Source organism: Rhinolophus sinicus, chromosome 7 (genome assembly GCF_057876585.1).
Source record: "Rhinolophus sinicus isolate RSI-liver-muscle chromosome 7, RSI-T2T, whole genome shotgun sequence".
NCBI lineage: Eukaryota > Metazoa > Chordata > Mammalia > Chiroptera > Rhinolophidae > Rhinolophus > Rhinolophus sinicus.
Genome location: NC_142507.1, coordinates 56,036,122 through 56,151,097, shown reverse-complemented (window position 1 = coordinate 56,151,097; position 114,976 = coordinate 56,036,122). Strand labels below are relative to the sequence as shown.

The following is a 114,976-nucleotide window of genomic DNA, read 5'->3' as shown; positions in this document are numbered from 1 at the left end:
GCATTTCATTTTTGATACATATGTGTGTGTTTTAAAGGCACGTGAATTATAACCAGTCGGCCAAGTTATGTTGTAAAGACACAAATTCTCTAAGTCTCGACTTTCTCGTTTGTAAAGAGGTGGTAATAACAGCTGTTTTATAAAGTGATATTAAGAATTGAATTACAAAATCAAATATGGATAAATGAAGCCATCAGCCCAGTGTTTGGAGTATAATCCAGGCTAACCTGTGTTTATTATTATCACATATCCTAATATAATGACAATATCATCAGTGACCTTGCCAATCGGAGGATGTTGCTCCCTAGGTCGGTATCCTCTTACAGATTGCCTACATTGTAGTTCCCTCGTTAAAAAAAAATAATAATTGAAAAAGGTAAGGCCTATACCGTCTCTGGGGTTTGTATGCTTAGTGAGTTACCACGCTGAAAACCACTGAAGTGGCTTCTCCGTGAGGCTTTCTACCCCCATTATTTGGTAAAATTGGCCACTTCCACCTCTGGTCTCCTCTCTACACGATGCGGACAGATGTGCGTGGCACGTTCCTGCTCGGTTCTCTTCTCGTGGCTTCCCCGTTATTATAAATGATAGGCACCACCAGGGTGGTTCAGTGTATTTCTCCTTAATAATTGTTTGGGGGAGCCCGTTAGATAACTAACGTGAGCTTAGTGTACATCTGACAACTTATTTCTCTTTATGAAGAGTATTTTCTCCGAAGGTCCTGGCAACCAGCCTCCTCCTGACTGCTCTGGGCTCTGAGTCCAGTCTCACAGCTTCTCAGTGCTTCCATGGTCAGTTGTGAGGAATAATCACTTCTGTCTGTCAGGAGGTTGTAGAGGAATGAGGTTTGAAATCTCGTGAGTAATACAATGTCAACCCAGGTTAATGATTGATGGCTTGGCTAGGCACCCTGAGCCTCTGCGGTCCCTCCAAGGGCGGTTTTCATTTGGCTGGACCTCTAGTGCCTGTTTGAGCAAACAACATCCTCATTGTAAATGCCTTTTGGCAGGGAAGGGGTGGAGGCAAAGCAAGTCTGTTTAGTAAATCGCTATCCTTGAGCAATTCAACTAGCCTTGGAAACTTTAAAGGTCTAAATAATAATAATAATAATAACAACATAATAATAACCACCTTTATTTTCAATTCTTACCTGGAACTCTTTACAGCCACTAGTTAGAAATTGGGTGGCTTTAATTTAATTAATTTGTATTTTGCATTCACAGATGTGAAAACAATGGTAGGGGCCTCTTATAGAACTTTTATGCAACCTACAATTTAGTGCAGTCACGTTTCGGGGGTTGGTGCGTGTGTTACAATCAAGATGCTGGGTTGGTCTTAGGCGTATTGCAAAGTCACAAACCCCTTAAATTGTTTTATTCTTATTAACACATAGTTAATAGATTTATTATTCTTCTCATTGTTGCAACTGACATACTGTACCCAGGAATCTCAGGAGCCAGTTCCAGTATTACTATCTTCGCACAATAGTTTTTTTATTTGGTTATCTTCCTTCTCACTGTGTTCATTTTACTTTAAAAATGAAACGAAGAAATTTAGTATTTTTAAAGTCGCCCTTGTAAGGCTATGTCTATGTCTAGACTCTGTTTAACTCTGCGTCTAATTGTTCCCCCCTCTTTTCATGTCTGCTCTGACCTTCCTCACAACCACCGTTACCGGTTTCTAGGTCCCGGTCCTCCAAATCTCACCTTAAGAGTGGAGCCTGTCCTATTTTCCTTCTTACTCCCTGGTCCCAGCACTGTGCTGGGCCCATCGGAGATGCTGATTAATGCTTTGTAGAATGAGTGAATGAATGAATGAATGAATGAATGAATGAATGAATGAATGAATGAATGAATGATCAATCCCACATGATTTTCCTAGACCACCTAGAATTGTTCGTGTTTTCTCCCACATCCGTGCTTGCCTTTGGGCTTACCAGTGGCTTCAGGATCATCACCTGTCAAATAGAAATAATGCTTTCCGTTCACCAAAAGAAATGACAAACTGTTAAGGGTATGTATGACTAGAGATTAATAAATTACATAAAGGCCAGGAGCCATGGGAACATAGAATAGCCTCTAAAAAGGCGTTGGTTGGTTCGGCGCGCCATCTAGTGTCCATCAGAGCAAACAGCACGACGTGTGTAAACACCTTTAATTCTGCAGGGAAGGTATGAGGTTCATCCAAGATGTATTTTCTACCTAAAATCCACTAAACAGTTTAGCAAGTAGTTAATAACAAGGGTGTATTTTAATTTTATGCACTTTATATATAAAAACAAAAGTCTTATCTTCTTCGACTTTAGTTCATATTTGTGTGTGGGGGTGTGTGTTTACAGCACATGAATTGTATAATCACTCTGTAGGGATGTCCTAGGACAAATCTGAGTTCTCAATCTTCATTTTGTCATTGGTGAAGTGGTCATGATTGTAATGGTAGTTACAGATACTGGTGAGGAGGAAATGAAATCCATGTCTGGGTCATAGGAAGTGTCCAGCTAACTGTTAGCTTTATTACACTCTTAAACCAAGAGTTGCAGAATTGTGCCACATTGTAGTGATAAGATGTATCTACAATTGTAAAAGCAATTTTGATTGTGTATATAGTAAAATATATACATAAGTTTGTACTTACAGTATGCCAGTCACTGTTCCAAGAACTAGATAAATATTAACTCGTTACTTCTCATGACAACCTACGAAACAGGAGCTGTTGACACTTCACAGGTAAGAAAACTGAGACATGGAGAAGTGAATGAATCTGTCCAGGTTACATCGCTGGTAAATGGCAAAGCTGAATTTGAACCCAGGCATTCCAGCTCCTGAGCAAATCCTTTTGATAAACATACCATGGCACCTCTGTATTTTTCTTGGATTATTTTGTGAAACTAAGAGGGAAATATAAGTACCGTTACCATTAACCACGAAAAGTGTGAGGAAGGTATGTACCAATTGAAGCATAACTACAAATCCTTCGGTGAACTAGCATAATAAGAAATTGGCCCAATCAGTTTTGTTTAACTTCAGTAAGTCTAGGCGAGTTCAGGAGTAAAAAGGGCAGGGTGTTGGAGTACCTTGGTCCCTCTTCTGTATTGGCAACACACAGTTCTCCGTGACAGCCACACCTGCCTGACATTGAAAGTACGTGCACAACTGGGATGCAAGGGGCAGGGAGTGGATGGTTCTGTGAGTGTCACCACAGTGTTTCCCCACGGAGTGTTGGGCAAGCAGTGAGCTCCAATCACAGCAACGCAGGGTAGATTCTGAGTGACAGTGATGGGCACCTACCACTCCACACACACACACACACACACACACACACACACACACATACACACATACACACACACACACACCTCCCTTCCTGATGGCCCAGCTTCATCTCTTTTGGTTGGACTTCCTTGGGCTAGCACCTAGGTCCTGTGACCTTTCAGCAATGGCCAGGGGAAGCGCACCTAACTGGAAAGACGGACTTGGTCTACTCTCGCCAGCCCCTCCAAATGAAGGCGAGTACCAACTTTCTCAGGTCACCCCGAAACAGGAGGGCCCCAAGGTACAGAATCCAGTGTGAATACTCCCCAAACAAGGGGCTGTATGTGTCCCAGGAGCTGTATACACATGATCTAATTCAATTTACACTCTATTCCTGGGGGAGGGTGTTATTCCCATTTACAGAGGAAGGAATGAACTTGGGAGCCTGAGAACTTGGCATGTCACCAACTCATCCAGGGTGGAAGAATTGGTATTGAAAAGAAGCGTGCTTGCCCCAGAGCAGCTGTCTTTTCAGTCCTCTGCACTATCAGCTCCGTCCCCCTCGCACCCCCACACCCAGCAGTCAGCCAGTGAGGTGGCTGCTGTCATGCCTCATCCCGTGGTAAGTCGGAAAAACAGTGTTAATTACTCCCAGTTGAGGTCTGTAGGAAGGTTTACTAATATCAGGTTGGCCGGCTCCAAACGCAGACTGAACCCTGTGTGGTGTGGTAGGACCAGGAAGTGAAAGAAGAGCCCATTGCCAGCCCCGGACCCCTGCCTGGCCCCAGGACTCTCACTCTCACTCCTCTGAGCACGTCTTGCTGTCCAGTCTCCTCCCGCTTTCTCCAGCTCCATTCCATCCTTTTGGAACTGACATTCTGCTCTGCACATTTAAACTTTGTTCACCAGATTTCCAGGCCTAAAGAATATGAAATGAAATTAGCCAACCCACAACGTTCAGGATGGGCGTAAACATGAGAAGCCACTATTTCACTGCAATGTTTACCTGTGTCCTCAGCTGCTGGCTGGCTGTCTTGAGGCCGTCCATTTCGAATGTAAAGATCGTACCCTTAACACGTTGCGTACGGCGTACGGCGGGGTTTAAATCCCTCGTGAAGATTCTCATGATCCGTACGCAACGTGTTAATCTGAATTTACCCTTGGAGCTCATTTCAATAGGCCTTTTGTTGTTCACAGGCTTCTTAAATCTTATTTCAAAGCCTGAGACTCTGTGGGACATCTTGCTTTAAAGTTGACAGTCAAAAAGTTTTGTATCTTCCAACGTTTAGAATGGTTTCCAAAGTTTCTGACTCTAGAGCCCTTAGGACAAACTCGGGGGCAAAGTACAATTTACGAAAGTTAAAAACATGACTCTGATACAAGCACTGTATACAGATAGCTCATGCCTGGGCCAAGGAGTGTTTCACGGCGCTGATGAGGGGGCAAGCAGGGAACAATGGCAGGTCCCAGCAGGTTACAGGAGAGTGGAGTGACGTAGTCAGGCAAAGAAGGGATGCTGGGAGGCCGAACAGTTGGATGCAAAATTGGTTCACATCCTATTGGTGATACAATTGTAATGTTTAGGGTTATCTTTTCTATTGGAAAGAATTCATTTGCATCTCTACTAGACACAACCTTTATCAACCTATCAATCTTCTACAAGTAAGCGTCGAATTTTACATCCTCTGGGCCTCATCCAAAGTCAGTATGACGTGACAGTTCCCTTCACTGAAGCTGTGTTATCCAGTGTGATAGCTATTAGCCACCTGTGGCCACTGGGCACTTTTGATGTGGCTGGTCTAAATCTAAATGTTTTAGACTGTAGAGCACACACTAAATTATGATGACTTTCCATTAGCACAAGGAATATAAACTATCAGGTTGGTGCAAAAGTAATTTCCGTTTAAAAGGTTTAAAATAATTGTAAAAACCGCAAGTACTTTTGCACCAACCTAATATCTTTTTTTTTAAATATTGATTACATGTTGACATGATAATCGCTTGGATGTATAGAGAGTTAAATGAAATACATTATTAAAATTAATTTCTCTTGGTTTTTTTCCAATGTGATACTAGAAAACTTAAGATTATATATGTAATTTGGATTGTATTTATTGTGTAGCGTGGCCTTAGAGCATCAGATGACCCACATGTGCCCTTAGACAATTTTCTAATACAGTTTGAAAGGATAGGAAGAAATATTTTTGCCTTATTTTTAAGTTTTGGATAGCTTTTGTCAGTATAAGTTACAGGGATCTGGGGAAGGGTTCTCTCTGCCTTCTGGCCTCCATCACATAGCAGAAGTTGGGAGCCGGCTCTAGGGGTTTGGGGGAGGCCGGTGTCCTCATGACTTGAGGCCTGGACTTCAGAGCTGACTGATTCAACCTGAGTAATATTCAGGAACCAAGTCACAGTAATCAAATTTACACGCCGCTGATTTATAAATCAGGACACCAATTTATGGCGAAGGGATGTCCAGTGCCCTGGCCATCAGGCCTCCACAAAGCTGTTTGCCCTATGGTCCTGCACGATTAGCTGAGTTCCAGATGAGAAGGGGTTCACTGCACATAGACCAGAGTAGAGAGGCATGTTCTCATTTAATTTTTTTAGCCAAAACATTGCTATTTTTATATATTTTCACACATATAAAATACATGTGAAGGTGCTTTAGTTGTTCCTACACTTTCAATGATTTGTTACAATTCCTATACCCAAAGTCACACTGATGGATGGCAGGTCTCAAGTGGTTTTCTATGGCTACTAAGTCATCCATCCCTAATCTTATTAGGCTATTTATTCCCAGAGGACATGATTAGTAGTAGGCAGTTTCCAAATGTTGAAAGACGGTTGTTCAATGAAACCAGGGGGTTATCCTTCTCATAAAAGATGATGCCTCATTTTTCATTCATCCCTGAACTTAATCTGTATCACTGGAACACAATGGGTTTGTCTCTTGGAACGCCTGAGCTAAGGGGACACAAGTTTTAGTGGAAGAAAAAGTTCAGTTTTACTTGTGACAAGTAAAGGATGCAGGAAAACAATTTTCAAAGCTCTGTCTCCCCCAACCCAGGCTTACTCTTTGCACATATACACTATTTGGCTAATTACATGTTGATTTCTTCTTGGCAGTGGGTTAAACTTAACTGGTGGCTGTTACAGTCAAGTTCATCCAGTTGCATACAGCTGGGTCTGCTGCATTTTAACATTTAGCAAGCGTAGCATTTAGTGAGAGCGACCCAGACCTCGAGACCCTTGTTCTCTCGCTTTTGACTACCACAGTCTAAGTCTGACACCTTTAACACATGTTTTCATGTAGACGTATGTTTGAAAAAGAATTTCTGGTGAGTTGTAATACTTCCTTTGTCACTAAATAGAAAATATATGTATATTAAGTATATGAGCAGAGTGTTTACTCAGCCTTTTCTTTCCAGAAAATAATTGCAATGGCTTGGCACCCAAGAGTGAAATAAGAAGCAGCAAAATTAAAGAGGTAAGACAAACTTCACAGTAGAATACACATGGCCAGCTTTAGAAGGGATGAGAGGTGAGCTCATCAAGGAAGAAAGGATAAAATAGTTTATGTTCTAGTACTTTTCCTCCATTTGTTTTAAATTTTGCCATCCAATTTTTTTCCTGTTTCAAACCTACAGTTCATCTTATAAGTCAAAGTGTATCTTATTAAAGTCAGTTGCTTTATTTCCATCTATATCTTTGAGTTCCCAGCTAGGGGGTGTCCTTCTACATCATGACATGTGTTTGATATTGTTACTGGAAGAAACCTAGAATTTTTTCTTTTCTTTTTCTTCTTTAAATTAAAGTGTATTGGGGCGGCAATTGTTAGTAAAGTTACATAGATTTCAGCTGTACACTTCTGTAATACATTATCTGTATCTCACATTGTGTGTTCACCACCCAGAGTCAGTTCTCTTTCCATCACCATATATTGGACAAGGTTTACCCTCTTCTAGAGCCCTCCCCCCTCCGAAACCTAGAATTTTCATGTGCTGAAATTCATCTTTATATTGCAGCATACAAAAGTGAAATAAAATAAGTGCTTGTTTTCTTTGAAAACAGATCATCTCAATGTCCCTAGCTGCCAAGTCTCTTGGGGGTTCTTGGCAGGCTTAGGGGGCCTTCCTTCCTCCCTGATCCCTATTCTTGAGGGCCAGACCCCCTGACTTGCACAACGCAGAAGGGAACCTGAGAGCTGTTTAAAATCAGCCCAATTTCTCGCCTTTGGAAAGTGAAGGGTGCCCCACCCCCACCCATGAAGAAGGATTTGATAGTTTCAATGTTTACACATCTAAGATTTAAGTCTCTTCCGCACCACCATCCAGGACCCCCACTGGGCTTACGACCCCCCTCCCATCCGTCCCTCACTCCCGTGGGCTGGCTCTGGAGTCCCATCCTAGCCGGCAGCTCCTGTGGGTGTACGCAGAATTCAGAGGAGGTGTGTTACTTCCCTTGCGAAGAAACAGGATTGTCGTGAAAATTTAAGTGGAAACCATTTCGTTTCTGTCCCCAGAAGAAGGCCGGCATGTGCCCAACCAACCCTGAGAAAAAGAACTTTGGGGGGCAAAGGAGCGACCAGGTAATTTAGAAGAAAAACAGAAAGTGGTCTCCAACTGCCCTGGACTTCCCTCGGAGTTGGGGGAGTTGGGGGCTCCTGGACGCGTTGTCTTTGCAGTTGCGGACGAAATAATCACAGAGCCCGAAGCCTAAGGCTTCTCGGATTGTTTCCAGACCAAGCCCGGGTGATTTTGGATGGGGCATTTTAATATCTTCCCCCTTTTGTGAAGTGGAACAAACACAACTTGGGCGCACCGCGGCGGCGCGGAGCCTGCCAGCCAGGAGGGCGGCGGGAGCACCAATCAGCGCGCGCCTGCGCTCTATATATACGGCGGCGGCCCGCGCCGCGGCATCGGCACTTAGCCACTTGTCCCCGAGTCCCAGATCGTCACCATGTCGGAAACCGCTCCTGCCGCGCCCGCCGCTGCCACCCCTGCGGAGAAGGCCCCTGTGAAGAAGAAGGCGGCCAAGAAGTCTGCGGGGGTGCGTCGCAAGGCGTCAGGACCCCCGGTGTCCGAGCTCATCACCAAGGCCGTGGGCGCCTCCAAGGAGCGCAGCGGCGTGTCGCTGGCCGCCCTCAAGAAGGCGCTGGCGGCCGCCGGCTACGACGTGGACAAGAACAACAGCCGCATCAAGCTGGGTCTCAAGACCCTGGTGAGCAAGGGCACCCTGGTGCAGACCAAGGGCACCGGCGCCTCGGGCTCCTTCAAGCTCAACAAGAAGGCAGCCTCCGGGGAGTCCAAGCCCAAACCCAAGAAGGCGGGCGCCGCCAAGCCCAGGAAGGCTGCCGGGGCGGCCAAGAAGCCCAAGAAGGCCGCGGGCTCGGCCACCCCCAAGAAAAGCGCCAAGAAGACCCCGAAGAAGGCGAAGAAGCCGGCGGCGGCTGCGGGACCCAAGAAAGTGGCCAAGAGCCCGAAGAAAGTCAAGGCCGCCAAGCCCAAGAAGGCGGCTAAGAGCCCAGGCAAGGCTGTGAAGCCTAAGGCCGCCAAGCCCAAGGTCGCCAAGCCTAAGAAGGCTGCCCCCAAAAAGAAGTAGAACGTCTGCCTCTAAAAACCCCAAAAGGCTCTTTTCAGAGCCACCACTGACCTCAAAAAGAGAGCTGCGCACTTTCTCCCTACCCTGTCCCGTTCTCCCCTTTAACATTTTGTTTTAGTGCGGTGTTTTTTTAGGAGTCGCTGGAGAAGGCTGCTGACACCTCCCGGGAAAGGTGGCCGTTGGGGAGGGGGAGGCTGTGAGGTGACAGCCCTGACCATCCCTGCGGCGTACCCCTCCCAAGGGGCTCGGGGTCAGAGGCGGAGCGTCCCTGCGGGCCCCGCCCCACCCCTGGGAACAGGAAAACAACCGCAAGTGAAACCAGCCAGTTTTAGTCTCAAAGGATGTCCTATTAGGCTGAAGTCATTCAAAAGTCCCGCCTGCTCGCGGGTTGGCTTACTCTTCCAGCCATGCTTTTCATCATGGATTTAATTGGACAGTGCACGGTTTGTTTGTTTCTTTCTGTTGGATTGTTTGGGCCTTTAAGTTTGACGTAGATGTGTCTGTTATTTGGGACACGACCATGTTTTCGAAAGTCTGGTGTGTGTCTGGGGGGCGTTGTTGGCATCCAGCCCTGGGAGGGGGGTTCCAGGAACTTTGCACGATCTCTTAATTCCTGCTGGCCTGGCGACAAGGAGCACGCTTGAAAAACGACTGTCACCCAGGGCTGCACCGGGATCTTCCCCTCGTACCGTGTGACTTTGGACACAGCTGCGATGCGTCTGAGCGCATCAAAAACAACTTTCCGTCGCCATTTTGTCCTGGCAGGGCGGTCCCCGGCCCTCACTTTCGATAGACATCTAAAAATCGGAGATGCTTTAAAAGTACTTGTGCGGTCCAAATGTTTCTACGTGAGGAAGAAAAATATTGGTAAACTCTGGGATCCGTGTTTATGGGTCGGGGTGATGTCGCTAGTAAAGGGCTTTAGTTTTCACGGACAGTGTCATCTGTGGGTTCTCATATTCATGGTGTTTCTCCTGTAGAGAAGAGAAAGTCCAGGGTCCTGTTTTTCTTCTTTCGGACAATTTTTTTTCTCAAGTCCTAGGGACAGGGTCTTTTGGGGGCCTGCCCTTCAGTTCTTCACCTTTTGCCCCAGGGAGAGGTCTGGTGCGTTAATTGCCGCTGCTTTAGTGCTAGTCACCTCTGAGCTCATCCCACCCCGCCTGACCCACCCCTCCCTATTGGATTGGGGTTGTGTAATCTTCATTTTCTTTATAATCATGGATAGAAAAACCGTCCTTTCTTTGAGAGTAAACACATACACGAAGGAGGATAGTTCTCCCATGGTTTCTTCCGGTAATTTTGTGTCGTTAATTTTAAATTTCAAAGAATTGTGCCCTCTGTATTTTAGTGTAAGGTTATGGATAGGGATAATTTTTTGATATATGGCTGTTTTTTCCCAAAGACCATTTACTGACTCTTCCATTTCTGCTCCCCCTCCCCTCCCCTCCACCCCCACTGGAGATGCCACCTTTATCATAGGCTAAATTCCATGACAGTTCTTGGTCTGTTTGTGTTCCTTTGACCTTTCTGGCCACTCCCAAGGTGAGACCACACTGATTCGTCACCTTCACAGAGCTGTCTTCAATGCTGAAAGGAATACATAACCCACAGTAGGTACTCAAACAATAATTGCATGTTAAATAAATGGAGATGTTATAATGTGACTTTAATAGCTGAAAGAGCTGGTTCTCATTACTCTTCATTTTCAGAATTTCCTGGTTGTTGTATTTTCAGCTAATTCCCTCTCCTTACTCTTTTTTAAGGATGTTCGGGTTATTCTGTTTTATTTCGTTTTTCCATGTGTACTTTAAGATGCTCCCCTCTGATCCAGTCACTCCTTTATTACAGGTCAAAACCCCTCACCACCCTCTTGGTAGTTTCATTGGGATTGTGTTGTTTCTATAAATACGTCTGGGGAGATGAGTTTTCTATTCAAGAACGTTTGATGTTTTTCTACCTGTTCAACTATTTTGTACTTTCCTCCAATACCTCTTCACGTTTCGTTTCACCTTTTTCCCCAGAGCTGATCTTTGTTGCTATTGGAAACAGCAACCTGATCTTTTCAATTCTTTGAGGGCCTCATCCCGTAAAGTACACAAAGAAGGTGTCCAGTTCCTGAAAGAATCTCTGTGTGAGCGAATTAATCCCCAGAACAATGCTATCTATAGCCACATAAACAAAGAGCAAAGAAACAGGTGGAATCAATTTTAATAATACAATTATTTAACCCAGTATGTCTGCAATATTATCGTTCAACACACAACCAATGTGAAACAATGTATAAGACATTTCCCAGTCTTTTTTGTTTGTTTGTTTGTTTCTCATACTATGTCTTTGGCATCTCTGTATTTTGGACACACATCACATCTCAGTTCCTGCTAGCCCATTTCAAGAGCTCTTGTTAATCGTATGTGGCTCATGGCTGCATACGGACAACGAAACTCTAGAACACCCTCTGGCCTCAAATATCCTGGTCTTCTCTAATTTCATTTTTGGTTTAAGGCTTGAATGCCAGTGTGTCTTAATGTATACTGTCTTCTACGGCCTAAAACATTGGGAGGAACGGTGTCTGACTATAAAGGATAGTTGATTGGTCCAGAGGTCATTGGGCCAATTTGAAGGAATCAAAACATTTCTATCCCAAACTGGATTTGAGTTATTGAATCTGAGGGGACATGATGTGAGGGGCTGGGAGCTGCTTTCTTGGATGCTATGTAGGAGAAACCAGGAGATCCAGTGGATAAAGAGTAGTGTGAACATACACGTAAGAAACGTCCACACTGGTAGAGAATTTTTAAATATGTTTGAGCCAAACTGATGACATTGCTGGGGAGCAAGATCTCCAATGATCCAGGGAATGACAGTTGTGCAGTTTCTTTTGTGCAATTTAAGTTGAGGGGAAGTTAGGAGGATGACATGGAAGTTGGAGAGAGCAAGGCAGATACTGGATTGCAGGGAAGTTACTATGTGCTTTCTTGAGGGTGGTCACGCTTTAGAACGAGGGGTCTGAAAAGAGGCATTGCAGGGGTGTATGAGCCTAGATGCACAGGGATAGGGGAGAGGGCTGGCTTAAGGCCAAGTTAACCTTTTACTAAAAACTCAGGGCCTGGTACCTGACGACCCACCGTGGCCTGCCTAGTTAGGGGTTGGTGGTCAGATCACCCTGTGAGGTTACTTTCCATAAAACCCCTTTTTTACCCATTGTTGATTTCCTTTCCTGTTATGTTAATATTCACTGTCTAGTTTTGTATCTGTAATTTCGTATTGTAGTTTTTAAGAGTCGCCAAGTTCTATAAAAGCTTTAGGACTCAGAAAACCTGGATCTACTCCATCAGTTGCATTATCTTTCTATATTTGTAAAAATAAACAGAACTTAACACTTAGATATTTGTGCATTTATTAAAAGGGGCATGTGTAAAGAGAAGCTCTACAGTTGCTACCCTTTGTGGATGAAAAAGGGGTGCTGTGGTGCTGTATAAATCATAACATCCTAACTGGCAGGTCATGGGGGTCGTCATGCCCAGCCCAGAAACTTTTTAGTAAAAGGCTTATCTCTGCCTTTGTAAAGAAGCAGAGCTGGCCCATCACCACTGCAGGTGGCCAGCTCAGCTGACACTGGGAGCAGTGACAGAAAGAGGCATTAGGCAGCACTACACAATGGAGAATGGGCAGCTTGAGGTGGAAAAACCGGCTCTCCCATGGTTTAGACAAGGAGGTTTAGAGGAAAAAATCACGTTATCATGAGCAAGGGGCCTGCTGGTTGGTCAAGAATGAGGGAAGGGCAGTAAATCATAATTTCAGATCTGGAGGTCAGCTTCCACCTCCTTCAGACTGGCTTCATGAGGCCAGGGGATCATTCTGCTTTCCTGCTCTGAGGAGCTGAAACACAACTCCCTCCATGAGGGTATCTTCAGCTTAAGAGAAACCCATAACTGCTAGCCTCAGTCAAGGCCTGCCATTGTTCCTGGCTGCCTCGGGGTTAATGAGTAGTAAGGGAAAGGGCCGAGGCTTACAGGGCATGCTGCAAAGAAACAGAGGGCAGGGGCTATTCAATCAAAATCATACATTCAAGTCAGGGCTCTCGAGTTCAATTGGTTGTTCGCTTTGTGGGCTGAAAAGCATCTTTATGCACGTTCCCAGGTTTTATCTTGACGTTCTGGGGTGGAAGCTATACCTGTTGTTTCTCTTATCCATTGTGTGCTATTATTTGTCTTGGTGATTTATTTTTCCTGCCGTCTACCAAGCCCCAGGTCAAGCAATTTAATAGGGAGCTATGTGACTTCCTCCTTGTGGCTGTTAGTTCAAACTAGCATACAAACCTATCATTTTTTTAAAAGATACTGAGGGGTCTTAACTCCTTGGCTTTTTCTTAAGCAGTACTGTCCTTGCCATCCAGGTTAAGGAATCCTTGATATGCCCCCTTCTCAGACACCCCCTACTTTCAAGAGAGAACATAATCTTAACTACTTGGCAATCAAATCTCTTTGCTAGACTCCACCTCGATGTTACCGTCATAACATCTCAATACAAAGTGCATGAAACATTGCAAAGCTTATTCTCCGGACCGTTTGTGATCTTGCTTCCCTCCACACCATGTTATCAGGTTTGGCCTAAATAAAACTAGTTCTTTACAGGTTTGGACACTACATGCACACTTTTCAACTTTCTTAAACCCCATTGATTTCAAGGTGCATAGAAGAAACAGCCAGTAACCACCCAAATGAATTGCTTAGTGCTAGAAATATTAAAATATCCTTTGTAATCGGCAATGAAATTACAACTGCTTTTAAGTGAAATTGTGGGTGGCTCTGAGAAGAGCCTTTGGGGACAAAGGGTGACCTTGATTTTAGGCCCGCTCTCCGCGGATGCGGCGCGCAAGCTGGATGTCCTTGGGCATGATGGTGACGCGCTTAGCGTGGATGGCGCACAGGTTGGTGTCCTCGAACAGCCCCACCAGGTACGCCTCGCAAGCCTCCTGCAGCGCCATCACGGCCGAGCTCTGGAAGCGCAGGTCCGTCTTGAAGTCCTGCGCGATCTCGCGCACCAGCCGCTGGAAGGGCAGCTTGCGGATCAGCAGCTCCGTGGACTTCTGGTAGCGCCGGATCTCGCGCAGCGCCACCGTGCCCGGCCGGTAGCGGTGCGGCTTCTTGACGCCGCCGGTGGCCGGGGCGCTCTTGCGGGCCGCCTTGGTGGCCAGCTGCTTGCGCGGCGCCTTCCCGCCGGTGGACTTGCGCGCTGTCTGCTTTGTGCGAGCCATGACGATCTCTGAGCTCAACTAGCTAATGCTGAAAGCAAGCTTCTGCACCGGTATATATAACGAGATTCCCGCTCTGATTGGGCCGGGCATCTGTCCATTACGCCTCGCCGGGACCGTATTGGTTGTTGGTGGAGCGCACTTCCTGATCACATGAGCTACCAATGTGTTCAGACCGAAAATTAACATCTTCCTGCCACCTATCCTCGCAGTTTCTGATGTTTTCAATCCTTTCTCGCCTCTACTGTTTTCGTGTCGTTTCTCTACAACGTTCTTTGCCTTTTCTAGGCAGAATTTAATGTAAATATTACAACGATGTATCTTGTTTGCTGAGGAAAGTTTTAAATTCTGGCACCTGAAACTGGCTTTCTTTTCATCTTTTTGAAAAAGCGCGCGCCAGATGTGATTGGCCAACTGATTTTCTTAGCTTCAATCAAATTCAGGAAGGCTAATTTCACATCAATGACTTGATTTCTCTCTTTAGAGATCTTTGAGATCTTCCAAGGCTTTTTTGTAGCTTTTCTAAATGCGCCAAGACGATTAGTAAATTGTCTAATATTAGAAATTACTCTGAAGTAATTTCACATCTGATATTAGAACTACATGAACACATGTACTTTATACTAACTGTACCATCCTCATATAAAAGCACTCCAGTACATTTCACAATTTCCCTGCGGTGTGAAACCGGGTCAAGAAAAAAAATCCTCACTTGTACACGGTACAAGATTACTGTGTGTGAGCCTTTTTCAAGTCCCGCTGAAGCCCGTGTTAAGCTTGGCCTAAAGGACAGGACTCCCGGACAGGCAGCACCGCATTCCTGTTTACAAGTGATTAGGTCCCAGCAGAGTTAGGGGAGAATTGCAGATGGGTTGTCCCATTAGGATGTAAAACAAGTGCTTTGAAGAAAGTTCAAAGACGGTTTTGTTGATCTGTCAGTTACTAGATTTGCATCTAAATATTTGCCTTTGGCGAAGCATTCCCCGTCTTTAGGCCGGCTGCACTGCTAGCCTTAATCACCAGACACAAAGTATCTGTGTCGTTTGTAACGAGCGGATGGTAACTTTTGTTTGTATTTTAACTTTCAAGTGGATGGGTTAGTTTCCTTTTTCTGGGGAGTTTACATACTGACATCTAACGACCGACTGCAGTATAGGGAACTTTCAGTCACCTGCCTAAGGAATAAACGAGCCCTTTCAGTGAAAAGTTGGGTGGCTCTGAAAAGAGCCTTTGGTTCGGACTGGACGTGCTGCCGAGTAAGGTCGCTTCTACTTGCCCTTGGCCTTGTGGTGGCTCTCGGTCTTCTTGGGCAGCAGCACGGCCTGGATGTTGGGCAGGACGCCTCCCTGCGCGATGGTGACCTTGCCCAGCAGCTTGTTGAGCTCTTCGTCGTTGCGGATGGCCAGCTGCAGGTGGCGCGGGATGATGCGCGTCTTCTTGTTGTCGCGGGCCGCGTTGCCCGCCAGCTCCAGGATCTCGGCCGTCAGGTACTCCAGCACGGCCGCCAGGTACACGGGCGCGCCGGCCCCGACCCGCTCGGCGTAGTTGCCCTTGCGGAGCAGCCGGTGCACGCGGCCCACGGGGAACTGCAGGCCGGCCCGCGACGAGCGCGTCTTGGCCTTGGCGCGCGCCTTGCCGCCTTGTTTCCCGCGTCCAGACATCAGTACATAAATAAGCACCAAACGCAACACGGAGAATTCACCACGATGGATGCGAAACCAGAATGAGAGAAGCATTTATAGTAAGTGGAGGTAGGCTGTAAGCAAGTTTCCTATTGGTTCCTTAGTTACTGCGAAGTAACCAATGGGAAGTCAGATCCTACATTCTTTATGTGCATACAGGACGTTGTTTTTATTTGCTCTAATCTAACCAGGCCTGATGAATTTTTAATCTTAATTGAATCCGTTTTTTCCCCCTCTAAACACTATTAAAGGCAGCGAGTAGCAGGAGTAATTGCCTTCATTGTCCTGACTTTTGGCTAGTGGTCCTTTCTGGGATTGTGACGAGTGATTTTGGAAATAAATAGATGCAGAGCAATTTCTAAGTAGATAACATTTAAGAGGTACTTCAATGCCAGGCACTTCTTTAACTCTTAAACCTCACAACAGAAAAGAGGAAGAAAGGAACATTTTCAATTCTATTGGTAGCCCAAGTGTTCTTAAACTATCTGAACAATGAAACTTGAAAGGAAGATCAGGATGCTTCAGCCCCTGACCCAGGATGACAAACAATCCTTCCGTTTGGAGCACATCTTGTGTGTGAGGTCTTCAGTGATCACCTTGAAGGTGTACAGAGTGAGGAGTGTCCTCATTTGGCACATTGCAAAACTGAGGCACCCAAATTGGTTTTCTTACCCTTCTGAAGGTGACACTGAGTTAATTAGACCAAGGCCTCTGAAATCCTGACAGGAAAAGCCTTTGTCATTTCCCAGTGCCATGCCCAACCATCCTACCCTCCAGTTCTCATGCAGAATTCTAATTATTTCAGAAAACTCACCCACCATCCTCCATGTCCTACTGCGTCCCTGCGGTTAGAGGGCTGAAAACAGCAAAATATATGGTTATTTATTTATTTATTTATTTATTTTGTTTAAAACACCCAATATATGGTATTTTTTTTTATATATATAGTAGCCCCAGTAGGCTAAGAAACATAGTTGGGTTTTTTTTTTTTTAACACGAAGGTCAATTAGTAAAGGGCAGTTACCTACTTCTCTACAATGGAATGCAGTCATGAAAATGATGGTTAGTACCCGTCTTTATCAATTTAAAATAACAAAATTATGATCTCACTTGTATAATATTCATATCTGTGTATATAAACTTGCACAAAGTAAATTTCTGGAAGATTGGTAGCCAAAATGTCCTGGATGGTGGACTTGCAATCGAATCTTATTTATTTAAAATTATTTGTAGTGGTTATTATTTTAAAATAATGGGCAGGTTTTATTTTTCAAGGAAGTTTAAAAACTCATTTAAATGTATTAATTAATGTAAATGAAAAGCTAAGAAAAATACATTCAATGTTGCTGAGAGATGCCGAAGACAACATTGAGAAGTCCATGTCTTCTCGTCTGCCAAGAAGCAGGGGCCATGGCATTCCTTTTGTGCTAACTGTGCGTCCTCCTTCCCAGTCACGGACGGGTCTCTGGGCCTCCTGTCACCTGTGTCTTTGTGGACTTTTTTTCTTTCTTCAGAATTCTGTTAACTTCCCTTCAAATTCAAATTCTCTCCAGCCTCCTCCATCGGGTTCCAGGAATCCAGAACTCTCCCAAGACAGGGACTCTTTCTTTCCCTCTAGAAATTCAGTTCTTCCAGTGTTCAGGCCCATCTTTGTTGGAGAAGGAGATAGTGAAAACTTTCCATGACTCAAAGTAGAATCGGGGATGTAGTGCAGGTTATTTTCCTCTCTTTGGTTTGTAACTCAGAGACTGCAGCTCCGGAGACAATGTGGGTGTTTATTAGGGAAAGGGGTGTATAAACCCTTCTGTTAATTAAGAAAGGGGTCTCAAGGGCTGGGGGCTTCTTACTAAATGCTATTCTTGTTAAACGTTAAAACGTAGCACAGTAATTGCAGACACTGGTGCAACCACATGAGCTTGACCAGAACCCAACTGGGTAAGTTTAGCAGACTGCAAAGAGAAAACAACATGTAATTGGCCAAATAGTGTATGTAAGCAATGGCTAAGCCTCCCTTCTGGCAGACAGCTTTGGGTATGAATACCATCTCCTTGCTCCCAGTAAATGAAGCTATCTAAGGACAATCGTCTGGTTCTTGAACAGAATATCTCAGGAGGTGAATCCCTTGAGATGTTCGGTAACACTTCTAGTATCTCTCAAGTTCATGGACTTGTCCTGTGGCCCTGCTGTGTTTAAAGTTGGTGCCAGATCAGAATCAATGGGGTGGATTTATGAATAATTTTCTGGCTTCTCACCACTCACCACTTTTCTTCAGAATCTACTACAAACTCCAGGCATCTGACTTTTTTCTTAATTTTCCACCAATTGTTAAAAATTAACCAGGTATCAGAATAGATGGCAAAAATAGCTTTGAGTTTGGGAGGCCTGGTTTTTGGTTTGAGCTTGTCAAGGGCATAGGTTCAGGTGTAATACAAATACTAGGAAGGATGAGAGAGAGTAAGGTAGAAAGCATGCAGGCAAAGTTATTAATGACAAGATGGGGAAAGTAATCCACACCTCAGGGGATCATTTTGGAGAAATATTACTACCCAGATTTCACCCCTTCAGGGGATTAAGACAATGGTTAGTGGTTCTTAAACTGTAGCCCGAGTTCAATAACAAAGTTGGGTTCTGTGTTTTGGGGGGTGGGGTGGGGAAGGGGGTAGGATCTTTTACAATCTGAAAAACAAAAATTAATTTGTAAGGCGTCTTTTCCACAACTATATTTTGCATATGCTGAGGGTTTCTCATACAGTGGTTAGCTGACATGTTTGGGAAATGGGAAAATGTAAGTTTTAATTTTCTTTTAAGAGGTGTCCTGTTTGAGAAATTCTACCTTAAATTTTTTTTCATGCAAAGACCCCATTGTAAGTTACCTATATAAAGTGCTCATAAAACGAAGGGAAAAAATTATTTTTTGTAATAAGTCAACAGCTGATTCTCCCTGCTCTTCAGTCCCCCAACCCCGAATCTACACCTGCCCCATTGACTTGTCTTCAACCCAGGGCCGCTCCGGTATTCTGGGGATTCTTTTTGGAGTCCCGGAAGTTTGAAAAAGGTTTACAAAGAAAAACCAGCACACGTTGTCCACACGCCCCCCGACCGCTGTAAGCCACGAGGAGGCGCCAGATGGGCAAGGGCGGGAAATTCAAACCCTTTGTCCCCGCTAGAGTTGGAGGCCACCCTCTCCTTCCCTTCAAGTGGCATCCCAGAACAGCCCAAGACCCAGGAAATGGGAGCCCAGATTTCTGGAATGCAGGAAAAATTCAAACGGCTTTAGCTTGCATGTTGCCATCGGCAAACCAGAGAAATTAGAGAAATCTCATCTGTAAACCAAGACCTCGAGACATTCCCGTAAGTGCCCACCGTAACCACGGGCGATTTTGCTTGTTTTTCGCCAAAAGCCCAGGCTAGACTGAGTTCCGACCCCAGAAAGAGACGTCCCCACCTTGTCCTTTGTGCCATAGGGACCTTTCCTCCACCCACCCTAAGACTGCCTGGATCGTGCCTTAGTCCCTACTCAGCAAACGTTTAACCGCTTCATTACCCCGAAAGTGCCAAGACACGTACTGCAAGTGCAGGTATAATAAGCACTTGGAGGCTTAGGGGAACAGGGCTGCAACACTACAGCAGTGTATTTCGGTTAAAGGCAAATGACCTCCCAGTTGAATCTCCCCTGAGTTTGCCTCAAGTAAGTTCACTTTCTTACCGGCAGGTTCCACAGAACTCAACCTATATAGCAGTTATGCCACTCAGACATGGCAGTTACAGCTCTCCTTCGACAAAATGGGTGGCTCTGAAAAGAGCCTTTGGATTCAAGAGTGCTGCACAGGCGCTCACTTGGAGCTGGTGTACTTGGTGACGGCCTTGGTGCCCTCCGACACGGCGTGCTTGGCCAGCTCCCCGGGCAGCAGCAGGCGCACGGCCGTCTGGATCTCCCGGGACGTGATGGTCGAGCGCTTGTTGTAATGCGCCAGGCGCGACGCCTCGCCCGCGATGCGCTCGAAGATGTCGTTGACGAACGAGTTCATGATGCCCATGGCCTTGGACGAGATGCCCGTGTCCGGGTGCACCTGCTTCAGCACCTTGTACACGTACACCGAGTAGCTCTCTTTGCGGCTGCGCTTGCGCTTCTTGCCATCTTTCTTCTGTGCCTTGGTCACCGCCTTCTTGGAGCCCTTCTTCGGGGCGGGCGCGGACTTTGAAGGTTCAGGCATAGCTCTCCCCACAAGTCTAAACTGCTTATCCTGCGTTCTACAGTTGTGTAGACTACGCAGCACATGTGTTTATATACAGTCTTCTATGTAAATGAAGACTGAGGAATTCTCATTTATGATTGGATGACCGGCACACCTCATTTTTCTCCCCCCTTTCTATTGGATAGACAATATTTTAGCCAATCAATTCTCTTACTACTTCATCCCTACACTGTCTATAAAAGGATTACTTAAGCGTAGGAATAGTTCATCCTTCTTGACACACTTTTTATAAGAACCTTAGTTGGCATGTCTGGACGTGGGAAACAAGGCGGCAAGGCGCGCGCCAAGGCCAAGACGCGCTCGTCGCGGGCCGGCCTGCAGTTCCCCGTGGGCCGCGTGCACCGGCTGCTCCGCAAGGGCAACTACGCCGAGCGGGTCGGGGCCGGCGCGCCCGTGTACCTGGCGGCCGTGCTGGAGTACCTGACGGCCGAGATCCTGGAGCTGGCGGGCAACGCGGCCCGCGACAACAAGAAGACGCGCATCATCCCCCGCCACCTGCAGCTGGCCATCCGCAACGACGAGGAGCTCAACAAGCTGCTGGGCAAGGTCACCATCGCGCAGGGCGGCGTCTTGCCCAACATCCAGGCCGTGCTGCTGCCCAAGAAGACCGAGAGCCACCACAAGGCCAAGGGCAAATAGAAGCGACCTTACTCGGCGGCATTTTCAGTAGGTCTAATCTGAACCAAAGGCTCTTTTCAGAGCCACACACCTTTCCACTAAAAGGGCTTGCATATTACTTAACTTAGGCCAGTAATTGACAATATCTTTTAATGCAGTCGGTCCCTAGATATCAGTAGACACTCCTGGAAAGAGAAAGTGACATCCATGTGGAAATTATAACGAAAGTTACCATCGCCCCATCAGAAACATACTTTGTCATGTAATTAAAGCCGTCAGTGCAGCCGGTCCTGAGGGTTAAACCGTGAGAAAAAGATCAGGGGGAAGAGCAATCCTTGGTCAAAAGTGAGTTTTAGACGTAAAGCTAGTAACCTACAGAGCAATAAAACCGCCTTTTCTAAACCCTTTCTTAGGAGTTTTGCATCTTAATAGGGCAACTAACACATCCGCAATTCGCTCCTCTCCACCTCTGCCGGGCCTTAATCATTTGGAAACGAATGCCTTGGTACCTGCCCTGGACACCTGTCTTTTAGGCCAAGCTTAAGACGGGTTTCGGCGGGGCTTGAAAAAGGCGCACACACTGGAATCTTGGACCATATACAAGTCTGAGGATGTTTTCTTAACCCCATTTCACACACCGCAGTGGAAATTTTGAAACGTAGTGGATGGAGTGCTTTTATATGAGGGTGCTATAGTTAGTGGAAAGTAAATACGTGTTCATGTAGTTCTAATATCAAGTGAAATTCAGAGTAATTTCTAATGTTAGACAGTTTACTAATCGTCTTGATGCATTTAGAAAAGCGTCGAAAACCTTGGACGATCTCTAAAATATCTAAATTTAAAGAGAAATCAAGAAGTTGACGTGGTATTAGCCTTCCTGAATTCGAGTGAGGCTAAGAAAATAATTGGCCAATCACATCTGGCGCGCGCCTTTTTAAAACGGTGAAAAGAAAGCCAGTTTCAGTTGCCAGAATTTAAAATTTTCCTCAGCAAACAGGATACATCATTGTAATATTTACATTAAACTCTGCTCAGAAAAGGAAAAGAACGTTGTAAAGAAACGACATGAAAACAATAGAGAGAAAGGATTGAAAACATCAGAAACTGCGAGGGTAGGTGGCAGGAAGATGTTAATTTTCCATCTGAACACATCGGTGGGTCATGTGATCAGGAAGTGTGCGCCGTTACCAACCAATACGGTCCCGGCGAGGCGTAATGGACAGATGCCCGGCCCAATCAGAGCGGGAATCTCGTTATATATACTGGTGCAGAACCTTGCCTTCAGCATTAGCTAGTTGGTACCGGAGGTCGTCATGGCTCGCACAAAGCAGACAGCGCGCAAGTCCACCGGCGGGAAGGCGCCGCGCAAGCAGCTGGCCACCAAGGCGGCCCGCAAGAGCGCGCCGGCCACCGGCGGCGTCAAGAAGCCGCACCGCTACCGGCCGGGCACGGTGGCGCTGCGCGAGATCCGGCGCTACCAGAAATCCACGGAGCTGCTGATCCGCAAGCTGCCCTTCCAGCGGCTGGTGCGCGAGATCGCGCAGGACTTCAAGACCGACCTGCGCTTCCAGAGCTCGGCCGTGATGGCGTTGCAGGAGGCTTGCGAGGCGTACCTGGTGGGTCTGTTCGAGGACACCAACCTGTGCGCCATCCACGCCAAGCGCGTCACCATCATGCCCAAGGACATCCAGCTCGCGCGCCGCATCCGCGGTGAGAGGGCCTAAATTGCTTTTACTACCAAGAGGTAACCCAAAACTAACCCAAAGGCTCTTTTCAGAGCCACCTACAATTACCATGAAAAGAGTTGGGAGCAAACTGCTGTAAAACTTAGTTCAAGCCCAGGTATTAAGTGATTTAACAATTAAGCCCAGGCTCACTACTGAATGTGTGCTGTGCGTGACTAATACAGATACGGTCATTTAAACTCCGTTTAACTTGCAATTTGCACCGATAAATCTGGCCAATCCTTTATTTGGTGAGAGCCTTCAGAAGCTATTAACAAGCCCTCCACTCCAACCAGGGTGGGGTATTGGACCTCCTTCGGGCAACGCAGGGTCTGTATCGTGTCACTTTGGCTGACAGCACCGAGTGTAGTCCCCAGCCTGGGTCTTGGCGATACACAGTGGAGGCCCTTCGTGGACGAAGTGAATAGGTCTGTTCAGAGAGCTCCGTGTCGTGGCAAGAACTACACTGCCCCGCTTTCCCAGCAGTTTATTGGTGAACAACTGCAGTCTTGCTCAGAAATCGTCAGTTATGGAACCCAAGAAATGCACAAATACCTGGAATATAGCTCTGCAGTATTTTTACGTCTCGAAGCAAAATTGTTAGTGATGAAAGCACCAAAAGGTGCCTCCCACGTGAGTGGGTTGACAGGATTATTAGACTCCCAGTCCTCATTGTAGCAATTCTGGATCTTTCCCAAATAGTGTTTAAGATTTAAGGCAAGGATACAAGATTTTTAAAAACGGGGGTGGTGTAAGGGAAGAAACAAAACCATCCCTGTACGTGAAAGTTTTTAATGGCTATTTGTAATAGCCTGAAAGTGGCAACAGTTTAGCAGTTCCACTTACACATGATCACACAAATTCCGTACATCCATACAAGTGAATCCTACTAGCAATAAAAATGGAGGCTATTGGTATACATAACAAGCTGGCTGGATCTCAAGGGCATAACTATTAGTGACAAATGGCCAGTCTCAAAGGTTACATGTTGTATTATTACATTGATGTAACATTTTCAAAATGAAGAAACCAGAGATGGATAACAGGTTAGTGATTGATCCAGGACGGGAGAGAAAGGTGGGTGCCTGTGAGCATGAAGGGGTAACACAGAGTTCCTTGGTGATGATGGAACAGTTTTGTTCCAGCCCTACGGTGGTGGTTCCAAGAATCTACTCATGGAAGATTGCACAGGACCCTCCTCACTTACTCACAGACGCGTAAATGAGAGCATGTGAAAACTGGTGAGAACTGAATAAGGATAATTGTGTAGGAGATCACCATTAGGGGAAACTGGGTTAAAAGGACTCTATTTGAAGTTAAGAAATAAGAAATTAAAAAAAAAAAAAAAAAAATTAAAAAAAAAAAAGCGGTAACAATTCTTTAGCATTTGCTACTTTGTATTGCTTAGGATTCTATGGTTTCCTTAACAAATTAATGGGATTCTTTTCATAAAACAGCAGTTTGTTGCTTTTTTCGGGTTGTTTTAGTTATGACATCCATTTGGTTGGGATTCGGTTCATTTATGTTGGTACATGATTTTGGAAATATTGCTGCCCTTACCTCAATAGGAAATTGAGTTTCAAAAGTTGATATTTGTAATCTGAATTTTCTGATGGATACTTGGTTGAGTTAACCCGTGGTGCTTAGGAGAATGTGCTTGGTACCTCATAAATGCACAATGGTAAAGAAGAAAACATCACAGACCCAAAATGGCGTCCCTTGTGCTAAATGCCCCAAATACCCAAACCAGATTTCATACTTGATCTAACTGCAGTTTCAAACTCAGAAATGTAATCAACCAGTCTGGAATTTTCTGGTCAAGCACCACTAAACAGTATGTCTTAGGAGCCCTCTCTAACCCCTCCCCCACCCAAAAGAGTCAATCTGCATGATAAAAACCTCTTTCTGCTTCACCCGCTGAAAACATGTAGAGGCCCAAGAGCAAGCCTTTCTTTTGTTAGTAGCTCCCTTGCCCTGCCCTTGCCCCTCTGAAAAGTTTCCATTTTTAGAGCCCCTCAGATCGCCATTCCAGGCGGTAAATGGGATGTTGCCCGATCCATGAGTTGCTTAATAAAATTAGATCTTCCAATTTACTCAGCTCAATACTTTTCTGACAGTACAGATCATCTCCTATTTTTGCATACTCTATTGCATTCTGAAGACATTTATCTTAATGGTCTCATATACTAGCTTAGCATTTTTTTTTATAATGCAAAAAGATAGGAATGCCCACATTTTTATTAATATTTCTGGCACTTGCATAAAATCCCTTTGCCTAGCTTCAGAGTTGAGGAGCGCTGTGCTGGAATTCCACGCAGCAGCCCTAGGAAAGCAATCTCCCCTCCTCCCTGTGTCTTACGTAAGAGGAACAGCATTAGCCCCTGGCAATTTTCATCCTTTCCCTCTTCAATCCTTCGTTTTTCAAATGCATGTACTCAGTGTAAATGATAGCACTGGACATACGGTGTTTGTTACATGGGAAACGTTTTCAAATCCTTCCATGTGCTTTCATCCTGTCTGTCATTTATAAATCATTTGTTTTTAAAAGAAAACCAGGGCAATGGATAGGAATTTATTGTCAACGAACTAGAGGCCAGTCATTCTGCTTTTACAACTCAGTTATCAACAGCGGTTTGTCCTTTTTAGTGACAAGACCACTAACGGATTAACTAACAGACACGCCACCGTTAACAGCTTGAGAGCAGCAACTTAGAGATTCTAAACCCCAAACCTGGTTGGGTTGCTTGGAAATATTTTTGCCAATTCCTTTTTTAATATGCAAGTAGGGTTTATTAGTGATACATTCTCAGGGAAGAGAATGGGCCTAGCAGAGGTGGGGGAGAGGGAGAGAGAGAGGAAGGGAGAGCGACAGAGAGACAGAGAGAGAGGAGAGAGAGAAGGAATGAATAGGCCAGAGAGCAGGGGCAAAAAAAAAAAGCTGCCAATTCCTGTTTCTTGTGATTTGGGCTTTGTCAAATCCCATTCAATTCCCGTGTGGAAAAGATCCAAGAATATGCATGGGATGGATAGAGTTACACACACACACACACACACACACACAGAAAGGAGGCAATTCCTGTACGTGTTTGGCACCCTGATTAGAATTTCTTATTTTCTTATCACCAGCAAATCTTCGATTCCCGCGTTTACTAGGGGCGGGGACTCAGGGCGGTTTCCCGCCTTTTCCTGTCTTTCGGTTTCAAACGAGGTCCGCCCACTTGTTATTTAAAAGGCTGCAGCAGCCAGTGCCAGGCAGACGTCGCAGAGTCTGGTTCCTCATCATGTCTGGTCGCGGCAAAGGCGGCAAGGGACTCGGGAAGGGCGGCGCCAAGCGCCACCGCAAGGTCCTGCGCGACAACATCCAGGGCATCACCAAGCCCGCCATCCGGCGCCTGGCCCGGCGCGGCGGCGTCAAGCGCATCTCCGGGCTCATCTACGAGGAGACCCGCGGGGTGCTGAAGGTGTTCCTGGAAAACGTGATCCGGGACGCCGTCACCTACACGGAGCACGCCAAGCGCAAGACGGTCACGGCCATGGACGTGGTCTACGCGCTCAAGCGCCAGGGCCGCACCCTCTACGGCTTCGGGGGCTGAGTTCGACCCCGTAAGTTCGCTTTCTGCAGCAATCCAAAGGCCCTTCTCAGGGCCACCGAACTACTCAAAAGGAAAAGCTGTGAGATACAACCATTACCTAAGTCTTGGTTTTTAAAGTTAAACGCTGTTATTGAATTTAAGGAAGAGACATCGTTTCTGACTCGGTAGTGAAATGAAATCTGGCCAGACCCCTGTAAACACGTAAGTCCCTTCCTAAGTCGCCAGTGTTTTCCCCAGTCCAGACCCATTCAGTGGGTGCAGGAATAATCGAACTCAAAAAGTAAAAACTGGTGAGAGAGAGTCGCGTCCGGAAACATCGCCGGTGCTGCAAGCCTCATGAGGCCAATGCTCAGGTGTAACGACTGTTCAGCTTGTCCTTGTTACGAGTTAAACATAAATAGCTACCTAGACAATCTACCTAGTCCCTTTTGATTGGCAATCCATTGCTTCCACTCCTTTACTGTAACAACGCGATGGGTTGTGTTGAAGTCTTTGTTGATCACATCAGTTTCACCATCACCTACGCATATGCTTATGCCCAAGTTTTTATCCTAGTCCGGACCTCTCCCCTGAACTCAGTAATATCATTTATCAGTATTCTGTATTTCCTCGTGTCAGACCTGTCAGCAGAGGCCGGCTGTAGTTTGTTTCTTAAGCAGCCATCAATACTTTTCTCAAAGATAGATTTTTCAGTTGGCTGAATTATTCTGAGGACCTACTTTTAAAAACTTTTTATAACTATATTGCAGTGTTTGAGTTGTCCATAATAAAAAACGAGGGGGAAAATGTTAGGATTATTGCAGGCGATTAAGAGGGAGATGAGCAGGCATGCGGAGGGCGGAGGGAGGTGGGCGAGAGCCCACCGCGAGCCTGGCGCGCAGGAGCGAGCGCCTCCTTTACACGTGCCAACTTCGGCCCTCCGACTCCTGGGAAGTTACGGGCCCGTTAGTACACTGGCTCCCGGGTGTGGTAACTACAGGGAGCGGTAACTTACAAACTGCGTGGCCTCAGGCTTAGGGAGGGACTCAGCCTGAGAACAGGAATCAGCAAGGCCCAATTAGCGCCATTTAACCCCAAGGACCCAGGTTTGGGGGTGACGGCACTCAGCTGGTGCCTGGGGAGGGTGGAGAGAGGGGAGGACGGTGGGGAGGGGCAGTGTGCCGATCCTTCCTAACATGGATCTGGGCCAACATATTAGGAATGAACACCCAGCGTTTTGCTGGCAACATCAGGTTTTAATCATCTGGTTTCTGTGGGCGGCTGGCAGAACCCTCGCAGGTTTCTGTAGTTTGTCCGCTTATTGGATGACCCCGGCCTAACGAGCTCGGCGGCGTTTCCAGGACTTCCCGTCACTGCAGACTGCCTACTCGGCGGCACCGCGGCCCGTAGTGGATCCTCTCACAGGGATAGGGGGTGGATGGGAACCCTGCCGGAAAGTTGGGGGCTCCGGAACTTGACCTCCTCCATTGGGAGCCCGGAATTGGCAGGTAACCGTTTTGTTTATTGCCGCCTGACCCGCCAGAAGCCTCTCCTCCCCGATAGGCTGGGGGGGCCGTTTGTCCTGGGTCCCTGCACAGACTGGCCGACGACTGTCGTGGAGTTGTCACCGTCCCGTCTGCAGTCGTTGCTAAAGGCAAACGCGCTGGAATTAAACCCAAAGACACGACCAGAGAAACCAGAGCACAAAGGCAGAGCACAGCTCCTCCCTAGAGGCAGTGGGCGGCCCTGAAAAGGGCCTTTGGTTTTGCTGCAGAAAGCGAGCTTGCGGGTTCGGACTCAGCCCCCGAAGCCGTAGAGGGTGCGACCCTGGCGCTTGAGCGCGTAGACCACGTCCATGGCCGTGACCGTCTTGCGCTTGGCGTGCTCCGTATAGGTGACGGCGTCCCGGATCACGTTCTCCAGGAACACCTTCAGCACCCCGCGGGTCTCCTCGTAGATGAGCCCGGAGATGCGCTTGACGCCGCCGCGCCGGGCCAGGCGCCGGATGGCGGGCTTGGTGATGCCCTGGATGTTGTCGCGCAGGACCTTGCGGTGGCGCTTGGCGCCGCCCTTCCCGAGCCCCTTGCCGCCTTTGCCGCGACCAGACATGGCTTTGCAAGTAGCGAACTAAAAGCAGGAGACAAAGGGGTGAGTCGTTCCTTATATAACTACTTCTTCCCCTTAATCGCCCCTCCCTCAGTAGAAAGAGAATGAGAAGCCCGTGGGAGGGACATGTGACGCCAACAGCCTCCTCTCTTGACCCCTCCTCCAAATCCAGGAACTCCAGGGGATGGGAGGATGCGCCGGAGCCCAGCTCGAAGGAGCGTTGGCCTTTGCATAAATAACTACTCTGAGGACCTAGGAGGAATAAGTTCACGTTATGGCTCTAAAAATATTTTAGAAAGGAGAAAATACTTTAAAGGGCATATTATTTCAAAGTAAAATTTGGGAATCGCGAAACACCAAGTTTAAATTTAGAAATGAAACTTGAGCAGTTAATAAGTTACTGACTAGCCAGGCTTTAAGGGCTTTAATTTGTATGTTTTGCTTTCGTAAAGCTTTGTACACTTCCTGTTCACCTGTTTTAAATGATGGTGCTGAGGCCGTATTTTAACTTTTGAAATGTCAGTTCTTTCGCGTTCCTCTTAAGATTTCACTGGCTCTCTCAGGACTTACGTGGACAGTAACATTTTTAACATTTGTAAGACCAGCTTGTTTCCCTAAGCAAGGGTTTATATAACTCATCACCCGGCAAAATACTGTCTGCATACCTTTCCATTTCCAAGCTTAAGACTAGTTATACTAAACGAGAGGTAGGTAGGCAGTGGTTTTTACAGCCACTTTGAAAACGTGGGTGGCTCTAAAAAGAGCCTTTGGGAACGAATGGGTGACTTTGAGGTTCAGGCCCGCTCCCCGCGGATGCGGCGCGCGAGCTGGATGTCCTTGGGCATGATGGTGACGCGCTTGGCGTGGATGGCGCACAGGTTGGTGTCCTCGAACAGACCCACCAGGTACGCCTCGCACGCCTCCTGCAGCGCCATCACGGCCGAGCTCTGGAAGCGCAGGTCCGTCTTGAAGTCCTGCGCGATCTCGCGCACCAGCCGCTGGAAGGGCAGCTTGCGGATCAGCAGCTCCGTGGATTTCTGGTAGCGCCGGATCTCGCGGAGCGCCACCGTGCCCGGGCGGTAGCGGTGCGGCTTCTTGACGCCGCCGGTGGCCGGGGCGCTCTTGCGGGCCGCCTTGGTGGCCAGCTGCTTGCGCGGCGCCTTCCCGCCGGTGGACTTGCGCGCCGTCTGCTTTGTGCGAGCCATAACAAGTAAATCTTAGAAACGTGCACCAAGCACCTCAGGAGAAGTAGTTGCCTGATTACTTTTATTTATAGGACGTACGGTGTAGTGATTGGATGAGACAAATGCTTAGTTATTACGCTCCAGGCTCTGATTGGTGAATCTGTACACTTTCCAACAACCGTGCATTTTATTGTACTATAGTCTATCTTTTGCTCTTCCTTTCACTTTTGTTTTCTTACCCCATCTGATTTTTAAACTCTGAATGCAATACTTTGAGCATTCCATTTTCGTAAAACTAAAATAATTGGATTAATTGGTACTCTAGCTTTTCAATTCTGTGTATCTCCTTAGTTCTTGGGAAAGAAATGGAATTGCCCCCCAATGTACACTACCTGCGCCATAACCCAATATTGGATGATAAGTTTCCGAAACCTATTATGAAAAGGACCCTTTGCATTGCTAAAATTTACTGAAGAAGTTTGTCACTGCAAGACAATCTTCAGCAGATTAAAAAAAAAGTGTTTACAGGAATATTCCCTGTAATTAGGCACCTTTTGGTTAAATGTTTATACTCTGAGTTGTATACTTAGACGTTTCTGAAACTTACGCTTCCTAAGGCCTAGAGTATATTTTCCCAGGTGCAAAAAGGCCGAGAGTGTCAAGTTCTCCAGCCCCGCAGCAGGGTACACAGTACACAGGTCCAATCACTGGGTTCTGGACTACAAGGAGGGCACCTTGCCATTAATAGTAAGACTCCAAGTTTCAGTTCAAGGTTGAAAATTTCGAATATAGTACTTATATATTAAGATAAGGTGGAGGAGATTCCACTTCTCAATTCGTTGTCTCCATTATAGGGAGTAGCCTTAAGAAAACAGATCTAGAATTCTTCATTTGCATATTGGAAAGCTTCTTAACAAAGGACATACATAAGGCAGATACCATTTCAATAAGAGTTTTGAATGTAAGTAGTATTTTTGCCTTAAGAATAATGAATAGTAAATAGCTGCCTTCATTATTCTAAAAATAGTTTGTCTAAGTCTTTTAAAAAATACTTATGTAGGAAACCTTCCAGTCTCGGAGGAAGATTGTATACCTGTGTTACTATAGTTAGCTATCCTTCAAACTAAGGCACCTATGGTCAGTTGTCCTCTTCCCATTTCTTAGAAATTACGTGATGCATTTTGAATACAGACTCACAAGAAAATGGGAGGCAGGAAAAAGTAGAGCGGATGGAGGAAATGTGACTGGGACCATGACATTCCTGGCTGCCACCTGGTAACCAGCTCCTACATTGCTAGGGAAACGAAGCGCAGATTAGCAGGCCTCGCGGACTTGTTTGAGAACCGCAGCCGAGCGCGCGGGGAACTAGACTTACCAGCCTGGATGTCCTGCCGCCGTGGTGCGAGGAGCAGGGGAGGGTGGGCTTTTTACCCTGTCATTGGTATTGTTAATCTTGCAGCCGCACAGGATAAGGGAGATTGTCTTAAATGTTTTCTCTCATTTCCATACTTAAGGCAACGTGCACCCCTGCACAATGCCCTTAGGGGAACCGTGTTGCCCCCGGGAGCTTCGTTAATGCTTCTGGGACTCTAGGTTTTGAGCTTCCGAAATGTGTCGAATTGGATATGCGCATAGGGAACACAGGTTTCAAACCTTAGCGCTCGTTTAATGTTTGTCGTAAGCATGATAAGACATCGAAAACTTATGATGTGCATTGGGACGTAGAAATAAATAGGAATTAGAGAAACTACACATTAAGTTTTCCACATGTGCAGTTTGAGTGCTAATTGTGCTATTAGCGTGTTTGTTTTCTACGGTACTCCTTTGACCAAAACACATACATAGGTCATGTCGTTCTGCAGCGCTGCGGGATAGGGACGTGGCACTGATGAGAATTGGTCTCAAACCTGCAAACCAGGCCTACACTCCTGGGCTTTCCTGTTGTCCTCAGCCATTGAATACCGCCTCTCAAATTTATTATGATTACAAAGGAATGTCCTTGAGAATGCTTCCCCTAGGTGAAGTTTCAGGTGAAGATGCTTGGATTCTCAAACACAGCCCCCTCCCCAAAAAATACTTGAAAGAAAACAGCTACTATAAAAGAAAGGAGCATCTTCTGATGTTTATGTGCTCCTCCCTTGCCTAGTATTTCGCCTAGTATTTCCATCTCCACCAGGCCAAGGAGGTTGCCTGGGTGCGAGGCTGGCACCGGGAACGCCAGGCCGGGCGACCCTGGCTCCTTTCGGAGCTGTGGAGGAGCCTGGCGCGCCGGCGGCGACAGGGGGCGCAGGGGCCGGCGAGCACCAATCACAGCGCGTTCCTGACCTATAAATAGGGGCACCCAGTACTCCGGTGTCGTTTTTTCCTTTCTGGTTTCTGTAGTCAATTCTGTCCTTTCGCTCTGTCAGCATGTCCGAGACCGCGCCGCCTCCTCCAGCTGCTTCCAGCGGTCCTGAGAAACCTTCCGCCGGGAAGAAAACCAAGAAGCCAGCCAAAGCTGCGGCCGGTCGGAGGAAGCCTGCGGGCCCTTCCGTGTCCGAGCTGCTTGTGCAGGCCGTCTCCTCCTCCAAGGAGCGCAGCGGCGTGTCTCTGGCCGCGCTCAAGAAGGCGCTGGCGGCCGCCGGCTACGACGTGGACAAGAACAACAGCCGCATCAAGCTGGGTCTCAAGACCCTGGTGAGCAAGGGCACCCTGGTGCAGACCACGGGCACCGGCGCCTCGGGCTCCTTCAAGCTCAACAAGAAGGTGGCCTCCGGGGAGGCCAAGCCCAGCACCGCAAAAGTTTCTGCAAAACCCAAGGCCGTGGGCGCTAAGAAAGCCACTGGAGGGGCCGCCAAAAAAGCCGTCAAGAGTCCGAAAAAGGTTAAAAAACCTGCGGTGACCAAGAAGCCCTCCAAGAGCCCCAAGAAACCCAAGGCTGTGAAGCCCAAGAAAGCAAAGAGCCCTGCCAAAGCTAAGACTGTGAAGCCTAAAGCAGCCAAGGCGAAAGGGACCAAGCCAAAGACCGCTGCGAAGCCCAAGAAGGCGGCACCCAAGAAAAAGTGAACTTTCGGTGAGAAGCTTGTTTCCATAACCCAACGGCTCTTTTAAGAGCCACCAACATTTTTCAGAAAAGGGTTTTAATAGCACTAATATGCCTTGTACTAGCTCCCCTGCAAACAGTTTTCATGCCAGGTTGCTCCACACCAGGCCGGGTCAGTACATGGTCGGAACTTGCTCCCTACTGGACAAAGCAAGTGTTAGGCGCTCCAGGTAGTTTCCAGTGCAGCCAGATTTGGGAGCCACTTCCTAATCTGAAGGCTCTGGGGAACTCCCAAGTTAGTTATGGAGAGTACCTGTAGCCGTGGTGGGACCCCTGGCCCTGTCTGCAGCTTGTATTAGGTGCTCACTTGTCTGCAGGACTTCCCTGGACGTCTCAGATCAAAGCAGGATCAATATTGCAGAAGCACTTTTTCCCAAAATTGGGTGGCCCTGAGAAGTAATTTTGGGGTAATCAGTGACTCACTGGTGTGGATGGTACAGGGGTTGCTGTCGGTGGGCCTTTCACACCTGCACATCTGAAGGTGTAATGCTCCTTGTGTGAAGCCTGACTACCTAGATTTGCTGTCTGTCCCTTAGTTTCCGGCCATGGTCTGGACAAAGGAGCTTGGGTGCAATGGAGTTTCAGTTAAAGTCCAAAAACCCTTACCCAGTTCCTGTTGATAGAAACAACTGTCCTGAGGAGATAATACTTGAAATTATCTAATAATTTCTACAATTCTTCACTTTACAGTCCCTTAAGTTTTTCCTAGTCATCAGGAAATAATTTTATTTTTTTTGTTTTCCTTAATATGAATACTAAGCATTTCATTTTCTTTTCTTTACATTTGCTAAGAATTCCCAATGTGAAGTTGGATGTTAGCAGGTACACATCTTTAGTTCTTGGTTTTAATATGGTATTGTGTTTCTCCTGAATATTTGCTATTAATATTTGGTATTTACATTATGTTTAAATAGTTACCTTTAATACCTCCTTAATTTTTTTTTTTTTTTTTTTTTTTTTTTTTTTTTTTTTTTTTTTTGCTTAAACAAACATTTATTTCTCAGTTCTGGAGGCTAGAAGTCTGAAATCAGGGTGCCAGTATGCTATCCAGGTTATGTCCTCACTTGACCTTTCCTTGGTGTGTGAATGCAGAAGAGGGAGGGGGAGGGAGAGGGGAAGAGAGAGAGAGAGAGCTCTATTTCACTTTGTTAAAACACGTGAATGGCTGCTAAATTTCTTCATGAATCGATATAATCATATGGTGCTTCTGGTTTTTTTGACAAGTTTTGGGGAAGAAAGAGTCGAATTGAGGTGGAGCTATAAATTTGGGAGTCAGTCGTGTATGGGTGGTATTTAAAGCCACGAGACTGGGTGAGGTCACAGAGAGGGGACTGAGGTAGAGAAGAGTAGAGCTATATTCCGTGTTTCTTGTGCTACATTCGGTACTAGGTCAGAAGCACGTGTCCAGAATTTAGCAGTGTCCTGACTGGAAAGAGCCGGGCAGAACCGGAGGCAGCAAGTGACCGTCATACTGGGAAAGACTATGTATCAGTAGAGCAGCAGTGAATGTGGAGAGAAAGCCATGGGTTTAAGAGACCATTACCAGGCAGAAACAACTGCTTAGATGTGGGGATGAGCAGTAGCACAGTCAAGCCTATAGCAGAGTTTTTACGGGAAGCGAGCAGTTCCCTTCTCGAAGGGGATGGGGGGACACTGAAAGAGAAGCTGATTTGGAGAGCAGGGGTGGGTGACAGGTCATGTGTTCAAAGTGACTTCCTAGAGCTAGAAGAGTAGAGGGCCTGGGAGGTGTCAGCCTAGGTGCAGTCGGGAATCAGAAACCACACTGAAATTTGGCATAAAGAATTGGACATAAATGTTTGTTAATTGTCAAAACACAGAAGAGGCCAAGGGGAGACACAGGTATCACCGAGACAGTAACAGTCCAAAGCAGCCACTGACCTAGGGCCGGGGAATAAGGAAGACGCTCCGAGGGGACTCCCAGAACCAGGACCCAAAGCTGTGGGGAGCCGATGCTGGCCCACGGTGCTGGTGTCTGTGGAGGCGCCATCAGGCTGGCTTCAGGCACGTGGGAGCCCTGTAACAAGCCAAGTGCTGCTCAGTTAGATGAAACTATCGCTGCCAGGATGAAGCCTTGCTGTGGTGATGTCAGCACACGTGTGCGTACACAGGTAGCACGTGGGGGGCCTTTCTCACCCTGCCAGCCCCCAGTGTCCCCCGCTGGCAGAGCCTGGGGTGTGGGGCTGCTGGCAAAGCAGAAACAGGGTTGCTGTCACAGCTCCAGTCCACCCCGCAGAGGACAGGAGAGGCTGGCTGGTCATCAGCAGTAGCGCAGGGTGGTGTCAGATGCCACTGCTGCTGGTCCCAGGCTGCGACACCACCCCCTGATCCCTGTACCCCTGTCAATACTTTGGAAGTAGTGCCTTCGGCATATTGTGTTCAGAAAACCTTTCGGTTTACCTTTTTCAGGTTGGGATTCTAATTCGGCATTCTTCCAATTCACAGGACTCAGACTACAAGGTGGAAGCTGGCAAATTCCACTCATTGCACCCATGGTCCCCGTGAAGGCCAGAGTGAGACAGCCGCTGAAAATGGGGGCTCGCAGGACAGGGAGGGGCACCAGGCATTGAGAGAATGTCTGAAACAGCTGCCATGTGGGGTGCACTTTCCACAGGGTGGAGACTATGCCTATTTGGATCCCGATGCCTATATCGCACAGTGGGTGCTTTATGAGTATTTGTCGATGAGTAAAGTGGACGTGCAGCAAATCGGAGACTCAGTGACACTGGTGGGCATTGCAGAAGATCCAGGTGAGGCCCCTGGCCACGGGTTTATACAGTGTAACTGAAAATTAACAGTAAATATGCTTAGGCATTGCATAAAAGTCTGGAGATGCAGGGATGGGCTTTAACTAAGGGTTTCAATCGCTTTGGTCATCACGTACTGAGTCAAAGTTAAGAAAGAACGTTGAAACAATAACAACGGTCGTAGATGTTTAGTTTCTGTCTTTTACTTTGAAAATAACCAGTATCTTTGCATATGTGATTCCAGGCCGGACCTTGACAACCTTGTAAAATAGAATTGTCTTCAGTTTTCAGAGTGAAGGAAGAATTGAGGAGTCAGTAGTCCCAAAGCTGGGAACCCTGGTGCCTCCCTAGACAGATTGCTCCTGGCTTTGGAGCTGGGGGTGGGGTGTGGGTCTCACTGGCATCTCAGGGTTCTTTCCTCACCTCCTGACTGTCCTAGGACCAGGAAAGCTGGCCAATTTATTCCTCGAGGAGCCATCTATATTCCTTCTGAAATGTTCACACTTAAACACATGGTAAAGATGAAGTAAGAATGTAGCTACACAGCATTGAGTGGCCCAGGTCTTCAGCCCATTGGGTAATTTACGAGTCTTGGAGCTGCTTTATAGGGTCAGCTCAGAGGCAGGAACTCAGTGCAGGAGGCTGGCAGCTCAGTGCAGCGTTTCCCTAAAGCACAATGAGCATGAGAGTCCCCCTGTTCAGCAATGATGACCAGACTGATTATACAATTGAGCCCAATTAGCCACCAGGATTCCTGGGATAACAGAACTAAGCACTGTACCAAGTATGGTGAACCTTGAGAAAGACTATCTCCCAAGAAGAATTCCTCAAGGTTAATTGGGCTCTTTCATAACCAGAATCCAGCAGCCATTGCTGACACAGGCCTTTCAAGCATGCAGCCTTTCAGGAGAAAGTCACAGACTGCAGTCAGCTTCCTGCATTGGGTTTCTGCCAGCTGAGCTCATGCTTATAAAGGAGTTCCTGGAATTGTAACTTGATCAATGGGCAGAGGACTGCCCCTGTAGCCTCATTTGCATCTTTACCAACTAATCTGAGTGGCTCGATATCAACCAATTAGAATGAGTGACTCTGACCAATCATGACAGTGCTGTTTGGACCAATCAAACTGTGAAAATTTGGATTCCTCATTGAGTAAAACTGGACCAATCAGGGACCAGGGTGAGTACTTTATATAAGTGAGCCTCCCCCTATCCTGGGGAGCCCTGTTGGCTTTGGGTTAATAGCAGTAAAATTCTGTTGACAGTATAAAAACAAACATTGTAATCTCTGGAAAACTTAATTTCCTCATCAATACGATAGAGACGGTCATCCCTGATTTACCCATTATTCTGAGGCCAATCCTTTGTGACTGCGGCAGGTAGAGCTTTATCAGTTTCTCTGAATGGCTCTGTGGGTCACTGGTGGATGCTGGATGCCGGTATGCCCCAGGGCCTTTGGGATTACACTGCCCACGTCCTTCTGTCACCTCTGCATCACTGCTCTGCCCTTCTGTAGAGCCTTTCTTACCCATAGAAGGATCCAAGTGGTTCTTCCTGCTGTCGGCCTGCCCTGCTCGTCCTGACCGGCTTTGCTCACATATTGTAAAGGCCTTTTTCGTATCCATGACCAAGATTTTATGAGAATGTAGAATTGGTCCTAAACCACACTGAGTCCGAGGAGAATAAAAGCAGCGGATTGTCATTGGGATTTAAAAGTGGATCTTAGAGAGGACTTCTTGCCAAGTCCCTTGGGGTGATTGCTCTCCATGGTGACTCAGAGATGAAGCCCATTCCATGCTGAGGTTTGTAATAGTAAATAAGGGCTGGTTTTCACAAGGTTTGTTATACACATTCCTGGTGCTGTCTCTGGGTTGATAAGGGTCTAAGCTTCTCTCTGGCAATTAATTTCTGTCCTTCCTGGTACAGAGAGGAGGGGCACACTTTTACAAATTCATGTCCTGCTTTTAGGTAAAATAAGGGGAGGACAGAGAGGTTTTCTTGTATCTGTTTTTTCTCAACTGCCTTCGGCTCAGTACAGATCTTACGCCAAAGTGACATATGTGGGGTGGTATATTCTGCTACTCTTCACTTTCGAGTTGCACCCAGCTTCTATCAGTGTGGCTTGGAGAACTTGTGACACTGGGGACAGTGGGTGATACCCTGACCTCTTCCATGTCTTTCTCGAATGGAGGTGGATGCCCAACCAGGACTCCGACACCCCTAAACAATTTTCTTGCTTCATTTCCTCGGTTTCTAGAGAAAGTGAGAGAACTGCAACATCAATGAAAATCGTGTTTTATATCAATCATAACATCTAGCGATTTGGTGACATGTTTTAGTCATCGTTAATGTGCATGTTTCGGTGACTTCATCATGGTCCTGTCATTAGCCAACTCAGGTTTGTAATTTAAGTTTGACGTGGGATGTACTTTTCCAAGTAAACTCCTGTAGAGTTAAGCCCTATTGGTTCATATCTGCATCATAATCTAGATGGCCAGCAACCATGACAGCAGTAACTATTGACTGAGATTAGAAATATTTCAAGATAGCGGTGCTAGCACAGTGTGGAGAACATCAACTTCTATTGCAGGACTGTGTCTCCCTGCAAAACTCGTTTTCACCCTTCACCTCGTCCCCTTCGCAGCATCTCACTGTAAACCCATCCTCAGTCTTCACCCGCACTTGGCTTGGGTACCGCAGGTCTGAGCCTCTGCGCTCACAACCGCCCAGAACCGTGGCTAAAGCTACTCCCAGTGCATCAGTGCGCACAAGTCACTGCTCTGTTGACTTTCCTGCAGCGGGCCGAGACATGCAGCGTTTCCTCATCCCCCCACGAGATCAAATAGTGTCAAACAAACTGGGAGGACTCAGACCTGACCTCTGGGTCACCCTGCTGGTCACCCGAGGGCTCTCAGAAATCCAAGCTCTGACCCCATGGGAGGGGGATAAAGAGGACAAGGTCTGGTCACTGCTATTGTCTTGCTCCCCCCCAGACCTACCAGCCGTGTTGTCTTCACAGTCCTTCCGTCTATTCATTCAATGCACATTTATTAACGACCCACGAGAGGCCCCACCCACAACAGTCTAGGTACAAGGAAATAGCCGGGAAGAAAACAGACCAAAATTCTGCCTCACAGGATTTATATTTTTTCTCGATTTTGCTGAAGCCATGAGGGAGACTGCGCCTTTCCTTACTCATCTGGGGGCGGCAGGAACAAAGGAGAACAGGGATAAACCTGGAAATAGGGCCGCAGCTTCCCTGACAAAGAGGTCCTTGGAAAGGTGAAGATATGGGAGGCCGTGGTCATGTTGTAAAAGGACACGGCTCCCGCCTCATAGTCCAGGAAAACCCCCACAAGCAGGGGCCGCTCCCGCAGGGGAAGGGCTGTGGGGGGCGACGTCAGCGCCTTGTAGCCAGCCTTCCTGCACAGCCTGATTCCCCAGAACCCGGACTGGGGTTCTGCCTCGTGTCAGCTTCCCGCTGTACGTTTTCCATACAAACTCCTATTTCCCACTGAGTGCCTTCTCCCACATACACTTCAAAGTCATGTCGTCCTGAGGTGAAGCCCTCGCGGCCCAGGATACAGGGGTAGGCGGTAAATCTCCCACAAGATTTGCCCACATCATGCTGGGGGACTCCCGTAGTCACTTGTTTCTGATCACAGACAGGATTAATCCACGTTGCGCTGTCTCTGGATCCAGTCATCTTGACTGAAAGGAAAAGAAGACATGGTTTTGTCCTCAAGAGCAGAATGAATTTGAAATAAAACCAGCCTGTGCTCAGACCTGAGCCTCGTTCCTGACCAGCTGCGGGAGCTCAGGCAGATCACCCGTGAGCCTCACTTGTGACCTAGAAGTAGGAATGACCCACCTGTCCCACGGATTGGTGGGGGATGGATGAGCACATGACACTTGGTGCCTGGAGAACGCCCTCACATACCTTGATAGTCCCTTAACATCCGCGTCACATCAACTTACAACTCATACACATGGCAGACAGTCTGAACCTCCAAAGATGGGACCTCCAACCTGTCCAGCTTCACATCCCAGCTCCTGGAAAGAACAGAGACCAGGCCTTCTCCGTGGCATGTCCCATCAGCTCTGCGTCCCCATGTCCTTTCCTACATTCCCACAACACTCACCGGCTCAAAGCATCCTTCACGTCCTACAGAGAAACAAAGATGAAAGGTGAGTGTGGGGACATCAGGATTCCAGCGGTTTGGCACATGTGTCCACCCTCTAGGAACACTCCTTCCAAAGGAACATACAGAGGGGCCCGGCCTTGCATACCGTGGGGTCCCAGAAGGGGCGGTGCCCACCCAGCCGGGGTGTGCATCACGGTGGGACGTGATCCACCTGAGTCTGCGTCGTCCTGGCTGAGGCCGTGGGAGCTTGCGGGCTGCTTGGGGAGCAGGGCCACTGCTCCCCCCATGTTCCCTCTGGCAAGACTGGCTTTCATTGACCTAACGCTCTTCTGAGTGAACCCACAGTAGAGCTCACTTATCACAAAGCCCCAAGGCAGGGCCACCATGGTGGTGGCAGCAGTTGATGGTGGAGCTGCCACACTATGTTCTCATCGGTGTGACCTGCAGGCCTATTAGGGGACCTGGAATAAACAGCAGGTGTGGACCATCCTAACAGGCCCTAAGAGCCCGGGAACCAGGGATGTTGTAAGCAAACCAGGACAAAGGTTCCCATCCATTTGGGCTGCCCCACCTGCCCACCCAGTCACCTCAACGAGTATTTCAGGAGACTGACGCATGGGTTCTGGGCACATGGACGAGCCACTGGGAGCGGAAGTTACCCCAAGGTCTCTTCAGCCAAGCAACTCCGCATATGCTTCCAGAGGGGGCATGTTGTTCTGATTCACGTAGAGACACCTACAGACTAGTGAGGGCACCTAGCAGACCTTGATCCGCAGGATAGAAGTGCCACTTCAAAGTCCCCACCTATGTGCCACCGTGAGCAAGGCGGGTGGGCCCGCCCGTCTCTCACGCTGCCTCACCACTGTCCCCTCCACACTCAGGGACAGACCCCTCCTTCCCTTCCTCCCAGTGCCCAGCCTCACCTGCAGCAGCTTCTGGGCTGAGCCTTGGCACCTGTCCTCCAGATCTTGGATGTGGCTCTCAAGTTCACTTGCCGTGTGCACCAGGCTGGCCACATTGTCCCTCAGCACCTTCAGAGTCTTCTCCTTTTCCTGCTCCAGTCTCCGCAGGTAAAACTTCTCCTCCTCCTGCAGGAAGCTGTGCAGGTCCTGGAAGTCAGCCTGGATTTTCTGTCTCTGAAGCTCCACCTTCCTCTGGAGTCGGAAAAGGGTGTTTAGAAGGAGGAGCCAACCCGTGGGACCAGAGACAGATGAGTGATCAACAACGTGTGTCACAGACACAGCGGAACACTCTTCAGACGTAAAAAGGAGGGAATTCAGACACGTGCTACCTCATGGAGGGGCCCTGAAGACGGGATGCGAGTGCAATGACCAGACACAAGCGGACACATTTGTGTGATGACACTTATGCGAGGGGCCTAGAGTTGTCACATCATAGGGACGGACAGAAGAATGGAGGTAGCCAGGAGCTGGGAGGAGGGGGTGGGGAGTTAGAGTTCAATGGGGACAGAGTTTCAGTTTGGGATGAAGAAAATTTCTGGAGATGATCGGTGCTGATGGTTTCACCACAATATAAACGTACTTAATGCCACTGCACTGAGCACTTAAAAGTGGTGAAAATGATCAGGGCAGATGTGGGGAGAGACCTGTGACCAAGGCACGATGGCTCACCAGCCAGCCAGTAATGGGTCACGTAACTATTTCCATGAAGGAATGCATGTCTGACCATGGAAACAGTCAGAGACCCAGAGTCTGCCATGGTAAGGCTTGGGCTCTGGCAGCAGACGTGATCGTCCTTATAAATGAACCTCATATCCTTTATCAGAAATGACCCTAAGTCAGTGACTGTCCACCTGCACTTGGTTCCTGAGCCTGTGAGGCTGAGAGCAGCACCGTGCACGGTGGTGAATGTGCCCAGGTAGTGAGGTTGAGGCCTTCAAACTAGGAAGGTCCTCGGAGGTGCTGACATTGGAAACACGTTGAGGACAGCTCTGGGTAAGCAGACACACCCACCCTGCTTCTGACCGAGGGTCAGGGATCCTAGCCAATTACTACTGAAAGGCCGAAGGGTAGGAGACAAGTTCTCAAAGATGTAGACCATAAGAGCGTAAAAATGAATCACGGCTTCTTCTTGTGGTTCTACCTGGTTTTGGTCTGGTTCAGTGGGAACAAAGCCCCTGTGCTTTGCCGATCAGCCCCTCTGCCTAAGCTCTAGGACGGAAAAGACTTGAGAACAATAAACCCCAATTCTTACGTTCCATTCAGTTATTTGCTCTGTCATGAACGCTTTCTGATTCGTACACTCCTTTTCCAGTTCTCTCAAATTTGTCACAGCTTCCTGGAGCTCTTTCTGTAGGAAAATGCGGTGAACGAAGTCAATTCAGTTTGGCAGCTCCTCACTGGGCACCCAGGGGGACCCTAGGCGTCTGAGACTGTTGGAATGACACCGTGTGTTTACCACGTCCTTACAGTGTGCGGGGAGCCTGCTGACGGCTGCATGTGCAGTGACATATCTGACACCATTGACACGCCTGAGCACTGGTAGGCCTCTGACGTCATTCAGTGCTGCAGACACTGAGGTGAGGAAGGGGCTACGTGACTTGCCCAAGGTGCTACACCTGGGAGGTGGTTGGACTATGAGCCCAAGGTCACCTGCTGAGGTCCAGCCCCCACGCCCATCCTGCCCGGGAAACGAGGCACAGAACACGATAATGACCGTCTAAGAGAAGATTTGAGAAGACTGTGCCAACCCGGACGTGGCCAGTGCTCTGGCACACAGTGGCACCTGGGCGTGTTTGGTGAGTCAGGAAGGAAAGTCCAGGACACTGGCTGATGCTGTTAGAAGCAGTTCGTGGAGGAGGGGCACTGGTACCTTTTGAAGGATGGACCCGTGAAGCTAATTTAAAACGAGTTTGTGTCCGTACCAAGCTTTCAGGTTATTTTTCAAAATAGTTTCTCACGTTCTCATGGAAAGCAGCTTGAAGCTGAACCAGATTGCTAGACAGGTCCAAACTGAAAGAAGGAGGTCCTGTCCTCTGTCACCCGACAGCACACTCACCATGTCCCCGTGCTGGCGAGCAAGGGCCCTGGTGCTTGTTGGCTAAGGGCTAGGTGTTCGCACTGGGTGCTAAGTGCTGTTCCAGGCTTTGCTTAGGTGACTGTACTTAAAGCTTGTGACCGCCTGCTGGGAATGTGTGTGGTGAGTGGGGGCTGCTGTTGTCCCCATTACAAAGGGGGACATGCAGACATTAAATAACTGGCCAGAGTCACCCATCGAGTCAGTGGCAGAGCTAAGGTTTCAAACCCACAGTCCGAGTCTGAGGTGGCTCAGAACCGTCACCGTGTGGTGTCCCTTTTCCAGCAACCTGGTGGGAAATGTCCCCATTCCTGTAATGAGCTGCCCATGGAGTTTGAGGAAGGGCTGCCCAGGGACATGTCCTGATGGATGGCCCAGGACGTGATACAAGCCCACCTCGGCCTCCTGGGGGATGGAACAGGAACCCCCCCCCCCTCCAGGGACATTTTCCTCAAATCTGGGCATGGCAGAGAAGGGGTAGGGCAGCAGGACAGTGTCCTCTCCCCACGTCCCCACAGCCAGGGTCAGCTTCCTCCACAGCCATTTCCACGTCCTTCACCCCCTTCCTGAATCTTGCTGACAACCGTCCACTCCTCCCTTCTTATAGGAATGATCAGAGTTTTACTCCCTGACATTCCTTCTGTTTTGTCACTGTGAGAAAGCTCTTTTCAGTGTCCACCTTCATTCTGAACAAGCAAGTGCCCGAGGCCAGGACCACTCTGCACTCGGACTTGGACCTGAGCTGGTACCTGCCTCTCAGGTACGACAGTCAGCCAAGCTCCCACGGCTGTATTTTGCCCTGTGGTCCACTCGGCCTGGGACGCACTCGCTTCCCTCCACACTTCTGTATACGGTGAAGTTTTATGTGCCCTTCAGGAGTCATCACCACCCCCAAACCAGGGGCCTCTGGGAAGTCCTTCTGCTGGTCTGTCTTCCGTGGTTTGTCTGTGGGACACCTGAAAGGTGGTGTTGTGTCCCCTGCGGTGCCTCGAATCTCACACACAGTGTGAGGCAATGGAGTGTGCGGGTGTGGGTTTGGGGACATTGTTCTAGTGCTGGGAGTGCTGTCCTCTCTGCAAGAGTGGACAGGGACGAGTCTGACCGTCTCACACAAGGTCACACAAGCTCAGGATGGGCTGTGGGGATGTGACCCCTGGAGAACCCATCCTGAGCCATTTTCTAGAAGAAGGAGATGGGGAAAGTCGTCCTTCGGGATGCAACCTTGGTGTCCGGCTGGATGACCTCAGGTCTGGGGAGCAATGACAGTGGGGACCCGCCGAAGCCCCATCCCAGACCTACACACTAACCTTGTAGACCAGGCAAGCGTCCTCCACGAGCACGGTGACGTGCCCCTTGTGCTGCGGTGACCGCTCACAGAGCAAGCAGATGAGCTGGCCCTCGTCCTCGCAGAACAGGTGGAGCTGCTCCCCGTGCTTTTTGCACATTATCTTGAGGTTCAGCTCCTTCATGGCCTCAATGAGGCTCCGCAGCTGCCTGTTGGGCCGCAGGCTCGTAATCCAAAACGGAGCCCGGCACTGGGGACAGAGGTACGTGGCCAGAAATGGTTTCTTCTTGGCATGGTTGTACAGGAAGTCCTCTATGCACCGCTTGCAGTAGCTGTGTCCACACCTGATGCTCAGCGGCTCGGCCATCAGGTTCAGGCAGATGGAACAGGTGGCTTCCTCCCTCATCCTCTCGGTGGCTGCGGCAGAGGCCATGGCTTCTGCTGAAAACCTCCAGGATCAGATCCAGAGACGGAGAGGGAGCAGCCAGAACCCCCACAGTGACGGAAGCTCTCGTCACTTGGGCTGCGGTGCCACTGCCCCCAGGTCCCAAGGTCTTCTCTCTGGACAGAAGAGATGGACTCCGACTCAGAAAGGGCAGGACCTGGGGCTGTGCTGTGGCCACTCAACTCAGTAAAACTACATTGGATTCAAAGTTCAGATTCTCAGTTGCACTGGTCACGTCCCAATAGCTACACGATAGTCCAGACATAGAACCTTCAATCACAGCTGAAAGTTTTCTTGGACCAAGTGCCGAAAGAGAGACAGAGGCAGACAGAGAGAGAGAGAGAGAGAGAGAGAGAGAGAGAGAGAGAGAGAGAGAGAGCTCACCAAGGGCGTGTGAACACTTCCTGTCCTGCTCAACATGAAGAATAATTGTTACATCCAGTGGTGACACTTAGGTGATCGGTAGTCATGGAAGATTCCATCAGAGCATCACGTCACTTGTACCCCCACCCCCACCCCACAAAGAACACAGGCACCAGGTTAATAGTCTCATGGGGACCCCAGCAGGGTGACAGCAGAGGTAGACAGGGCCACCAGATGGATGCGTTCGTCGTCTCTGTGATCCTCCCTGACTGAGGTAGGAGAGCTGAGGATGAGGCGGTGACAGGGTCTCTGGCACCTGCCAAATGGGCGGCAGAGGGAGGACCATATCAAGGGGTGTGCCGGGACCCCAGCCCTGCCCCCAGCCCACACCAGACCGGCTAGAGAGGCCTCCCTTTGAACTGACAGTGGTAGAATCAGAAACAAGAATTCAACACCAGTTACTCGAGACCCTGTTTCCTCTAACAAGCAGGGCCCTTTGCTCGGGGCCAGAGAAGGTCGCCTGGAGGCTGCTCCATGGCATGTGATTCCCAGGGACAGAGGCTGCTCAGTGGCAGGAGGGTCCTGTGCCCCTCCCGAGGCTCCAGGGCGCCCTGCTCAACCTGCACCAACCACACATCCTGGATGCCCTGAGACTTGTCTGCATGGGGCCTGGGGAAAGTGAAAACACACAGGGTGACAGGGACTGATGACTGCCCAGGCCATGTCCTGGCTCTACAGCTCCCACACACACCCTCCCTGCCACCCACCTCCACACCCAGCTGTGGTGTCCCCCCAACAAACCCTGGCCTGGACCCTTCCCAGTACCTGGACACCGCAGCTGGGGTCCCTGGGAGCTGCCAGTCCGGACCAAGCAGGTGAGGAAGTTAACTCAGACTGGAACAAACAGAAAGAAAATCTGGGGGCGGGGCCTGTGGGGTGGGGCAGGAACTAGTGAACTGCCCCACTGTTTTATACTCAGCTAGCCCTGAAACTGGGGGAGGGTGCGGGGCAGACAGTTGGGAAAATACCCACTTTTACAGCAATGAGAAAGGGATGGATTGGTCACCCTGAGCTGCTTTGTGACCCAGCACAGATAGGGGGTCAGGAAGTCTGTGCAGCTCGCAGAGTCGGACTGAAGACTTTTCTGCTTTTGTCATCAACCCCTCGTGATCCATCAGACTTCGGCAAATATCTAGTTTGCTAGTTTTAGGTCGCTTACTTTTTTATAACCTCTCTGAAGGTGATAGTAAGACAGGGGTGGTAGGACCTACTGAGGTGACAGGAATGGCTCCAGCCTGTGTCTGTTTTCTGGTCCTCTCGCTGTGTCATGTCCCCCTCCACCCCCCTCCCCCGTGTCCCTCTGCAGGATTCAGATACTTACCAGGACACCCAGCAATGGTCAGCAAGCTGCCAGGAGCCATGATGACCCAGCTGTGATGTGGGGGCCCTGTGACCCCAGGGCCATCACTGTGCTCTGCGTCTGGTGCAGAAAAGGCTGTGGGCTTCGGGGCAGGAACTCCGACTCAGCTGCAGTCCCTCCTGTTCGCACGGGAGCCAAAGGACTGTCCCTGCCCCATTCAGAGCCATGACTGAATGTGGATAACAGGACACACCTCAGAGGAAGAGCTTGCCACAGGGGTAGCCGCAGGTAGAAGACATGCTCACAATAAACCCACGCACAACAGATGTTCGCTCAGGAAACAATTTCTGCAATGTCCCGGGGGCCAGTCAGGGAGGCTCAGCTCCTGGCAGAAGTCAGGCGTGGACCCTGCCAGCTGCCGGGGACCAATGCTGGGCCCCACGCCTGGCCGGTCAGGTGCTGACCCTGACAATCCTGTGGGAAGCTGAGCCCTGGGCAGCACAGACAGGGCCTGGCGGGACTTTGGCCAGGCGTCCAGGCTGGAGGCAAAATTGTGAAAACAGACCCTCTCTTTCCACCGCACACAGGCGCCTCGTCAGCACTGCCCTCTCCCGGGAGCTCACAGAGCCTCAGCCCCGGTGCCAGCCGGTGCCTCCTGTGCCCTGGCACGTCCTGTGGGCAGACCCCGCACAGGACAGGCCTGAGGCAGCCAGCATGCAGGCAGAGGACACAGCCACCAACTCCCTGAGATGGCGAGGGCTCCTTGTAGAGTCCCATGCCCTTCATTTCTGTGGCTGTGACACTGGACCCAGGCACAGCGCATCCCAAATCGTCCTGTCCAAGGATGAGGAAAAGGAAGCAAGTGAAAGCCAAGAGGAAAACAAACGACCACTAGCAACAAAGCACCACCATTACGACGGGCTGCGTGCCGTGACAGCTGCCCACGTTGCCCCTGTGTCCTGTGGCGTGAAGGAGGAACCGGCCCATGCAGACAGCTGCAGGTCACACAAGGTGACAGGGGCTGCAATGGGCTTCCAGAGGTATGTTCCTCAAAGGTGGGCCCAGGGAGAGACCAGTAGGAGCTGTCCAGCCCCACCCCCACCCTTTGACCCCTCACTAGGAAATGTATCCCCTCCAATCAGTGAGGCTGGGCTTGGCTCTGTGAGTCAGGGACGCAGGAAACTGGAGACCCACAGCCAATGGTTCCACGGAGGCTCCTTAAAAAAGATGTAAGTGTTTATAGGCGTATATTTATGATACAAAAACACTGGACGCAAATTGCCTGCTAACGATAGTAACACGTTAAATAAATTAGGAACCACGGCATGTTTTTTTTTTAATTCTAAAATTTCCATTTGGTTCTTCTTTGCACCTTGTATTTCTTTGCTAGGGTTTGCATCTTTTCAGTCATTTCAAGAGCATTTGCAATTATTGGAGCATTGTTTTAAAATAGTTGCTTTAGTCTTGTCAGAAAAATCTAACATCTATGTCAACTAAGTCCATTTTGGCATCTGTGATCCCCTTTTCCCCCGTGAGATGTCATCATTTTCCCGATTCTTATCCATCTATTTCTCCCACTAAACTGAAATATACCATCTTTGTTATTTATTAAATTCTTATACAGTAGGAACTGTTTCTATACTCTTATTCTTTTCCACTGATCTCACCATATAAATCATGCAACATTCTTAATTCTATTCCTTATTAATGTATATGCTTGTTTCTGTTGAGAACGGAACGGTCTTCTCATTTCCTTTTTTCAGGTCTTACTGCTCAGAAGATAAAAATGTATTGACATATAGTATCCAGAGAACTTACCAATTTCTACAATTATGTCTACTTTTTTTACTCGTTAGAGTCCCTTGAGTTTTTCCTAGTAATCAGCAAGTAATTTTATTTTTTTGTTTTCCTTAACGTGAATACCAAGCATTTTGTTTTGTTTTTGTAGTACATTTGCTAAGAATTCCCAATGTGAAGTTGAATAATAATGTCGCCGGCATCCCTCTTTAGTTCTTGGTTTTAATTAATATGGTATTAAGTGTTTGTATTTCTGGATATTTGCTATTAATATTTGGTATCTACATCATGTTTAAATAGTTACCTTTAATTCCTCTTTAAATTTTTTTTTTTTTTTTTTTTTTTTGGTTACACTACAAACATTTATTTCTCACAGTTCTGGAGGCCAGAAGTCTGAAATCAGGGTGCCAGTACAGTCAGGTTCTTGGTGAGGGTCCCCGTCCTGGTTATGTCTGCACATGACCTTTCCTTGGTGTGTGCATGCAGAGAGAGAGAGAGAGAGAGAGAGAGAGAGAGAGAGAGAGAGAGAGAGAGAGAGAGAGAGCGCTCTATTTCACTTTGTTAAAACACGTGAATGGCTGCTAAATTTCTTCATGAATCGATATAATCATATGGTGCTTCTGGTTTTTTGGACAAGTTTTGGGGAAGAAAGAGTCGAATTGAGGTGGAGCTATAAATTTGGGAGTCAGTCGTGTATGGGTGGTATTTAAAGCCACGAGACTGGGTGAGGTCACAGAGAGGGGACTGAGGTAGAGAAGAGTAGAGCTATATTCCGTGTTTCTTGTGCTACATTCGGTACTAGTTCAGAAGCACGTGTCCAGAATTTAGCAGTGTCCTGACTGGAAAGAGCCGGCAGAACCAGAGGCAGCAAGTGACCGTCATACTGGGAAAGACTATGTATCAGTAGAGCAGCAGTGAATGTGGAGAGAAAGCGATGGATTTAAGAGACCATTACCAGGCAGAAACAACTGCTTAGATGTGGGGATGAGCAGTACCACAGTCAAGCCTATAGCAGAGTTTTTACCGGAAGCGAGCAGTTCCCTTCTCGAAGGGGATGGGGGGACACTGAAAGAGAAGCTGATTTGGAGAGCAGGGGTGGGTGACAGGTCATGTGTTCAAAGTGACTTCCTAGAGCTAGAAGAGTAGAGGGCCTGGGAGGTGTCAGCCCAGGTGCAGTCGGGAATCAGAAACCACACTGAAATTTGGCATAAAGAATTGGACATAAATGTTTGTTAATTGTCAAAACACAGAAGAGGCCAAGGGGAGACACAGGTATCACCGAGACAGTAACAGTCCAAAGCAGCCACTGACCTAGGGCCGGGGAATAAGGAAGACGCTCCGAGGGGACTTCCAGAACCAGGACCCAAAGCTGTGGGGAGCCGATGCTGGCCCACGGTGCTGGTGTCTGTGGAGGCGCCATCAGGCTGGCTTCAGGCACGTGGGAGCCGTGTAATAAGCCAAGTGCTGCTCAGTTAGATGAAACTATCGCTGCCAGGATGAAGCCTTGCTGTGGTGATGTCAGCACACGTGTGCGTACACAGGTAGCACGTGGGGGGCCTTTCTCACCCTGCCAGCCCCCAGTGTCCCCCGCTGGCAGAGCCTGGGGTGTGGGGCTGCTGGCAAAACAGAAACAGGGTTGCTGTCACAGCTCCAGTCCACCCCGCAGAGGACAGGAGAGGCTGGCTGGTCATCAGCAGTAGCGCAGGGTGATGTCAGATGCCACTGCTGCTGGTCCCAGGCTGCGACACCACCCCCTGATCCCTGTACCCCTGTCAATACTTTGGAAGTAGTGCCTTCAGCATATTGTGTTCAGAAAACCTTTCGGTTTACCTTTTTCAGGTTGGGATTCTAATTCGGCATTCTTCCAATTCACAGGACTCAGACTACAAGGTGGAAGCTGGCATTCCACTCATTGCACCCATGGTCCCCGTGAAGGCCAGAGTGAGACAGCCGCTGAAAATGGGGGCTCGCAGGACAGGGAGGGGCGCCAGGCATTGAGAGAATGTCTGAAACAGCTGCCATGTGGGGTGCACTTTCCACAGGGTGGAGACTATGCCTGTTTGGATCCCTATATTTGGATTTGCGATATTTGGATGCCTATATCGCACAGTGGGTGCTTTATGAGTATTTGTCGATGAGTAAAGTGGACGTGCAGCAAATCGGAGACTCAGTGACACTGGTGGGCAGTGCAGAAGACCCAGGTGAGGCCCCTGGCCACGGGTTTATACAGTGTAACCGAAAGTTAACATAAATATGCTTAGGCACTGCATCAGAGTCTGGAGATGCAGGGATGGGCTTTAACTAAGGGTTTCAATCGCTTTGGTCATCACGTACTGAGTCAAAGTTAAGAAAGAATGCGAGTCATGTCCTGGAGGCCTGCCTGTCCAGCAAGTTCCAGGAAAGATGTTCCTGGAGATAATAGGAAAATGTGGTTAGTTAAGCATAAAGCAATGATAGCTGAAACAATAACAACGGTCGTAGATGTTTAGTTTCTGTTCTTTGCTTTAAAAATAACCAGTATCTTTGTGTATGTGGTTCCAGTCCGGGCCTAGACATGTAGTAAGATAGAATTGTCTTCCGTTTTCAGATTGAAGGAAGAATTGAGGGGTCAGCAGCCCCAAAGCTGGGAACCCTGGTGCCTCCCTAGACAGATTGCTCCTGGCTTTGGAGCTGGGGGTGGGGTGTGGGTCTCACTGGCATCTCAGGGTTCTTTCCTCACCTCCTGACTGTCCTAGGACCAGGAAAGCTGGCCAATTTATTCCTCAAGGAGCCATCTATTTTCCTTCTGAAACGTTCACACTTAAACACACGGTAAAGATGAAGTAAGAATATAGCTACACAGCATTGAGTGGCCCAGGTCTTCAGCCCATTGGGTGATTTACGAGTCTTGGAGCTGCTTTATAGGGTCAGCTCAGAGGCAGGAACTCAGTGCAGGAGGCTGGCAGCTCAGTGCAGCGTTTCCCTAAAGCACAATGAGCATGAGAGTCCCCCTGTTCAGCAATGATGACCAGACTGATTATACAATTGAACCCAATTAGCCACCAGGAGTCCTTAAAGGGCCCATTCATTCTCTGGGATGACAGAACTAAGCACTGTTCTAAGTATGGTGAACTTTGAGAAAGACTATATCTCCCAAGAAGGATTCGTCAAGGTTAATTGGGCTCATTCACAACCAGAGTCCAGCAGCCATTGCTGACACAGGCCTTTCAAGCATGCAGCATTTCAGGAGAAAGCCACAGACTGCAGTCAGCTTCCTGCCTGCTGAGCTCATGCTTATGAAGGAGTTCTTGGAATTGTAACTCAACCAATGGGCAGAGGCCTGCCCCCTGTAGCCTCATTTGCATCTTTACCAATTAATCTGAGTGGCTGGATATCGACCAATCAGAATGAATGACTCTGACCAATCATGACAGTGCTGTTTGGACCAATCAAACTGTGAAAATTTGGATTCCTCGTTTGAGTAAAACTGGACCAATCAGGGACCAGGGTGAGTACTTTATATAAGTGGACCTCGTGCTACCCTGGGGACTCCTGTTGACTTTGGATTAATGGCAGCAAACTTTTGTTGACAGTATAAAAACAAACATTGTAATCTCTGGAAAACTTAATTTCCTCATCAATACGATAGAGACGTTCATCCCTGATTTACCCATTATTCTGAGCCCCAATCCTTTGTGACTGCGGCAGGTAGAGCTTTTTATCAGTTTCTCTGAATGGCTCTGTGGGTCACTGGTGGATGCTGGATGTGGGTATGCCCCAGGGCCTTTGGGATTACACTGCCCACGTCCTTCTGTCACCTCTGCATCACTGCTCTGCCCTTCTGTAGAGCCTTTCTTACCCATAGAAGGATCCAAGTGGTTCTTCCTGCTGTCGGCCTGCCCTGCTCGTCCTGACCGGCTTTGCTCACATATTGTAAAGGCCTTTTTCGTATCCATGACCAAGATTTTATGAGAATGTAGAATTGGTCCTAAACCACACTGAGTCCGAGGAGAATAAAAGCAGCAGATTGTCATTGGGATTTAAAAGTGGATCTTAGAGAGGACTTCTTGCCAAGTCCCTTGGGGTGATTGCTCTCCATGGTGACTCAGAGATGAAGCCCATTCCATGCTGAGGTTTGTAATAGTAAATAAGGGCTGGTTTTCACAAGGTTTGTTATACACATTCCTGGTGCTGTCTCTGGGTTGATAAGGGTCTAAGCTTCTCTCTGGCAATTAATTTCTGTCCTTCCTGGTACAGAGAGGAGGGGCACACTTTTACAAATTCATGTCCTGCTTTTAGGTAAAATAAGGGGAGGACAGAGAGGTTTTCTTGTATCTGTTTTTTCTCAACTGCCTTCGGCTCAGTACAGATCTTATGCCAAAGTGACATATGTGGGGTGGTATATTCTGCTACTCTTCACTTTCGAGTTGCACCCAGCTTCTATCAGTGTGGCTTGGAGAACTTGTGACACTGGGGACAGTGGGTGATACCCTGACCTCTTCCATGTCTTTCTCGAATGGAGGTGGATGCCCAACCAGGACTCCGACACCCCTAAACAATTTTCTTGCTTCATTTCCTCGGTTTCTAGAGAAAGTGAGAGAACTGCAACATCAATGAAAATCGTGTTTTATATCAATCATAACATCTAGCGATTTGGTGACATGTTTTAGTCATCGTTAATGTGCATGTTTCGGTGACTTCATCATGGTCCTGTCATTAGCCAACTCAGGTTTGTAATTTAAGTTTGACGTGGGATGTACTTTTCCAAGTAAACTCCTGTAGAGTTAAGCCCTATTGGTTCATATCTGCATCAAAATCTAGATGGCCAGCAACCATGACAGCAGTAACTATTGACTGAGATTAGAAATATTTCAAGATAGCGGTGCTAGCACAGTGTGGAGAACATCAACTTCTATTGCAGGACTGTGTCTCCCTGCAAAACTCGTTTTCACCCTTCACCTCATCCCCTTCGCAGCATCTCACTGTAAACCCATCCTCAGTCTTCACCCGCACTTGGCTTGGGTACCGCAGGTCTGAGCCTCTGCGCTCACAACCGCCCAGAACCCTGGCTAAAGCTACTCCCAGTGCATCAGTGCGCACAAGTCACTGCTCTGTTGACTTTCCTGCAGCGGGCCGAGACTTGCAGCGTTTCCTCATCCCCCCACGAGATCAAATAGTGTCAAACAAACTGGGAGGACTCAGACCTGACCTGTGGGTCACCCTGCTGGTCACCCGAGGGCTCTCAGAAATCCAAGCTCTGACCCCGTGGGAGGGGGATGGAGAGGACAAGGTCTGGTCACTGCTATTGTCTTGCTCCCCCCCAGACTGACCAGCCGTGTTGTCTTCACAGTCCTTCCGTCTATTCATTCAATGCACATTTATTAACGACCCACGAGAGGCCCCACCCACAACAGTCTAGGTACAAGGAAATAGCCGGGAAGAAAACAGACCAAAATTCTGCCTCACAGGATTTATATTTTTTCTCGATTTTGCTGAAGCCACGAGGGAGACTGCGCCTTTCCTTACTCATCTGGGGGCGGCAGGAACAAAGGAGAACAGGGATAAACCTGGAAATAGGGCCGCAGCTTCCCTGACAAGGAGGTCCTTGGAAAGGTGAAGATATGGGAGGCCGTGGTCATGTTGTAAAAGGACACGGCTCCCGCCTCATAGTCCAGGAAAACCCCCACAAGCAGGGGCCGCTCCCGCAGGGGAAGGGCTGTGGGGGGCGACGTCAGCGCCTTGTAGCCAGCCTCGGTGCTCAGCCTGAGGGCCCAGAACCCGGACTGGGGTTCTGCCTCGTGTCAGCTTCCCGCTGTACGTTTTCCATACAAACTCCTATTTCCCACTGAGTGCCTTCTCCCACATACACTTCAAAGTCATGTCGTCCTGAGGTGAAGCCCTCGCGGCCCAGGATACAGGGGTAGGCGGTAAATCTCCCACAAGATTTGCCCACATCATGCTGGGGGACTCCCGTAGTCACTTGTCTCTGATCACAGACAGGATTAGTCCACGTTGCGCTGTCTCTGGATCCAGTCATCTTGACTGAAAGGAAAAGAAGACATGGTTTTGTCCTCAAGAGCAGAATGAATTTGAAATAAAACCAGCCTGTGCTCAGACCTGAGCCTCGTTCCTGACCAGCTGCGGGAGCTCAGGCAGATCACCCCATGAGCCTCACTTGTGACCTAGAAGTAGGAATGACCCACCTGTCCCACGGATTGGTGGGGGATGGATGAGCACATGACACTTGGTGCCTGGAGAACGCTCTCACATACCTTGATAGTCCCTTAACATCCGCGTCACATCAACTTACAACTCATACACATGGCAGACAGTCTGAACCTCCAAAGATGGGACCTCCAACCTGTCCAGCTTCACATCCCAGCTCCTGGAAAGAACAGAGGCCAGGCCTTCTTCGTGGCATGTCCCATCAGCTCTGCGTCCCCATGCCCTTTCCTACATTCCCACAACACTCACCGGCTCAAAGCATCCTTCACGTCCTACAGAGAAACAAAGATGAAAGGTGAGTGTGGGGACATCAGGATTCCAGCGGTTTGGCACATGTGTCCACCCTCTAGGAACACTCCTTCCAAAGGAACATACAGAGGGGCCCGGCCTTGCATACCGTGGGGTCCCAGAAGGGGCGGTGCCCACCCAGCCGGGGTGTGCATCACGGTGGGACGTGATCCACCTGAGTCTGCGTCGTCCTGGCTGAGGCCGTGGGAGTTTGCGGGCTGCTTGGGGAGCAGGGCCACTGCTCCCCCCATGTTCCCTCTGGCAAGACTGGCTTTCATTGACCTAACGCTCTTCTGAGTGAACCCACAGTAGAGCTCACTTATCACAAAGCCCCAAGGTGGGGCCACCATGGTGGTGGCAGCAGTTGGTGGTGGAGCTGCCACACTATGTTCTCATCGGTGTGACCTGCAGGCCTATTAGGGGACCTGGAATAAACAGCAGGTATGGACCATCCTAACAGGCCCTAAGAGCCCGGGAACCAGGGATGTTGTAAGCAAACCAGGACAAAGGTTCCCATCCATTTGGGCTGCCCCACCTGCCCACCCAGTCACCTCGACGAGTATTTCAGGAGACTGACGCATGGGTTCTGGGCACATGGACGAGCCACTGGGAGCGGAAGTTACCCCAAGGTCTCTTCAGCCAAGCAACTCCGCATATGCTTCCCAGGGGGCATGTTGTTCTGATTCACGTAGAGACACCTACAGACTAGTGAGGGCACCTAGCAGACCTTGATCCGCAGGATAGAAGTGCCACTTCAAAGTCCCCACCTATGTGCCACCGTGAGCAAGGCGGGTGGGCCCGCCCGTCTCTCACGCTGCCTCACCACTGTCCCCTCCACACTCAGGGACAGACCCCTCCTTCCCTTCCTCCCAGTGCCCAGCCTCACCTGCAGCAGCTTCTGGGCTGAGCCTTGGCACCTGTCCTCCAGATCCTGGATGTGGCTCTTGAGTTTACACGTCATGTGCACCAGGCAGGCCACATTGTCCCTCAGCACCTCCAGAGTCTCCTCCTTTTCCTGCTCCAGTCTCTGCAGGTAAAACTTCTCCTCTGTCTGCAGTAATCTGTGCAGGTCCTCGAAGTCAGCCTGGATTTTCTGTCTCTGAAGCTCCACCTTCCTCTGGAGTCGGAAAAGGGTGTTTAGAAGGAGGAGCCAACCCGTGTGACCAGAGACAGATGAGTGATCAACAACGTGTGTCACAGACACAGCGGAACACTCTTCAGACGTAAAAAGGAGGGAATTCAGACACGTGCTACCTCATGGAGGCGCCCTGAAGACGGGATGCGAGTGCAATGACCAGACACAAGCGGACACATTTGTGTGATGACACTTATGCGAGGGGCCTAGAGTTGTCACATCATAGGGACGGACAGAAGAATGGAGGTAGCCAGGAGCTGGGAGGAGGGGGTGGGGAGTTAGAGTTCAATGGGGACAGAGTTTCAGTTTGGGATGAAGAAAAGTTCTGGAGATGATCGGTGCTGATGGTTTCACCACAATATAAACGTACTTAATGCCACTGCACTGAGCACTTAAAAGTGGTGAAAATGATCAGGGCAGATGTGGGGAGAGACCTGTGACCAAGGCACGATGGCTCACCAGCCAGCCAGTAATGGGTCATGTAACTATTTCCATGAAGGAATGCATGTCTGACCATGGAAACGGTCAGAGACCCAGAGTCTGCCATGGTAAGGCTTGGGCTCTGGTAGCAGACGTGATCGTCCTTATAAATGAACCTCAGATCCTTTATCAGAAATGACCCTAAGTCAGTGACTGTCCACCTGCACTTGGTTCCTGAGCCTGTGAGGCTGAGAGCAGCACCGTGCACGGTGGTGAATGTGCCCAGGTAGTGAGGTTGAGGCCTTCAAACTAGGAAGGTCCTCGGAGGTGCTGACATTGGAAACACGTTGAGGACAGCTCTGGGTAAGCAGACACACCCACCCTGCTTCTGACCGAGGGTCAGGGATCCTAGCCAATTACTACTGAAAGGCCGAAGGGTAGGAGACAAGTCCTCAAAGATGTAGACCATAAGAGCGTAAAAATGAATCACGGCTTCTTCTTGTGGTTCTACCTGGTTTTGGTCTGGTTCAGTGGGAACAAAGCCCCTGTGCTTTGCCGATCAGCCCCTCTGCCTAAGCTCTAGGACGGAAAAGACTTGAGAACAATAAACCCCAATTCTTACGTTCCATTCAGTTATTTGCTCTGTCATGAACGCTTTCTGATTCGTACACTCCTTTTCCAGTTCTCTCAAATTTGTCACAGCTTCCTGGAGCTCTTTCTGTAGGAAAATGCGGTGAACGAAGTCAATTCAGTTTGGCAGCTCCTCACTGGGCACCCAGGGGGACCCTAGGCGTCTGAGACTGTTGGAATGACACCGTGTGTTTACCACGTCCTTACAGTGTGCGGGGAGCCTGCTGACAGCTGCATGTGCAGTGACATATCTGACACCCTTGACACGCCTGAGCACTGGTAGGCCTCTGACGTCATTCAGTGCTGCAGACACTGAGGTGAGGAAGGGGCTACGTGACTTGCCCAAGGTGCTACACCTGGGAGGTGGTTGGACTATGAGCCCAAGGTCACCTGCTGAGGTCCAGCCCCCACGCCCATCCTGCCCGGGAAACGAGGCACAGAACACGATAATGACCGTCTAAGAGAAGATTTGAGAAGACTGTGCCAACCCGGACGTGGCCATTGCTCTGGCACACAGTGGCACCTGGGCGTGTTTGGTGAGTCAGGAAGGAAAGTCCAGGACACTGGCTGATGCTGTTAGAAGCAGTTCGTGGAGGAGGGGCACTGGTACCTTTTGAAGGATAGACACGTGAAGCTAATTTAAAACGAGTTTGTGTCCGTACCAAGCTTTCAGGATATTTTTCAAAATAGTTTCTCACGTTCTCATGGAAAGCAGCTTGAAGCTGAACCAGATTGCTAGACAGGTCCAAACTGAAAGAAGGAGGTCCTGTCCTCTGTCACCCGACAGCACACTCACCATGTCCCCGTGCTGGCGAGCAAGGGCCCTGGTGCTTGTTGGCTAAGGGCTAGGTGTTCGCACTGGGTGCTGAGTGCTGTTCCAGGCTTTGCTTAGGTGACTGTACTTAAAGCTTGTGACCGCCTGCTGGGAATGTGTGTGGTGAGTGGGGACTGCTGTTGTCCCCATTACAAAGGGGGACATGCAGATATTAAATAACTGCCAGAGTCACCCATCGAGTCAGTGGCAGAGCTAAGGTTTCAAACCCACAGTCCGAGTCTGAGGTGGCTCAGAACCGTCACCATGTGGTGTCCCTTTTCCAGCTACCTGGTGGGAAATGTCCCCATTCCTGTAATGAGCTGCCCATGGAGTTTGAGGAAGGGCTGCCCAGGGACATGTCCTGATGGATGGCCCAGGACGTGATACAAGCCCACCTCGGCCTCCTGGGGGATGGAACAGGAACCACCCCCCCCCCTCCAGGGACATTTTCCTCAAATCTGGGCATGGCAGAGAAGGGGTAGGGCAGCAGGACAGTGTCCTCTCCCCACGTCCCCACAGCCAGGGTCAGCTTCCTCCACAGCCATTTCCACGTCCTTCACCCCCTTCCTGAATCTTGCTGACAACCGTCCACTCCTCCCTTCTTATAGGAATGATCAGAGTTTTACTCCCTGACATTCCTTCTGTTTTGTCACTGTGAGAAAGCTCTTTTCACTGTCAACCGTCACTCTGAACAAGCAAGTGCCCGAAGCCAGGACCACTCTGCACTCGGACTTGGACCTGAGCTGGTACCTGCCTCTCAGGTACGACAGTCAGCCAAGCTCCCACGGCTGTACTTTGCCCTGTGGTCCACTCGGCCTGGGACGCACTCGCTTCCCTCCACACTTCTGTATACGGTGAAGTTTTATGTGCCCTTCAGGAGTCATCACCACCCCCAAACCAGGGGCCTCTGGGAAGTCCTTCTGCTGGTCTGTCTTCCGTGGTTTGTCTGTGGGACACCTGAAAGGTGGTGTTGTGTCCCCTGCGGTGCCTCGAATCTCACACGCAGTGTGAGGCAATGGAGTGTGCGGGTGTGGGTTTGGGGACATTGTTCTAGTGCTGGGAGTGCTGTCCTCTCTGCAAGAGTGGAAAGGGACGAGTCTGACCGTCTCACACAAGGTCACACAAGCTCAGGATGGGCTGTGGGGATGTGACCCCTGGAGAACCCATCCTGAGCCATTTTCTAGAAGAAGGAGATGGGGAAAGTCGTCCTTCGGGATGCAACCTTGGTGTCCGGCTGGATGACCTCAGGTCTGGGGAGCAATGACAGTGGGGACTCGCCGAAGCCCCATCCCAGACCTACACACTAACCTTGTAGACCAGGCAAGCGTCCTCCACGAGCACGGTGACGTGCCCCTTGTGCTGCGGTGACCGCTCACAGAGCAAGCAGATGAGCTGGCCCTCGTCCTCGCAGAACAGGTGGAGCTGCTCCCCGTGCTTTTTGCACATTATCTCGAGGTTCAGCTCCTTCATGGCCTCAATGAGGCTCCGCAGCTGCCTGTTGGGCCGCAGGCTCGTAATCCAGAACGGAGCCCGGCACTGGGGACAGGGGTACGTGGCCAGAAGTGGTTTCTTCTTGGCATGGTTGTACAGGAAGTCCTCTATGCACCGCTTGCAGTAGCTGTGTCCACATCTGATGCTCAGCGGCTCGGTCATCAGGTTCAGGCAGATGGAACAGGTGGCTTCCTCCCTCATCCTCTCGGTGGCTGCGGCAGAGGCCATGGCTTCTGCTGAAAACCTCCAGGATCAGATCCAGAGACGGAGAGGGAGCAGCCAGAACCCCCACAGTGACGGAAGCTCTCGTCACTTGGGCTGCGGTGCCACTGCCCCCAGGTCCCAAGGTCTTCTCTCTGGACAGAAGAGATGGACTCCGACTCAGAAAGGGCAGGACCTGGGGCTGTGCTGTGGCCACTCAACTCAGTAAAACTACATTGGATTCAAAGTTCAGATTCTCAGTTGCACTGGTCACGTCCCAATAGCTACACGATAGTCCAGACATAGAACCTTCAATCACAGCTGAAAGTTTTCTTGGACCAAGTGCCGAAAGAGAGACAGAGGCAGACAGAGAGAGAGAGAGAGAGAGAGAGAGAGAGAGAGAGAGAGAGCTCACCAAGGGCGTGTGAACACTTCCTGTCCTGCTCAACATGAAGAATAATTGTTACATCCAGTGGTGACACTTAGGTGATCGGTAGTCATGGAAGATTCCATCAGAGCATCACGTCACTTGTACCCCCACCCCCACCCCACAAAGAACACAGGCACCAGGTTAATAGTCTCATGGGGACCCCAGCAGGGTGACAGCAGAGGTAGACAGGGCCACCAGATGGATGCATTCGTCGTCTCTGTGATCCTTCCTGACTGAGGGAAGAGAGCTGAGGATGAGGCGATGACAGGGTCTCTGGCACCTGCCAAATGGGCGGCAGAGGGAGGACCATATCAAGGGGTGTGCCGGGACCCCAGCCCTGCCCCCAGCCCACACCAGGCCGGTTAGAGAGGCCTCCCTTTGAACTGACAGTGGTAGAATCAGAAACAAGAATTCAACACCAGTTACTCGAGACCCTGTTTCCTCTAACAAGCAGGGCCCTTTGCTCGGGGCCAGAGAAGGTCGCCTGGAGGCTGCTCCATGGCATGTGATTCCCAGGGACAGAGGCTGCTCAGTGGCAGGAGGGTCCTGTGCCCCTCCCGAGGCTCCAGGGCGCCCTGCTCAACCTGCACCAACCACACATCCTGGATGCCCTGAGACTTGTCTGCATGGGGCCTGGGGAAAGTGAAAACACACAGGGTGACAGGGACTGATGACTGCCCAGGCCATGTCCTGCCTCTACAGCTCCCACACACACCCTCCCTGCCACCCACCTCCACACCCAGCTGTGGTGTCCCCCCAACAAACCCTGGCCTGGACCCTTCCCAGTACCTGGACACCGCAGCTGGGGTCCCTGGGAGCTGCCAGTCCGGACCAAGCAGGTGAGGAAGTTAACTCAGACTGAAACAAACAGAAAGAAAATCTGGGGGCGGGGCCTGTGGGGTGGGGCGGGAACTAGTGAACTGCCCCACTGTTTTATACTCAGCTAGCTCTGAAACTGGGGGAGGGTGGGGGGCAGACAGTTGGGAAAATATCCATTTTTACAGCAATGAGAAAGGGATGGATTGGTCACCCTGAGCTGCTTTGTGACCCAGCACAGATCGGGGGTCAGGAAGTCTGTGTAGCTCGCAGAGTCGGACTGAAGACTTTTCTGCTTTTGTCATCAACCCCTCGTGATCCATCAGACTTCGGCAAATATCTAGTTTGCTAGTTTTAGGTCGCTTACTTTTTTATAACCTCTCTGAAGGTGATAGTAAGACAGGGGTGGTAGGACCTACTGAGGTGACAGGAATGGCTCCAGCCTGTGTTGGTTTTCTGGTCCTCTCGCTGTGTCATGTCCCCCTCCACCCCCCTCCCCCGTGTCCCTCTGCAGGATTCAGATACTTACCAGGACACCCAGCAATGGTCAGCAAGCTGCCAGGAGCCATGATGACCCAGCTGTGATGTGGGGGCCCTGTGACCCCAGGGCCATCACTGTGCTCTGCGTCTGGTGCAGAAAAGGCTGTGGGCTTCGGGGCAGGAACTCCGACTCAGCTGCAGTCCCTCCTGTTCGCACGGGAGCCAAAGGACTGTCCCTGCCCCATTCAGAGCCATGACTGAATGTGGATAACAGGGCACACCTCAGAGGAAGAGCTTGCCACAGGGGTCGCCGCAGGTAGAAGACATGCTCACAATAAACCCACGCACAACAGATGTTTGCTCAGGAAACAATTTCTGCAATGTCCCGGGGGCCAGTCAGGGAGGCTCAGCTCCTGGCAGAAGTCAGGCGTGGACCCTGCCAGCTGCCGGGGACCAATGCTGGGCCCCACGCCTGGCCGGTCAGGTGCTGACCCTGACAATCCTGTGGGAAGCTGAGCCCTGGGCAGCACAGACAGGGCCTGGCGGGACTTTGGCCAGGCGTCCAGGCTGGAGGCAAAATTGTGAAAACAGACCCTCTCTTTGCACCGCACACAGGCGCCTCGTCAGCACTGCCCTCTCCCGGGAGCTCACAGAGCCTCAGCCCCGGTGCCAGCCGGTGCCTCCTGTGCCCTGGCACGTCCTGTGGGCAGACCCCGCACAGGGCAGGCCTGAGGCAGCCAGCATGCAGGCAGAGGACACAGCCACCAACTCCCTGAGATGGCGAGGGCTCCTTGTAGAGTCCCATGCCCTTCATTTCTGTGGCTGTGACACTGGACCCAGGCACAGCGCATCCCAAATCGTCCTGTCCAAGGGTGAGGAAAAGGAAGCAAGTGAAAGCCAAGAGGAAAACAAACGACCACTAGCAACAAAGCACCACCATTACGACGGGCTGCGTGCCATGACAGCTGCCCACGTTGCCCCTGTGTCCTGTGGCGTGAAGGAGGAACCGGCCCATGCAGACAGCTGCAGGTCACACAAGGTGACAGGGGCTGCAATGGGCTTCCAGAGGTATGTTCCTGAAAGGTGGGCCCAGGGAGAGACCAGTAGGAGCTGTCCAGCCCCACCCCCACCCTTTGACCCCTCACTAGGAAATGTATCCCCTCCAATCAGTGAGGCTGGGCTTGGCTCTGTGAGTCAGGGACGCAGGAAACTGGAGACCCACAGCCAATGGTTCCACGGAGGCTCCTTAAAAAAGATGTAAGTGTTTATAGGCGTATATTTATGATACAAAAACACTGGACGCAAATTGCCTGCTAACGATAGTAACACGTTAAATAAATTAGGAACCACGGCATGTTTTTTTTTTTAATTCTAAAATTTCCATTTGGTTCTTCTTTGCACCTTGTATTTCTTTGCTAGGGTTTGCATCTTTTCAGTCATTTCAAGGCATTTGCAATTATTGGAGCATTGTTTTAAAATAGTTGCTTTAGTCTTGTCAGAAAAATCTAACATCTATGTCAACTAAGTCCATTTTGGCATCTGTGATCCCCTTTTCCCCCGTGAGATGTCATCATTTTCCCGATTCTTATCCATCTATTTCTCCCACTAAACTGAAATATACCATCTTTGTTATTTATTAAATTCTTATACAGTAGGAACTGTTTCTATACTCTTATTCTTTTCCACTGATCTCACCATATAAATCATGCAACATTCTTAATTCTATTCCTTATTAATGTATATGCTTGTTTCTGTTGAGAACGGAACGGTCTTCTCATTTCCTTTTTTCAGGTCTTACTGCTCAGAAGATAAAAATGTATTGACATATAGTATCCAGAGAACTTACCAATTTCTACAATTATGTCTACTTTTTTTACTCGTTAGAGTCCCTTGAGTTTTTCCTAGTTATCAGCAAGTAATTTTATTTTTTTGTTTTCCTTAACGTGAATACCAAGCATTTTGTTTTGTTTTTGTAGTACATTTGCTAAGAATTCCCAATGTGAAGTTGAATAATAATGTCGCCGGCATCCCTCTTTAGTTCTTGGTTTTAATTAATATGGTATTAAGTGTTTCTATTTCTGGATATTTGCTATTAATATTTGGTATCTACATCATGTTTAAATAGTTACCTTTAATTCCTCTTTTAATTTTTTTTTTTTTGGTTACACTACAAACATTTATTTCTCACAGTTCTGGAGGCCAGAAGTCTGAAATCAGGGTGCCAGTACAGTCAGGTTCTTGGTGAGGGTCCCCGTCCTGGTTATGTCTGCACATGACCTTTCCTTGGTGTGTGCAAGCAGAGAGAGAGAGAGAGAGAGAGAGAGAGAGAGAGAGAGAGAGAGAGAGAGAGAGAGCGCTCTATTTCACTTTGTTAAAACACGTGAATGGCTGCTAAATTTCTTCATGAATCGATATAATCATATGGTGCTTCTGGTTTTTTTGACAAGTTTTGGGGAAGAAAGAGTCGAATTGAGGTGGAGCTATAAATTTGGGAGTCAGTCGTGTATGGGTGGTATTTAAAGCCACGAGACTGGGTGAGGTCACAGAGAGGGGACTGAGGTAGAGAAGAGTAGAGCTATATTCCGTGTTTCTTGTGCTACATTCGGTACTAGTTCAGAAGCACGTGTCCAGAATTTAGCAGTGTCCTGACTGGAAAGAGCCGGCAGAACCAGAGGCAGCAAGTGACCGTCATACTGGGAAAGACTATGTATCAGTAGAGCAGCAGTGAATGTGGAGAGAAAGCGATGGATTTAAGAGACCATTACCAGGCAGAAACAACTGCTTAGATGTGGGGATGAGCAGTACCACAGTCAAGCCTATAGCAGAGTTTTTACCGGAAGCGAGCAGTTCCCTTCTCGAAGGGGATGGGGGGACACTGAAAGAGAAGCTGATTTGGAGAGCAGGGGTGGGTGACAGGTCATGTGTTCAAAGTGACTTCCTAGAGCTAGAAGAGTAGAGGGCCTGGGAGGTGTCAGCCCAGGTGCAGTCGGGAATCAGAAACCACACTGAAATTTGGCATAAAGAATTGGACATAAATGTTTGTTAATTGTCAAAACACAGAAGAGGCCAAGGGGAGACACAGGTATCACTGAGACAGTAACAGTCCAAAGCAGCCACTGACCTAGGGCCGGGGAATAAGGAAGACGCTCCGAGGGGACTTCCAGAACCAGGACCCAAAGCTGTGGGGAGCCGATGCTGGCCCACGGTGCTGGTGTCTGTGGAGGCGCCATCAGGCTGGCTTCAGGCACGTGGGAGCCCTGTAACAAGCCAAGTGCTGCTCAGTTAGATGAAACTATCGCTGCCAGGATGAAGCCTTGCTGTGGTGATATCAGCACACGTGTGCGTACACAGGTAGCACGTGGGGGGCCTTTCTCACCCTGCCAGCCCCCAGTGTCCCCCGCTGGCAGAGCCTGGGGTGTGGGGCTGCTGGCAAAGCAGAAACAGGGTTGCTGTCACAGCTCCAGTCCACCCCGCAGAGGACAGGAGAGGCTGGCTGGTCATCAGCAGTAGCGCAGGGTGGTGTCAGATGCCACTGCTGCTGGTCCCAGGCTGCGACACCACCCCCTGATCCCTGTACCCCTGTCAATACTTTGGAAGTAGTGCCTTCAGCATATTGTGTTCAGAAAACCTTTCGGTTTACCTTTTTCAGGTTGGGATTCTAATTCGGCATTCTTCCAATTCACAGGACTCAGACTACAAGGTGGAAGCTGGCATTCCACTCATTGCACCCATGGTCCCCGTGAAGGCCAGAGTGAGACAGCCGCTGAAAATGGGGGCTCGCAGGACAGGGAGGGGCACCAGGCATTGAGAGAATGTCTGAAACAGCTGCCATGTGGGGTGCACTTTCCACAGGGTGGAGACTATGCCTATTTGGATCCCTATATTTGGATTTGCGATATTTGGATGCCTATATCGCACAGTGGGTGCTTTATGAGTATTTGTCGATGAGTAAAGTGGACATGAAGCAAATCGGAGACTCAGTGACACTGGTGGGCAGTGCAGAAGACCCAGGTGAGGCCCCTGGCCACGGGTTTATACAGTGTAACCGAAAGTTAACATAAATATGCTTAGGCACTGCATCAGAGTCTGGAGATGCAGGGATGGGCTTTAACTAAGGGTTTCAATCGCTTTGGTCATCACGTACTGAGTCAAAGTTAAGAAAGAACGTTGAAACAATAACAACGGTCGTAGATGTTTAGTTTCTGTCTTTTACTTTGAAAATAACCAGTATCTTTGCATATGTGATTCCAGGCCGGACCTTGACAACCTTGTAAAATAGAATTGTCTTCAGTTTTCAGAGTGAAGGAAGAATTGAGGAGTCAGTAGTCCCAAAGCTGGGAACCCTGGTGCCTCCCTAGACAGATTGCTCCTGGCTTTGGAGCTGGGGGTGGGGTGTGGGTCTCACTGGCATCTCAGGGTTCTTTCCTCACCTCCTGACTGTCCTAGGACCAGGAAAGCTGGCCAATTTATTCCTCGAGGAGCCATCTATATTCCTTCTGAAATGTTCACACTTAAACACATGGTAAAGATGAAGTAAGAATGTAGCTACACAGCATTGAGTGGCCCAGGTCTTCAGCCCATTGGGTAATTTACGAGTCTTGGAGCTGCTTTATAGGGTCAGCTCAGAGGCAGGAACTCAGTGCAGGAGGCTGGCAGCTCAGTGCAGCGTTTCCCTAAAGCACAATGAGCATGAGAGTCCCCCTGTTCAGCAATGATGACCAGACTGATTATACAATTGAGCCCAATTAGCCACCAGGATTCCTGGGATAACAGAACTAAGCACTGTACCAAGTATGGTGAACCTTGAGAAAGACTATCTCCCAAGAAGAATTCCTCAAGGTTAATTGGGCTCTTTCATAACCAGAATCCAGCAGCCATTGCTGACACAGGCCTTTCAAGCATGCAGCCTTTCAGGAGAAAGTCACAGACTGCAGTCAGCTTCCTGCATTGGGTTTCTGCCAGCGGAGCTCATGCTTATAAAGGAGTTCCTGGAATTGTAACTTGATCAATGGGCAGAGGACTGCCCCTGTAGCCTCATTTGCATCTTTACCAACTAATCTGAGTGGCTCGATATCAACCAATTAGAATGAGTGACTCTGACCAATCATGACAGTGCTGTTTGGACCAATCAAACTGTGAAAATTTGGATTCCTCATTGAGTAAAACTGGACCAATCAGGGACCAGGGTGAGTACTTTATATAAGTGAGCCTCCCCCTATCCTGGGGAGCCCTGTTGGCTTTGGGTTAATAGCAGTAAAATTCTGTTGACAGTATAAAAACAAACATTGTAATCTCTGGAAAACTTAATTTCCTCATCAATACGATAGAGACGGTCATCCCTGATTTACCCATTATTCTGAGGCCAATCCTTTGTGACTGCGGCAGGTAGAGCTTTATCAGTTTCTCTGAATGGCTCTGTGGGTCACTGGTGGATGCTGGATGCCGGTATGCCCCAGGGCCTTTGGGATTACACTGCCCACGTCCTTCTGTCACCTCTGCATCACTGCTCTGCCCTTCTGTAGAGCCTTTCTTACCCATAGAAGGATCCAAGTGGTTCTTCCTGCTGTCGGCCTGCCCTGCTCGTCCTGACCGGCTTTGCTCACATATTGTAAAGGCCTTTTTCGTATCCATGACCAAGATTTTATGAGAATGTAGAATTGGTCCTAAACCACACTGAGTCCGAGGAGAATAAAAGCAGCGGATTGTCATTGGGATTTAAAAGTGGATCTTAGAGAGGACTTCTTGCCAAGTCCCTTGGGGTGATTGCTCTCCATGGTGACTCAGAGATGAAGCCCATTCCATGCTGAGGTTTGTAATAGTAAATAAGGGCTGGTTTTCACAAGGTTTGTTATACACATTCCTGGTGCTGTCTCTGGGTTGATAAGGGTCTAAGCTTCTCTCTGGCAATTAATTTCTGTCCTTCCTGGTACAGAGAGGAGGGGCACACTTTTACAAATTCATGTCCTGCTTTTAGGTAAAATAAGGGGAGGACAGAGAGGTTTTCTTGTATCTGTTTTTTCTCAACTGCCTTCGGCTCAGTACAGATCTTACGCCAAAGTGACATATGTGGGGTGGTATATTCTGCTACTCCTCACTTTCGAGTTGCACCCAGCTTCTATCAGTGTGGCTTGGAGAACTTACGATGCTGGGGAGAGTAGGCGATAGCCTGACCTCTTCCATGTATTTCTCTGATGGTGGTGGAGGCCCAACCAAGCCTCTGACACCCCAAAACAACTTGCTTGCTTCACTTCTCCTGTTTCTAGAGAAAGGAAGTGAGAGAACTGCAACATCAGTGAGAATCACATTTTATAGCGATCATAAACTATCATAACATTTACCGATTTTGTGACACATTTTTGTTATCGTTAATGAGCGTGTTTTGGTGATTTCATCATGGTCCTATCATTAGCGAACTCAGGTCTGATAATTTAGGTTTGACATGGGATGTACTTTTCCAAGTAAACTCATGTAGAGTTAAGACCTATTGGTTCATATCTGAATCATAATCTAGACGGCCAGCAACCATGACAGCAGTAACTATTGACTGAGATTAGAAATATTTCAAGATAGCGGTGCTAGCACAGTGTAGAGAACATCAACTTCTATTGCAGGACTGTGTCTCCCTGCAAAACTCGTTTTCACCCTTCACCTCGTCCCCTTCGCAGCATCTCACTGTAAACCCATCCTCAGTCTTCACCCGCACTTGGCTTGGGTACCGCAGGTCTGAGCCTCTGCGCTCACAACCGCCCAGAACCGTGGCTAAAGCTACTCCCAGTGCATCAGTGCGCACAAGTCACTGCTCTGTTGACTTTCCTGCAGCGGGCCGAGACTTGCAGCGTTTCCTCATCCCCCCACGAGATCAAATAGCGTCAAACAAACTGGGAGGACTCAGACCTGACCTCTGGGTCACCCTGCTGGTCACCCGAGGGCTCTCAGAAATCCAAGCTCTGACCCCATGGGAGGGGGATAAAGAGGACAAGGTCTGGTCACTGCTATTGTCTTGCTCCCCCCCAGACTGACCAGCCGTGTTGTCTTCACAGTCCTTCCGTCTATTCATTCAATGCACATTTATTAACGACCCACGAGAGGCCCCACCCACAACGGTCTAGGTACAAGGAAATAGCCGGGAAGAAAACAGACCAAAATTCTGTCTCACAGGATTTATATTTTTTCTCGATTTTGCTGAAGCCACGAGGGAGACTGCGCCTTTCCTTACTCATCTGGGGGCGGCAGGAACAAAGGAGAACAGGGATAAACCTGGAAATAGGGCCGCAGCTTCCCTGACAAGGAGGTCCTTGGAAAGGTGAAGATATGGGAGGCCGTGGTCATGTTGTAAAAGGACACGGCTCCCGCCTCATAGTCCAGGAAAACCCCCACAAGCAGGGGCCGCTCCCGCAGGGGAAGGGCTGTGGGGGGCGACGTCAGCGCCTTGTAGCCAGCCTTCCTGCACAGCCTGATTCCCCAGAACCCGGATTTGGGGTTCAGCGATATGCGAATATCCCTCTTCACATTTTCCCTACAAACTCCTATTTCCCACTGAGTGCCTTCTCCCACATACACTTCAAAGTAATGTCGTCCTGAGGTGAAGCCCTCGCGGCCCAGGATACAGGGGTAGGCGGTAAATCTCCCACAAGATTTGCCCACATCATGCTGAGGGACTCCCGTAGTCACTTGTCTCTGATCCACAGACAGCATTAGTCCACGTTGCGCTGTCTCTGGATCCAGAGTCACGTTGACTGAAAGGAAAAGGAGACATGGTTTTGTCCTCAAGAGCAGAATGAATTTGAAATAAAACCAGCCTGTGCTCAGACCTGAGCTTTGTTCCTGACCAGCTGCGGTAGCTCAGGCAGATCACCCCATGAGCCTCACTTGTGACCTAGAAGTAGGAATGACTCACCTGTCCCACGGATTGGTGGGAGATGGATGAGCACATGACACTTGGTGCCTGGAGAACGCTCTCACATACCTTGATAGTCCCTTAACATCCGCGTCACATCAAAGTACAGCTCAGAAACATGGCAGACAGTCTGAATATCCAAAGACGGGGCCTCTGGCTTGTCCAGCGTCATAGCCCTGCTCCTGGAATGAACAGAGGCCAGGCCTTCTTCGTGGCGTGTCCCATCAGCTCTGCGTCCCCATGTCCTTTCCTACATTCCCACAACACTCACCGGCTCAAAGCATCCTTCACGTCCTACAGAGAAACAAGGATGAAAGGTGAGTGTGGGGACATCAGGATTCCAGCGGTTTGGCACAATGGGTCCACCCTCTAGGAACACTCCTTCCAAAGGAACGTACAGAGGGGCCCAGCCTTGGGTACCGTGGGGGGCCCACAAGGGACGGTGCCCACCCAGCCGGTGGGATGCTGATCCACCTGAGTCTGCGTCGTCCTGGCTGAGGCCGTGGGAGCTTGCGGGCTGCTTGGGGAGCAGGGCCACTGCTCCCCCCATGTTCCCTCTGGCAAGACTGGCTTTCATTGACCTAACGCTCTTCTGAGTGAACCCACAGTAGAGATTAATTATCATAAAGCCCCAAGGCCGGGCCACCATGGTGGTGGCAGCAGTTGGTGGTGGAGCTGCTACACACGTTCTCATTGGTGTGACCTGCAGGCCTATTAGGGGACCTGGAATAAACAGCAGGTGTGGGCCATCCTAACAGGCCCTAAGAGCCCGGACACTAGGGATGTTGTAAGCAAACCAGGGCAAAGGTTCCCATCCATTTGGGCTGCCCCACCTGCCCACCCAGTCACCTCGACGAGTATTTCAGGAGACTGACGCATGGGTTCTGGGCACATGGACGAGCCACTGGGAGCGGAAGTTACCCCAAGGTCTCTTCAGCCAAGCAACTCCGCATATGCTTCCAGAGGGGGCATGTTGTTCTGATTCACGTAGAGACGCCTACAGACTAGTGAGGGCACCTAGCAGACCTTGATCTGCACGATAGAAGTGCCACTTCAAAGTCCCCATCTATGTGCCACCGTGAGAAAGGCAGGTGGGCCCGCCCGTCTCTCACGCTGCCTCACCACTGTCCCCTCCACACTCAGGGACAGACCCCTCCTTCCCTTCCTCCCAGTGCCCAGCCTCACCTGCAGCAGCTTCTGGGCTGAGCCTTGGCACCTGTCCTCCAGATCCTGGATGTGGCTCTTGAGTTTACACGTCATGTGCACCAGGCAGGCCTCATTGTCCCTCAGCACCTTCAGAGTCTTCTCCTTTTCCTGCTCCAGTCTCCACAGGTAAGACTTCTCCTCCTCCTGTAGGAAGCTGTGCAGGTCCTGGAAGTCAGCCTGGATTTTCTGTCTCTGAAGCTCCACCTTCCTCTGGAGTCGGAAAAGGGTGTTTAGAAGGAGGAGCCAACCCGTGGGACCAGAGACAGATGAGTGATCAACAAGGTGTGTCACAGACACAGCGGAACACTCTTCAGCCGTAAAAAGGAGGGAATTCAGACACGTGCTACCTCATGGAGGGGCCCTGAAGACGGGATGCGAGTGCAATGACCAGACACAAGTGGACACATTTGTGTGATCACACTTATGCAAGGGGCCTAGAGTCGTCACATCATAGGGACGGACAGAAGAATGGAGGTAGCCAGGAGCTGGGAGGAGGGGGTGGGGAGTTAGAGTTCAATGGGGACAGAGTTTCAGTTTGGGATGAAGAAAAGTTCTGGAGATGATCGGTGCTGATGGTTTCATCACAATATAAACGTACTTAATGCCACTGCACTGAGCACTTAAAAGTGGTGAAAATGATCAGAGCAGATGTGGGGAGAGACCTGTGACCCAGGCACGATGGCTCCCCGGCCAGCAAGTAATGGGTCACGTAACTATTTCCATGAAGGAATGCATGTCTGACCATGGAAACAGTCAGAGACCCAGAGTCTGCCATGGTAAGGCTGGGGGCTCTGGCAGCAGACGTGATCGTCCTTATAAATGAACCTCATATCCTTTATCAGAAATGACCCTAAGTCAGTGACTGTCCACCTGCCCTTGGTTCCTGAGCCTGTGAGGCTGAGAGCAGCACCGTGCACGGTGGTGAATGTGCCCAGGTAGTGAGGTTGAGGCCTTCAAACTAGGAAGGTCCTCGGAGGTGCTGACATTGGAAACCTGTTCAGGACGGCTCTGGGTAAGCAGACGCACCCACCCTGCTTCTGACCGAGGGTCAGGGATCCTAGCCAATTACTACTGAAAGGCCGAAGGGTAGGAGACAAGTTCTCAAAGATGTAGACCATTAGAGCGTAAAAATGAATCGCGGCTTCTTCTTGGGGTTCCACCTGTTTTTGGTCTGGTTCAGTGGGAACAAAGCCCCTGTGCTTTGCCCGATCAGCCACTCTGCCTAAGCTCTAGGACGGAAAAGACTTGAGAACAATAAACCCCAATTCTTACGTTCCACTCGGTTATTTGCTCTGTCACGGATGCTTTCCAATCCATACACTCCTTTTCCAGTTCTCTCAAATTTGTCACAGATTCCTGGAGCTCTTTCTGTAGGAAAATTGCAGTGAACAAAGTCAATTCAGTTTGGCAACTCCTCACTGGGCACCCAGGGGGACCCTAGGCGTCTGAGACTTTTGGAATGACACCGTGTGTTTACCACATCCTTACAGTGTGCGGGGAGCCTGCTGACAGCTGCATGTGCAGTGACATATCTGACACCCTTGACACACTGAGCACTGGTAGGCCTCTGACGTCATTCAGTGCTGCAGACACTGAGGTGAGGAAGGGGCTACGTGACTTGCCCAAGGTGCTACACCTGGGAGGTGGTTAGACTATGAGCCCAAGGTCACCTGCTGAGGTCCAGCCCCCACGCCCATCCTGCCCGGGAGACGAGGCACAGAACACGATAATGACTGTCTAAGAGAAGATTTGAGAAGACTGTGCCGACCCGGACGTGGCCAGTGCTCTGGCACACAGTGGCCCCTGGGCGTGTTTGGTGAGTCAGGAAGGAAAGTCCAGGACACTGGCTGATGCTGTTAGAAGCAGTTCGTGGAGGAGGGGCACTGGTACCTTTTGAAGGATGGACCCGTGAAGCTAATTTAAAACGAGTTCGTGTCCATACCAAGCTTTCAGGTTATTTTTCAAAATAGTTTCTCACGTTCTCATGGAAAGCAGCTTGAAGCTGAACCAGATTGCTAGACAGGTCCAAACTGAAAGAAGGAAGTCCTGTCCTCTGTCACCCGACAGCACACTCACCATGTCCCCGTGCTGGCGAGAAAGGGCCCTGGTGCTTGTTGGCTAAGGGCTAGGTGTTCGCACTGGGTGCTGAGTGCTGTTCCAGGCTTTGCTTAGGTGACTGTACTTAAAGCTTGTGACCGCCTGCTGGGAATGTGTGTGGTGAGTGGGGGCTGCTGTTGTCCCCATTACAAAGGGGGACATGCAGATATTAAATAACTGCCAGAGTCACCCATCGAGTCAGTGGCAGAGCTAAGGTTTCAAACCCACAGTCCGAGTCTGAGGTGGCTCAGAACCGTCACCGTGTGGTGTCCCTTTTCCAGCAACCTGGTGGGAAATGTCCCCATTCCTGTAATGAGCTGCCCATGGAGTTTGAGGAAGGGCTGCCCAGGGACATGTCCTGATGGATGGCCCAGGACGTGATACAAGCCCACCTCGGCCTCCTGGGGGATGGAACAGGAACCCCCCCCCCCTCCAGGGACATTTTCCTCAAACCTGGGCATGGCAGAGAAGGGGTAGGGCAGCAGGACAGTGTCCTCTCCCCACGTCCCCACAGCCAGGGTCAGCTTCCTCCACAGCCATTTCCACGTCCTTCACCCCCTTCCTGAATCTTGCTGACAACCGTCCTCTCCTCCCTTCTTGTAGGAATGATCAGAGTTTTACTCCCTGACATTCCTTCTGTTTTGTCACTGTGAGAAAGCTCTTTTCACTGTCCACCTTCATTCTGCACAAGCAAGTGCCGAGGCCAGGACCACTCTGCACTCGGACTTGGACCTGAGCTGGTACCTGCCTCTCAGGTATGACAGTCAGCCAAGCTCCCACGGCTGTACTTTGCCCTGTGGTCCACTCGGCCTGGGACGCCCTCACTTCCCTCCACACTTCTGTATACGGTGAAGTTTTATGTGCCCTTCAGGAGTCATCATCACCCCCAAACAAGGGGCCTCCAGGAAGTCCTTCTGCTGGTCTGTCTTCCGTGGTTTGTCTGTGGGACACCTGAAAGGTGGTGTGTTTGTCCCCTGCGGTGCCTCGAATCTCACACGCAGTGTGAGGCAATGGAGTGTGCGGGTGTGGGTTTGGGGACATTGTTCTAGTGCTGGGAGTGCTGTCCTCTCTGCAAGAGTGGACAGGGACGAGTCTGACCGTCTCACACAAGGTCACACAAGGTCAGGATGGGCTGTGGGGATATGACCCCTGGAGAACCCATCCTGAGCCATTTTCTAGAAGAAGGAGATGGAGAAAGTCATCCTTCGGGATGCAACCTTGGTGTCCGGCTGGATGACCTCAGGTCTGGGGAGCAATGACAGTGGGGACCCGCCGAAGCCCCGTCCCAGACCCACACACCAACCTTGTAGGCCGGGCAAGCGTCCTCCACGAGCACGGTGTTGTGCCCCTTGTGGTGCGGTGACCGCTCACAGCGCCAGCAGATGAGCTGGCCCTCGTCCTCGCAGAACAGATGGAGCTGCTCCCCGTGCTTTTTGCACATTATCTCGAGGTTCAGCTCCTTCATGGCCTCAATGAGGCTCCCCAGCTGCTTGTTGGGCCGCAGGCTGGTCCTCTGGAATGGAGCCCGGCACTGGGGACAGAGGTACGTGCCTAGAGGTTGCTGCTGGTGGCCATGTTTGTCCAGGAAGTCCTCTATGCACCGCTTGCAGTAGCTGTGTCCACAGCTGACGCTCAGCGGCTCGGCCATCAGGTTCAGGCAGATGGGGCAGGTGGCTTCCTCCCTCATCCTCTCGGTTGCTGGGGCTGAGGCCATGGCTTCTCCTGAAAACCTCCAGGATCAGATCCAGAGACGGAGAGGGAGCAGCCAGAACCCCCACAGTAACGGAAGCACTCGTCACTTGGGCTGCGGTGCCACTGCCCCAGGTCCCAAGGTCTTCTCTCTGGACAGAAGAGATGGACTGGGACTCAGAAAGGGCAGGACCTGGGGCTGTACTGTGGCCACTCAACTCAGTAAAACTACATTGGATTCAAAGTTCAGATTCTCAGTTGCACTGGTCACGTCCCAATGGCTACGCGACAGTCCAGACGAGAGAGAGAGAGAGAGAGAGAGAGAGAGAGAGAGAGAGAGAGAGAGAGAGAGAGAGAGAGAGAGCGCTCACCGAGGACGTGTGAACACTTCCTGTCCTGCTCAACATCAAGAATAATTAGTTACATCCGGTGGTGACACTTAGGTGATCGGTGGTCATGGAGGATTCTATCTGACAATCATGTCATTTGCACCCCCACCCCCACCCCACAAAGTACACGGGCACCAGGTTAATAGTCTCGTGGGGACCCCAGCAGGGTGACAGCAGAGGTAGACAGGGCCAAAAGATGGATGCGTTCGTCGTCTCTGTGATCCTCCCTGACTGAGGGAAGAGAGCTGAGGATGAGGTGGTGACAGGGTCTCTGGCACCTGCCAAATGGGCGGCAGAGGGAGGACCATATCAAGGGGTGTGCCGGGACCCCAGCCCTGCCCCCTGCCCACACCAGGCCGGTCAGAGAGGCCTCCCTTTGAACTGACAGTGGTGGAATCAGAAACAAGGATTCAACACCAGATACTGGAGACCGTTTCCTCTAACAAGCAGGGCCCTTTGCTCGGGGCCAGAGAAGGTCGCCTGGAGGCTGCTCCATGGCTGTGATTCCCAGGGACAGAGGCTGCTCAGTGGCAGGAGGGTCCTGTGCCCCTCCCGAGGCCCCAGGGCGCCCTGCTCAACCTGCACCAACCACACATCCTGGATGCCCTGAGACTTGTCTGCATGGGGCCTGGGGAAAGTGAAAGCAGACTTTCCAGGCCATGTCCTGGCTCTACAGCTCCCACACACACCCTCCCTGCCACCCACCTCCACACCCAGCTGTGGTGTCCCCCCCACAAACTCTGGCCTGGACCCTTCCCAGTACCTGGACACCGCAGCTGGGGTCCCTGGGAGCTGCCAGTCCGGACCAAGCAGGTGAGGAAGTTAACTCAGACTGAAACAAACAGAAAGAAAATCTGGGGGCGGGGCCTGTGGGGTGGGGCGGGAACTAGTGAACTATCCCACTGTTTTGTACTCAGCTAGCCCTGAAACTGGGGGAGGGTGCGGGGGCAGACAGTTGGGAAAATATCCACTTTTACAGCAATGAGAAAGGGACGGATTGGTCACCCTGAGCTGCTTTGTGACCCAGCACAGATCGGGGGTCAGAAAGTCTGTGCAGCTCACAGAGTCGGACTGAAGACTTTTCTGCTTTTGTCACCAACCCCTCGTGATCCATCAGGCTTCCTATAAATATCTAGTTTGCTAGTTTTAGGTCACTTACTTTTTTATAACCGCTCTAGTAAGATAGGGGTGGTAGGACCTACTGAGGTGACAGGAATGGCTCCAGCCTGTGTCTGTCCTTCTGGTCCTCTCGCTGTGTCATGTCCCCCTCCACCCCCCTCCCCCGTGTCCCTCTGCAGGATTCAGATACTTACCAGGACACCCAGCAATGGTCAGCAAGCTGCCAGGAGCCATGATGACCCAGCTGTGATGTGGGGGCCCTGTGACCCCAGGGCCATCACTGTGCTCTGCGTCTGGTGCAGAAAAGGCTGTGGGCTTCGGGGCAGGAACTCCGACTCAGCTGCAGTCCCTCCTGTTCGCACGGGAGCCAAAGGACTGTCCCTGCCCCATTCAGAGCCATAACTGAATGTGGATAACAGGGCACACCTCAGAGGAAGAGCTTGCCACAGGGGTAGCCGCAGGTAGAAGACATGCTCACAATAAACCCACGCACAACAGATGTTTGCTCAGGAAACAATTTCTGCAATGTCCCGGGGGCCAGTCAGGGAGGCTCAGCTCCTGGCAGAAGTCAGGCGTGGACCCTGCCAGCTGCCGGGGACCAATGCTGGGCCCCACGCCTGGCCGGTCAGGTGCTGACCCTGACAATCCTGTGGGAAGCTGAGCCCTGGGCAGCACAGACAGGGCCTGGCGGGACTTTGGCCAGGCGTCCAGGCTGGAGGCAAAATTGTGAAAACAGACCCTCTCTTTCCACCGCACACAGGCGCCTCGTCAGCACTGCCCTCTCCTGGGAGCTCACAGAGCCTCAGCCCCGGTGCCAGCCAGTGCCTCCTGTGCCCTGGCACATCCTGTGGGCAGACCCCGCACAGGACAGGCCTGAGGCAGCCAGCATGCAGGCAGAGGACACAGCCACCAACTCCCTGAGATGGCGAGGGCTCCTTGTAGAGTCCCATGCCCTTCATTTCTGTGGCTGTGACACTGGACCCAGGCACAGCGCATCCCAAATCGTCCTGTCCAAGGATGAGGAAAAGGAAGCAAGTGAAAGCCAAGAGGAAAACAAACGACCACTAGCAACAAAGCACCACCATTACGACGGGCTGCGTGCCGTGACAGCTGCCCACGTTGCCCCTGTGTCCTGTGGCGTGAAGGAGGAACCGGCCCATGCCGACAGCTGCAGGTCACACTAGGTGACAGGGGCTGCAATGGGCTTCCAGAGGTATGTTCCTGAAAGGTGGGCCCAGGGAGAGACCAGTAGGAGCTGTCCAGCCCCACCCCCACCCTTTGACCCCTCACTAGGAAATGTATCCCCTCCAATCAGTGAGGCTGGGCTTGGCTCTGTGAGTCAGGGACGCAGGAAACTGGAGACCCACAGCCAATGGTTCCACGGAGGCTCCTTAAAAAAGATGTAAGTGTTTATAGGCGTATATTTATGATACAAAAACACTGGACGCAAATTGCCTGCTAACGATAGTAACACGTTAAATAAATTAGGAACCATGGCATGTTTTTTTTTTAATTCTAAAATTTCCATTTGGTTCTTCTTTGCACCTTGTATTTCTTTGCTAGGGTTTGCATCTTTTCAGTCATTTCAAGGCATTTGCAATTATTGGAGCATTGTTTTAAAATAGTTGCTTTAGTCTTGTCAGAAAAATCTAACATCTATGTCAACTAAGTCCGTTTTGGCATCTGTGATCCCCTTTTCCCCCGTGAGATGTCATCATTTTCCCGATTCTTATCCATCTATTTCTCCCACTAAACTGAAATATACCATCTTTGTTATTTATTAAATTCTTATACAGTAGGAACTGTTTCTATACTCTTATTCTTTTCCACTGATCTCACCATATAAATCATGCAACATTCTTAATTCTATTCCTTATTAATGTATATGCTTGTTTCTGTTGAGAACGGAACGGTCTTCTCATTTCCTTTTTTCAGGTCTTACTGCTCAGAAGATAAAAATGTATTGACATATAGTATCCAGAGAACTTACCAATTTCTACAATTATGTCTACTTTTTTTACTCGTTAGAGTCCCTTGAGTTTTTCCTAGTCATCAGCAAGTAATCTTATTTTTTTGTTTTCCTTAACGTGAATACCAAGCATTTTCTTTTGTTTTTGTAGTACATTTGCTAAGAATTCCCAATGTGAAGTTGAATAATAATGTCGGCCGGCATCCCTCTTTAGTTCTTGGTTTTAATTAATATGGTATTAAGTGTTTGTATTTCTGGATATTTGCTATTAATATGTGGTATCTACATCATATTTAAATAGTTACCTTTAATTCCTCTTTAAATTTTTTTTTTTTTTTGGTTACACTACAAACATTTATTTCTCACAGTTCTGGAGGCCAGAAGTCTGAAATCAGGGTGCCAGTACAGTCAGGTTCTTGGTGAGGGTCCCCGTCCTGGTTATGTCTGCACATGACCTTTCCTTGGTGTGTGCATGCAGAGAGAGAGAGAGAGAGAGAGAGAGAGAGAGAGAGCGCTCTATTTCACTTTGTTAAAACACGTGAATGGCTGCTAAATTTCTTCATGAATCGATATAATCATATGGTGCTTCTGGTTTTTTTGACAAGTTTTGGGGAAGAAAGAGTCGAATTGAGGTGGAGCTATAAATTTGGGAGTCAGTCGTGTATGGGTGGTATTTAAAGCCACGAGACTGGGTGAGGTCACAGAGAGGGGACTGAGGTAGAGAAGAGTAGAGCTATATTCCGTGTTTCTTGTGCTACATTCGGTACTAGTTCAGAAGCACGTGTCCAGAATTTAGCAGTGTCCTGACTGGAAAGAGCCGGGCAGAACCGGAGGCAGCAAGTGACCGTCATACTGGGAAAGACTATGTATCAGTAGAGCAGCAGTGAATGTGGAGAGAAAGCGATGGATTTAAGAGACCATTACCAGGCAGAAACAACTGCTTAGATGTGGGGATGAGCAGTAGCACAGTCAAGCCTATAGCAGAGTTTTTACCGGAAGCGAGCAGTTCCCTTCTCGAAGGGGATGGGGGGACACTGAAAGAGAAGCTGATTTGGAGAGCAGGGGAGGGTGACAGGTCATGTGTTCAAAGTGACTTCCTAGAGCTAGAAGAGTAGAGGGCCTGGGAGGTGTCAGCCCAGGTGCAGTCGGGAATCAGAAACCACACTGAAATTTGGCATAAAGAATTGGACATAAATGTTTGTTAATTGTCAAAACACAGAAGAGGCCAAGGGGAGACACAGGTATCACCGAGACAGTAACAGTCCAAAGCAGCCACTGACCTAGGGCCGGGGAATAAGGAAGACGCTCCGAGGGGACTTCCAGAACCAGGACCCAAAGCTGTGGGGAGCCGATGCTGGCCCACGGTGCTGGTGTCTGTGGAAGCGCCATCAGGCTGGCTTCAGGCACGTGGGAGCCGTGTAATAAGCCAAGTGCTGCTCAGTTAGATGAAACTATCGCTGCCAGGATGAAGCCTTGCTGTGGTGATATCAGCACACGTGTGCGTACACAGGTAGCACGTGGGGGGCCTTTCTCACCCTGCCAGCCCCCAGTGTCCCCCGCTGGCAGAGCCTGGGGTGTGGGGCTGCTGGCAAAGCAGAAACAGGGTTGCTGTCACAGCTCCAGTCCACCCCGCAGAGGACAGGAGAGGCTGGCTGGTCATCAGCAGTAGCGCAGGGTGGTGTCAGATGCCACTGCTGCTGGTCCCAGGCTGCGACACCACCCCCTGATCCCTGTACCCCTGTCAATACTTTGGAAGTAGTGCCTTCGGCATATTGTGTTCAGAAAACCTTTCGGTTTACCTTTTTCAGGTTGGGATTCTAATTCGGCATTCTTCCAATTCACAGGACTCAGACTACAAGGTGGAAGCTGGCAAATTCCACTCATTGCACCCATGGTCCCCGTGAAGGCCAGAGTGAGACAGCCGCTGAAAATGGGGGCTCGCAGGACAGGGAGGGGCACCAGGCATTGAGAGACTGTCTGAAACAGCTGCCATGTGGGGTGCACTTTCCACAGGGTGGAGACTATGCCTATTTGGATCCCTATATTTGGATTTGCGATATTTGGATGCCTATATCGCACAGTGGGTGCTTTATGAGTATTTGTCGATGAGTAAAGTGGACATGAAGCAAATCGGAGACTCAGTGACACTGGTGGGCAGTGCAGAAGACCCAGGTGAGGCCCCTGGCCACGGGTTTATACAGTGTAACCGAAAGTTAACATAAATATGCTTAGGCACTGCATCAGAGTCTGGAGATGCAGGGATGGGCTTTAACTAAGGGTTTCAATCGCTTTGGTCATCACGTACTGAGTCAAAGTTAAGAAAGAATGCGAGTCATGTCCTGGAGGCCTGCCTGTCCAGCAAGTTCCAGGAAAGATGTTCCTGGAGATAATAGGAAAATGTGGTTAGTCAAGCATAAAGCAATGATAGCTGAAACAATAACAACGGTCGTAGATGTTTAGTTTCTGTTCTTTGCTTTAAAAATAACCAGTATCTTTGTGTATGTGGTTCCAGTCCGGGCCTAGACATGTAATAAGATAGAATTGTCTTCCGTTTTCAGATTGAAGGAAGAATTGAGGAGTCAGTAGTCCCAAAGCTGGGAACCCTGGTGCTTCCCTAGACAGATTGCTCCTGGCTTTGGAGCTGGGGGTGGGGTGTGGGTCTCACTGGCATCTCAGGGTTCTTTCCTCACCTCCTGACTGTCCTAGGACCAGGAAAGCTGGCCAATTTACTCCTCAAGGAGCCATCTATTTTCCTTCTGAAACGTTCACACTTAAACACACGGTAAAGATGAAGTAAGAATATAGCTACACAGCATTGAGTGGCCCAGGTCTTCAGCCCATTGGGTGATTTACGAGTCTTGGAGCTGCTTTATAGGGTCAGCTCAGAGGCAGGAACTCAGTGCAGGAGGCTGGCAGCTCAGTGCAGCGTTTCCCTAAAGCACAATGAGCATGAGAGTCCCCCTGTTCAGCAATGATGACCAGACTGATTATACAATTGAACCCAATTAGCCACCAGGAGTCCTTAAAGGGCCCATTCATTCTCTGGGATGACAGAACTAAGCACTGTTCTAAGTATGGTGAACTTTGAGAAAGACTATATCTCCCAAGAAGGATTCGTCAAGGTTAATTGGGCTCATTCACAACCAGAGTCCAGCAGCCATTGCTGACACAGGCCTTTCAAGCATGCAGCATTTCAGGAGAAAGCCACAGACTGCAGTCAGCTTCCTGCCTGCTGAGCTCATGCTTATGAAGGAGTTCTTGGAATTGTAACTCAACCAATGGGCAGAGGCCTGCCCCCTGTAGCCTCATTTGCATCTTTACCAACTAATCTGAGTGGCTCGATATCGACCAATCAGAATGAATGACTCTGACCAATCATGACAGTGCTGTTTGGACCAATCAAACTGTGAAAATTTGGATTCCTCGTTTGGGTAAAACTGGACCAATCAGGGACCAGGGTGAGTACTTTATATAAGTGGACCTCGTGCTACCCTGGGGACTCCTGTTGACTTTGGATTAATGGCAGCAAACTTTTGTTGACAGTATAAAGACAAACATTGTAATCTCTGGAAAACTTAATTTCCTCATCAATACAATGGAGATGTTAATCCCTGATTTACCCATTATTCCAAGGCCAATCCTTTGTGACTGCGGCAGGTAGAGCTTTTTATCAGTTTCTCTGAATGGCTCTGTGGGTCACTGGTGGATGCTGGATGCGGGTATGCCCCAGGGCCTTTGGGATTACACTGCCCACGTCCTTCTGTCACCTCTGCATCACTGCTCTGCCCTTCTGTAGAGCCTTTCTTACCCATAGAAGGATCCAAGTGGTTCTTCCTGCTGTCGGCCTGCCCTGCTCGTCCTGACCGGCTTTGCTCACATATTGTAAAGGCCTTTTTCGTATCCATGACCAAGATTTTATGAGAATGTAGAATTGGTCCTAAACCACACTGAGTCCGAGGAGAATAAAAGCAGCGGATTGTCATTGGGATTTAAAAGTGGATCTTAGAGAGGACTTCTTGCCAAGTCCCTTGGGGTGATTGCTCTCCATGGTGACTCAGAGATGAAGCCCATTCCATGCTGAGGTTTGTAATAGTAAATAAGGGCTGGTTTTCACAAGGTTTGTTATACACATTCCTGGTGCTGTCTCTGGGTTGATAAGGGTCTAAGCTTCTCTCTGGCAATTAATTTCTGTCCTTCCTGGTACAGAGAGGAGGGGCACACTTTTACAAATTCATGTCCTGCTTTTAGGTAAAATAAGGGGAGGACAGAGAGGTTTTCTTGTATCTGTTTTTTCTCAACTGCCTTCGGCTCAGTACAGATCTTACGCCAAAGTGACATATGTGGGGTGGTATATTCTGCTACTCTTCACTTTCGAGTTGCACCCAGCTTCTATCAGTGTGGCTTGGAGAACTTGTGACACTGGGGACAGTGGGTGATACCCTGACCTCTTCCATGTCTTTCTCGAATGGAGGTGGATGCCCAACCAGGACTCCGACACCCCTAAACAATTTTCTTGCTTCATTTCCTCGGTTTCTAGAGAAAGTGAGAGAACTGCAACATCAATGAAAATCGTGTTTTATATCAATCATAACATCTAGCGATTTGGTGACATGTTTTAGTCATCGTTAATGTGCATGTTTCGGTGACTTCATCATGGTCCTGTCATTAGCCAACTCAGGTTTGTAATTTAAGTTTGACGTGGGATGTACTTTTCCAAGTAAACTCCTGTAGAGTTAAGCCCTATTGGTTCATATCTGCATCATAATCTAGACGGCCAGCAACCATGACAGCAGTAACTATTGACTCAGATTAGAAATATTTCAAGATAGCGGTGCTAGCACAGTGTGGAGAACATCAACTTCTATTGCAGGACTGTGTCTCCCTGCAAAACTCGTTTTCACCCTTCACCTCGTCCCCTTCGCAGCATCTCACTGTAAACCCATCCTCAGTCTTCACCCGCACTTGGCTTGGGTACCGCAGGTCTGAGCCTCTGCGCTCACAACCGCCCAGAACCGTGGCTAAAGCTACTCCCAGTGCATCAGTGCGCACAAGTCACTGCTCTGTTGATTTTCCTGCAGCGGGCCGAGACTTGCAGCGTTTCCTCATCCCCCCACGAGATCAAATAGCGTCAAACAAACTGGGAGGACTCAGACCTGACCTGTGGGTCACCCTGCTGGTCACCCGAGGGCTCTCAGAAATCCAAGCTCTGACCCCGTGGGAGGGGGATGGAGAGGACAAGGTCTGGTCACTGCTATTGTCTTGCTCCCCCCCAGACTGACCAGCCGTGTTGTCTTCACAGTCCTTCCGTCTATTCATTCAATGCACATTTATTAACGACCCACGAGAGGCCCCACCCACAACGGTCTAGGTACAAGGAAATAGCCGGGAAGAAAACAGACCAAAATTCTGCCTCACAGAATTTATATTTTTTCTCGATTTTGCTGAAGCCACGAGGGAGACTGCGCCTTTCCCTACTCATCTGGGGGCGGCAGGAACAAAGCAGAACAGGGATAAACCTGGAAATAGGGCCGCAGCTTCCCTGACAAGGAGGTCCTTGGAAAGGTGAAGATATGGGAGGCCGTGGTCATGTTGTAAAAGGACACGGCTCCCGCCTCATAGTCCAGGAAAACCCCCACAAGCAGGGGCCGCTCCCGCAGGGGAAGGGCTGTCGGGGGCGACGTCAGCGCCTTGTAGCCAGCCTCGGTGCTCAGCCTGAGGGCCCAGAACCCGGACTGGGGTTCTGCCTCGTGTCAGCTTCCCGCTGTACGTTTTCCATACAAACTCCTATTTCCCACTGAGTGCCTTCTCCCACATACACTTCAAAGTCATGTCATCCTGAGGTGAAGCCCTCGCGGCCCAGGATACAGGGGTAGGCGGTAAATCTCCCACAAGATTTGCCCACATCATGCTGGGGGACTCCCGTAGTCACGTGTCTCTTATCCACACACAGGATTAATCCAAAATGAGCTGTATCTGGATCCAGTTATTTTGACTGAAAGGAAAAGGAGAAGACATGGTTTTGTCCTCAAGAGCAGAATTAATTTGAAATAAAACCAGCCTGTGCTCAGACCTGAGCCTCGTTCCTGACCAGCTGTGGTAGCTCAGGCAGATCACCCCGTGAGCCTCACTTGTGACCTAGAAGTAGGAATGACCCACCTGTCCCACGGATTGGTGGGGGATGGATGAGCACATGACACTTGGTGCCTGGAGAACGCCCTCACATACCTTGATAGTCCCTTAACATCCGCATCACATCAACTTACAACTCATACACATGGCAGACAGTCTGAATCTCCAAAGACGGGGCCTCTGGCTTGTCCAGCGTCATAGCCCTGCTCCTGGAAAGAACAGAGGCCGGGCCTTCTTCGTGGCGTGTCCCATCAGCTCTGCGTCCCCATGCCCTTTCCTACATTCCCACAACACTCACCGGCTCAAAGTATCCTTCACGTCCTACAGAGAAACAAAGATGAAAGGTGAGTGTGGGGACATCAGGATTCCAGCGGTTTGGCACATGTGTCCACCCTCTAGGAACACTCCTTGCAAAGCAACGTACAGAGGGGCCCAGCCTTGGGTACCGTGGGGGGCCCACAAGGGACGGTGCCCACCCAGCCGGTGGGATGCTGATCCACCTGAGTCTGCGTCGTCCTGGCTGAGGCCATGGGAGCTTGCGGGCTGCTTGGGGAGCAGGGCCACTGCTCCCCCCATGTTCCTTCTGACAAGACTGGCTTTCATTGACCTAACGCTCTTCTGAGTGAACCCACAGTAGAGATTAATTATCATAAAGCCCCAAGGCCGGGCCACCATGGTGGTGGCAGCAGTTGGTGGTGGAGCTGCTACACACGTTCTCATTGGTGTGACCTGCAGGCCTATTAGGGGACCTGGAATAAACAGCAGGTGTGGGCCATCCTAACAGGCCCTAAGAGCCCGGACACTAGGGATGTTGTAAGCAAACCAGGGCAAAGGTTCCCATCCATTTGGGCTGCCCCACCTGCCCACCCACAGTCACCTCGACGAGTATTTCAGGAGACTGACGCATGGGTTCTGGGCACATGGACGAGCCACTGGGAGCGGAAGTTACCCCAAGGTCTCTTCAGCCAAGCAACTCCGCATATGCTTCCAGAGGGGGCATGTTGTTCTGATTCACGTAGAGACACCTACAGACTAGTGAGGGCACCTAGCAGACCTTGATCCGCAGGATAGAAGTGCCACTTCAAAGTTCCCACCTATGTGCCACCGTGAGAAAGGCAGGTGGGCTCAGCAGTCTCTCACGCTGCGTCACCACTGACCCCTCCACACCAGGGACAGACCCCTCCTTCCCTTCCTCCCAGTGCCCAGCCTCACCTGCAGCAGCTTCTGGGCTGAGCCTTGGCACCTGTCCTCCAGATCCTGGATGTGGCTCTTGAGTTTACACGTCATGTGCACCAGGCAGGCCTCATTGTCCCTCAGCACCTTCAGAGTCTTCTCCTTTTCCTGCTCCAGTCTCCACAGGTAAAAATACTCCTGCATCTGCAGGAGGCTGTTCAGTTTCTTGAAGTCATCCTTGATTTTCTGTCTCTGAAGCTCCACCTTCCTCTGGAGTCGGAAAAGGGTGTTTAGAAGGAGGAGCCAACCCGTGTGACCAGAGACAGATGAGTGATCAACAACGTGTGTCACAGACACAGCGGAACACTCTTCAGCCGTAAAAAGGAGGGAATTCAGACACGTGCTACCTCATGGAAGGGCCCTGAAGACGGGATGCGAGTGCAATGACCAGACACAAGTGGACACATTTGTGTGATCACACTTATGCGAGGGGCCTAGAGTCGTCACATCATAGGGACGGACAGAAGAATGGAGGTAGCCAGGAGCTGGGAGGGGGGGGGGGTTGTGGAGAGATAGAGTTCAGTGGGGACAGAGTTTCAGTTTGGGATGAAGAAAAGTTCTGGAGATGATCGGTGCTGATGGTTGCACCACAATATAAACGTACTTAATGCCACTGCACTGAGCACTTAAAAATGGTAGACACAGTAGATTTTGTATTATGCATATTTTAATGCACCTGCACATACAAAAGAATTTGCTCTACTGTTGTGAAATTATTTGCCTGTGAGCCTTTGAGCTGGAAGAGTGTCCCCAGCGCCTGCTGCAGACACACCTGGGAGGAACTTGGGTGCGGGGGACAGGCCATGGACCCCTATCGTCAATCAGCTGACTCATTTCCTTCTTTTCCCGCCAAGTCGCAGGTGCAAGGAGGGGCAGGAGCCCTGGATACTGTAACCACGGAAGTAGGACCGAGGTCAAACACTGTCACAAAGATGAAAGGAGTCTTGACAAGGGATGTGAGAAGGTTGATCTGAGTCTCAGGAAATTTCTTGGAGCAATAGCTTGTAATGAACATCACACCCAGACTGGATGTGAGGACAACCATGCCAGTACGTGGGTCTGGGATCTCAGCGGGGGCATGCGGGTGGCGGGCTCTTATGCCAGGTAACTGGGAATGTTCATTACCAGCCAGGGTCCACGTAGTCACCCTTCGGTGTAAAACCACCACAACCAAATGAGCTATGTTACAGGACTCAGCTTTCATTCACCAGATTGCAATTTCCACTAGTGCTTTTGTGGTTGGTGTGGTGTTTCAGTGATGTTGGGGTAGGAGGGTCATGGTTTCCATTAGTGTTTCCATTAGTTATCACTGAGACTCGTCCCCTGCCAGGATCCCAGAAATGAGGGGAGTAGCAGTGTCCTCTGAGAGGTCATGGCTGACGTCTATCAGGGCAGAGGTGGGGAGAGACCTGTGACCCAGGCACGATGGCTCACCGGCCAGCCAGTGATGGGTCATGAAACTATTTCCATGAAGGAATGCGTGTCTGACCATGAAAATAGTCAGAGACCCAGAGTCTGCCATGGTAAGGCTGGGGGCTCTGGCAGCAGACGTGATCGTCCTTATAAATGAAACACACGCCCTTTATCAGACATGACCGTAAGTCAGTGACTGTCCACCTGCCCTTGGTTCCTGAGCCTGTGAGGCTGAGAGCAGCACCGTGCGCGGTGGTAAATGTGCCCAGGGAGTGAGGTTGAGGCCTTCAAACTAGGAAGGTCCTCGGAGGTGCTGACATTGGAAACCTGTTCAGGACGGCTCTGGGTAAGCAGACGCACCCACCCTGCTTCTGACCGAGGGTCAGGGATCCTAGCCAATTACTACTGAAAGGCCGAAGGGTAGGAGACAAGTTCTCAAAGATGTAGACCATTAGAGCATAAAAATGAATCACGGCTTCTTCTTGGGGTTCCACCTGTTTTTGGTCTGGTTCAGTGGAAACAAAGCCCCTGTGCTTTGCCTGATCAGCCCCTCTGCCTAAGCGCTAGGACGGAAAAGACTTGAGAACAATAAACCCCAATTCTTACGTTCCATTCGGTTATTTGCTCTGTCACGGACGCTTTCCAATTCATACACTCCTTTTCCAGTTCTCTCAAATTTGTCACAGCTTCCTGGAGCTCTTTCTGTAGGAAAATGCGGTGAACGAAGTCAATTCAGTTTGGCAGCTCCTCACTGGGCACCCAGGGGGACCCTAGGCGTCCGAGACTTTTGGAATGACACCGTGTGTTTACCACGTCCTTACAGTGTGCGGGGAGCCTGCTGACGGCTGCATGTGCAGTGACATATCTGACACCCTTGACACACTGAGCACTGGTAGGCCTCTGACGTCATTCAGTGCTGCAGACACTGAGGTGAGGAAGGGGCTACGTGACTTGCCCAAGGTGCTACACCTGGGAGGTTGGACTATGAGCCCAAGGACACCTGCTGAGGTCCAGCCCCCACGCCCATCCTGCCACGGAGACGAGGCACAGAACACGATAATGACTGTCTAAGAGAAGATTTGAGAAGACTGTGCCGACCCGGACGTGGCCAGTGCTCTGGCACACAGTGGCCCCTGGGCGTGTTTGGTGAGTCAGGAAGGAAAGCCCAGGACACTGGCTGACGCTGTTAAAGCAGTTCATGGAGGAAGGGCGTTGTGGCACCCTTTGAAGGATGGACACGTGAAGCTAATTTAAAACGAGTTAGTGTCCATACCAAGCTTTCAGGTTATTTTTCAAAATAGTTTCTCACGTTCTCATGGAAAGCAGCTTGAAGCTGAACCAGATTGCTAGACAGGTCCAAACTGAAAGAAGGAGGTCCTGTCCTCTGTCACCCGACAGCACACTCACCATGTCCCCGTGCTGGCGAGAAAGGGCCCTGGTGCTTGTTGGCTAAGGGCTAGGTGTTCGCACTGGGTGCTGAGTGCTGTTCCAGGCTTTGCTTAGGTGACTGTACTTAAAGCTTGTGACCACCTGCTGGGAATGTGTGTGGTGAGTGGGGGCTGCTGTTGTCCCCATTACAAAGGGGGACATGCAGACATTAAATAACTGCCAGAGTCACCCATCGAGTCAGTGGCAGAGCTAAGGTTTCAAACCCACAGTCCGAGTCTGAGGTGGCTCAGAACCGTCACCGTGTGGTGTCCCTTTTCCAGCAACCTGGTGGGAAATGTCCCCATTCCTGTAATGAGCTGCCCATGGAGTTTGAGGAAGGGCTGCCCAGGGACATGTCCTGATGGATGGCCCAGGACGTGATACAAGCCCACCTCGGCCTCCTGGGGGATGGAACAGTAACCCCCCCCCCCTCCAGGGACATTTTACTCAAATCTGGGCATGGCAGAGAAGGGGTAGGGCAGCAGGACAGTGTCCTCTCCCCATGTCCCCACAGCCAGGGTCAGCTTCCTCCACAGCCATTTCCACGTCCTTCACCCCCTTCCTGAATCTTGCTGACAACCGTCCACTCCTCCCTTCTTATAGGAATGATCAGAGTTTTACTCCCTGACATTCCTTCTGTTTTGTCACTGTGGGAAAGCTCTTTTCACTGTCCACCTTAATTCTGCACAAGCAAGTGCCGAGGCCAGGACCACTCTGCACTCGGACTTGGACCTGAGCTGGTACCTGCCTCTCAGGTACGACAGTCAGCCAAGCTCCCACGGCTGTACTTTGCCCTGTGGTCCGCTCGGCCTGGGACGCCCTCACTTCCCTCCACACTTCTGTATACGGTGAAGTTTTATGTGCCCTTCAGGAGTCATCACCACCCCCAAACAAGGGGCCTCCAGGAAGTCCTTCTGCTGGTCTGTCTTCCGTGGTTTGTCTGTGGGACACCTGAAAGGTGGTGTTGTGTCCCCTGCGGTGCCTCGAATCTCACACGCAGTGTGAGGCAATGGAGTGTGCGGGTGTGGGTTTGGGGACATTGTTCTAGTGCTGGGAGTGCTGTCCTCTCTGCAAGAGTGGACAGGGACGAGTCTGACCGTCTCACACAAGGTCACACAAGGTCAGGATGGGCTGTGGGGATGTGACCCCTGGAGAACCCATCCTGAGCCATTTTCTAGAAGAAGAAGATGGGGAAAGTCGTCCTTCGGGATGCAACCTTGGTGTCCGGCTGGATGACCTCAGGTCTGGGGAGCAATGACAGTGGGGACCCATCGAAGCCCCGTCCCAGACCCACACACTAACCTTGTAGGCCGGGCAAGCGTCCTCCACGAGCACGGTGACGTGCCCCTTGTGCTGCGGTGACCGCTCACAGCGCCAGCAGATGAGCTGGCCCTCGTCCTCGCAGAACAGGTGGAGCTGCTCCCCGTGCTTTTTGCACATTATCTCGAGGTTCAGCTCCTTCATGGCCTCAATGAGGCTCCCCAGCTGCTTGTTGGGCCGCAGGCTGGTCCTCTGGAATGGAGCCCTGCACTGGGGACAGGGGTACGTGTCTAGAGGTTGCTGCTGGTGGCCATGGTTGTCCAGGATGTCCTCTATGCACTGCTTGCAGTAGCTGTGTCCACAGCTGACGCTCAGCGGCTCGGCCATCAGGTTCAGGCAGATGGGGCAGGTGGCTTCCTCCCTCATCCTCTTGGTGGCTGGGGCGGAGGCCATGGCTTCTCCTGAAAACCTCCAGGATCAGATCCAGAGACGGAGAGGGAGCAGCCAGAACCCCCACAGTAACGGAAGCACTCGTCACTTGGGCTGCGGTGCCACTGCCCCAGGTCCCAAGGTCTTCTCTCTGGACAGAAGAGATGGACTGGGACTCAGAAAGGGCAGGACCTGGGGCTGTGCTGTGGCCACTCAACTCAGTAAAACTACATTGGATTCAAAGTTCAGATTCTCAGTTGCACTGGTCACGTCCCAATGGCTACACGACAGTCCAGACGAGAGAGAGAGAGAGAGAGAGAGAGAGAGAGAGAGAGAGAGAGAGAGAGCTCACCGAGGACGTGTGAACACTTCCTGTCCTGCTCAACATCAAGAATAATTAGTTACATCCGGTGGTGACACTTAGGTGATCGGTGGTCATGGAGGATTCTATCTGACAATCATGTCATTTGCACCCCCACCCCCACCCCACAAAGTACACGGGCACCAGGTTAATAGTCTCATGGGGACCCCAGCAGGGTGACAGCAGAGGTAGACAGGGCCACCAGATGGATGCATTCGTCGTCTCTGTGATCCTCCCTGACTGAGGGAAGAGAGCTGAGGATGAGGCGGTGACAGGGTCTCTGGCACCTGCCAAATGGGCGGCAGAGGGAGGACCATATCAAGGGGTGTGCCGGGACCCCAGCCCTGCCCCCTGCCCACACCAGGCCGGTCAGAGAGGCCTCCCTTTGAACTGACAGTGGTGGAATCAGAAACAAGGATTCAACACCAGATACTGGAGACCGTTTCCTCTAACAAGCAGGGCCCTTTGCTCGGGGCCAGAGAAGGTCGCCTGGAGGCTGCTCCATGGCTGTGATTCCCAGGGACAGAGGCTGCTCAGTGGCAGGAGGGTCCTGTGCCCCTCCCGAGGCCCCAGGGCGCCCTGCTCAGCCTGCACCAACCACACATCCTGGATGCCCTGAGACTTGTCTGCATGGGGCCTGGGGAAAGTGAAAGCAGACAGGGTGACAGGGACTGATGACTGCCCAGGCCATGTCCTGGCTCTACAGCTCCCACACACACCCTCCCTGCCACCCACCTCCACACCCAGCTGTGGTGTCCCCCCAACAAACCCTGGCCTGGACCCTTCCCAGTACCTGGACACTGCAGCTGGGGTCCCTGGGAGCTGCCAGTCTGGACCAAGCAGGTGAGGAAGTTAACTCAGACGGAGCAAACAGAAAGGAAATCTGGGGGTGGGGCCTGTGGGATGGGGCTGGAACTAGTGAACTACCCCACTGTTTTGTACTCAGCTAGCCCTGAAACTGGGGGAGGGTGGGGGGGCAGACAGTTGGGAAAATATCCACTTTTACAGCAATGAGAAAGGATGGATTGGTCACCCTGAGCTGCTTTGTGACCCAGCACAGATCGGGGGGTCAGAAAGTCTGTGCAGCTCACAGAGTCGGACTGAAGACTTTTCTGCTTTTGTCGTCAACCCCTCGTGATCCATCAGACTTCCTATAAATATCTAGTTTGCTAGTTTCAGGTCGCTTACTTTTTTATAACCTCTCTGAAGGTGATAGTAAGACAGGGGTGGTAGGACCTACTGAGGTGACAGGAATGGCTCCAGCCTGTGTCTGTTTTCTGGTCCTCTCGCTGTGTCATGTCCCCCTCCACCCCCCTCCCCCGTGTCCCTCTGCAGGATTCAGATACTTACCAGGACACCCAGCAATGGTCAGCAAGCTGCCAGGAGCCATGATGACCCAGCTGTGATGTGGGGGCCCTGTGACCCCAGGGCCATCACTGTGCTCTGCGTCTGGTGCAGAAAAGGCTGTGGGCTTCGGGGCAGGAACTCCGACTCAGCTGCAGCCCCTCCTGTTCGCACGGGAGCCAAAGGACTGTCCCTGCCCCATTCAGAGCTGTGACTGAAAGGGGAAAACCAGGGCCCACCGCACAGGAAGAGCTTGCCATACACGTAGCTGCAGCTAAGACGCACTTACAATAAACCCACGCACAACAGGTGTTCGCTCAGGAAGCAATTTCTGCAGTGTCCCGGGGGCCAGTCAGGGAGGCTAAGCTCCTGGCAGAAGTCAGGCGTGGACCCTGCCGGCTGCCGGGGACCAATGCTGGGCCCCACGCCTGGCCGGTCAGGTGCTGACCCTGACAATCCTGTGGGAAGCTGAGCCCTGGGCAGCACAGACAGGGCCTGGCGGGACTTTGGCCAGGCGTCCAGGCTGGAGGCAAAATTGTGAAAACAGACCCTCTCTTTGCACCGCACACAGGCGCCTCGTCAGCACTGCCCTCTCCCGGGAGCTCACAGAGCCTCAGCCCCGGTGCCAGCCGGTGCCTCCTGTGCCCTGGCACGTCCTGTGGGCAGACCCCGCACAGGGCAGGCCTGAGGCAGCCAGCATGCAGGCAGAGGACACAGCCACCAACTCCCTGAGATGGCGAGGGCTCCTTGTAGAGTCCCATGCCCTTCATTTCTGTGGCTGTGACACTGGACCCAGGCACAGCGCATCCCAAATCGTCCTGTCCAAGGGTGAGGAAAAGGAAGCAAGTGAAAGCCAAGAGGAAAACAAACGACCACTAGCAACAAAGCACCACCATTACGATGGGCTGCGTGCCGTGCCAGCTGCCCACCTTGCCCCTGTGTCCTGTGGCGTGAAGGAGGAACCGGCCCATGCAGACAGCTGCAGGTCACACAAGGTGACAGGGGCTGCAATCGGCCTCCAGAGGTATGTTCTCCGAAGTTGAGTCCAGGGAGAGACCCATAGAAGCTGCCCACCCCCACCCCTACCCCCCATCCCAGTACGAAATGCATCCCCTGCAATCAGTGAGGCTGGGCTTGGCCCTGTGAGTCTGGGATGCAGGAAACTGGAGACCCTCAGCCAGTGGGTCACCACAGTCTCGTTAAAAAGATGTGTTTGTAGGTGTATATTTATGATAGAAAAACACTGGACGCAAATTGCCGACTAACGATAGTAACGTGTTAAATAAGTTAGGAATCACGGCATTGTTTTGTTTCTTTTTTTTTCAATTCTAAAATTTCCATTGTGTTGTTTACAGCTTCTATTTCTTTACTAGGATTTTTCTTTTTAGTCATTTCAAGAGCATTTGCAATTGTTGGAGCATTTTTTTTTAAATAGCTGCTTCAAGTCTTGTCAGAAAATTCTAACAAACTGTCACCTAAGTACATGTGGCATCTGTGATCCCCTTTTCCCACATGAGATGTCTCCATTTTCCTGATTCTTCATACGCTTCTTCCTTTTGGTTTGTATCCTGGTCATTTGACTATTACCTTATGAGACTCTGGGTCTTGTGTAAATACTCTTGAGAATGGTGGCATTTTTGCTTTAGCAAACACTCAACGTCTTTAGGTCCAGGCTGTGTGTTTGCATCAGCTTCCTGGGGGGTCCTGTCAGCTTGCAAGGCCCTGCGGTGCTCTTCAGATTTGTGTCCCGCGTGTGCCACCCAGTGGCCAGTCTGTGCAGCGCAGCTGGGCTGGGCCCCAGGGTCCCTGTGTATCCACGTGGGGCTACGCTCCCAAGCCCCTCCTTCTTCAAGATCTCCGGGGCACTTTCAGTTTCGGGGCCTCCCTGTGAAATCCCTTTGGCCAGAAAGCTTTGACTGTATTTACTCCACCATGACTGCAGAGAGAGAGAGAGGGTGTGGGTGTTCATCTCATGGCATTTTGAGACCACAGTTCCCCTGACATGAGATGAAGGTCCACCCCACTTAGCGTGTCGGCTGTGGGGCCGCTTGCAGGCTGGGGTGGGAGGGAACAGGGAAGAGAAAAAATGTGTGGGTTTGTCCCGACTCCCACTCTTTCTGAGTGTGCGTGCGTGTTACTCAGGATTCAAACTCTGAGGGCGGTTTCAAGGCAGTAAGTACGGTATCTGTTACGTTTGTAAACAGAAAAATACATAAATAATACCAGTTTTTTGGTGTTTTGTTTTTTTTAAAGAGACTGTGGCCAAGATGAGTATAAAAGGCATTCTCCTCTACTTCAGACACAAAGCCATGTGAGGTAAAAGATACATAGGGAAGGGAAGAAGCTTAGCAAACCTTGAAAACAATATAAACATCTCTGTAAGCTGGGAAGTCAGGGGAGACGCAAAGCTTTGCATAAAGCGGAGGCCACAGGCCTATGGACCCCAGGACCAGGAGGTCAGGACAGTGTGGGGACATGACACCTGCAGGGGAAAGAGCACAGAAACGATGAGTGGTCTCTGCAAGGACATGGAGCCAGAGGCAGGCTCACTGTTTGAGTGTGTGTCTGGCATGGACTCTGGCTCATGCGTGTTATTTATCTATTGCTGCAAAATGAATGACTAGCAACTTAGCATCTTGAAACAATGCATGTGTGTTTTTGCCCAGTGTCTGTAGGTCTGCAGTTTCGGCGTGGCTTAGCTGGGCCTCTGCTTGGGGGTCTCACCTGGCTGCAATCCAGGTGTTAGATGTATCTGAAGTGTCGTCGGAGGCATGATCAGGGAAATATCCACCTCCAAGCTTCCTCATGTTGTTGGCAAAACCCAGCTGCAGAACTACATTTACATTTCGTGTGTGTGTGTGGGGGGGGGGGATCACCTCTGCTCCTATAGGCTGCCCACAGTTCCCTCCCACATGGGGTTTCCCTATTGCAGCCACTCACTCCCTCCGAGCCAGCAAAAGAGAGACAGAGAGAGCAAACCTGTGAGGAAGACGTGGCTAAAACAATACAATATAGTCAGGGAGGCAACATCCCATCACCTTAGCCATTTTCCATTGGTTAGAAGGAGACCACAAGTCACACCCACACTCAAGCCATGGATGTGACAAGGTCATAGAGGCCACCTTAGGGTCTGTCTGTCACATGCTGAAAGAGGCTGCAGACCTGTCTGTGCCAGGTGACCTCCAGGGCTATGCACCTTTGCAAGAAGCAGTCCTGGGAGGTGGGGGCAAGCCTGGGCTACGCCTGGCAGTGGGACCTCCGTGAACCTGCCTACAGGGTCAGAGTCTGGACTGTCACAGGGCGACACCCGGAATGCTAGGGTATAACCTGGCATAGTTCTGGAATACGGATCTTAAAATGCAGGTGCAAGCAACACAAAAAAGCCTTGGGGAAACCAGAGAGACAGCAAGCATGGGCGCAAGGTAATCAGCTCTGAGGAACAGAATTTTAGGCGCGCCTTTCCCTCAGGTCTTTCTGTATTGTTTCAAATTAGGTACAAAGAGCATTTATTTATTTTGTATTCAGAGAAAGAAAAGCCCAGTCTGACTTTAGGAAAACCCAAAACACCCGGATAAAAAATTCCAGCTCAGAAAACAGTGGGAAATCTGGGTGAGGAGTCAGTAAGGGCAGGTCACAAAGGTGTCACATGTAGTACTTGGGAGCACGGACTCCGTCTGTGGTTCCTGTGCGTCCTCGGCGCAGAGCCATACGGACACAAAGCAGGAGCGGGGGACAGCATGCAGAGGCCACAGGAAACTAGAAGCATTTCTCTGAAGTGCCCGTTTTACGCAACCATTCGGAGAACATGTTTTTATTTGCTTTAAACAAGTTCAGTCAGATGCAACATTTGCACGAATTTTGAAAGGAAAATGAGAGAGACTTGAGAAAGAATCTATGAATATGCCAGGCTGTCTTGTTTTGCTTACCTAGAACAACTGTGTAATTAGAGATAATCCGCTGGAAACAATGAAACAACTGGGAATCACTAGTATGTTTTAAGCAGCAGTGATCAGGTTTACATTTTCAGAAAGTTTGGTCTAAACTAAACATTGTTTTAAACTGTTGCCTAATTTCCTATGATAACAGTGTGTTGTCCCATGTTCACTTGCTCTCCCGCTGATGGGCCGTTAGGCGGTTCCCAACCTGCTCTTCTAGTTTTTCTTCTGATTCTCACTGCATGTGTTTATTAGTTCAGAGGGTTGGTCTTTTTATGACATTAGGTTCTCCCACCCAGTAAAATAGTTCCACATGACCCGATCCTGTCTTACGCCCTTTAATTACATTTTATTGATTTTTTTCCTTTGAGTCACACTTTTCTTGTTCCTTTAATTTCTAAAAACTTTATAGTTTTTATTGCTGGAGAACAATAAAAACTTTCTATTTCCATTCCTGGCTGATTATTTCTACTACTGGGAAAAGCAGATGATTTGGGGGAAAAAAGTGTGTGTCATGTTTCTCGTCAGTCCCCCAAAGTCCCTTCATGCCTTTGTACTTTCATTTCCAGTCCTGTGGGACAATCTAATTCCCCACACCAGCTTTTGTGGCTTTGCTCTTTCTGGAAGGTCCTTCCCAACATTATGACTCACCCTACCCCTGCAGACCGAGCACAGCCCGCCTCCTACAGAAAAGCCCCGCTCTGCCCCCCCTGGGCTGGTGGGTCTTTATTTCTTCTCTTCTAGTGCTGTGCCTGCTCTCGTTTCTTTTGATTCCTTTGCAGACTCCTTCTCTGTCTTTGTGTCTCATTCAGTGGACCCTGAACTCTGTGGAGTCACCGGCCAGGCCCTAAATACACTGCTCTTCTCAGAAGCTATGTAGTTCCATGTCTGGGAAGTAGTACATTCCCACAAAAGCACTGTGGAACTGGACTGCTCTGATTGGAAACAGCTGCTAACGCCAGGGCAGAGAGACCTCCCTTTCTGAAGGATATCTGATCTTTCCTGCTACATTCCTCTCGATATTTATAAATAAGTCAATATATGTGCTCTTTGAGTCCATAGCTCAAAGGTGACTGAACAACACTTGGTTATGTGGAAATCACGATGGGGATGAGGGGCTCAGACCAGCTGCAGAAATCTTGATTCCTGATAGCAAGTGTGACTCAAGAATCCAGCCATCCAGTAAACTAACGTATACTAAATACACATTACAGGCCAGATACTATGCCAAGAGCTGTGGATATAGCGATTCTCAAAATACACAGGGAGCTTGCAAAATCCAACTATAGGATTACACTATTTAAACAAAACGTGCAGCTTGAAGAACATCGTCTGAATCTGACTGGTGGCATTGGACACTCTGCCCTTATCACAGTCAGTTCTACTCCGGGACCCACTCTCAGCTACTTACCCTACCAGGGCCGCTGCCCGCTCAGGCTGTGCCTTTGTGCAAATTACAAGGTGTCACACCTTTTCCTGGGCAAATTGGTTAGGCAAAGGAAGTTCTCATTTGTCCTCTTTTTAACTATTGTCATTGGCACATCAGGCACAGGATGACTTTGCAATAAATCAATCACCAGGATTCTCAAGTAAAGGGAGGAAAGAACTGATGTTTCAACCCCCCGCTACCCACCCACTCCTGAAAAGTGGACTGTGGTCAGCTGAGTAATGCCCCCCAAGGATGTCCACACCCTGAGCCCTGGAACCTGTGATCGCGTTACTGCATAGGGTGAGGGGACTTTACATATGGTATTTAAGTTAAGGATTTAGATGGGAACACTATCCTGGATTTCCCAAGTGAATCCAATGTAATTACAAGGGTCCTTATGCAGAGGGAGGCAGGACGGTCAGAGTGAGAGGGAAAGACTTGAAGACACCGTGCAGCCTCCTTTAAAGATGGACAAAGGGGCCGTGAGCCAAAGAACCTCACCCCTTTGTCCCCGCAGGTGAGTCCAGAAGCTGGCAAAGGGAAGGACATGGGTTCTCCACTGACACCCTCAGAAAGAGTGCGGCCCTGCCAACTCTTGACTTTGGGGCCCATCAAAACCCAGTTTGGACTTTTGACCTCCTGAACTGTAAACATAAACGTGTTGTGTTAAGTCACCGAATCTGTGTGACCCTAATGGTGTTCATCCACAACTAATATGGAGGAACCGAGAAGCTAAGCTAGGGTGCTGGCTGGTTCCAATAGGCTTTTGGGGACCTATCGTGAGACAGGGAGATTCAACTGAGGCAGTCTGAAGCTAATAAAGCCGGAAGGATGGACCCCACTGCATTTTATGACGGTCGGGAGTCAACCTGGGAAGACCCAGTAGCAACCAGAATCTGACACAAGAATCAAAACTGGGACACAAGTTCAAGAACCAGGAGTGAAGCAGAGACTGGGTTAGGAAGGGAGGGCTCAGGGCAGCTTCAGGGAACATATCAGAGGCTGTGGGCACCAGCGGCTTACGGAAAGCCTACCTGACGTAACAGAGCTGCTGCTGGGAAGGAACGCCTCTTTCCCTGGAGGACCTCCCACCAGGTAGCAGATGTACTGCATTTAATCTGCCCAACGACCCCATGAGTCATCACCCTCACTTGACCAGTGTAGAAACCAGTCCAAAGAGGCTGGGTGATGTGTCTCAGGCCACGGAAAACACTCGGAAGTGAAGGTGGCTTTGACCTCACCCCTTTGTCCCCACAGCCCGGCTCTTTCTTCCGCACCACGCCACCTTCCTTTCAGGAGAAGGTCTTGTTGACTTTTTCAGTTGTATGCAAAGTTCAAAGCAGGAAAACATGGTGTCACCTTTGGAGATACTCATTCTGTCAGTGAGAACTTCAAAATAAAGTTAAAAATTAAGCAGCAAAGCCAGACTCGGGCTCTGCTCTGAGAGTGCTGGAGCCAAACTCACTGCTGTCTGACTGCCACGTGGCTTGTTATTTATCCTTGTAAACAGCGGAATTGTTTGAAAGGGGAGAAGGGGCGGCCGCAACGTCAAGGTAGCGTTAGAGTCTAGGGCTTAAGATACTGGTTTAATGGTGAAGGTAAGTGCTTTTCTTCTTTCTGGATCAGATGCAGATGATAATAACTTACCCATCAGAGAGCTATTAAAGGGAGGGAAAATCAGAGGGAAAACTACCAGCCGCCTAAGGACCTCCATCTGGTTCCAGAACAAAGGAGAGACTTCTTAAAAAGGTAATCGAGTCAGTCAAGAGCCTAGAGCGAGGCTTGAGAGGCCACCAGTGCCAGGGACACTGGGGACGATGGTCCCAGCCCTGAGGATTCCACGAGCGTGAGCTGTGATACCCGGGTGAACTGGTCGGGCTCTGGCTGTGGAATAAAATCCTGGACCAGAACTTACAAGGTTTAGGTTTGGGGACTGGGGCTAATGAGCCCTTTGAGATTTCTCAAATTGTCTCTCAAGAAAAGGAGAATATGAACAAAGGTGTGGGTAAAATTGAAGGCGAGAAAACATGTGCGCTTGTGGAGATGGGCTGGTTTGTGAGCCGAGGGAAGGTGCCCAGAGATGGCGGTCAGGGCTCAGATGGGAAGCCTGGGGAAAGACTCAGGGAAGGTGGCCAGAGGAAGGCACGGCGGGGCTCACGTCGGCCCGGAAGCCGTAGCCTGAGGTTGTCACTTGGAGGAGAGGTGCGTGGGGACTCCTGCCTGTCTCCTGATGAGCCGAGTTTTGAGGTCCCTATGGCAGTGCCCCCAGTTGCCCCTTAAGTTTGGCATAGCCCTGCCATCTAGGATTGCCCACTCTTGGTGCTCAGCACACTTTTTGTGTTTCTTTCTTTCCATGATTAAATTCATAAATGAAACGACAGCATGACATATATGACCTACTGGAATAATTGGCTTTATTTCAGAACTACCAGCCTTTCAGAAAGGCAGGCAGGTGAGGAAAGGAGTCTCAGTTTTACCAACACAGAAAAGGTGACTTCTTCACATATTCTGTGATATTCGTAGCAATGAATCCGCTCCTCAGCCGACTCGTGGATTCCAGCCCAGAAGAACCCACTTTTAAAAGGGAAAGTTTAAAGTCCATTTAACAATCAGTCAAAATCCTTTTTGTAGAGACCTAGTCTGTTTGCTAGAAGCCTGCACTTAACCATCACAGAGGCCCACGGGCCAGTCTGCTAGAGTTGCTGCTGTTACCATCAGTCGCAGTTTTCGGCCTGTAGTTACCGCCTCACAACGGTCCCATGAAGTCATAGTGTCCCATTTTCCTCAGGAAACGATTAAAGGTTGGGGAGCTTATGACACCTGCTTTACTCAGACTGTGAAGAGCCGAAAAGCCGTAGGCCCCGAGACGCCCTTTGAACGGCGGGTTCATGCTCCTTCAACTACAGGTAACATTTATCTTAAGCAAACGAGGGTCCTCAGCCAACAGAGGTGATGCAAGACAGGCTGGGTGTCAGGGGAGACCTAAGAGCAACAGGGAAGCCATCATAGCAGAATAGTGAGTTTGACACTAAGCGGAATAGGAGGAAGAAAAATAACTATTCTTTTGCTTATGCATAAATCATATTGTCTGTATGATTAATTGTATATCAAATACAACTCCATCATGTCAAAATTACTTTTAAAATGTAGCATTTTCCTTTAACTTAATTTCACTTCAATTTTCTCTGTCTGTGTATAGCTCTGACACTAGGATTCACTATTTTACAAGCGTCAAGGGGAAGTTGCCTGCCAGCATTCCCCGTTGGGCTAAGACATTTCACTGTCTCTAAAGCATATCGATTATGCCAGCACTCAGACTCCGTAATTTTATATGCTTCTGGGATTATTTCGGAGAAATCGTTTCCATTATCAGGTCACAGAAAGCCCCTGGTTTGAATGGTTTGGCAAGTCTGCCTGCTCTGTGTTTATCTCATGGAAAGGAAACAGGGAAGTTAACAACTGAAACTAGCTATCGAGACAAAATTCAGAGACGCGTTTGACACCGTAAAGCCGAGGTAGGGATGGCGGCAGATGGCAGGGGAAGGACAGCTAAAGTGATGGGTTTGTGATATGATTTCACCAACAAAACACAAGAGAGAATCATCGTTTTTATTCTTTGAAATATTCAGAGCTCAACTTGGAAGCATTGTTTCACCACCCAATTTCCTCCTGGGATACATGATTAAAAATGTAAAGTCATGCATCCCTCTCGAATACTGCAAAGCAAACCTCCCCTATTCTGCTTACAGAGCGCTTGTGCTTAAAATGTGAACATAAGGGGGAGTCGGATTAACAGAAAGGGCGCCATCTGGGCTGTAGGAGAGCGGGGGCTGCCCGGAAAACCCCGCAGCTGGAGGCAGTCCCCGCTTTCTGCACACCCATCTTCTCATCGATAAGACCCACAGCTGGGCCAGAGGCCCTCTGGGTTTCCTTCAGCTGCAGAATTCTGTGTTTACAAGGTTTAGTGGACAGGTTGTAGTTGAATGGGGGGTTAAGGAGTTGCCTCCAGCCAAGTGTAGGGGTCGCCCATCATGAGGGGAATGAAACAGAAAATGGCCCCAACGATGGGTCAACCTCGTGTCCATCCAGCTTGCTTCAGCTGGGATCCCAGGGTGGAATGCTGGGCTCAAGCCCTGGTATTCCCCCATCCTGGCGAGCCTGATGGCTTCCCAAGACAGAGAAAACGCAGCGTGGTTCCTGGTGCCGACCGTCTCTTGTTAGCAACTGGGCATCCAGCTGGGGTCATGGGGATGAAAATAGAAACAGTCACAGCTTAGATGAGGAGATCTTCCCAGGATTCTAGAGACACAGGGCAATCAGAAAACCATCCGGACCATGGTCAAGAAGCCTAATTATTGTTTTTTCAAAGACACTTAGCTTCTTCTCAATATAAGATGCGTATCTACTAATTGTAGGGGGAAAAACACCACTTGGTAACTATGGAAAATCACGAAGGCTGATGTGACCACCGTAGTTGGTAACCAGCTTGTGTGAGTCTATTTCTCTGTCTGGGGTCCTTCACGTAACATAGGTGTGGAGCCTGCTTTGCACACGAGAGTACAAGCATTTCCCTAATGCCATTCAAATTTTCAAATACATTCTTGTAACAAAGGCCATCATAAGAATCTATTAAAATGGCCAAACGTTTATTGTTAGGTTACTTTCTCTCCCGTACTGTGCTGTGCTAACTAATACTGCTAAGGAATCTGGGGGCAGAAGTCCTCATCTGGATCTTTCTTTATGAGCCTTTGTCCTAAGGTCATAGCTTATGACCACCCTGAAGGGGGCAGGTAAGTCTTACTGAGTTTATGTGCAGAAAAGATGCAAAGCTTTGAATGAGGAAACAGAAGCCCGGTCCGTGTGTTTGTCATGGATCCTGCTGCTTAGAAGTGGCTGCAAAAGTTAGAATAGTTTTAAGATGAGGATTGTTCCTAAAAGAAACAAGTGTATGTATCCCCAAAGAGACTTTGATGGGTGCACAAGTATCAAGCATGTCCCTTTGGGGTCATGAATTCTCTTTACCTGTCAAACGAGCAGGAGTTATTCATAATTATAGTGGAAAGCCCCCCATCCAGTATGATTTTACAGGTGATTTAAGACCTTTTCAGCCAATAAAGTATCCAAATTGTGTGTAGCAAAGACAAGAATCAATCTTTTCAACCTTTAAAGGTAGTACATACAAGTGTTGCACAACGTTACATTTCCTGTTCAAAGATGACACCATGTAACATTGTTACGATTGTACAGAAGGGATACAAACATGGTCAGAGCAAAAGGGAAGGCTGCTCTGGGACTGTCATCCTCCGCTTTTGTGCTGAACTTAACTTCCCTGCCCTCTGACCCACCTCCAGCCATCACTGTCCTCACCTTTGCATGGTTTTAGGTGGTTTGCACTTTTCTCATTTTCCTCTTGCAGCACTGCTCAGAAAGGACAGGAAAGGAAATGGATGGGTAAAGAATTGGAATGACATAGCCAGGACTGACTTTTATAAGAAAGCCAGACTTCCTCCGGAAGCACTGAAGACTGTACTGCCCAGTGGAAAGCAATCTGTGTCGAATTACAGTTTTCCTGATGCTGAGGGAAGGACACCACTTGCATGAGGAAGTCGTTTGTGTGTCATGTTTTGGATTGTGGTTCTCCCCGCAGATCAAAGCCTGTCGCGGTGAAAGAGATTCAGGGCAGAGGGGGACCCCATCACAAAGTGCGGTGCCATTTCCCAGAGCAGCCAGATGGAGGAGAAGCCGTCCACCAGGAAAGGTAAAGCCACTTTCTGTGTTTACCGCATGCCTCGTGGGAAAGCGGTCCCTTTTTCTCCAGTGCCCCTTACTCACCCTCACCCCCATCCTCCTGCTTCCATTATGCCATCGTTGTAGAGACTCTCAGTGTAACATTGGACCAGTGCCAGCCCCTCATCTTGTCACCTGTTGCTTCTTCCATAGGGAGCCCCACTGAATTATCCATCAGAAATCAATCCTGAGACCTGAGGAATGGAAAGAGTCTTGAAAATGTTACCTTAAACAAACCCCCAACCTATGCATGACTTCCTGCTATAATATCCTTGCCAAGTAGCTGGCTATTTGTCCTGCACTTGGAAACCGCAGGAATGGAAATAATTATTTTGCAGGCAACCTATCCCTGAGCCAACTGGCTGCTAAAAATGATTTCTGCTGTTATATTCTTTCTGTTCCTCCACAGGTTCTGTCTTTGTTTCTCTTTAGTTCCAGTTTTCCAAATATGAAAAAAAAGAAAAAAGTTGACTCCATCATTCATATGGGAACCCTTTCAATATTGGCCCATTGTTCCACTTCCTGGGGATTTTGTAAAGAAAACGTGTTACCCTTTGTTACTGACAACTCCCGCAGCACCATGTCACCTACAGACTCGTAAAAATGGTTCTGTGAGTTAATTGTTGGAAAAGCTGCACATATGTGAAGGCACAGCCAGGTCACACACGACAAAACTATTTCCAAGGGGATATTACCCTAGGAGTTAGTGGAAATGCTCGTTTTCTCTCTCTCAGTTATTTTAAAGAGAACCCTTGCATGTTCGATCACCTTCATTCAAAAGCAGCTCTCTAAGTATAAACTTTCAAGATTTATGGTAAATAAATATGCAAAACACATGGGACCTGTGACTTGCAGCTGGGTTTGGTGACGGCTCTGCCACCATCGTCCCTGTTCTCTTTATTTTGGAACAATGTGACATAAATGCCCTCATTTAGGTTTTCCCATATTAGTCACCTGCTTCCCACACCTCTGAGATAAAAAGGCTCCACCGGCTTTACTTGATATAAGATCCCGGATTCAGATCATGAAAGGTTGTAGTCATGGTTATTCGGGTGACAAAAGACAATAGGACTGTGTGAGGTCCCCTGAGGTTTGTTTAGATTTGACCTTGCGGGGAGTGGAAGGGGCCGCTGCGGCCGGCAGCTCAGGGCTTCTCCTGTGTGGTCCCCTAGGTCCGGGTTTCTGCTCCCTGCGCTACGGGCTGGCTGTCATCATGCACTTCTCAAACTTCACCCTGGTAACCCAGCGCGTGAGCCTCAGCATCGCCGTGATCGCCATGGTGAACGGCACCCGGCACACAGCTCTGTCCAACATCTCCGCAGCGGAACCTGCGGCTGACGCCCTTGGGGACCCTGGCAGACCCATCCAGGAGTTCAACACAGGGGTAAGGGGAAGCGGGTGGAGAAGGCGGCGCGTGGTTGGGACGGAAACCCCAGTCCCACTGGAAGACTTGGGTCTTCATTCTGTGGCATCCAGAAGCGCACGTTTTAATGACAAACTCAAAAGGATTGGGATTATTTTTGTTTGAGATATGGTTTACCTCTGTGATAATAATCTTTCATTGAGATTATTATAGTTACAAGGTGAGAGGACAGAGGGAAAGATTGTGAAAACTGCTAAAAAAGAACAGATGACTGCGCGTCTTCCGTGCAAAGCGCGGCACTGTCTGGGTGCGCCTTTCTGCCTGGCCCTGCAGGGCTCTGCGCCTGCCAGTGTCCTCCAGCCATATTTGCCAACTCTGTACGTTATAGGCGACAAGCACCAAGGCCGGTGACTGCCACTCCTCGCTCTGCAAATGAATTGTGTCCCGCGGAAAATCAACTGATACTCGCTGCCCCCTGCCCCCAGGGGAATAAGCCGGTCTTGCCATATATTTAAAATCAATTTCAGCATCATTCCCTACTTCCATGTGCATATATGTGGTTCTTGAGCTCTCCTTTGGACCAGTTGTAACTTCTTACCGACTCTCTCATTCATCAATGAGTTAAAAAAAAAAAAAAAAAAAAAAAAAAAAAAAAAAAAAAACACTATCACACGTTCACTTTATATTTGCATGAGAATCATGATTCTTACCGTTTAAAATTTTTCCCTTGAATCTGTCCTTCCCTGTGCACTGCTCATGTCACCCTCACGTTTCCTGATTTTATCACCTTGGACCCAGCTGGTTTTAGTGACTTCTCTGCCTCAGTCTTTCTTCCATCATTCACTCTACACGCAGACTCTCCCATGCTGAGTCCACGATGCCTTCCCGGTGCCAGGCTCCCATCTGCTCTCAGCACCCGGGGCGTCTGCTCTGAGCTCAGCAGAGGCCCGGTCAGTTCCCCACCCTGCGACAGCTTTCCAAGAGCTGCACGTCCACTTCTGCTGGTTTCTTCCACGAGAATGAATTCTCCAACTTCTCTTTGCACAAATCCCAGCCATGCTTCACAGGATGGCCCAAATACTGCGCCCTGTTTACTGAGGTTCATCCTCGCACTTGAATTCTGATAGGAATCGTGTGTGTGTTACATTATTTATAGATAGAACGTTTCACATTTTATGTATTTTGGCACTTGACTTCAATTTGTAGCACGATGCCCCAGGTCTAGGGACGATGAAACAGTCCTGGGTTTCGTCAGAAGACGCCTGTGACGTCATTTCGTGCAGGATGCGGTGTAGACCGCCGGCCGCCGGTCCCTCGTCTCCGTCAGGGGCTGTTTTGATGAGAGCGCCGTCAAGTGTGTCTTCCTCATTCTTTCAAAGGACAGTCAACATGTCATCTGCCTTTCACCCAAGCAAACTGGTTTGAGGAAGCTCTTCCCCAGATGAAATTCCTCTCGGCCTCTCATTTACATCTTTCTACCCTGCATCTGTGTAATTATTTCTCTCTCTCTCTCTTTCCTTCTTCATTTCCTCTGCTTTTGCTTCCCCTGAGAGGAGGGAATTCAGGGTGTACTTGGTTGCGTGTTTGGAAAAGGTGGAATATCTAAGTTATATGAAAACTAGAGAAAACCCAAATTTGATGCGTAAGAGTCGGGCCCAGCAACCCCGAGCAGCCCTGGCCGAGAAGTCGACTTTCCCAAAGCGTCTCCCGTGTCCTGTCCGCAGACCTCTGTGTACGCGTGGAGCCCCGAGACGCAGGGTGTCATCTTCAGCTCCATCAGCTGCGGCATAATGCTGACTCTCATCCCAAGCGGGTACTTAGCGGACATATTCGGCGCGAAGCAGATGCTGGGGGCCGGTCTGCTGACGTCCTCCCTCCTCACGCTCTTCACACCCCTGGCTGCTGACCTTGGAGTGACCCTGCTCGTTGCCATCCGGACACTCCAGGGCGTGGCCCAGGTATACAGATACCTCCTTACCTCCAGCATTCCCGAACCGTCCAGAGATCAAAGGTCTCAATGATTTTCCTTTTAGGGAATGGCGTGGACAGGTCAGTTTACAATCTGGGCCAAATGGGCCCCCCCGCTGGAACGAAGCAAGCTCACCAGCATTGCGGGGTCAGGTAAGGGTGCACGCGTGGGTCACAGCCCTGCGGCGTCTTTCTTGCTATGCTGTGGGGGGGGGGGGGTTAGGGTGAGGGGATTAAAGTGCCTCCCCCCAAATTCAACAACGTAAGATGGTTGCATAACAGGAGATGCACGGGTGCTGGAAAGCCACTGAGGCTCAGAAGCGGGAAGGACCATTGTCTGAAGGAAACGAGAAAAGCATTGCAGGAAAACGGGTAGAACTTAGAGAATCTGCATAAGTGGAAAAAGATGACGTATCCTGTACACACGCCAATTTAGCTAAGGTTTACAAGTGAGAACTGAGACTATCCGAATTCCGCGCGGTAAGGGAGAAGCGAGGCTGGAAGCGGGGAAGGAAGCATTTAAAGGGCTCAGGTCACTCCGAGCTCTCCCGTGTTCTCGGCTGATGCCCACCGCCCTCTGACGTAACTACGATTTTTAACTTGCATTTACAAAGGAGGAAACTAACATATGCAGACAGAGATTAAGTAAAATGCCCCAGTGCAAATCTCAGTCAGGTGGTAGAACGGGATTTGAGCCAGGCGCGGTGGCCCCAGAGTACACTGTCCGTCACCGCCACTGAGTGTGCTCTAGGACAAGGGGACAGCTTCATGGCTGCCGTCTGCTCGCGGATGGCCCTGAGGGTGCACACCAGCCCACAACGCTGAGGTTCCCTCAGCCTCGCGCTCCGGAGTCCCATGCACGGCTGTATCCGCGCACGTTTACTCGCCAGCTACCCTGCTTCCTCTGCAGCTTTCACCATCTCCTCCATCTGCAAATGCTCCCGGCTGGTCTTCCCTCTCCTCCAGCCTTCTTTCCTCCAACCTTCTCGCTCCATCAAAGCCACGTGGTCTCCCTGACGCACACCTGGGCATGTCTGTGCACCTGCTCGGGGTCCTTCCCTGTCATCTTCCGTGATGCAGATGAAACTGACCTCCTGGCTGCCGGGATGCAAAGCTGCCCTCCCACGTGCTCCCAGCCGCTTTTCCGCCCAACGCCCGGCTGTAAGCAGGCTCAGGCCCCAACCCAACACTGCCCTGGCTCCTGTCTGGCCTTACTTCACTGGCTCACTTTCCTGGAAAGTCCTCTGTTTTTACCAAAGCTCCAGCTGCTTTTACCACCTACTGCTTGGCTGTCCTAAGCAGTTCTTAAATGTACCATTGGTTTTAATTTCCCCTCATGTGTTCTTCCATAGCGCATTGTGGGTTTATTGTATTTATATTCTACAGCCTTCTTTTTTCCAAATCGTGACCCATTGGAGGCAGGTCACAAAATCAATTAAATGGGTCAAAACCAGTATTTAAAAATAAAAGTAAATACAATTGAATAGAAAATGCTGGAGCATATTGCCCATGGTATGGCTGAGGATGGGGTTTTTAAACTTGTTTAAGGGGTGTGTGTGTGTGTGTGTGTGTGTGTGTGTGTGTGTGTTGCCATGTAGAATGCATTTCTTATTGTTGGTGTCTATAAAGTATGTTCAGACTCCAGGGTCTACGTCGTACTACACTTGTAATAATTCTGTTCACACTTTTCTCCCCACCTTGACGGGGAGTTCCTTGAGAGCAGGGACTGTTTAGTACTAATTTTTGAAAATCTTTCCGTTTCTGGTCCCAACCTGCTGTCATACCTTGCCAGAATGTAGCTCTGATTATAAGGAAACACAAGTGTGCTGGGGTTGCAGGGTTTCTGTGACAAACTGAGGGATGTCCATTTGGTCACGCTGGTGATAAGGAGCATTAATGTGTCAGGAGGCCGGTCATTATTATTAGTTCTCATGACCTCACATGGCTTGTTGGGGAGATAAGAAAGACTTGTCACCAGTCATCCCCAGCCTGCCGCCTCACAGAAGGGACGATGTCCAGGGCGGCCACTCGCTCCCACTTCGCTAGTGTCATGAGCGTTTTTTTTCTCCCTCTTCTCTTCAGGGGCAGCGTTTGGGTCCTTCATCATCCTCTGTGTCGGGGGACTCATCTCCCAGGCCTTGGGCTGGCCTTTCATCTTCTACATCTTCGGTGAGTCGCTTTCTCTCAGTTCTAACGCCTGCATTTCCCAGGCACTCATCCCCATGCTTCCCACATGACAGGAAAAGTCTTATTAAATGGAAGGTGATGATGAATACCGAACCTTGGTGGCTTTCTTACTCTAGTCTGGGGGACAACTATGCACATCGCCGACCTCTGAGAGGTCAGCAGGGCAACCTCTCTACCCCATGTCTTCTACGGAGCCTCTGCCAGGACCTCTGATATGCCAGGCCTCCTTCTGCATGTGGTTAGGATATCAAATTGGTAAAGTGGACTTGAAACACTTTAGGTGTGTCTTCGTATTTCACTATAATTATTATTTCTGCCAAGATGCACTTAACCTATCCCCTACCAGGTGAAACGTGTAAAGCTCCACATAAAGGTACCTTTCCCTCTGGGGACCTCCAGGAGTTATACCATAAGATTCAGTCTCTCTGTCCCCTAAAGCGCTACTGGTATTTATTTATTCTCTAGTCTGGCTGGTGTGTAATTATTTATTTTCTCCATCTCCACTAGATTATGACATGCTGGCGGTATGGAGTCCATTCTATCGTATGCTATGCTACCATAGTTCCTGGCTATAGCTTTATAAATAAATGGATGGACGAATCCAGTAATAGGAGGGAATTTAAAGAACATTAGTCCCCAGAATCTTTTAACACAGAACCTTCTTCAGATGACACATCTCAGCAATGAGACAAGTTTCTGTTCTATTGTTATAACCAAATGGCGTCAATAAGGTTCTGGCTTGGATGGCTTTCTCGGGAACGATGCTAATCCCAGGTCGTTTTTGTCCACATACGTAAAATCAAGTACTGTCGAGACATATTTCTTCTGGAAATCTGTCACGGATGTGTTGTTTGAGTACAAACAACACTGTTCTTTGCAAATGTGTTGGAAAATTTTCCCTTGCTACACTGATATTATGGCAGGTTGCTTCATGCACGTATGGCTACTCTCTCCTTCAGTCCCGACTGTTCAGATCTTTGCAAAATAAGACAATGATGTGTGTAGAAAGAAAGTGCCGCCAGTGACATCACACTGTAGCCACTGGCATTCTAAGCGTAATTAGCGGTACGCTGGCCCTTCCACACTCATGTTATCTCCAGAAGGCTCGACTCTGACAAATGGCAGTCTGTGTGTGAGAGGACAGCTTTCGTTCAAAGGACATTTGTAGAACAATCAAAAAAAAAAAAGAAGTGGGAAAATTTAGGTCCTCGTGGTGGGTAACCGTGTGTTGGGGGAGGTGTGCCACGTCAGAGGAAACTACTCCCCCTCCCCCGCCAGCTCACAAATCAGCCTGAAAACTGACTGGGTCCCGACTTCCCAGGTGGCATCGGCTGTGTCTGCTGCCTGCTGTGGTTCACTGTGATTTATGACGACCCCGGGCATCACCCATGCATAAGTGCCAGGGAAAAGGAATACATCGTGTCCTCGCTGGCTCAGCAGGTACCGTGCACCGCGCTGTCTGTGACCTCTCTGGAGGAGGCGCTGCCTATGCCGATACCCGTGCTGATGACATATTTCCTTTCAGCCCACGTCTCCTAGACGATCTGTCCCCATAAAGGCTATGGTCAGATGCCTGCCACTCTGGGCCATTTTCACGGGGTTTTTCAGCCATTTCTGGTTGTGCACCATCATCATAACGTACCTGCCGACATACATCAGTTCTGTGCTCCGTGTTAGCATCAGAGATGTGAGTATGCTTCTGACACTTCTATGCACACGGCAGTGACCATGAAGGGAGTTCATTAGTCCCGTGCTGCTCACTGCCTTCTGGCTTCGCACACAACCATTTCACCCTCACGATGACCTTGACAGAGCCACTGGAATGATTCCCACTGAACAGGTGTGGAGACAGGGCACAGGGAGGTGAGGTGACTTGGCTTGGGTCACACAACCTCTGAGTGATGGAGCTTCCATGATACGTGCTCTGAACGGCTGTGCCACACTGCCACACCAGCTAATCCCTCGAGGTCCCTTAGAAATTAATGTCGCTATTCTCTGGAGATCATGTAATGCAAGCACTGGCCGTCTTCCCTGAGACAGCGTCCCTCTCACGTGGAGTAGGCTGCTGATTCCCTTCGAACAATCCACATGGCAGGGGATGGGCTGGTGGCCCCTGGTGGCTTCCGTGTCCTTGCATCTCTGTCCTCACTGTCCCTGCTTCCTCTCGTCAGAGTGGCCTTCTGTCCTCCCTGCCTTTTGTTGCCGCCGCAAGTTGTACGATTCTGGGAGGTCAGTTGGCAGATTTCCTTCTGTCCAGGAATCTTCTCCGATTAATCACCGTTAGGAAACTTTTTTCGTCCCTAGGTAAGGATGGGCGTGTGGGCTGGGTTAGCCAATTCCTTTGTCCATGCACCGTCAGAGTGGGTGCCTGACGGCGGGTCTCCTCGCCAGGGCTGCTCCTCCCGTCACTCTGTGCCGTGGCCCTGCCCTTCGTGGCTTCCAGTCACGTGACCACCATTATCCTGCTGATACTCATTCCTGGGACGAGCAACCTGTGTGACTCGGGGTTCATCATCAACACCTTAGATGTTGCCCCCAGGTAAGCGCTGTCCCCTCCCCGGCCCCTCCGAGGTGTCGGGCCTTAGTCTCCTTCAACAAGGCCTTCATTTTGTTCATATATGATCAATGATGGCAGAGTAGTGACAAGTAATGAGAAATGTCAGCATGTAGCCATGACCGAAGGCGTTTTAGAGCAACAGCTTCCTGAACCCCCCCACCTCCAACACTGACCTGTGCTCTGGAAAAGGGCCCACATGCATGTGTTTGGGGACGCGCCCAGAGTGTTGGTGATATCAGCACATATTTACGCATGTGCCCTCAGCCAAACCCCACGTGAAGGACCTTCATGTCCACCCATCCGGTCCTCACAGCTGCATAGGTAGGTCCTCTCCTTAGCCTCACTCTACAGAGCAGCCTCTGTGAGGCACAGGTCACATGCCTGCCCAATGTCACTCAAAGGCAAAGGCGGGACTTAAACCCTGGCAGTCTGTGCCAAGTCTGGTGTCCTGTCCACACACTGCCAGCCGTGCCAAGCAGCCAGGTAGGAACCTGACTTGTTCCCCAGCGGTTGCCTCGGTGGTAGGTGATTTCAGGGTTCGCAAGTGGACATTGCCCCGAATATCTTCAGGTGAAGGAAAACTGGGGTGAGGCAAAATGACTTTGCCTTTGGAGCTGAATTACATTAAAGTCGAGTTGCTTAAAAAGCCACCTTTCCATATAAGAAAAGGCTGCTCTAGAAAGCTTTCTATGTGGAAAAGCAGCTTTCTGGACAAAGCCACCCGTGCAATCATCTCCCCACAGATACGCAAGCTTCCTCATGGGGATGTCCCGGGGATTCGGGCTCATGGCTGGTATCATCTCCTCCACGGCCACCGGCTTCCTCATTAGTCAGGTGGGCCATTTATTGACCATCTGCGCGTGGCAGGTATCGTTTCGGGCACGGGAGACATGCATCCGTGGTCTGGTGGGGAGACACAACTGCTCTGAATCAGACTCTGGTAGGACGGGGTCCTGGGGACAGGTATGCGCAGAATGTCTGAAGATGAGTAAAGTTAGACGGATGACAGTGAGCAGTTCAGGCAGAGAAAACAGCATGGATGGCTTCCGAGAGGCACGAAAGCATGAAGCAGTTCTTAGTCACGGCAGAGTGAGTGACACGCCAAGGAATGGTAAGAGGTGAAGACCGGGAGGTTTTGAACAGTCTGTTCAGATTCATTCCAACTTGAAAAACATCACAAAATGGAAAGACAAGGGTCCCGAGGCCCATTTAAAGGGAGGCTAAATTACGGTGAAAAGAGGATGACCGAGACAAAGCAGGGCACGTGGCCTTGCGGCTTCTCAGTGTGGGTGGGGCAGGTAGAGCAGATGGGAAAGCAGGAAGGACCAAGCTGAGGTGGAAGGACCAAGAGAGGCAACTTCAAACAACATTTTCATTTCGTTTTCAGTATATCTTTATGTGATCTAGTCCTGGGTTAACAGTGACTGCACTGGCAGAGATGAAGTCTAACGGGCTTGGCAGGGGAGGTTGTACAGGCATTGGCTATTGTGATGGACGTCAACAGAGCTGAAACAAAGCAAAACAGAGAGAACACAGGATGAGATCTCAAGGACGTCATTTTAGGCATCATTTTAAATGAGTAATATAATATTGTCACGAATGTTGAAATCCAAATTTCCAAAATATATGAGTGTAGGTGAATTTGTTTGGGTTTAAAGAAAAATCCATCTCAACCCGGAACCGTGTCCATCTTGGACTCATTTTGTTTCTAACAGTTTCGTAAAACCTTCTTTGATAACGTACGTGGCTATTGCCTATTGTTCTAATATTGTGACACACAAAATGGACGATTTCTAGGATGGTGGGGAAGGAACTTGTGAGACTGTTGTTTGCTTGCAGGATTCTATGTCTGGCTGGAGGAACGTCTTTTTCCTGTCTGCTGCTGTCAATATGTTCGGCCTGGTTTTTTACCTCACGTTTGGGCAAGCAGAAATCCAGGACTGGGCCAAAGAGCGGACCCTCACCCGCCTCTGAGGACGCAGAGCTGCAGACTTAAATGTAGACCCAACCACTAACTTTTCAGCATTTTTTACTTGTCGTTGTTCTTTCTTCATAGTCTTCACCACAGGCTCAGCAGTTCTCCACTACAGTTGCATGTGTTAGATTTTCCTGGGGCGTCTCTAAAGCAAATGGACTCATGGGCTGCAGAGATTCTGACTGAACTGGTCTGGGGTGGCTCCCAGACACCACCGATGGTCAGACACGTCCCAAGGTTTCTAACAAACAGCCACAGGTGACCACTGCTGGACAAGCATGACACATCAATTCCCGTTGCCTTTGAATTTTCCTCTTTGAAAAGCACTGGGTGAATAAAAACCTATGTGAGCATCATCACAGATAAGTACCTTCGAGGGGCGATTATAAACACACCCCAGCAGAGACGATCTTCTGGGAACTGTAAGCCTGTGTTAGAGAGCTCAGCACAGAATTTCAAAGCTGTGATCCACACAATTAACATTTTTATTATTTTTTTATACATTGTGAAACTTGGATGTTTATTTATGTGGTGAAATTCTATTAAAGCTCACCTGCTAACATTAAATAGAGCATTTCTACATTATTTAGATTAGAGTTATCTCCATCAGGCAAAATAGGTACTTACTGGTCCTAGCTAAATCCCAGGAGATTAACGGCCAGGAAATGACCAGGAGAGAATGGAATAAATAAGGCTAACTAGAAACCGGGGGAGAGGAGACAGAATTGGAAAGCTTGCACGGTGAGGGGAGGCAATGTGGGCCCTTCCAAAAGGGACAAAGAGATAGTTTGGGCCATATACTGGGAACTGAAGGGAGATAACGGAAGTCCCTGCAAATGAAATGACAATTTATATGGAGGAGAACAATACTGACGGCACCACAGGATGGGAGAAAGCACATCACCTCCCAGAGAAGCTCCTTTTCAGCATACAAAAAGATCAGTGATGTCTTCATCGTTTCTTTGTTTCCCTGAGAGTCTCAGACAGTCCCTACGAACCGGACAGGGTCCATTCTGGCTCCCAACACTTCAGACATCCCCTCGGGTGTCTCCACACACAAACCAGACTCCGGGTGTGCCCACCACTGTTCTAGAGGAGAAATTCCTACCACATTTAGACGCCGGGGCCACAGGGACTGGAACCTCCAGTCTCCTGCCCACATCGGCGGGGTTTTCAGGGACACAGCATGTCAGGTCCTCCAGGTGGTGCTAAGGTGAGAACACTCTGGCTCTGCCTTCCGGGAACTTACAAGGTAGAGAGAAAGGAGTGCTTGTAAATGGATGGACATATTAAATACAGGGGAAAAGAGAAAAAAAGAGGCAAATGACTTAAATGGAGGCTTCCAGAAGAGAAATTAATTCTAAGTGGTCTGTGACATGACGAGGTGTTCCGCTTCATTCAACCTCAGAGAACTCAAAACCAAAGGCGCAGGGACAAAGCACTGCCCACGGAGCGGATGGATAGAAGGGAGGAAGGTGGGAACCAGCAATGCCAGGGCCACTGCAAGGGTGAGCATCCGTTAGGATTTCCGGAGCTGCTTGGCAATGTCTCCTAAAGCTCACACTTAGCAACGACAGGCATTTCGCTTAGAAACGCACACATGCATTCGTAAAAAGGTGGGCGCTGGCATTCAGAGGAGCACTGTCTGTGAGAGCCCAACAGCAGACAAGACAATTGTCTGTGAACGGCAGCGTGAGGATGTGGGTTATGGACCATCCACGCAGCCCTGGGAATAAACCGAGCATGGCACACAGCGGCATGGGTGGGTCTCACCAGCACAACAGCAGCTGAAAGGAGACAAAGACCTTTTAAAAATTTAAGCAGAGTTTTTGCCAGACAAGACTATGCTATTAAAAAATCAAGTTAGGGGTTCCCCTGGGGCAGGGCGGAAGCAGTGGGGGGGGGCTTCAAGCAGGCTACGGGGTGCTGGTAATATCCTGCTGCTTCGCTCGGTGCGAGCCCATGGGTATTTTTACTTTGTGAAAAGTGTACATTTGCGTTTTGTACACATTTGCGCATGTAAACATGTAGACGAATTTGAAAGGTTGGAGGGAGAATGGAGTGGCCCTGGGAGACCTCACTGAGAAAGCGGCGTATGAGTGGGGCGGAGCTCTGGAAGTTAGTGAGAATTGCTAGACAACGGAAAACAGTATGTTCCAAGCCAAAGAACGAGCCTGGATGAGGAGAAGAATGAGGAATAAACATAATGACGCAGTAATAGCCAACATGTGTGGCGTGTTTAATTCTTCACGACAACCCCGTGCAGAGGTAGTATTATTGCCCCCATTTTGCAAAGGGGCAACAGAGGCAACAAAGGTAGCACATAGTAGGCCTGAGAACCCAGGCAGTCTGGTTGGATCTTAAGGCTCGGGAAGCTTGGAAGACGTGAACTGACTCTTCTCAGGAACTGAAGCGAACGATGATTCTCAGGAATCAAAGCGAACGATGATTTTGAGGACGACAGAAATGGATACCGCTGTGCAAGTTGCCCGCTGTTGGCTTTCGATACCGTACAGGGTGCTGGCGCCTTCTGAGTGTGTGTACCCAGCGTCTTAAGAGAATTTGTAGAGAAATAGCCCACCGTTGGGAGAAAATTTAATCCCAGCTGAAGCCTTAACTTTAGTCACAATGGCTCCACTTACAAGATAGAAGATTATTATCTGGCGTTTGACTTCAAACGAAGGCTAATAGGACTAATTAATTCAACGCTTGCAAAACACAACAGGGCAGACACTGACCAGGTGTGTGGAGCACTGCACAGGGAGGCAGGCTAGGTCAGCCCCACCCATCCGACAGGTGGCCCCGTTTTCTCCTACCATCAGTGGGTCCCCAGGTGCTCAGCTTATCCAGAGCCCTAGCAAACACAGCACACCATTTTGAAGGGCTTGCTGTCAGCGGGCAGTCGCCTGGACATACTGTGCGGTGAGGGCACTGGACCTGGATCCTTGGTGCCCAGGTCTCCCATTCTCTGGGGTTCCTGGTGCCTGGAAGGACCCTGGCACCTCTCGTGAGTTGAAGGGGCTCTCCTGCAGGCTTTCCTACTGAAAACGTCCTTCTCTGGGGCTGGGCTTTCCTCCGCTTCCGTTTGATTTGTTGTCTGGTAAGTGATTTGGCTCTGACCGTGTCACTGCACTGGCTTGGCAGCTCTTGGGTCATCACCCGGTTCCCCGCGGGAAGGACGTCACAGCCTCCTCCCTACTGATGCTCTGGTTTCAGCATTACCATTTCTCCCCTCACCACTGCGGTTCTTCCCTATACCCCATGTCTTACTGGCTTCCCACTAACCCCTGAAGTCCCCAGACTTGTATCTTCCTTTCTTGTCGTCACCCCATATGTCCAGGAGACCTGCAAGCCTTAACCCTTTGTGAGCATCAA

The 114,976-nt window shown here is 49.7% G+C and overlaps 12 protein-coding genes and 3 pseudogenes across 20 annotated transcripts; 6 read left to right on the top strand and 9 right to left on the bottom strand.

Annotated features, from left to right (window-relative positions):
* The first annotated feature begins 8,162 nt into the window (after positions 1-8,162).
* On the top strand, positions 8,163-12,238 carry LOC109435939 (histone H1.4-like). Its single transcript, XM_088799711.1, has one exon. The coding sequence runs from the start codon at positions 8,214-8,216 to the stop codon at positions 8,853-8,855; it is 642 nt and encodes a 213-aa protein (XP_088655837.1). The 5' UTR covers positions 8,163-8,213; the 3' UTR covers positions 8,856-12,238.
* A 1,353-nt stretch (positions 12,239-13,591) lies between these two features.
* LOC141568539 (histone H3.1) lies at positions 13,592-14,139 on the bottom strand. The gene has a single exon (XM_074318750.2). The coding sequence runs from the start codon at positions 14,110-14,112 to the stop codon at positions 13,702-13,704; it is 411 nt and encodes a 136-aa protein (XP_074174851.1). The 5' UTR covers positions 14,113-14,139; the 3' UTR covers positions 13,592-13,701.
* A 1,095-nt stretch (positions 14,140-15,234) lies between these two features.
* Positions 15,235-15,805, bottom strand: LOC109435949 (histone H2A type 1). Its single transcript, XM_019714188.3, has one exon. It carries the CDS (start codon positions 15,768-15,770, stop codon positions 15,378-15,380), a length of 393 nt encoding a protein of 130 aa, XP_019569747.1. The 5' UTR covers positions 15,771-15,805; the 3' UTR covers positions 15,235-15,377.
* A 3,770-nt stretch (positions 15,806-19,575) lies between these two features.
* LOC109435958 (histone H2B type 1-N) lies at positions 19,576-20,032 on the bottom strand. Its single transcript, XM_019714199.2, has one exon. It carries the CDS (start codon positions 20,003-20,005, stop codon positions 19,625-19,627), a length of 381 nt encoding a protein of 126 aa, XP_019569758.1. The 5' UTR covers positions 20,006-20,032; the 3' UTR covers positions 19,576-19,624.
* A 243-nt stretch (positions 20,033-20,275) lies between these two features.
* On the top strand, positions 20,276-20,832 carry LOC109435948 (histone H2A type 1). Its single transcript, XM_019714187.3, has one exon. The coding sequence runs from the start codon at positions 20,294-20,296 to the stop codon at positions 20,684-20,686; it is 393 nt and encodes a 130-aa protein (XP_019569746.1). The 5' UTR covers positions 20,276-20,293; the 3' UTR covers positions 20,687-20,832.
* Positions 20,833-21,849: 1,017 nt separating this feature from the next.
* On the top strand, positions 21,850-22,537 carry LOC141568573 (histone H3.1). Its single transcript, XM_088799712.1, has one exon. It carries the CDS (start codon positions 21,979-21,981, stop codon positions 22,387-22,389), a length of 411 nt encoding a protein of 136 aa, XP_088655838.1. The 5' UTR covers positions 21,850-21,978; the 3' UTR covers positions 22,390-22,537.
* Positions 22,538-25,467: 2,930 nt separating this feature from the next.
* LOC141568557 (histone H4) lies at positions 25,468-26,803 on the top strand. The gene has a single exon (XM_074318788.2). It carries the CDS (start codon positions 25,671-25,673, stop codon positions 25,980-25,982), a length of 312 nt encoding a protein of 103 aa, XP_074174889.1. The 5' UTR covers positions 25,468-25,670; the 3' UTR covers positions 25,983-26,803.
* Positions 26,804-27,148: 345 nt separating this feature from the next.
* LOC141568476 (histone H4) lies at positions 27,149-28,441 on the bottom strand. Its single transcript, XM_074318584.2, has one exon. It carries the CDS (start codon positions 28,068-28,070, stop codon positions 27,759-27,761), a length of 312 nt encoding a protein of 103 aa, XP_074174685.1. The 5' UTR covers positions 28,071-28,441; the 3' UTR covers positions 27,149-27,758.
* Positions 28,442-28,699: 258 nt separating this feature from the next.
* Positions 28,700-29,693, bottom strand: LOC109435965 (histone H3.1). The gene has a single exon (XM_074318583.2). It carries the CDS (start codon positions 29,270-29,272, stop codon positions 28,862-28,864), a length of 411 nt encoding a protein of 136 aa, XP_074174684.1. The 5' UTR covers positions 29,273-29,693; the 3' UTR covers positions 28,700-28,861.
* Positions 29,694-31,424: 1,731 nt separating this feature from the next.
* On the top strand, positions 31,425-37,935 carry H1-1 (H1.1 linker histone, cluster member). The gene is made up of 2 exons (XM_074318562.2): positions 31,425-32,303; positions 34,797-37,935. Exon 1 carries the CDS (start codon positions 31,661-31,663, stop codon positions 32,294-32,296), a length of 636 nt encoding a protein of 211 aa, XP_074174663.1. The 5' UTR covers positions 31,425-31,660; the 3' UTR covers positions 32,297-32,303; positions 34,797-37,935.
* A 286-nt stretch (positions 37,936-38,221) lies between these two features.
* On the bottom strand, positions 38,222-46,557 carry LOC141568462 (E3 ubiquitin-protein ligase TRIM38-like; annotated as a pseudogene). The gene is made up of 8 exons (XR_016021807.1): positions 45,753-46,557; positions 45,197-45,265; positions 43,586-44,124; positions 41,457-41,552; positions 40,166-40,396; positions 39,240-39,262; positions 39,034-39,150; positions 38,222-38,803 (listed from the first exon to the last, which is right to left on the bottom strand). The product of XR_016021807.1 is annotated as an E3 ubiquitin-protein ligase TRIM38-like (transcript).
* A 6,310-nt stretch (positions 46,558-52,867) lies between these two features.
* Positions 52,868-62,372, bottom strand: LOC148757813 (E3 ubiquitin-protein ligase TRIM38-like; annotated as a pseudogene). The gene is made up of 8 exons (XR_016021806.1): positions 60,487-62,372; positions 59,931-59,999; positions 58,328-58,866; positions 56,198-56,293; positions 54,907-55,137; positions 53,982-54,004; positions 53,776-53,892; positions 52,868-53,544 (listed from the first exon to the last, which is right to left on the bottom strand). The product of XR_016021806.1 is annotated as an E3 ubiquitin-protein ligase TRIM38-like (transcript).
* Positions 62,373-67,582: 5,210 nt separating this feature from the next.
* Positions 67,583-75,542, bottom strand: LOC148757812 (E3 ubiquitin-protein ligase TRIM38-like). Of its 2 annotated transcripts, XM_088799708.1 has the most exons (8): positions 75,029-75,542; positions 74,479-74,547; positions 72,941-73,478; positions 70,813-70,908; positions 69,520-69,750; positions 68,606-68,628; positions 68,404-68,516; positions 67,583-68,173 (listed from the first exon to the last, which is right to left on the bottom strand). In XM_088799708.1, exons 3-8 carry the CDS (start codon positions 73,349-73,351, stop codon positions 67,650-67,652), a joined length of 1,398 nt encoding a protein of 465 aa, XP_088655834.1. In that variant the 5' UTR covers positions 73,352-73,478; positions 74,479-74,547; positions 75,029-75,542; the 3' UTR covers positions 67,583-67,649. The 2 variants fall into 2 exon arrangements, with proteins under 2 accessions (XP_088655834.1, XP_088655835.1); XM_088799709.1 differs by lacking the exon at positions 74,479-74,547.
* A 6,568-nt stretch (positions 75,543-82,110) lies between these two features.
* LOC141568461 (E3 ubiquitin-protein ligase TRIM38-like) lies at positions 82,111-91,285 on the bottom strand (annotated as a pseudogene). The gene is made up of 7 exons (XR_016021805.1): positions 90,407-91,285; positions 88,309-88,846; positions 86,185-86,280; positions 84,145-84,375; positions 83,231-83,253; positions 83,029-83,141; positions 82,111-82,795 (listed from the first exon to the last, which is right to left on the bottom strand). The product of XR_016021805.1 is annotated as an E3 ubiquitin-protein ligase TRIM38-like (transcript).
* A 5,954-nt stretch (positions 91,286-97,239) lies between these two features.
* On the top strand, positions 97,240-111,957 carry LOC109438739 (sodium-dependent phosphate transport protein 3). 5 transcript variants are annotated; one of them, XM_074318751.2, is made up of 13 exons: positions 97,240-97,362; positions 98,553-98,670; positions 101,412-101,522; positions 102,724-102,935; positions 104,639-104,872; positions 104,948-105,035; positions 106,965-107,051; positions 108,391-108,509; positions 108,595-108,756; positions 109,241-109,373; positions 109,461-109,608; positions 110,370-110,460; positions 111,466-111,957. In XM_074318751.2, exons 3-13 carry the CDS (start codon positions 101,495-101,497, stop codon positions 111,598-111,600), a joined length of 1,437 nt encoding a protein of 478 aa, XP_074174852.2. In that variant the 5' UTR covers positions 97,240-97,362; positions 98,553-98,670; positions 101,412-101,494; the 3' UTR covers positions 111,601-111,957. The 5 variants fall into 5 exon arrangements, with proteins under 5 accessions (XP_074174852.2, XP_019574331.3, XP_019574332.3 ...); XM_019718773.3 differs by having other exon boundaries at positions 97,286-97,513; XM_019718772.3 differs by lacking the exon at positions 98,553-98,670.
* Positions 111,958-114,976: the final 3,019 nt, after the last annotated feature.

What these genes read in the sequence shown, in the direction of transcription:
- LOC109435949 (XM_019714188.3), bottom strand. Translation starts at nt 15,770, where the DNA reads ATGTCTGGACGCGGGAAACAAGGCGGCAAGGCGCGCGCCAAGGCCAAG.
- LOC109438739 (XM_019718772.3), top strand. Translation starts at nt 101,495, where the DNA reads ATGGAGGAGAAGCCGTCCACCAGGAAAG. An exon ending in TTTCATCTTCTACATCTTCG is followed by an intron (nt 107,052 to 108,390) that starts GTGAGTCGCTTT and finishes CCGACTTCCCAG; the next exon opens with GTGGCATCGGCTGTGTCTGC. An exon ending in CCGGCTTCCTCATTAGTCAG is followed by an intron (nt 110,461 to 111,465) that starts GTGGGCCATTTA and finishes GTTTGCTTGCAG; the next exon opens with GATTCTATGTCTGGCTGGAG.
- LOC109435939 (XM_088799711.1), top strand. Translation starts at nt 8,214, where the DNA reads ATGTCGGAAACCGCTCCTGCCGCGCCCGCCGCTGCCACCCCTGCGGAG.
- LOC109435948 (XM_019714187.3), top strand. Translation starts at nt 20,294, where the DNA reads ATGTCTGGACGTGGGAAACAAGGCGGCAAGGCGCGCGCCAAGGCCAAG.
- LOC148757812 (XM_088799708.1), bottom strand. Translation starts at nt 73,351, where the DNA reads ATGGCCTCAGCCCCAGCAACCGAGAGGATGAGGGAGGAAGCCACCTGC. An exon ending in GTGAAGGATGCTTTGAGCCG is followed by an intron (nt 68,517 to 68,605) that starts GTGAGTGTTGTG and finishes TGTTCATTCCAG; the next exon opens with GAGCAGGGCTATGACGCTGG. An exon ending in GATGTTAAGGGACTATCAAG is followed by an intron (nt 68,174 to 68,403) that starts GTATGTGAGAGC and finishes TTTTCCTTTCAG; the next exon opens with TCAACGTGACTCTGGATCCA.
- LOC141568539 (XM_074318750.2), bottom strand. Translation starts at nt 14,112, where the DNA reads ATGGCTCGCACAAAGCAGACAGCGCGCAAGTCCACCGGCGGGAAGGCG.
- LOC109435958 (XM_019714199.2), bottom strand. Translation starts at nt 20,005, where the DNA reads ATGCCTGAACCTTCAAAGTCCGCGCCCGCCCCGAAGAAGGGCTCCAAG.
- LOC109435965 (XM_074318583.2), bottom strand. Translation starts at nt 29,272, where the DNA reads ATGGCTCGCACAAAGCAGACGGCGCGCAAGTCCACCGGCGGGAAGGCG.
- LOC141568573 (XM_088799712.1), top strand. Translation starts at nt 21,979, where the DNA reads ATGGCTCGCACAAAGCAGACAGCGCGCAAGTCCACCGGCGGGAAGGCG.
- LOC141568476 (XM_074318584.2), bottom strand. Translation starts at nt 28,070, where the DNA reads ATGTCTGGTCGCGGCAAAGGCGGCAAGGGGCTCGGGAAGGGCGGCGCC.
- H1-1 (XM_074318562.2), top strand. Translation starts at nt 31,661, where the DNA reads ATGTCCGAGACCGCGCCGCCTCCTCCAGCTGCTTCCAGCGGTCCTGAG.
- LOC141568557 (XM_074318788.2), top strand. Translation starts at nt 25,671, where the DNA reads ATGTCTGGTCGCGGCAAAGGCGGCAAGGGACTCGGGAAGGGCGGCGCC.